The following is a 105,155-nucleotide window of genomic DNA, read 5'->3' as shown; positions in this document are numbered from 1 at the left end:
TGAGTTTGAATGACATTATGACAGTGTCACAAGGGAATTCAAGACATTTGTGGTGTGTTGTATTGTATTCTAGCTCTTTAGAAATTCAGTGGCTTTATCCTCTTCTTATGTCAGTATGTCACACAGATTGCATTTGGTATATCATGTACTTGAAGGCATGTAAAGCATCAGGCTTGTGTCATTCATAGATCTCTAAACCTTTCAGAAATTATATTACATTATTGGACATTTTTCCTATGATGATGATGATTTTTAACACTTTCGACTTAAGGTCAAGTATACTTACAAGTTTATACTTTTGTAATATTTATAAATATTACAAGAACACAACAACACATAAGAACTAGTAGCTTTAATCACTCTAACTAGTATAGTGTAGCTTTTAGTAATGAAAAGGTTTTAAATAGCAAAAATACAAAAACTCTTAAGCTCCAAATACATCTGCCATACTCACATATGGACAGTAAGTAATGTAATGTGAATATGGTCATTCACAGTGTTTAATTTGTTTACATGCTTGGCGTTATAGCAGTTTCCTGTTGGTTACACTAAAAGATGCATTGCTGACCTATTGGTGTTCTGTAGGTGGTAACCAACCAGAAGGCAAATGTCAGACACACACATTTAGATGCTCACGTACACGATAATGAGTCTCCCTCCAGACTGAAGGACAAGAGTTCAATCCCCATGCAATAACATGGAGACCTTCTGTAGTTTTTCTGATCTGCTGATCTCTACTAAGTTAATTACTAAGCACAACACCGAGACTACCCTGCACCGACGCCTACGCATTTTGCACTGTGTTCAACAGAATGTTGATCATGTAGCAGAAAAGGTGGAGTTGAATTATGAAAACAGCAGACCATTTTTTGTTGCTTTTAGTAATTTGTATTTCAGTTGCAGCTTAGATAACAGAACAATACAACCAAGTTAAAATATACATAGAACATCAATATCAAGAGAATAAAAGACTATTAAAAAAAACTTATTTAACAGTGGGACAGGAAGATTCTGCACCTGAAAACATTGAACAAAAATGTTTTTTTTATGATGAGAATTTTTATCTTTGGTCTTAAAAAGCTTGTTTTATGTGTGGACACAGCATGAGACAAGCTGTTTCTGTTATTTAAATTTTGTAATTTATCAGGAACTTGATGTGGAGGCCACATAAACTGTCTCAGGAAACGAAACAAATTTTGTATTCACATAATTTGCACAAATGTGACTCCTAAAGTTCTGGCTTGCACAACCATGAGTGGGGATCTAAAGGTGTGACAGTGTGAAGTTAAAAAATAAAACACTTATTCTCATCGATACAAAATTGTATAACTGTGTAGGACAGTAAATACAATTGCTTGGTTCCTTTACATCATTGACTGAGCTTTAGCCCTATATGCGTGTGTGTCATGGTCATGAAACTAGACTTGTCCTACTGGATTAAAGACAGTAATCCATAATCCACACACGCACAATCGCATTATATACACCAGTGACCGAAAACCTACAGGACAAGCAGTGTGTCACATAGACAAAAGGGCATACACAGAAGTTGGCCTCATGTTTGATTTTACTAGTTTGAGACTAAGGTTTTAGATTTTGCACAAGCTGCCGATATGATGCTTTTTCAACCCACTGTCTGTGGTACATGTTCAGAATGCTATGTTTGTCTCTACAAGCATTTGGTGTTGATATGTGTTGTACTGTAGACGTTAATAGATTTCTTTGTGTGGCAACACAGGATTTCTGTGTGTTTGTGTGTGGTACTGAAGGAAAGCTTTTGCTGGCAGCCGTACAATATTGCACTTAGAATTTTAATCATTGCTTTTTACTACAGAGGAAGGTTACCGGGGGAAATTATTTGAATTAAGTAACTGCCCAGACTGTCTGTATGTTTAAGTCATGTGATTGTTTTAATTGGTATTAATTCGCCATTAGCCGTGGCCACCCTGTAGCCATCATCCCTCTGACCCTGTCTAACCTCAGTGTCTGGATGCGGGGATTAATGCAGAGTTGGTAGACCCTGGATTCAACAGCCTGTACCACAGAACTATTTAGAAAATGCAGAGCTTTAGAAAATACATGATTATAATATCAAGCGGTTTTTGATGATGTAACATACACACAAAATCATGCAACTCTCATTTCCTGACAGAAAATTAAACAAAATGCTTTGTCAGTTTCTTGTGGGAATCCACATAATTTATTTATATCTTAGCATGTTGATGAGATGTGTGGCTTTAGATTATAATGGTTTGAGTCTTGTTAACTGTTGCATCTTTTCACTGGCTATTCTAAAATTCTAAAATTTTGCTTAGCAACAAATGACCCTCACTGCTGTCTCCAGGAGTTTTGAGTGCATATAGATGTGCATTTTATTAGGTGTGCTCACATTTCAGTCTATTTTTCAGTTATTCCCTTGACATATAAGTGATTGTGACAGCCCAGAATGGGGAGAAAGAACCCATCTAGTGACTCAACATATTAACTGTGGCTGAGCTGTTTGTGTAGCATTTGACAGACAGTGAAGTCTGTCCTTTGTTACTGTTAAAGTGTTCCCTTAATAGACTGTGACAGCCAGTGCACACACGCAGACCATACATGCTGACAGCCTCTGCTCATTTCAGATCTCTCTATATATATAATCCCTGGTATTTCTCTTCTGACCTCTTTTCTTCCCCCATCAGTACTTTCCTCCCTTTTTTTCTGCTTATGTTCTCTCTGCCTGTGGAAAGTAATCTTCATGAGGCTGCTGACATAACCTGGAAGGGTGTGGGAAGGGGCTCTTGGGATGCACTTCTGTCCCCAGTCAAGAGAACAGGAGCAGGAGGAAGTAAAGGATTATTGTAGGGAAGGTAGGATCAGAGGGGGAGAGAGGGCCATGAGGACAAAGAGAAGTTGGGAGACTTGGTGTCTCGTGAACAATTTGTTAGTTTTTTTCTTTTTCTCCCACCTGAGTGAAAATGCAGTGTCAGATCTCAGGATAGAAAAACCTTTCTCCATCATTGACGCCATATATATATCCATCCCATAAAGTACTGGAGTATCTTGTCTTTGTGTTTGCATCAACAATGTGCACTTGCACAGTATTATCACAAACACAGACACTGATATCTGTACCCTCTTCTTAGAAAATTTGCACAAAGCATACGTGTGTGCTTTGTGAGTTAGTCATGTAAAAATGTAAAGTGCATATTGCAAAGTATGAGATGAATATAATACAATCTTATCAGACTTTATAATATCAGATATTGTGCAGAATATTCAGGTAATGGGTGGTGGAGGTAACTGCAACATTGTAAATAGAAAGAAAAAAGAGAGCTGAACATCCATCTAAACTGCTGTTATTTTTGACAATGTGGAGCAAGATCCACTTAAAGAGTGTGTTTCGCTTGGACATAAAACGTTGTCCAATTTTTATCTAAAACAAACCCCAGTTTTAAAGACAAAAGAAAAACTTTGTGTCTTGCTTCCGCTGTGGCTTCTGGCCGGGCTCATGTTCTTATATTTTTTACTTTAAGAGCGCGATTGTCTTCACTTTGAAGTACCACAAAATCTTGCTGACGTTAAGAACCATTGTGTGGTTACCTTCTTTTTTTCCTAATAGTGACTATATATGTGACTATATTTTTTGTATTACTGACCTTTATTCAGCAGTTTTTTTTAGTTCAGTGTGTTCACTTTTCAGATGTTCTACCAGGATTATCTGTGATTATTGACTTTAGGATCAGGTTACAGATGATGTTTCACTGGGCAGCGGGCCATTAAGGCTCTTTGGGTGAGTCGCTTTGATTGCTCCTTTTAACAGAAATGAATTTTTATTCATTGTACCCTCACAGAGAGATAGTAGACATGTCTGAACTGCTTGCAGACCTAAAATGTCTTTTTGTTGATGTCACTGATGTAATAAAAGGCACTCATCTTGTCCTGATCTAAACAAACGTCTGCTCCAGTCTTTGAAGGAAGAATGCTTTGTCGTTTTCTTGATTTAGCTAATAGCTGAAGTGAAGCTACTACTCTTTGTGTAGGATGCCTAGGTTTTTATTTTGACACATGTTTTTGGTTGTTTCTCTGAGCCAAACCCAGGCAGAACATTCCTCTCTGAATCAGCATTCAGTTTCACAGCATATAAGATTAGGCAACAAACAAATGGTAGATAAAAGCCCTTTTGCTAGGTGTGACTTTCTAGTGGTATGTAGTGCAGATATAGACATAACTGACGCTGCATATTAAAACACGTCAGTATAGCCCTATTGGAGCTTTATCTATTTTTTTTCTTTTTGCTTTTCTCTCTCCCGTAGATTAGTCAGTGTGGGCTGTTTGTGTTTATAGTTTGTGTCCCATAATATCCTGCTTTCAGTCATTCTGTCATTAGTTTATGTAGTCCACCTACCCTTCTTCCTTCCTCCCCTTCCTCCGTGGTGGATAACTTAGGTAAGCCATTAAAAACATGCTCTTAGGAGGTGATGCAAAAGACACAGGTAAATATGTCTTTGTGTTTCTTGGCTAACAAGCATCGTAGGTGTACATTTATTACATGCTATTATACAGACCACTGGGTCGAATGTAATAACTGCTGAGTTTTTAGTCACTGCAGAGGGGACCAAAAAAAGCAAACCCCCTCCCCGTCCCCTTTCCTGCCTCATGATTGGCTCACACAAGTCACTCCCTTTTCTTGATTGGCTCCCAAGCTCGGCCCCTCCCATCCTATTGGTCCTCCTGGGGTTGTTGCCAGGTTACATCAGAAGCTCATATATTTGAGCAGGGCTCTGGATGTTTACTGCAGCACTTTCACAGTCAGAGTGAGGACAACCACGCCGTGCACACTCACCCAAGAGCACACACGCAATCAGAGGACACCACAGAATGCACCCAGGCGACACACTGGCTCAGCTGCTTGACCTGCTGGTATTGACGCTTACACATCAAAGTGCTCAACTGGGATAACTACCTACCGGATACAGCATTGCCTGGCAGACCTACCTGTCACCAAAAGAGAAGAAATCTGTACTTCGACAGCCTAAGAGTTAGACAGAACGAGCCTTAAATGCTGGATTCTGCTCCTGCAAGACATGTCTCAAGTTGTTAACTGACAAAGAGAAGAAATACACAAATTTGTGCTGAGTTTGGGTAAAAGGCAGCCTGACTTCTCTGCTGGATATTTGAAGAGAGAAAAAAAAAACAGTTTAGACTTCAGTAAGCTTTATTTTAGTTTGCCTTAGAAGTTAGCTGGCTTAAGAAGAAGACACACAATAGAGACAGAATCAGTCTACCAGAAACACACCTACAGGCTGGATTAAAAAACTCAAACAAAACAACAAGGACAGATTACAGTTAGAGAAAACACAGCTTGAAACATGAGAATGGCCTGTGACATTCTGCTGCAAAGGTAACCTCAGAGTTATGTAACTCCCCTAGTCTGAATGGGGAAGGAAGGAATGAATGAATGGATGTGTGGAGGGAAATGAAAAAAGGTTGCTGGGTAATAGATAAAAATGATCAACAGAGAGAGTGATGCATGGAGCAAGGGCATCCAGTCAGATGATGAAATTAGTGTGATTAATATTAAATAAAATGACTGTTAGAACAATAGTTTTGTACAAATCAACGGAAACGTTTGAAAGTTTCCTTTTTTATATATATAAATATAGGAAAAGGAGAGAAATGAGGTTGTGGATTGTGGGCTGTCTTCATTGTTTTTCTTACCAGGGAGAGATCAAACAGGAGTGGGACAAGAGGAAGTCTGTCCTTTTTCTTTCACAGGATGAGAAACAGGGCAGAACATGAAGAGAACAGAGTCACTGCATTACTGAACAGCTGATATTATGTTATGCAATCCAAGTGTAAAGAAAGCTGGCAGCTTAGCCGAGAATGTGTCACTTGTCCCTGTGGAAATGCTCCGTCTTTAATAAGCATTTTCTCTGTGTTACTAAAAGGACTGAACGTTCTTAAGGCACTCTTAGTTTTTTAAATATAAGAAAAAAACATTGGAGCAAAACAATTATTAGTTGAATACATTTGTGAACTAATTAGTATTGTTCACAATACTAAATAGTCCTAGTATTAGTATTGGTCTCAAAAAATGGATTATATTACTAATTACTTGTTACTCTGTTCCAACTTACCTGTTATTATTACTTACCTGTAAAAGTAACTTGTTGCATTACCCATAATACTAGTTTCCCAAAGGGTCGGCAAGACAGATGGAAAGTTAATAGTGGAAATAGGCAACATTTCATCCACCACAAATGCTGCCACAAGATTCTTTAGTTCTTTGTAGCTTGTTGCAGCTTGCTGACGATAATTAAAATCCAGTTTTTGTTTTTTAACCACTGAAAGTCAGCATTCCTCCTCTGTAGCCGTTATGGACTCGTCTTTGTTGGGTAGTGTTCCCACAAGCTTCAGGCTGTGCTGTCTTGAGTTTTTGATGAGGTTTAAGGTGGGTTTTTTGCAGTGGAAACAATCTTAACACTATTTGACCAGAAATTACGTTTTAATGTTTTAATCACTTTTCACCCTGAGCAAACTAAAGTAATGATAATAATTTCACCCAGTGATTGTAAGCACTTGCGTCTTCCAAGCTGTCTTACTACTTGTGGTGCTGCTAATGGGTAAATGTGCATGCGCGATGAATACAAATATTAAATGTTGGATTTCAAATTAATCTTCGTCACGGTGACAACAAAAGTAACACAGTAATGAGTTGCTCTTGGAGGGAGTCATTGTAATATTATTACGGAAATTTTAGTTGTAAGTTTTTACTCTACTTGTTACTGGGAAATGCAATATTATTTCAGTAACACATTACTGGTAATGCATTATTGCCCAACGAGGATTATCATTGTAAATGATGCAATGCTAAAATGAATAAATATTTGGCAAACACTTGGACAGTAAAATAATTGTTTCAGTCTTTTGAAAACAAGAAATGCTAAACCTTTTCTTGTCCTATAAGATCAGCTTAACTCACCTTGTGCTCAGCGCTTACTGACATCTTCTTTAGTTGCAGTTTTAGTCTGGATTTTGTTGTGAGAATGCTTTGCAACCTTTATCATTATGACAGGGACATGATGTGAAATCAGACACTGTAATATATCTTGCACGCATTGTTTATATAGCTCAGTCACTTATACACAATATCAAACTGTACTGAAAGAGAATATTTTAAGTCCAAATTATCTGCAGTTTTGCATCTTCTCCTCATGGTTCCAAATAGCTAAATATTATTGTCAGATGGTCAAACATCTGTTTGATAACAAACAAAAAACAATGAAGGACAACAGCATTGGTCTTTTGTTGTCCCAAGTGAAGCAGCTGATGGAAATAAATGAATGAACAGTATCCAGGCAGAAATCCTTGACCAGCTCTGTGCTAGTCTTGTGAACAGTTTGCATGCAAATATCTGTTGAAAGACTCTGTTAGGGTTTCTTGGCCCTGACATGAAGGATTATAAATGTTTACTGTTTCTGAGTGAGCAGAGCTGTTAGAGAAATGAGATGATGCTTATGATTCTGTGGATGTGGGTGTAGGTTTGCACTTGTGGGTGTTGGTGTGTTTGTGTGAGTTATAGAGAGGTTCTGTGTGTCACTGTGTGAGGGAAGGAAATGCTTAAACAGGCAAAGATATAAGTGCGTGTGAATGAGCGAGAGAGAGAGAAATGGTGTGTATCTGGTGGGTCTGAAGTTGGTAGTGTATCTACAGAGCTGCTGTTGTCAGCAAGGCTGACTCTGCTCTATTCTTGCTGGGAGGTAGCAACTGCTGCAATCTACGCATTCACCATCATCCACACAGACCCTTCCAGCACGTATGCATACATTTATATCACATATACACAAGCATGCACAAGACAATTCACTGCTGTGGTCTGACAACCTGCTTCACACACACATGCACTGTAATGCATGTTTACTTGCTGCTTTTGTTTCCTTTGTATTGAGCCTCTAGAATAATCATTAATAATGTAAGAGCACAATAAGGCTATTCATTTATTGTTTGGCTAAAACTGAATGTGGGTTTTAGAATGAGAATGTGAAATCTGGACTGTGTCACAGTAAAATTAAGAACCTGAGCTTGTAACAAGATAGACAAGCAAAAATTTAATTCTAAACTTTGTAGCTTCATGGATTAATTAAATTCTATATTGAGATCTAAATTATATTACATTATAATGTCTGAAGGTCACGTTCCAGCTGCAGATAGAAAAATCTAGATTAAAACATAATGCGAAGCCTCTTATTCTCTGCAATAAAAATAACACATTTAGTACAAATTTGTGCAGCTCAAGGTTTCATTACCTGAACAACTTTCAGGGGACAGAATTGAAGCATAGTTCGATAAAGTTCTAAATCTTTTAAAGGTCATTTTGCAGTGAATGTGTGAATGGCTTGTATACTCCTCTAAATGTTACACATCCCAAACGTGCTTCAGATATAAATCTAACAAAGCTCTGCCTTTATGTCCGACTTTTACAGTTATTTTATGGTGCTCTTGTTTAAAACCATTATGTTGTCAGTTCATAAAGTATTTTTCCAAACAGGATCATAAAGATGGTGCATTTATCGCACAATAGTCATAAAGTCATAGTCATAAGGGTAGTATTTAAATTTCTGTGTACTCGAATGTAAAGAATACAGATTAGAGAGATGAAGGGGTGGGTTATATCTAAAATAATTTGTATTAAACAGCGACATACCTCTCCTGAAATTCCACATGATTCATCATATTCATGCTGCAAGTACAGTAACCATAACTAACTTTCTACGAGTCATTTTCCATAGTGCTGTTTGAACTGTTTAATTTGTTTCTATATAGGTTAATTTTGCATCACAGTAGCTCCACAGCTCCTAACCTATATGACCACTGCACGTTTAAATGCAGTTTGATTTCACTTTTGGATTTTTAAAACTGATGCATTTTTTATATACCAGAGAGTGATTGAAGAGAGGAAGAGACAGAAATGATGGATAAAGATTTTCAAGTCATATAATTGTATTTTATCATTCAAAACACTTCTCCATGTAATGCCTTGTGGCTTCACACCCTACAGTGGTCTTCAGGTTGCTTCTTAGTCATAATTGTGGTCCCTGTGCTTTCAATCAGTTGAAAACTCCTTTGCTACAGAAACATAAAGAAGGTAACCTAAAGCATTTAATAATAAAAGAAAAACTAGTGTTGGTAGTATATAATAATTTTATTTTATTATAATTTTTCTGAATTTATTTTATTTATATTATATTTATTTATATTTATATTATTTTATTTATTTTTATTATTGTATGTATGGGTGTATGTATGTATCTATTGTCCATTCAGCTTATCCTGTAAGTTCAGGGTTGCTAGAGCAGAATACTCTCTGTTTCTATTTGTCCTTGATGGTGTCATCAACAGGGAAGAAATGCCCTAAAGGCCGCCACAAGGGGTGTTATTTGGGCCCCTAAAGGACCATACATGACGCTGATATAAATGTTATCTTTAATGCTAAAGGACATTGGGGAGGACAAGAACACCCCAAAGACCAAAACAGTGGTTTTGGTTCAGATCTTCAGTGGCAAAATGGTAAAAGATTTGATATTATAATTGCTACTTAGGGCCCATGGAGGTTACGTAATGTCCTTGACAGCCCCATCAAGAATCTATTCTTAGTGATTCAGCCACCCACTGCGGTCTGTTCGGGTACAGCTCAGCAGAAGAGCCTGCTGTCAGATGTTATCAGTGCCTTTGAAAGGACTGTCCCTGCTGTAGGGAGCCTTTCGGGGGCTTCCTGCTTCAAGGGCAGTTTTCTATGTTGACCAGGAGGAAGAGAAAAGAGACGAAAGTTGGTGATAAAGGATCTCATGTAAACCCAGTCTGGATAATCACAGATTCTAAAATGTTTGATGTTACAGAGAGATAAAACAAAATACTGTAGATTTTGGCAGCAGAACATTACTAAAGTCGGTGGATAGGGCAAGAGAACAAAAGTAAATGTTGTTTGCTACAACGTTTTTTCAGCTCTTCTCTCCCTCAAACCACCGTTGTTTGGCAGCATTTTTAAAGTCTTACTGATTGATCTCAGTAAGCCTGTAAAAATGCTCCCACTACTACCTTTCCCATTCTTTTTATTCCTCTCCATGGCATGCATGATCAAGGTTACGTTGTCCAAAAGGAAATGCAAGATGGTTTTTATATTCAAAGTCAGTAGTAAGTGAAGAAGGTGGAGAAAAAATGTAAAAGACAGAAAGGAGAACAGAAAAGCTTAGAGAAATAATAGTTTTGTATCAAAGGTGATTAGGTGGAATGAAAAAAGCAATATTTGGAATATGAGGGCAGAACAGGCAAATAGGTGGGTGAAAATAAATTACTGTAGGTAAATGAAAAGAAAAATCTAGATTAATAGTAGAAAGCAATTGAGTTGAAAAAATAAACAATGAAGGAAAAGGGCTGGTTGTAAGAATAGCTGGAAAAAACAAGGAAAGAACTGGAGAATAAAGATGGAGGTCATCATCACTTCCTGTTGACCATTAATAATTCAGTATGCATTGATCTACCTGAGGTCTTCTGGCTGCATTACAAGCATGTGTGTGGGTGCCATTAAAGAATCCACACATGCTGCTGATTTCCTAATGAGATGAGTTTGCGTACCTGAAAGACACACACACGCGCACAAACACACACACAAACACACACACGTGTGTGTAGGCGTGTTATATAAATGGTGTGCGTGTACTCAATGTCTCTGCAAAGATCACAGACCCCTCCCTTGTTCTTGCCCCTCACACACACACACAAACTTCCTGATTATGTAGGCACGTCAAAGAACAAATATCACATGACAAACGCCCTTCTATCTGATGAGCTGGCTTCAGCAGAACTCTGTAGCCTAAATAACAATCTGCCCACCCTTAGTGGCGCCACTGACTAAAATGCTGCATATTTGTGTACGCGTGTGTAAATGTTGTGCATTTCTTATGCATCATGAGGACTTGCACGCATCTTCATTCTTTTTCACCTTTGCTGCTCTAAACACTCACTTAGCACTTGATCTGTACTCTCTTAAACATACAATATACACTGATGTATATTGTATTCATGTACTTTCTTCCCTCTTTGGACTCTTGATGTTCGTTATCTACACTCTCCAAGGTCATTTCATTCAGTATGGGAAGAGAGTTGAGGAGTATGTTATTTTCTAACCTTGTTGTCCTTTTTCCTCTCTGTCTCTCTATAGTTCCCAACTATCCCCTATATCCATCCTGCCTGCTGACTCTGCTGAGTAAGTCTCCACCAGTCATACCAGTAAATGTATCGACTAATGATAAGAAACGTCGGCAATATGCCGCAGCAACATACAAACATCTAGGGCAGGGGTCTCAAATTCAAATTACCTGACGGCAGGGGCGGGGACCTTTTAAACAGTTTTACTGTATTTATAAAGTGACATAAATACATAAAGTATAAAGGTAAGGAAGTACTCAAACATTTACAAGAAACCAACCTAATGGTATTGCATAATCTTATCGTTCAAGCCAAGTTATGTTTGAGTTTAAACTGCCATTAATCAGTCACAATTCCCTTGGTTCTTCATTTAACAAATATAATGTTCAAAATTTAATAAGCATTTGGCTAAAGTGTTTTCTTTCTCTTAAGATATACTTCCTATCAAGAGGTTTAGTCATTGCTCTAAACCGTCTTTCTCAACTGACTGTAGTAGTATTATATTAGAAAACTTCTCCTCTCTGTTACTGTGCTTTATGAAAGTGTCTCTCCAATTGATGTTTGAAGAGATGCCTGGCTTCACTGTTTCAGTTGCGATCAATCCTGCTTTCTGTAATCCACTTCTTGCAAGACTTAGCACCAGCAGCTACAAGTCCAGTCTTTTGATCTGCTTTGGATTTTTTAAAACAAAAGAAACTGCAGACACAGCTCATCGGGTGCAGTTTAACGCCATCAGTTTTCCATTTGTCACCTTTTAGGAGACTGTTATACTACCCAGATAGCTTGTGTGCTGCTACCTAGCATGCCACTTGACTGTCATTTTGTAAACTAAGAGTTATTGTTCTGAATAGTTGCCTGCCATGGCATTTTGCTCTTTGTAAAGAAAGTAAATTGGGATTATGGATTAAGTCCTCAGACCAGATGTTGGACTGTCATCTAGTTGCTGCGTCAGTACAAGAAACTGTTTGCCTATATTCAGGAGTAGTACATTAGATAGCTCCAGGGATATTGGTTGTGTCTCTTAGTGTGATTAATGTCTACACTTTCGTCTTGCTACCAGGCTCTGTTTAAAAGACCTCTCCTCTGATGGGAGGCATGGAAAGGATTTAGATAAGATTGTGATAACAGCAGCAAATACACACATGCTCACTGAGAGACTGAAAGCACATCATCTTTTACTGCTAATTGTTGGATTGTGGAAGTGACTGTGTTTGTGTTTGATGGATAGTTGTACAATCCATTAGGAGAGGAACTCTGGCAAGGCAGAGTTTGAGAGAGCTGGAAGTATTTCCCCAGTAGGTCTTCAGCCCCTATTTCAGCCTTAAGTTGGAGTAGAGACAAAGCTCACAGCCTACTGTAAGCCAGAGTAAATTAGGGAGGGATACATTATGATCGCACACATGTGGTCAGGCAAGTTAAAATAACCTCAGTGAAGCCTGTGGCACAGAGGTGAGAATGCTTTACCTTTTATAGACCCCAATGTCGTTTCCTCCTCTCTCCTCCTCAACTGTAGTTTGAGCATTAATAACCCTTTAAGAGTAGGACCAAGTTATGGCTTAATAAGGACTTGTTAAAAAGTCCAGCACAGGAAAAAAAAAAAAATCTGTCCTTATTAGGCTTTCACAATGTTTTATATTAACCTTTTTAGTAAATGCACTTTAGTGTACATACATTGTTTATTGACAGTTTTTATTTAATGCTGCAGTCATTTGTCTGTTAATTAATTAGTGGATGCTTTTATATGTATTAATAAAAACTGCTGACAGTTAAGGTTATGTGTCAAGCTTACACATGGTTCCAGAATTCAGTCCATTAAGCGTATTGGTTCCTGTGTAACTGTGCAACAAAGCACATAAATTAATCTCATGTCAAAAACGGAACACACTGGAGAGCATCATGCATTGAATGTTACCTTTATATTAATTTACTTTTTAAAGCTTTCACAGTCACAAGTATAGGTTATAGTTAAAAAAATGCCAAGCACTTGCAATAAATACTGACTTCACAGCGTCCACATTAAAGTGGGTGTTACTTGCCGTATGTTTTTTTTATTAGTTTGTTTAGCTGCATAAATGACTAAAATATTTTCCAGCATTTAAATTTCTGTTGAGTACAACGTAATAGTGTACAGAATTTCCTGAGTTAGTGGTATCCCTAATGTCAGATAACCAATAGGCTGAAAATAGTCAACCTCACCTGAAATCATTGTTGTTATAGTTTTTAGTAATGAAACCTGGCAGCAAATTTCACTGCTGAAACCACTGTGGCACGAATAAGTCAGCGTCATGAACACAGGCATCCAAAAGTCATACCATCATACTGCTACTATTTGATATACTGTGTCTGACATATCTTAAAGGTATTTTTTTATTTATAGTCTCTTGGTAGGTCGCAGTTAAAGCTGTAAAATCAAGTTCTAAGGTCCACTAAGGTCAAATAAATAAATTATAAGTGTATTTTAAAGTGTCATTTTCAACCAGCCTCAGACACAAAACCTGAAAACATCAGAATAAAATAAAAGCAATGAAATGTAAAGCGTAAATAGAGATATGCTGGAAAACTATTTAAAACAATTTAATGTGTGTTTTTCCCAGGATAATTCAGCGAACTATTAGGGCTGCGGTGGAGCAGCACTTCTTTGAACTGAAAACCTCCATCAAACATGACCTCAGCAACTATGACAACCAGGGGTAAGAACACACACAGACACACACCCTTTTTTGAAATGACAAGAAGTGAAAAACTAAGATTTTTTTTTTAATCAACATAATATTTAATACACAATCATCAGAAATTAAAGTTAATTTTGTATTTATTTTTCAAAGGGATACAAACTTAATTCACTGCACTAATGTACATTTTTATTATTTTTCTGTTTTTATAAATTCCACTTTTACACTGTACACATACACTGATCTTCCTACACATCTTTGACAATCTTTGTTATTGCACAACTTGATTTTAATTCCTTACTTTACCCAAGTAAATTTTTTTAACTTCTTTTTTTTTTCAGGGCGAGTCCCATCAAGCCTGCAGACCAGGGTTGTCATGGAGAAATGAGAGAACAAGCAGACCCTGAGGACAGTCCCTGCGACACAGAAGGCGAGATCCCCCTCACACAGACTGAGCAGCACATAGAAGAAAGTCAGACAGACACACAGGTCAGTGGGTGACGCACATGCACATGAATTGTTACTACACATATATACATGCTTAAACATGTGTACTCAGAAAACAACACATAATCATCCGTGTCAAACACATGAAATATGTACGTTCACAAACTGAAAGTGAATTCAGACAGACATCGGAGTATTTCACACACACACACACAGTCACAATGCACAGACCAGATGTCACAAGGGCCAGCATCCCATTGGTACCACTTGTATTTAGCACAAGTATATGGGAAATGTGTCTTAGTTGTGACTCCTACATTTGTTCATCTTTCAACATAGGTATTTTGGAAGTAGTAGAGTTGTTTTGTTTTTTGTTTTTTGCACTGAAAACAATACACATAGTACAAACATCATGTCCCAATGTCCCTTTACAGCAAATTATAATTACAAAATTACAAAAACAAAATGTGATTAATTTGCGATTTAATACAGACAGTCTGTGATTAATCACAATTAAAATATTTTGTTTGCCCTAATAAATAAAGTAAATGTTACTTATTTCCCAAAACTTGGATACTTAACAATTTAAAATTGATAGAATGAATGAAGCCTTCAGAGAGAAACACCTTGGTATGGAAAAACCTAATTTGGCTTATTTGGGAGGAAACCACTTTTTCTTGTTAACACACAGGAAAGTTAAATGGCACTTTTACTTAGCATTCTTAATGACAAACTACCACTACTGTAAGTAAATATGTTCTTTTGTCATGGAGATCATGGTGGGACACAAGGCACAGCAAGCTCCTTGTGTTATTTTCAGTGTTTCACTGTATAATCTCTCATCCAAACATGGAAAGAGTCTGGCACAACTGCAAACCTACCAAGACATGGCCGTCCACCTAACTGACAGGCCTGGCAACTCAGAGAAGCTGAATGGTTATTCTGAAGGAGCTGCAGAGAGCCACAGCTCAGGTGGTTGAATCTGTCAACAGGACAACTATTAGTCATGCACTCCACAAATGTGGTCTTTATGGAAGAGCCATTGGACACAGCAAACATGGAAGAAGGTGCGGAAAAATGTAATTGTTTTGCCTTAATGCAAAACGCTATGTGCACATCACATCATCCGGAACACAACATCCCCACCGTGAAACATGGAGGTCGCAGCATCATGTTGTGTGGATGCTTTTCCTTAGCAGGGACAGGGAAGCTGGTCAGAGTTGATAGGAAGATGGATGGAGCCACATACAGGACAATCTTAGAAGTCTGTAAAAGACTGAGGAGGAGGTTCACCTTCCAGCAGGACGACGACACTAAACATGCAACCAAAGCTACAATGAAATGGTTTAGATGAAAGCATATTCATGTGTTAGAATATGGCCCAGTCACAGTCCAGACCTAAATCCAATTTAGAATCTGTGGCAAGACTTGAAAATTGCTGTTCACAGATGCTCTCCATCTAATCTGACTGAGCTTGGGCTATTTAGCAAAGAAAAATGGGCAGAAGTCTTAGTCTCTACATGTGTAAAGCTGGTAGAGACATACCCCAAAGGACTTGCAGATGTGATTGCAGCAAAAGGTGGAGGTGTGCAGCTCCTCCAGCAGCAGACTGATACACCCTCAGTGTAGGAAGGAGCGGTACTGCAGGTCTTTAATTCCCATCGCTGTAAAACTGTACAACTTTAACACTTCAGCTGAATATCTCTGATTATCCTTGTTTACTGCAAATTCTCACGTGAGCACATAAAACATATAAAGCGTTAGTATGGCTCTAGTATTATAACAATTATGGTGTAATCTATCGGTGCTTAGGTATTTTAGCAGTGAAGAAAAAACCCTGTCGCTTTGTTTTTTCGGGTATTTTGCAACATAAAAAGGAAATGTTGAAATAGCTCATTGTAGCATACTACTTATATAGAAATTACATAATTTTTCTAAGTAATTCATATTTAGGTGTAATTTTTGAGTGATAATGTGTAGGGCGTCACATTTAAATAACTGTGTCATAGCAACTGTGTTTCTTGGTACTCAAAGATTCTAAGATTAGGGACGAACCTGCTAGTTTTTATTCTTCCCCATTCATGTCTTTTGCTACACTTTGATAGTTTTCACTAAATTTCGAAATTGTATTCATAAAAACAGCAAAATTGGCCTTAAATTCTTTTCCGTTGCTCATCCAGGATTCAGTGGACTCTGGCGTCACCCTGCAGGAAAGCTTGGGAATGGACCTGGATGCAGAGGCTGTCAGTGATGCTGAGAACATTATCAACACAGCCAGGTAAGTGGAGGGATTTTTTGTTTGCCTTCAATCATTTTGTCATTTCAGCTTTTTTCTTTTAGTATTTCACACTTTTACTAGACTTAAGAGGTCCCCTGATGAAGAAACATTTGTCCTAGATTTAATTTGGACCAGTTAAATGAACGTGTATTTAATGTACCTATACAATTCTTTTTAAATTGAAAGTTATTGAAATTCTATATGTTGGCTAAAAAGTGGCACTGCACAAGAGACGGTGATAATGTCAGTGACGCTATCTCAGCCGCAACTTTTCACACTGCATCTGAAGCAGCAATTCTTTATTCTCTCACATAAAACTCACGCTGTATGTAGTTTAACACCTCATATGTCATCTAGCTGATGGGGCAAACAAACATGGAAAATGTACTGTGGTTGATTTGGCAGGCAGTGTTTAAATGCTGATTTCACACCTAAAACTAAGCAGGATTAAACCATCAGAGCATTGAATTCAGTTAAAGCAACATACTGTTTGTTCAGGTGGATTTGATTTTGCAACACAAAAGGTTTTAAAAGTAGCATTTTAACAGCAAATTGAGGAAGTTTTGTAAAACATATTTTCCACATTTATTTACAATAGTACCAAACTAAGTTGTAAGCTAAACAAATTACAAATACGTAGGTCAAATTTCATGTATTGGTTTTTGATTTTTGATTTTTTTTTTTTTTTTCACTATTTTAATCACAGCATTTTTAAATATATTTTTGTGTTTGTTATGTTTGATTTCAGGCAAGACAATCAACCCTGTGACAATATGGAGCGGAATGAAACCCTGAGCTGTGTAAGTGTGCGTGCGTGTTTGTGTGAATAGATAGATAGATAGATAGATAGATAGATAGATAGATAGATAGATAGTGCTTGTCCCTCTAACTTTAAAACTGTTAATCCCCGTCTCTCTTCTTCAGGACTCATATACATGCCGCTGTGATCAGAACGCCAACACCTGCCAGACCAACAAGAACCACCTGTCACCATACCAACCAAGCTCTGGCCACAACCCCCACCTCCAGCTTTTTCTTGACAACCAGTGGGAAGGTAGGAATCTGCTTGTGTGTGCTGGTACAGTGGACTCTATATTTCCTTTTTTGTAGTCATTTTTATATAATTATGAAAAGCCTTTGATTCAATTAATCACTATTCTTTTTAGAAGCTGTTGAGTTATCATTTATAACAGTACATTAAATTGGATAAATTAGGCGGCCTGGTGGATCAGTGGTAGAACATGGGGTTGGTATGTAGAAGGTTGTGGGTTGTGGACTCCCCCCAGCTTTGGTGCCAGTCTCTAAATTACTGGGTCAACCGGATAAAAATTTGAGTGTTGTGGCAGGAAGGGCATCCAGCATAAAAACACATTCCAAATCAACGTTTCAAATCATCTTTGTTAAATTGGATAAATTAATTTCTCTCAGGCCACACTCAGTGTAGAAATGCCATGAACAAGGAGTGCTGCAAGGGCCCTAACTGGAGACCCTGCTGGTTTTTAGTTTGCACTAAAAAAAATGAACTCCCTTCCTGGTGATTAAGTCGATCTTGATGTACACACGTTATAGTTTTTTCCAGTAAAAAAACGGTATCTTTGTAAGTCGTTGAACAATAAATTATGCAGCTAAAGTTTGGTATTTAGCAATGTAGAAAAATCAACATTGAAATAGTATTCAATCAAACCATGATGTCAGTACTGCTTTATCTCGACACACCTTTGTGAGCTGTCATCCTTCATGTCTCCATAATTCAGCTGAAAATCCAGTTAAGGGGGAACTTTGATGTTCAATGTTGTTTGTTTGCTACACTGAGTAAAGGTTGCTCCTCTTCTCTATCTTTTCCCATCTTTGCTCCCTCCTCTTCCACTTGTTCTTCCTCCTTCCATCCAAACAGTGTCACCCCCCTCCCATCTTCATATCCCTTCCATAGATTTCTCATGTATGCATCTTCAAAAAGAAGGCCAAGGTAAGTAGTTTCATAATGTATGTTCCCACACATCCACCATTCTACCAATCCTTCCTTCGGCCCTTTCTCCCTTTTTTCTTTTCTGTTTTTTTCTTTTTACTTGCTGGATTAGAAAACAATAAATCTTTTCGTTTGATACTGATTATAAATAAATGCCTGCATGGACTGCTCTTTATTCCATCAGACCATTTTTCCTCCTGCTGCAGGGACATATGTGCTGTTACACATTTTTCTCTGACTGTGCTTTTCTGTGCTTCAGCTCTGTCTTGATGTTTCCTCCTGTACCTTCACCCTCTCTTTATCCCCTTTCCTCTTAACCTAGCTCATTACCATAAGGCTAGATGTCAGTCTAGGAGTGAGACAGCAGGTTAACCAAGAAGAAACTTAATGCCCAGGCGGCATTTGTGTGTCTCTTTGATATGTACGATATAGTACTTACTCTTTATTCCCACGGATCATTCTTTTCTCTCCCACCGATGCTTTTCCACTGTTCCATATATGGCTCTGATTGTATTGTTTTTTTTTTTTTCTTCCTCCCCCTCACCATTTACAGATCCTGTCCCTGCTTACAAGTCCTGGCAGGATGACACTGAGAGTGGAGAGGCACAACTTTCCCCTCTGGCTGGTCGCATGGTTCCTCTTCCCTTACTGCCCCTGGAGGAGGATGAAGAGGAGGAGGAAGGGGATGGAGAACAACATGCCTCCCCATCCTCATCCCGTTCTCACCATCACCTTCTAGCTCGGCGCTTCCTTGACTTTGGAGCGCACAGTACCCAACGATTTCTCCAGCAGGACCCAGACGCCACCTCACCAACCAAAGCCCAGAGGTACAATGATACACAGACATAGAGTAGTGCTGCTACTACTGTCTGTTTATGGGTTTTGAAACACACCTGAGGATAATTTTATTTGGTTGCAATAGCATAAATATGTGGTTTGTGTTGTATCACTCTCAGACCACGGCGAGCGTCGTTTGGCTCCAAAGAGGCAATGAGAGGAGGAGATTCAGTGACGCACCAACTCACCAAGAAGCTTCAGCACTTGAAGAAGAAAATTAAACAGTTTGAAGAGCAGTTTGAGAAGGAGAGGAACTACAAGGTAAAAATGAAAACTGTGGCTCTAACAGCCACACCGATCAGTAAAATATGTGTTTAATAATATGATATATTTACAATGACAAATAGAAAGCAAGAGGCAAAATAAATCGACAATAAATACCGTACCGTTTCAAAACGTATGGTGAATGAAAATCAGTGACTTTCATAATAAAAAGATTGCACACCATAACAATGGTTGTCATGGAAGTTAACAGCATATTTTTGTTTTAAAATAGCTGTTAGGAGCAAACTTTTCTAAATTACCATGTTAATAACCAACAATGGCTTTCTACCATCACCTGTGTTGGACCTTTCAAATTTTGTGACAGTCGGTTTCATATATTCTTGTGTGTCTCAAAAATCCTTAAAAATTATTTTGCAAGACTTTACAACAAGCAAATTTAGATTGAATGTGTAAATCCTCCAGTACTGTCCTGAGCTTTTTAGTACTAACTCTGTGATTTCTCTTCTTAATGCCACCCCTCTGTTCTATCTGCAGCCGTCTCATGGAGACAAGGCAGCTAACCCCAAAGTCCTCAAATGGATGACTGACCTCACCAAGATCCGCAGGCAAATTAAAGGTACTTACCACTCTCTTTCCTGTAAAATGTGTATGTGTGTGCGCACGTGTGTCAGGGTTAGAGTGTCTGTGTGCCATTCTGTACCAATGCTGGACAGCTTGACTCTCCTCACTCTCAACCTTTGACTTTTTAAACATCCCACATATGCTAGTTTAACAATCACATAAAAGACATGCACATGCCAGTGGTTGATGTGGCTCTCACGTGCATGGCTCCCACCCTCCGATGTGCTGGTGCGTCCTTGTGAACCCACATTCATTACCTGTGGGGTGAGTTCGGTAAGGTGAAACTGTACTTCAAGCAAAGAACATGACATTTGGGGGGGAAAAAAGAAAACATTCATATTGTTTGCTATCAGGATTAAAAATTTGGTGTAAAGAAATCCTTTTCTAAACATTGACTCATCTGTTCTTGGCATCGTTTCATTATACTGAACAAACCCCACAACAATCGTCCTTCTCTCTGTGAGGAGATAGTTCTCCTTTTTAGAGAACACAGGGGCGGGTACATTTCTCTGTTTCAAAAAGAAAAAAAAAAGAAGGAAAAAAAAACAAATAACGCAAGAATCCGCTCTCCACTTTCCTTCCTCCTCCTGTTGCCCATCGACTGATTGATTGATTGATTGACTGACTGATCGGAAAACCAGGACGCCAGCATCACCTTTTACCCAGAAGCACGCTGAGGCACCAGGCTTTGCTCCATTCACAAAGACGCCACCATGCTCCCTCCTCCCCTTCCGCCTCCTCCTCTTCTATCTGTTCACCTCCCCATCACATACTGACCCCCCCACTCCACCCCTACTCAGGCCTGAGCTCTAGACTGTTTCACCTCAGTAAGTACCAACCCCTCAGTAAGTAGACAATAATACACTACTGACAGTCACAATGAGGCAGCATTGTGAGAGCAACTTGCTTGTTTGTTGTGGTGTATTTTTTGTTGGGACAGCATGTTGGCCTGGGATATTTATCTAGAGCCATTTTTGAAAAGAGTGGGTTTTGAGAAAAAGAATAGCAGTTAGTAGTTTTAGATTAAATTTCTTGAGAGGATTTATTGATTTCAACAAGATAAACCAGCTAAGAGCAACCTCTTGTTACACAGACCAATCATATAAATCTATAAACCCCATTTCGAGAACAGATGACAATTTCAATGCATTAAAATGTAATCTATGATCTAAATGTATCTAAATAATTTAAAAAGATTTTCAGTGTTTTCACTAATATAATAGAATTTGATACCTGCAGCATACTCGAGGTATTTTCAATCATTTGAAGACTGAGGATATGAGAATAATATCTGTAGTCAGTCAAGCACACATAATGATTTTTATTATATTTACACTCCCCTTGAGCATTTTTTTTACTTATGGAAAAAAAATTCTCAGATGATAATACTTTTGGTCATTTCAGCACAAGGGGATGCACTCGACTGATGTTGAAATGGACTTGTTTCATTATTTACTGACTTATATGAAGTTTGGCACAAAGTGCTTATATTTTTAGAAAAAAATCAAAGATGATTGAAACAAAGCACACATAATAGCTCATATGGCTTTGGGGGTGGGATTATGGTTTCTGCTTGCTGTGGATGGAGTTTTATTAAGTGTGGTGTTGTGTCTGATGTTCAAGCATGTTCTCGCTCTTTATATTGTGATTATTTCACTTTAAATATGGCAGCTATCCAATCAGCTTCTACGTGTCTTATCATCCAGCCATATATATGTTTATGTGCTGTCTAAAGGTTTCCTCCCGGTTCTCTTTCTTCAACCACTATTCCTCTCTGTACCCTCACAATCCCCTCACTTCTATCCCTCCTTCCCCAGATGCTAAACATCGTGCAGAGAGAGAGCTCGGCCCTCAGACTCGTCCTCGGAGCAACACCTTGCCTAAAAGCTTTGGTTCTACACTGGATTATGTGTCTCTCGATACAGCAGTAGAGGTCAAGGGTCCACATCCCACCAGGGAGGAAACACTGGAGCTGATCCAGCGCAGGGTCAAAGGGAAGAGGCAGGAGGACTGCTGGCCTGATGACATCAAAGTGAGTAATAGTGGGCGGAACAGAACAATGTGCCAGATGGTCAGTCGAGTACCATCATGGTGTTTGTGTTGTTCACAACTAACACATGAAACAAAACCAAAAGTTTAGGAGGTTGCAAACCCACACCGTCATTATCATCTACATCAGGAGTGCCCACACTTTTTTGACTTATAAGCTGCTTATAAAATGACCAAGTCAAAATGATCTACCTACTATAAAAAACACAAAACATGTATTCATGAATATATTGAGAATTCTTTATATGCACAATATATGTTGGTGTAGCTTGCATAACTACATGAACCCATATTGCACAATACAATTCTACATTTTTTGTCAAACCTATCCCTACTCACAGCTACAATATGCAAATTAACCTAGTGCTAGGTTATGACACAAAAAAAAAACAATCTTCTCTGCTCTTCTATCCTACACCACACACTGAACAGGTATTATTCATTATCATATTACTTCACAACTGTTTCACGTGATGTATAATTTTTTTTCCCCGGAGAAATACTTTAGTTTGGTGGCTTTCTATGGAACATGTCTGTAGACCCTGAACTGTCACTTTGGGCCATAGACTGATTTAAAGTAGTAGAAAAAATGTTTTGTAAACTGTTTTTTCTGCTGCTTAAGATAATGGGCTTATAAGTGTGTGTGTGTGTGTGTAATGAAATACAGTAGAAATACAGAAGCATATTCTGCATCATTCTCCATAAATGTTCTTACTGTAACCCAAATTCAAAATTCTGTGTCATAATGTTTTTGGCATTTTTTGGCATAAAAGCTGTGTACACATTATATGAAAAATTACTGTTTATAATAATGTGAGATGTTATAGATGCAATGTTTTCTTCACTTTGAAATGGTTAACTGTTTTGTCTGTTTGTCTAGAAAATGACCAAGGAGCAGTTGTCCTGTGAGAAGACAGTTTTACAGAAAAACCTGCTGCACTATGAAGGCCTGCACGGTCGACCTGTGAGTTTAACCATATCTCAAATCCTGACCAGGCTTAATTTGATCAAAGTGGACATTTCACACCTTTTATAACCAGTTCCATGATTGTCAGGTGACCAGAGAGGAACGTTTGGTGGTGAAGCCTCTCTACGATCGCTACAGACTTGTCAAACAGATGCTCACCAGAGTTAGCATCACACCTATTGCAGTACGTACATAAACCCTGCATTATATTTATTAGAGTATGTATATGACAAATATTTATAGAACGTGCGATATAAAATTTTATATGGGGGCTAATTTGTAATGTGTTACACTGGCAGATATAATCTCCACTATGTTTTCTTCTTTTATTGATGTGAAGTAAATGTATGAGATGTATAAAATCCCTAATATCTTTCAGCTCAATGTAAATTTTGTAGACGTATATGCACAATACACAAAGCTGGTGTATATATTTAATGTATGAAATCCTGTCTCTCCCAGGTGTCCCCTTCCAGCAAAAGGCGGAATCAGACCCTCCAGCCAATCATTGAGGGTGAAACCGCTCATTTCTGGGAAGAGATCAAAGAAGAGGAAGAAGAGGAGGAGGAGGGCAAGGAAGGAAGAGGAGAAGAAGATGACAAGGAGGAGGAGAGGGACGAGGAGGAAGAAGAGGAAGAGGAGGGAGAGAGCAGCGGTGGGGAGATGCAGAGCTCAGAGGTCATCTTGGCTATCAACCTTATGACCCCAAGTGACGAACCAGTGAGGAGCCAGAACCAACCCGAGAGTCAGAGCAATTGTTCAATGACAGCCAAGCTGGAGGAGGGGTCGGGGAGGCTGGCACTGGACCTGAGACTGTCCAGCTCCAACGCCTCGTCCATGTGAGAACAAAACCACGCTTTCAGACAGTAACTTAGAGCCTCATACACATAGAGCCTCATACACATTAACAAACAGACGTATGCAGAATAACCGTCACAACTGGCTGATCCAAAGGGCAACTTTCAATATAAGCATTTGGTGCTGAGCCTGTTTCTTAAATCTTGGGGTATTAGTCACAGTGGCCAGTGTTTGTGGGAATAAGGCCCAGGTTGCAAAATGGTGGAATAATCTTTGAAAATGATACTGTTTTGTCTACCTGTGAATAGACAATTCCTGTGGGTGTAAAGCTTTTAAAGAGCAAATGTTAGTAGTTTAAATGCACCTCGGGCCTGTGACAATAAGATATCACACACAATAAATTCTTACTTTGTCATTATATACAGTGTGTATAACTGTGTCCTCATTTATCCAATCATTCTCCAGGCCAGAGCTGCTGGAACAGCTGTGGAAAGCCAGAGCAGAGAAGAAGAAACTGAGAAAGGTCATCAGAGAGTTTGAGGAGGATTTCTACCAGCGTAATGGAAGGTAGGTGGGGAAAGAGACAAAGTCTCAAGTCTATTTAAATATCCATAGTCAACAGCGTCACCATTGTAATAAACGTCAAGTAACCACAATATTGATGAGATGTGGCTCGTCTATCCAGGCAGATATTAAAACTTTAGAAAAGCAGAAAGACAGAAACACCCAATCTGTCAGTCTAATACTCACGAGTCAGGAACTAATAGAGTGGATGTGAAGGGGGGGGGGGGGGGGGGGGGGGGGTGTAATATTTCATAAAATATATTTTTAGATACAGCAAGTTATCTGGTGGTGTCATTGTCAATATCAGAGCCATCAGACATGTAAATTGTTTTAAAAAATCTGTCTCAAATGGTTAATTAAATTAGCAAGATACAAATACAAAGAGATACAAACCCTCGTGTCTGGTGGTTTGGCTCATTAGAAGGATGAAACATATGTTCTGAGGTGGAGAGTCAACCTACAGTGACCAGCTTCAGCAGGACATTAAAAGAAAAAGTGAATTCTCTCTTCTCTGCTGTAGAAATGTTCAGAAGGAGGACAGAGTGCCGAGGCTCGAGGAGTACAGGGAGTACAAGAGGATCAAGGCCAAACTCCGACTCCTGGAGGTCCTCATCAGTAAACAGGATTCCTCCAAATCCATCTAGACACTCCTCATCAGAAACCTGCTATCAGTGCACATATCATCAGTCCTCACACCTGGGGAGGGTTTAACAACACTAACTACATCTCAACTTCCTGAAAAGTCAACTCTTAGCCAGTCTTCAGGATCCCCACTTAGCATGCTGCAGTCATGTCAGGGAGAAGCTAAATCAGAGTGAGGAAACTGAACTTTAAAGTTGGGCTTTGTTTTTAAGTAAACATTGTAGTTACAGGCCATTTCCAAACCCAGAAACCCTCCCAGGAAGCCTTTGAGGGACTTCTAAAGTTAACCTGTATTGATTATAGGTTTTGCCCACAGAAAGCCCCTGAACATTCTGGTAGCATAGAAACCATTCAGCTGTCTGTGACTGGTCCAGTGTAGGTCTCAAGACACTGAAGTAATGTACCATGTTCATTCACACTGCAACTAAACAGTAGTTGTTGGTAGTATCAGTATTGAGTGGGAATTTCTCCCTGACTATTCAATGAAAAGTAGCATGTAGTGATTATTAAAAAACATCAATGTCAACTTTGTGGCAGAAAAGAGAACTTGTCTAGAACAACTTCAAGCTGTAGTTTGTGGTGCTCCTTGACTAAAACACAGTAAAAGTGAACAATGTGTTTCGTTTAATATTTTTCAACAAATCGAGCACTGAAAAAACTTTTAAGAACTGTGATCACAAAGTTAATAGTTGAAATAATCTATTATTGTCTGTATACAACTACAGATCACTGACATAAGGTCTTTCCCAGTGAAATGAATGCAGCCACACCAGCCCTTAAAAGGACTCCTTCACTGATCTCTAACTTGGTTCCAGTTTGGGCAGTAGATGTACAGAAGTCTGACGTCCCCTTATGAAAATCTCTGTTCTTCTAGTAGAAAAATACCTTCAGTTCAGATGATGTCATCTTGTTGCTCATGTTATGGAGTTTGTAATCATGGAAAACCCACTTTTCCAGAGCTGCTTCAGATGACATTATATGAACTCCTAATGTGAAAAACTAGAAGCAGAGACATATTTTCATATAATGAAGTTTAAAGGTGTCAATGTACATGTACACTCTAAACTAAAGCCATAGAAAACAAGTTAGTGAAGTTGCCCTTTAGAATAAAAAGCTCTCCTACCATCTACAACAGAGCTCTGCTGCCTGATTGAAAAACTAAACTTACCTGTAGGTTAAAAATGCAGAGAAAGACGAATCACCACTGTGTCTGTCATCAGCATTTTCCCACCAACTTGACTCGTGTCTGTGGAAGAATTGAGGGGAAAAAAAGTTCAGACTTCTTTAATTTAAAAAGAACTTTTCTGTAGCTTCTTTGTTCTTCATGTTTTTCCCCTCCATACTGGGGGCATCTATGGGACAGCTCAAGGACTGGCATTTTAGACACTCTTCACTCAAGACACTATGTTTGGGACGCCATTAAGCATGAGTCCCTCTTCGCCTTGCTACAGGGTGTCACAATTTCCTAAGCTGCCTCACTGCAGCGATGTGATTATTTTATTCTGTTTCTTTTTTTTTTTTATTCATTTCACATCTTCACATCCTGGGTGCTTCACCCTCGGACTGATTTTAGGATCAATTAAAAAAAAAAAGAAAATTGTGCACGTGTTGCTGTTTTAAAACAACTATGTTCACTTTTAATGTAAAGGATTATTTGTTGTATTTCAACAGAAAATGTAAAACTAATAGTGGTATTTACTTAGTGTGACCTTGGAGCTGTTGTAAAGACTAATTTTTATTTTCTATCTACTTGGTTTCTGAACTTCTTTGGTTACTGAACTCAGCTTCCACATGAGTATGTGCTTTTAAGTTCTCAAAAGTTCAGCTGTCTAAGGTTTGAAATCTTGTGCTAGTGATAAACAGAACTTAATGCAGCACAAGACAGAAAGTCTCAGAGAAAACTGTTCTAAGATTTCAAATTGTAGTTGGTTATTGCAGAAATCATCTGAAAGATTCTGCATTAGTTGTGATGACATTTTTCTTGTTTAGTTTGCTGCATGGAGATGTTGCAGATTCAAAGGGATTAAGAGTTGTAAACACTGGGGTGAGGAGCCTTGATCATCCCACATTGATACTACCCTCTAAAGCCAAGAGCATGTTGGTTTCAGGTGGTTGTTCTCAGTCTAACTTTCAAATTTCTGAACAGAGGGGAGCAGTGTGCAGTGGATTTGATGGTGAAAAATAATTCCAAAACTGATTAATCCAACTCTGCCACTGCTGGTTGTAAAACCATCTTTGTTTGACTGACGTTTTCCTCCAAAAGATAACATGTTGCTTGTTAAGAGTCGGCACTGAAGGTGCGATCAGTGTGTTAGCATGATGTCCACAGTGCTGAGGGAGGGGGATTTGCAGTGAAAAGAACATCTGCTGTTTTTCACTGTGTAGTTCAAGCTACAGGTTCTGACGGCAGGTAAAATGAGAGCTGGCGATGAGAAAAAAGTCCAGTGTGAGGTTTGATTAATGCCAATGTCACTGTGTTTTCAAATGGGGGATTGCGAGCAGTCACTGTACTCTTGAGAGGGGCCTGCCCACAGACAAAGACCACAGACTGCTGGAAGTAGCCATTACCCCAGAATCTAAAAACACTAGATTCTGGGGTAATTGCTAGATGACAAAGTTTCTGCAAGAACTCGACCCTATAGACAAAACAGCCATCTTCTTCTGAAAATGATGGCTAACATCACCTACCTCTGGCAGTCTGCCATCTCTGTCTGCATCCAGTTTCTCTTAGCATCTGTGGCTTTAGCTTTGAGTTTTGTGAACTGGCTGTTTATGATGAGATACACCTCAGTAGTTGGAGCCACTGAAGGTCAGTAAAACTAAATATGTACTTTTGTTCCTGCATTAATGATTATTACCTGACTGCAGTCTCTTGTATGTGTGGACGACGCAATAGTTGGTTTAAAATCAAAGAATTAGAATAAAAGTTGAACTTTGTATGTGGATGGTCTGAAAGGGACAGAATGTGTTTTGGGAGGGTAAAGGAGGGTGTCAGATGTAAAAACATGTTATTTGCACAGCATTCACAGAATGCAGCCCTTTTGTGTTTTTTGCATTTGGTTTTTTTAAAATGAAGCACTACTTCTATACAAATATAAATATACTGTATATAAAAACACCCAAAGGAATGAATTTTTAAAAAAAGTTTAAATTATTTCAAACATTACTTTTGGCCCTGTTTTTTGCTAAGTATATTGTGATGCCCTGACGATGTGTTTTTATATTATAAATATTGCTATAAATACTGCTACTATAACCATTATTTGGTGAGATGTTGACAATAACCATTTTGTATCTGCTCTCTAATTGTAAAAATGTTATTCTGGCACTGTGTGTGGCTAATCAATCCTGCTCTGTGTTTTTGATTTATTTTGTCACTGTGTGTAATATAAGCTAAACTAGAAGCAGTACTGTAGTGAGCTTGCATGGCAAACGAGAACATGGTATGAAGAAAAAAAAGATGTATTGTTTTTGTCATTTGTGCCATGAAGGAGCAGCAATAATCTAAGTTTGTGTAGAGATTTTACAAATTCAGGCCACAATGGGTTGAATCAACTGTTTGAGAACATTTGAGGTACATGCGTCTGTTTTACTCACACGCCCTGTTGTCAGCATAATGTTCATGTTGGCTCTGCTGAAAAACCAAAATCTGATTACATTTATTTGATAAGATGGTTAACAGAGATTAAAGCCAATAATGGATGTGTTTCAACTGAAGACATCCAAGTTTTAATCATTACTTTAAAACGTGGAAACAATTTATGGTCCATCTCACACTTCTGAGCATAAAAAGATGAACCCATTTGGACCTTCAGTTTTAAAAAAAATTATCTTTTTGTGTTACACTGTGCCTGCAACAGAGTTGTAAAATCTACAAATCACATGTAAACTGTAAATGTGTCCTGTCTGTTACTGAAAAGTATGTTTCATCTCACACTTACCCATGAAATATACATGGTGTCCCACACCTGGGATTTGTAGCAGAAGTCAGTCAAAGATGTCCAGTGGGTCACTGCTCCTGCAAGTGTTGGAGACAAAAATTACATTTATATCTAAAGGAAAGATCGTCCTCCTTCTTTAGTCTTTTTGGACAAAAAGGTGGAAAATTAAAGAAAACAGCTTTTGCAGCGTTTTAATTCACAAGCTTCACATCTTTGATAGTGGGTTCTGTGATTAATTCAGAGCATTTTTCAAGCAACAAGTCACAAAACTGTTCCCACTTTCTTCTTCCAGGTTAACTAAATGATTACATCAATATGTTGTACGTTACATATGCACCTGTAACTGTTTTCTGACTTTGTAAATGTTTTTCCTCCTGTTTCATCATTAACAAAGAAAAAAAAAAATCATTAAGACAAATTTACACGTGAAAATAAACATTGCAAGCTTGCCACCTGTGTTTTTCAAGAAAATAACCTGATCAGAAGGTGTTTTTCCCTCATTTGCATCCGCAGTTAAGTATTTTTTTATTCTTAAACCTACTTTACATCAAATATAGGGCAGCAAAGAAATTTAGTGAATACTAGTATTTACCCTCGTGAACACCAACACAACAAACACTTGCATATTTTGTTACAATATGCTGGCAAGTCATATTTACTCAAATGCCATTTGAGGTACTTTGATTTTCACTGTAAACACTTCACTACATGAAGTTCTGAATTGACCAAACAGTGGTTGAATGTAAATACATTTACTCAAGTAACTAATTTCACAAGTATTTTAAGTATAACCCCAATTCAAAATAACAGAATGCAATGATTTCCAAATCTCATCAATCCATATTTAATTTACAATAGAACATAAAGAAGAAATTAGATTTTACAATTTCATGGAAAATATTATTTTGACTCATTTTGAACTTGATAGCATCAATATATCTGCAAAAAGGTGGAAGAATGGCAACAAAAGGCTGGAAAAGTGTTTGCTGCAAATCCAAAACAAATTGAGTATTTGACAATAAATTTGGTTAACTGGCAGCAGGTCAGTAACATGACTGGGTATAAAAGGATGTTTCCGAGAGGCAGAGCCTCTCAAATGTAAAGTTGGGGAGAAGTTCAAGTATCTGTGACACACTGCACCAGAAAATTGTGGAACAATTTTTTTCTTGTAGAACAAGAAACAACATAAAATTGTGAAGACTTTGAACATCCCACCATCTACAACACAGAATACTGTCAAAAGATTCAGAGAATCAGGAGGAATCTGCGCAAGGCACAAAGCCCAAGCACAAAACTGAATGCATGTGATCTTTGGGCCCTCAGGCAGCACTGCATTAAAAACAGACATGGACTCAGGAACACTTCCAGAAATCACTGTATGTGAACACAGTTCACTATGCAATTCACAAATGTAAGTTAAAGCTATATCATGCAGAGAAGAAGCCATATGTGAACACATACCAGAAACGCTTTAGTGTTCTCTGGGCCAAAGCTCATTTAAAATGATCTGAGGCAAAATGGAAAATTGTTCTGTGGTCAAATGGATCAAAAATTTGGTGAATCATAAAATAGCCATCAAATTCAAAATGAGCTAATATTTTTTTAAATATGTATTGGTACAATGTCTCAGTTTCAAAATCTGATATGTTGTGTTTCAAATGTGTTTCACACATTGCCCCAATGTTTTGTTTTAAAATTGGGTTTGTACTTTGTACTATATTTGAGTCAATTTATTTTTAAGTGACTCTATACATAGGACTAGTTTCAGTTAAAAGCTATTATACATTTTAATCATTTTTGCAAAACATAAAATATGATAAATTCCTAAGAATAAAGTGTAACAGAACTAGTAGAACTGAAACAAACGACAATTTTTAAACTATGCAGAACTTTTAATTTTTTTTATACTGCACTCTAATTAATTTTTTAAAATTAATATTTCAAATACCGAATTTTAGTACTTTTAAATAAAGGGGCTTAGCCACATATAATAATACAAAAATAATCCAATTAGATAGATCGGGATCACTCTTCATACTTTAAATACATTAATTCGTTTTATTGCTGCTACTTAGTTTTACTCTTGCCCTCACAGTATTTGACATGATTTTTTTTGAAGAATCACATTTTCAAAGTTTTTTACCCCCAACACCTCCAAATCTGTGACTATTTTGAAAACAGAGTTTGGGGGAAACACTGGATCTATTAAAGATTTTACCGACATGTGTAATTGGTGCTCTATAGTGGACAACACATTCCTTTATATTTTTAAAAACGGAAAAAAATGGCTATTCTATCCTTATTGTAGTTTCCTGTGGCACTGTAATAACGTGCGGCTGCATCAGATAGTCGACAGATGGAATCTATGTCATTAGACATTGGCAAAGTCTCGCGAGACCTCAGCCAGCGTAACGCTGAACCGACAGCTTGCATTGTGGCAACCAGCGGTGAAAGTATTCCGAATATTTTGTACTACGTAATACTCGGACTTAGTGTTTGACATATTACAGAAACCGAATAATCATGTATAACTTAATTGATCCCCGCTGTGAAATTCACAATTGCGGCCGTGAAGTCTTTTGTTTGGTTGCTTTTATGATGTAACAAAAAAAAAGAAAAAAAGTATTTAAACAGCCTGTAGGGTTTAACTAAGAAGTTACTCACTTTTCCTCTGCACCTTCGTCAAAGACAAAGACAACTGAAGTTACTGAGGCCAAAAAGCTGCTTCACGTTACAAACCGGTCGAAATTCACAAAACAAATAATAAATAAAAACAAAAACAAACTGACCTGTTGTCGCTCAGCTCCCGCATGTTTTACTTTGTACTTATTAAAACCAACCTCCTCTCCGTCACTTCTAATCTGGGTGTGTTTCATTTTAATGCTGAGAAATGAAGGTAAATGCACGATGTTCCCGCTCCGCCCTGCGGAGACACCGGCGAGTAGCTAATTACAATAATTACATCTGTCAATCACAGTCTACAGCCCGCCCACACAGGGAGCGGCGTATTACAGCCTGGAGGAAACAAATACTCCCGGTTGTTACTTCAGGCTAATCTCTGAAGTCTTGGAAAATAATTTGTTTCTACTATTGTCATCTCCATCACTTTAAATATGCAGCTGGTAAAAATGCAGCAAATGTACGTTTTACTTACTGATGGTGGACTTGACCCTGCCCACAATAAAAGTGTTTTTTTCTTTTTATTTAATCATTTTTAAAATCATGATTTGAATCAAAGTAACTGCAGAATCAAGCTGTCATACAAGTGTTATGGAGAAAATAGCAGAAATAAATATTAAAACCACAGACACTGCTAGAATCTAAGATGAAGAGTCGCCACAGCTGGTGGGACAATGCTTTTACAAACCAGGGAAATTCATTCAGACATCACATTATTTGCAAAACAAATCTCCAGATGTTTGATATCTGGACTTACCAAGTACTGACCTTCACCTGAAAGTAATACTTATAGTATTATTAAAACATAACTTTTTTTTCAAATATATGGCTTGAAATAACAATTGTCTTGAAAGTATTTAGGGAATATCTTTTTCTTAACATTTTCAATCAAAGCGCCTTAGTCTGCAGAGGCTTTACTACGTTGTTTGTCATAAACTGGAGTGATATAAAACTGAACAGAGAAGCAAAAGGTGACAATGCAATGGAGGAGTAAAGGTCAATGGATGTGCAGTGCCACTGTGCTGTTGAAGAAAACGCCTAATATTCAGTCCATTTATCACAAAAAAGGCTTATGTGAAAGTAAATGAAAGTTAATTTCATTAAAATTTAAAAAAATAAAATAAACTAAAAGCACTATGCATACAGTTACAATTTTAGACAAAGAAGCACAAGTCATTTTGGAGCATTTTTGCAACATGAGTCTGTTGCACGTTTGTTAATTCTAATAATTTAATGTTGTTAAATTAACTCTCAAGGTTCACAAATCATTTGTAAATGCAGCACCAGTTATGATTTTACACCAACTGAACCTGCAAAACCACATGATGTCACATGATTCATGAACTCACAATATCATCCGTTTAGTTTTACAACATCCACTGTTTATATTAAAAATAGAACATCTGCACTTGGTAAGAACATTATTCATTTAAAAAATTAAAAGCAATATACCACGTAAAACCTCACCTCAAAGTCCATTTAGTTGCTGTCCACTTTAAAAAAAAAAAAAATGTTAGTGTGGAAATTTACATCAAATTGCATAAAGTTGTAACTTATTGGCAAACTGAGCGTTTAGTATGAAAAAGGCATTTTTTCTTCACTCAAGGTTGACACTGCTTTCCATTTTGGTCACAACAATATGATCAACATTTTTTTTGAATGAGTGACTTATGCTGATGAACAGACAGTTTGTACATAATTATTAAGTAGTAACGTATGGGAGAAAGAATAGCTTGATTAGAAATTTATATTAATCAACAGAAAAATAATCTGCAACTATTACAAAAATCAATTGAGTATTTTTTTAAGCCAAAAAGCCAAACATACCCAGAGGTAAAGATTATCTGTGTGTGATAGTTAAAGGAATCTATTGAGGTTTTAGGACCAAAGGCCACAAGCTAAAAAATAATTAATAATAAATAAGTATTCAGTAATGAAGTATTCAGTAGCAGAAATCTGTAGATTTACTACAGTTTTACTACCAAGTTTTGTTTTGATGTATTTTTTCCACCTTAGAAGTGAATACTTTATGTGCCCTTAAATATCCACAGAGGAACAAAAAAGTACTTTTGAATAATAATCCCTTTTCATTTTTTACATACTTGAAAATTAAACCCAACACCTAGAAGTAATGGCCAAATTATGAGGTTTTATAAGTGTCAAAAATCTTGTTATCCAGACCATTTTCCCCAATTAAACACAACACAGTGAAAAAAAGAACGCCATATTGGTTTCTAAAGCAGCAAACAAACACTTGGTAATGAGGCTGCCAAAGCAGCCTGATAATTAATTAATACTTTAATTTATGAAAACACTCAAAACTATAAAAAGGGACCTGTCTGCAGACAAAGATCACAGAATGATTTCCAGAAAGGCTTTATGACTTTTCTGGGACTTGCTGTCTGGACTAAATGGCTTTCCCTAAGCATTGTCTACCATGGGACATTTATTGCCTGACCCTAACATGTTAGTCTTTTAAAGTCCATCTTCTACCAAATAAACTATAGTCCACTCTCTTTGTTTGCAAGCAGGTTCATGTAAAATCTGGCCCAAATGTCATGTGTGAAATCTTTAAATGTGTCTGACCAATGGGTATTAGTTACTTTTCTGCTGATTAATTCAGAAATTATTTAAGCTCCATTATTTGCCCGCATTACTACATAAAACAAACTACATCATTTGGTTAGGATGCAGAAGGCCGCAGATTCAAATCCCAGCCCATCCGGTGTGGCCCCGCCCAGCCACCAAAGGCCACCTTGGTGTCGGTCTCGAGCCCGGATTAAAATTGAAAAAAATATTTAAACAATGGGAGGGTTGTGGCATAAAGGGCATCTAGCATAAAAAAACGCCAACTCAACGTGCAGAATATGCTCTGCTGTGGCGAAAGCCGTTGATCTCGACTACACAACTCTCAAAAACTGGAATGGTCCTCTGTCAACTTGTACAGCAACATGCAGCAAATAATGTGCTAAGGTCCATGCATGAAGATTTCCTCCAAAAAGTGAGAGATGAAGCACTACAAAACCAGTTTAAAAAAAAAAAAAAAGAAAAGAAAAGGAAAAAAAAAAAAAACAGCTTTCTGGAACAAGCGTGAGACCAATACAGCTCCTAGAACTTTTAAATTAAACTAAAAACACCAACTTTTAAGTATTCCTTATATTTCTTTGTCAACGGGCTTTGGAATTAATGATTGTGTTTCTTTATGGTTTTGTAGAATTGCAGAGAGTAAAATCTTGTTTCTTTGCTGTGGCACCATTCAGTTATCTAAATATCCATGTCTAAAATATACCCAACATCATGTGAATGGATGTGAGAACAGCTCAAGTGTAACATTATGAGAAAATAAAAGAAACTCACTTGGATATGAATAAATGCTGTGATCATTTGTCCCAAAACAATAAATAAAACTTGCATATTTTTACATCATACTTACAGCTAAATTTCTACAGTGCATTTTGACGCCCATCAATAAAAGCAAATCATCACTTTTGTTTGTTGCTAAGCATTAAAACCAGCATTTTTCTGATTCTGAACATCATAACTGGCACTTTTTACGTTTTTACAATTTCTGATGAAATTATTGGCCTTCAGGTGTTTCGTGTAAATGCTCCCACGAGTACAATCAGTAACAGAAACAGCAGGTCAGTGATCCAGTTGGTCAGTAAAAAAGACGGGCAGATCAGCGAGTACACAACCCGCCTTCCGCCTTGTATCAGTCAGTGCAAGTAATGAGTGCATCAGTCAGTCCCTCCAGGAATTCACACTGTTGTGATAATTCCACAAATAATCAAATAATCCCGTGAATTCTGTGCAACCATGCAATTTAAAGCATTATAAAAACATTGCAACAATGATCACTTTTTTCTTTTTCTTTTTTTTAAGAAAGCTGTGGTGTTTTAGGCACCAACAATCAATGAATATCAGCCAAAACCTGAAGGGACTGATCAGTAGTGTGTTGAAAACGGGATCAAGTCCTACCACATTGAATCACATCAACTGGCCTGGGCCTAAAGTGGTTCTCAAACCTCTTTAGAAATACCTCAAAAGTAGAAGGTAATCTGCGTATAAGATGTTTTCTACATTCTTTAATTGACCTTGCAGCTCTCTTTAGGCTGAGAACACTTTCTGGCAATTGAGGTGTACTTTTAACCACAGAACCACCATGTTACACCACAGCCCTTTTAGTGGAGCTGCTGATGTTCGACACAGGAATTTAACAACTGGATTCAAAGCAAATAATTGCTGTAAGCTATTTTATATCCTAGGAACTGCACCAAGTCTTGTGTTTTTTTCTTTTAATGTCTCCCGTTTTCCAGATTTTTGGAAAATGCTTCTTCGGCAGCCAGTAACAGAGCAGTGCTGCAATGTCCTGATTACTGCAACAGCACCATCGATGCCATGAGCAGTAAGTCTGCTTGAATCTGAGCAAACGGCACAGCTTGAATAATTGTTTCTGTCAGCTGGTGGTTTAATGTAGTGCCTCAAGTTTGATATGGGTCAACATACACTGCCGCCATTACCACTGAGCTGAAGCCCTCCGCTTCATTTGGCCCAACTTATTCTTAAAATAAGTCTTTCTAACATCTGAGTGAGTCTTACGTCAGCTGATACAGCTGCTTGTTATGTGCTTGGCATTTAAAAACTTCAAAGTTCTAATAAGCCTGCTCACCTGTAGCTATTGCTTCTTTATATCCAGCACAACAGTGTCAGTAAAAGTCTCTAATGGACACGGAGATAGTAATGTTATAGGTGGTGGGTTAGCACCAAAAAACTCTGACGCTCCATCTGAGTTTGTGACAGCAGAGAATTGAGGGTGATCCGTCCGCTTGGACAGTGTTCATCTCAGTCACCTCTCTTTTTTGTGCTTCAGATGTTAGTTTGAGGCTCTGTGAAACTGGCTGATGATGCAGAGCTTGATTATGTCAGACGCTTGGGGTCACAACGGCTTGTCAATCACTGCAACTCCTAAAAAGGAGTGGGAAAGAAAAAAACAGACATTAGGAAAAAAAAAACAGCTACATGAACAGGTGAAACCTGAAGACTCTGCTGTCTGCTGAGACATACCGGCGTAGCTGCGTCCATTGCTCATGTTGGTGGGAATGAGGCTCCACTTGTCTGTGGCTGGGTTGTAAAATTCTACAGATGAGAGGTTACAGGATCCATCGTCTCCCCCAATAACGTACAGCAGCCCGTTAATCGCACAAACACCTTAGGGAGAAACACACAGGTTTAACAACTCTGAGCTCCAAGCACTTCTTTGCCCATTCATCTATTTTAGTCAACATGTTTTTAGCTGTCCTGATGCTGATAATTCAATCACTAGAAATGTTGGCGACTTAATAAGAATCTCAGATTTATTTTTTAAAAAGGAGGCTATTAAAATTTCCAAGGCACTTTAACACGATTGTCACCGGCGATTGTAGTTTCTTTATAATCTCGTAATTAAACCACTCTTTGCTTGCTTCAGTATAAACAGTTGCTGAACATCCCAAATATTTGCAAAAAATAATGCACGTGGCACGTCTGTGTTGTCTGACCTGCGTTGCGTCTGCACATGTTCATGTCACAAACCAGTCTCCAGGTGTTGGTTTGTGGGTCGTAAACTTCCACACTCTTTCTCACCAGAGGTCCATCATGTCCTCCTGCAGCATACAGCTGACCTCCCAACACACCAACACCTGTAGAAAGAAAAAAAAAATGCAGCAACATTCTCATTATGCAAGAGGAATTTCTTGCATGGCTGTTTCTTGTAGATACAGTTGCAGTCCTCTGGGTGGTGCCAACAAGCCATACAAAACGAAAAAGTTCCCTCCGTTAAATTACAATATCTATTTTAAACCATGAATTGTTCAGCCTTTCTACAGTGTAACTTCACAGTAACTTTCTTCATATAATTTTCTTTGTTGAAAAATGCTCCAAAACATATCTTAATGTGAAAGGGTGAGCAGGGTGTATCCAAGTGGACTGATTTCAGGTCTTACACCACTAGAATGATTCCTAAATGGTGCATATTGTAGTTTTAACTTAAATATAGTAGCAATGACAGTGAAAGGTTGCTTCATACACAGCATTATTACCAGGCTGACATACATTTATCAGACCCTTACCTTCATCTTATGGAGAACCACAGCGGCGTATTGTATAAAGAGTAGGGTAGAGTTTTAGTTTGTACCTGCTCCACTGCGTCGTGTGCTCATGTCAGCCACATAACACCACTGATCGGTGACGGGGTCGTATTCTTCTACTGAACTGAGACACTGCCTGGATGCTCCATCGTAGCCTCCTACTGCGTACAACTTACCTGGAGACACAGACGCATGTCAAAAGTCAGTTCCGCTTGAAATTCATTTTATCACTGAAGTAGCTCATGGTTTAATGCAGGTCACATGCCCTTACCCTCGACAACCCCTACACCCACGCTGCTGCGTCGAGTGTTCATAGAGGCCACATAAATCCACTCATTGGTTTTACAATTGTAAGCTTCCACCGTTGACAAACCTGAAGGACAAAGACAAAAAGAAAATAACAGAAAGGCAAACAGTGAATAACACAAATAGGTTAGAATACGATTGTGTTTGAGAAGAAAAGAGTCGCCTCGTCTCGTGTCTGAGTTATATTCTATACGCCCTCAGGCAGTAATAATCAGATAATTATGCTAAACCACAAGGGAAACAAGTTTTGCAGGAAAATTAAAGCAGCATTTTGTTTTCTGTCAACTTTTACTTTACCCGTCCCAAATTAACTGCTCTCAAAACTTTCACTTCAATTTTTTCCAGACGTGTCTTTAATTTGTACATTTTAATCAACTGTCCCCCTCTTCTACCATTTATTATCCCGCAACCATAACGTTTTTTTTTATTTTCCCCTCTATGGCTGGAAAACAACACAAACAACAACAACAACAAAAAAAACCCTCCTTGACCTTTGTTGGAAATTATGTGGTGTGTTGCAACTGTTATAATTAAAGAACAACTAAACAAAAAGAAAATTTTACCCTACAAACTGGTCACAAATTGAGATACACACACAGAGAGACTAAACACTGCTTTGGGCTCAACTCCTTCACCAGATCATGCAATAAAAGCGTTTAAATTAAAGTTCTTTGTTTCAAAATCTTAGTTTAATTATCATAGTTTCAAAAAGGTCCACACAATACTCTGAATTTTAGCTGTTTAACGTGTGGGAGTAAAGGTTTCTGTGTTTACCTATGCTTCCATTAAATCCTCCCACTGCATACAGTAAATCCCTCAGTACAGCAGCTCCAAGTGTACTGCGTCTCTCCTGCATGCTCGTGACTGCACTCCAGTGGTCTCTCACTCCATCATAAACATCCACCGTTCGCTCTCGCAGCGAGCTGTTGAACCCTCCTACTGCATACACTTGGCCTGCCATGGAAACCACTCCTAGGAAAGCAAAGAGCGTAAAACTGATTATGAAAAAAAAAAAAGAAAAAAAAAAGAAAAAGAGATTTAACTTAGAAAAATGTATTGCAGTGGCTTCAACCTGCACAAATATTTGAAAATTCATTTGTATTTTTTGGAACATTATGGCCATAGTAATGGTTTGGTGTGTACACTTATGAAAATTTCAAAAAGATAACCAAAACTTTTTCTGACGGCTTCAGCTCTTCTCTTATTTTTGCTTAAACTTTTGTATTTCCGTACGGTCAAATTGACCATTTACATGAAAACAGCAATATTTTCTAACAGGTAATGTAAGCATGTGAGACGGCGTTAAATCAACAGTTTGGAAGGAGATCAAATCATACCCTAAAATGGCTGAGTAGGGTCCTACAGTGGTGTAATGTACAGACTTCATGAACTGACCTGCACGACAGCGTCTTGAAGGAAGGTCAGCTACTTGGTACCAGCGATCTTCCTGGAAGTCGTAGCACTCCACACTTCGGATCGCCTTGGGAGCCTGCCCACCCACCACAATCATCACCTGTACTGGGTCAGGTTTACTCTGATTACTTAAATACAGCTGATAACCACTGCTTTGTAGTCACATGTATTGTGTATAGTGCTCTGCAAGTTTTACTGCTGATAGCAAGTGTGATGGTGTTTATGTACCTTTGGGATACTGATAGGAGTTCGTGGTCGTGTCCTGTCGGTCTTGATGAGGTGACGCTGGTCAGCCGGCAGCAGGTGATACTTCATTGCTTCTATGAGAAAATCTTTACAGGTGCCGTTGTTCTTTATTAAAGCCTCCTCCTCCACTATCTAAAAACAGGGGCACATGTACAGTTGCATTTAAAATTATTAAATTCCCATTGGAAATTAGGCATATTGGCAAAATGCACCATAACTTGTGAGGTTCCCATGCCCTGTGGTCTGCATGGGTCTTTGATTTGGCCCTGTAATGTTTACTACCGCACTGCACACATTTCAGCTGTTCCGTGCAATTGTTATGTTCCTGAAGTGCTATTTTATGTTATGTGTTCTATACAATAGATGCAGTTCCACTATTTTAACAGTTTTTACCTGTCCTGTACAGTCTGCTATGTTGTTCTGCTGCCATTTTAGATGCCCTGTGCGATTTGTCTGTTATGTTGCTACAAAGAAACCTCATACTGCCTATTTGTTATGCTGCCATGTTATTTTCAAAGTTATTTATTATACTGTTAGTATAACGTTAAGGAGCCTAAGACAAATTACCATAAGGGGACAAATAAAGTATATCTTATCCCTTATCGTACTGTAAGAGATAAAGCACACTGATGGGGTGACAAAGTGTCTTAAAGCCTGCACTTACTACAATCATGGCTAGATTAGTGGGTATGGACACAGGGGTATAGGCACACATATAGATAGATATATAGAGATCTGTCTCTCTATACACACACACACACACACACACACACACACAACACAGACATGTATATCCATACAAACACCAGGCAATGCTAATAACAGAGCAAGAAGAAAGAAAGAAAGAAAAAAAAAAAAAAAAAAAAAAAAAAAAAAGAGAACAGACACTTTTTTTTTTACCTGCACCAGGTAATCTTTAGACAGAAGCGGAAGTCTGACATGCTCCATCAGCTTTGGCATGTACTCCAGACGAGCCGGCTTATCATGCTTGATCCAAGCGATCATAGCCTCAAAAACCTAAGTGATGAAGAGCAAAATCAAGACAAAGCAAGGGACAGAATGTGACATGGTTAATTAAAAGACTCAAATGCTAAGTGGTTTGTTTTACATTTCTCATTCCAAGGTTATTCCTCTGCTATGTTTATCTACAATTACAGTGGTTTACCACATTTTTTTTGTAAGCTAATTTTTGCACCAAAACACAGAAGAAAGAATGTGTTTAACACTTTAGGTCAATCGCTGTATAAGATGGGTGGGACTGATGATTTAGTAAAGTTGGGGAGAAGGTGCTCAACAATTTGCTGAGCCCTTCACTTATACCCCTGCAGACATCCTACAAACACACAGCACGACTGACAAAGTCAACAATATAACTCACTCATTGTGTGAAAGCATTCTTAAAACTCCAAATAATTCACGGTAAAATACCAGCAGGATGTCATTAAACAGAAGGTTGCAAACCTTTCTTTAGCCTGTTTCAAAGATAAACTCCTGAGAATGTCAGGAGGATCAGGTCCTGACATTGTCTGTAGTTTCCCTTTCAGACATGTAACCGGGAGATAGTCCGTGCGAGATGCGTTCTCGCTTGTAAAGAAATAGTAAGTGTAACTGGGCAAGGGGTGGTGCTTCACTTAAGGAGGAGAGGACTTGAGGCAAAAACAAACCTGGGGAAGTGACAGTGTTTTGCTTTGTAAACTGCTCGTATACCACAGAATCTTGTGCTGTTCCTTGTATTTGTTTGACGATTTCCAGCTCTGCCCTTACTGACAGAAGCTCACGAATTTTGTCGTCTTTCCAGTTCGACATTGTTGTTGTGTTCTATGAATGAATGAATGAGTTCTTCACCTTTGCCTGGTTTCGCGGCAGTCGCAGGAAATGGATATCATAAACACGCCCACTCACTCGTGGTGAATCCTCCGGAGTATTACCTCCTCTATTCATAAATGAGTTTGGGGGAGATTATCTGGACTTTGCACTAGGTAGCTGGCTGGGTAAAGTCCGGGTAAAGTCAGGGGCAAAGCGTTTGCGTTCATATACCCACCCCAGAGAAAGTCTAGAAAGTGTCTGAATTCCAGTGCATGTCTGAAAGAGGCTTTTTACACTTTTATTCTATTCTATACTGGTTTGGGTGAGGACGCCACACCCCGTCAGTAATTTACTGCTTCAAATTCACAGATTGTGCCCCTCCTGCTCTGCTAACAATGACAGTTAGGGAAATGGAAAAAATTTCTCAATGGCTACCCAAATGTTCTCCTCTTCCGTGATACGCACGTCTTTATTGTCTACTTTTTTCTTTAGTTTTAAGTCACTGTACCTTAAATGTGTGTTTAGTTTTCACAAAAGCTATATAAACAAAAATGAAGACTATGAATACTGCAGCATTTTAATCACGAGAAAGGGGAGGTGGATGGCTTATGAAAAAATAAAAAATAAACATAGCACAAAAGTGTAGCAAGAGGATAGACTGAAATTAATTGTAGCTACATTTTTAGACAATTTGCAATTTGCAGATCTTAACTAATGTATCTCCCAGGTTCCCAGGTGAAAAGGTGATTCCCTCGATAAGATAAATGTCTTCAATGCCTTTTTGTAAGGAATTACTTTAACACTCACAAATATTAAAAATAAAAACAATAAAGCCTGATCTATCCTATTGATTTTAAAATGAATGCAAAAAGATCTGGGGTTCTCAAAATATGTACTTGTATTGATTCCCTCACCATTAAACTAGCAGATAATATATCAGAACTTGACTGTGTCTCCAGGATTACACAGTTTACAATCTTTGACTGAAGCAGTGGTCAGCTTGACTGCCTCAGACACTTCCTGTTGACAGGCTAACAACACATAGACAGCTCTGGAATAAGTCAGTTTTCAAAGTCAGCCAATCAGACATAGTGACAGTATGTACAGCTGACTTCAAAACAGAGGTCTTTCTCACTTTGTTTTTTGTTCCTTGAAAAATCTTCATTGTAATTTTGACATATCTTTCCTTCCACAAGCAAATAGACAAAGAACTTCTCTGAAAATGTTTGTATATGGAGCTGTCTGACCTTCTCCTCTGAGGAGACTGTGAGCTTGTCACTGGAGATGAGGTTGCACACTTGCTGCAGAGAAAGGCCAAGAAACTCCTCTGCCTGCACCACCTCACAAAAATGCTGCTCTGAGAAAAACAAACAAGTAGGGTCACAAACAAGACAGGCTAAATATTTTACCTAATTATTTTGGTAACATATAAAACAAATGCTCAACATTGGTCACAAAGCATATTTTAGTATGTTCCTGTGGTAAAGATGCCCCATATTCAATATCTAACACTAAGAAAATACAATGTCCAAACTCTGTAGGCACAAAGTAATTTTCCAGAGATCTTGGCAATTTTCAGTACTGGCAAAACCAATTACAGTATTACATAACAAAACCCACCTACCACACACACACGAATGACTTGAATGAATAATTGTGATGACGAGCTTACCAGCATATGTGTGGGCCTGGCTGAGAAGCTGTGTGCATGTGTGCAGGTCAGCAAACGCCCTTATGCCCAGGCAGTTGGTGGGGTGAAGCTGAGACTGCAAGAACTCGCAACAAACCTGACGAACATCCATCAGCTGGAGAAGGCTGGCTGCTGGCAGAAGAACCTGTAAAGATGATACAGAGTCAATTTTAAACTGACGAGATTGACGGATGGAAGAACCTAATGGAAGGAACGGACTTCTTTAATAAATCTATATTCTAAACACTAGGGACCATTTAGTTACCGAAAATATTTGCTGTTGATGTATAAAATTGCTTATGCAAACAACTTGCTTGCTTGTTCAGAATTAAGACATTTTTATTGCAAGAAAGCTTGCTAACAAACCAACTACACATTATGTCTCTGTGCAAGAAAACCTGTTAGTTTGCAACAAAAACAAAGTCTGGATCATGTGCACTTTGGCCACCCAAATGCTGCAAATTGTTACGTACTTTGTTAACAACCACTAACAGCAGCAGTTTCCAGTCTGCAAGTGATATGGAAAGATGGACAGATGAGTCACAGTGACTGATATTAATGTTTGGCAGTAAAATAAACGTTAATAAACACAGGGAAATAATTTTATTTTGGCAGCTAGTGACGGCACACATATATAAACCTTACAGTATGATATGTCAAAAGGCATCAACCAAGACTGTAATCTTTTTTTCATATTAAATACTGAAATGAATTCCACTTGAAGTGCTGTGAGACAATAACTAAAAAAGTTATTGAAAGAAATTACATACTGGGCTCGAACCACTTCAAAACATGGGTGACCTACATTCTGTACTGTTCCTGACCACCTTTAAACACACAGACCACTGTAAGTTAGCTGATGATAGTAAACGGCTAATGCTCTGACTTCTATGTACTTTAGGCATGTGTTACTTTCTTAATGTGAAGCCCATGCATGCACAAAGACAGAGATGGGGTGAGAGGTCTGGCATTTCCATGTCATTGAGGTAACATAGCTTGTTGACTAGCACAGCAAACACATGTGCAGGTGCCTCCAAGGAAGCAGAGACCACTGATATCACCGTTGTAACTCCAAATAACTGCTGACACTGCCATTTACGTGACAGTAGAAGAAGCACTAATCTCAATTTTGGAGTTTAGACATATTCACATTATTTAGTTAAAATTACTTTGTAGAGACCTGCTGACTTTGTCATGAAATAGTAAATTTAATAATAATAATCATGATGATAACCACTTTCTGAAGGCAGGTGAATACTTTTTAAACATCATAATAGCATGTACTGCTGCTAACAAACAAAGCAACCTTTGATACATGCCTACACTCTGTCTCTCTGCTCACTCATTCATTCGCTGAGTGAGTACTGCAACTGTCTCCTCTGTTTTCCAGCTGCCCAAAGGCCTTATGTCCTCTAAAAGAGAGCATTAGGCCCACTGGATCTATACTTACTGCAGCTGTGACTGACAGACACAAACACATGCACACAAAGTACAGGAAAGAGGGCAGCACAACAGCACAGCACAGAAGTTTTAAAAAATGAATAGTAGAAGCAATCTTTTCCAAACATGAGCTTTAAATCACACGCACACATGCTCAAACACACACACAGATTTACAAGGGAGCCCATCAAGCAGGCACACTGCTAACAGTGGGAGGATTTCCTGCCTCTTTTTATGCACGTTTCCTGTGGTAATAATCAGAGGAAGTTTCCTGCCTGCAGCTTGATCCTTGTGCATTTATTCCACTCTGCAGCAGTGCCATGCAGCCTATAAAAGTTAATGCTACTGAGATGAACTAAGTCATAATCCTGAGTTTTCACAGCAAAGCACTGCTCCCAACCTTTACCAACTGTTACATCACCCGTAGTAAACATCTAATCCTGAGGCAGAGTTATATTGGCCATTCTGAAACTTAAAGGAAAAACACAAAAGGATTAAAAGGATTCGGGCTTGAGGAAACAACATCCCTTACAAGCAAACTTTGAATCACTGAATCGAACATAAACAAATTTACCCACCATCCTTCTGGTTCTTGATTTTTCCAACATCTTCCTCTTTATTCCCTAAACACTACCTTAACATGTTTTCACCAGTTACTGTCGTAAGTCTGTTTGCCTGGTGGTCTAAAATAAGATACTGAAAAAGTAAGAGTAAGCAGTTTCACAAACAATGTTTTCACATTTTTGTTACTGTTATCAAATAAAAAATGGGTTTCTGTTCAAAATTAACCATGTACTAAAAGAGGGTGGAAAGTGTTTTCTATAACCTGTATCTACCATGAACAAAACTTAATGAACTGTATCTAAAATGTATAAAAGAACCTATAGTTTTCTCAGAAACCAATTTAAACTGACAAAAATAATAGAGTAAGTATAAAATTAAAAATTAAAAAAATCGTTCAACATAATATTTTAAATAATACAAAAACACAAAACTGGCTAACAACTATTCTCCAATTAAAAATGGCTAAACATTTTATTTTAAATATAACCATCATCCAACAAATAACAAATCTGGCCATCACAAGTGAAGTCTGATTTTTTTTCATTTTATTATTATCAGTTTTAAGTTATTTCAGAAAAATGTGTGTGCGTTTCCTTTTTTGTTTTTTTAAAATGGAACGGTACTAACAATTTCGTCCATGCCCGTATGCATCTTGGAGAGGATGGGTGTTAATGTTTTTATACCAACTTGTTATGCTGTCCACACACAGAGGCTACGAGATAAGTTTCCTTCTCAACAAAAAGGAAGTTTATAAACTGGGTGACTAATACTTTGAGGCACAGCAGTTTTTTGATTACACTACTCAAGCCCAGATCTTTCTGCTGGTAGCAGCAGTGCTGCTTTGATTAAATTACATAAACATTAAAACAGAAAATGTTTCAAAATAAGTTTTGCTACTTGTATAAAATGCTATTCCCGAGGGAGCTACATGTTAACCTGTTCTGGGCTGTAAGGTCACTAGCACACAAAACACCTGTGGCATATATGACAGAGGTTTGCAGGTGGTAGTTGATAATGCTGGCAGTGCCATTACTGCTGCTAATACGTTATAAATGTTTGTAAGCAAATACAGGCTTAAAAACCAGGTAAAAGCCAACATGTTAGTAAAAACTGAAAATAAGTGTTTCCTTAAACACACACTCACCTGGACGTTGTCCTCTGTGACCTCTATCTCAGCGGTGTAAATGTAGTCAACCAGTTTTCTCAGGGTCTCACCATCAACTTCTCTAATCTCCACTACTTGGGCTTTGCTTTCACTCATATCACCTGCAAACAGAGTAACACACACAGCTAAAGACCTGCACACACAAAAACACACACCAGACATGATGCCAAGCAAGTGTGTTTGTACCTGTGAACATGGCACAGAAATATGGGCTACAGGAGGCCAGGATCACCCTGTGAGCTGGCACTTCAACGCTCCCTGCTATCAGCTGGACGTCACACAGCATCTTTTTACTGAAAAGCAGTAAGTAGGACAAGTGAAACCTTCTGTGAAATAATAAATACGGGAGCTTTTAAGCAAAGTACGAGTAGGACAGCTGCCGGCAAATGTCCCAACTAAAATGTTAATCCCTAAGGTTGTTGTTATATAGAATATATTGGCTTGGTTCAGTATTACAAGAGGGTAGGGCAAGATTCCCCTACCAATTATAATGTGACCTGCTCAATCACACCCTTTTCACTTTCTAATGGGAAACCAAATGGACAAAATGTTTAAGCTTTGTTAGAATGCAACAAATATATTATACATTAATCTACTGTTTATTATCTCGATTACATACAGTCTTACTCTAAAAATAGTAAAAAGAAATCCCATCCTAGATTCCCTGGGTCCAGGTAACAGTTTGCAATGACGTAAAAAAAGAGAAGCAAGAAGTATTTACTGAACAAGGTGGGTGGGTTTTAAGGTTTTTAGTCTTTTACAATAACAGAGTGCAGCATAGTGTAAAGTAACCTAGAACAAGCTCACTAGAAATTCAAGATAACAACACTGAGTTGTTCTTCAGGCAAAAGTAGTAAATTACTGCTGTACTAACATTTGTAGGTAAGCCAGGTAAATCCAGCGATGACTCTTATTACATTATTTATAATGCACAACACACACCAAAACTGTCTGGCAGTAGTGAATTTTTTAAACTTGTTTAATTTTTTCTGTTGGACCAAAGAAGACTGTCTGAAACACACCTCCTCAGGTCATTCATCAACTGGAAAGCTTTCCTCATGTGCATCTGGTTGAAGGTGAGCATTCCTCCATTCACCGTGTCCTCCTCTGAGTCTGTGGTGAACTTGGGATGCGGTGATGCTGGTGTGGCCACCAGACTGGTAAGAAATGAGAGGTAGTGTATGAATTACTGGGGCTAGATGGTGAACCATCATTTCAAACTTCAAATTAAAAATAAAAATGACACAGGAACAATTCACTAAAAGGTAATAAAGCCTCCCCAATTAACAGTCAACTGATTTTTTTGTCAGATCAAATATTGCACAGGACTACAACATCTGACTCATTAGACTGACTTGTGACAGAGGCTTTTGGCTCATGTTGAAGGCTGCAACTGGATTTTTTTTTTTTTTTTTTTTTTTTTAAATGTCTGATTATTTTCTTGAACCAATTCATAATTTAGGTCAAAAATGATCAGAAAACACCAAAACATGTCCATCACATTTTACCAGAAACTAAAACTGCAACTGTTGTCCAAAAATAAAAAAAATAAACCCCCCAAAAAACGAACATCACAAATAACTTAAATATAGAGTTTGAAAACAGTAGAAACTTTTGGGTGCTTAATTCGATTTTTTTTTTTTTTTTTTTTTTTTAAATATGCTTAGAAAGTATTCCCAGTGCTGAACTTTTTCCACATTTTATTATTTCAAAATGGATCAAATTTCATCATAGTTTTCCTCAAAGTTCTACAAACAATACCCAATAATGGCAACATGAAAGAAGTTTGTTTGAAATGTATAAAAAAAATACATTAATAAAATAATAATAATAAAATAAATCACATGTACATAAGTATTCATGGCCTTAGCCATGACACTCAGAATTGAGCTCAGGTGTGTCCTGTTTCGACTGATCATCCCTAAAGTGTTTCTTTAACTTGATTGGAGCACAAAACCAAGGCATGAAGTCCAAGGAATTGCAGACAGGATTGTATACTTGCGATGTGGAGCTTACCAGCCTATGTGTGGGCCTGGCTGTACCCTGTCCCAGAAACATTTTTGCAGCATTGCCCTCCATCATCCGTAAATAGAATAATTTTGGAACCACTCTTTCAAGAGGGGGCCGGACAGCCAAAATAAGTGATCGAGGACCTTAGTTAGGGAGAGTACTAAAGAACCTGATGGCCACTCTGAAAAGGCTCCAGTGTCTGTGGAATGGAGTAGAACCTTCCAGAAGAACAATCATCTCTGCAGCACTCTACCAATCAGCCCTGTATGGTAGAGTGGCCAGACAGAAACCACACAGCCCACCTGAAGGACTTTCAGACCATGAGTAACATAATTCTCTAGTCTGATGAAACAGAGATTGAACTCCTTGGCACGGCTCACCAACTGTACAATACCATCACTACAGTAAAGCAAGGTGGTGGCAGAATCATGCTGTGGGGGTGTTTTCAGTGGCAGGTTCTGGGAGACTATTCAATATCAAGGGAAACATATATGCAGCAATGTACCGAGACATCATTGATGAAAACCTGTTCCAGAGCGCTCTGGACCTCAGACTGGGGCGACGGGTCATCTTTCAACAGGAAAACGACCCTAAGCACGCAGCCAAGATAAGAAAGGAGTGGCTACGGGACAATGCTGTGAATGTCCTTAGAGTGGCACAGTCAGAGCCCAGACTTGAACACAACTGAACATGGCTGTGCACCAACACTCCCCATCCAACCTGATGGAGCTTGAAAGGCACTGCAAAGACGAATGGGAGAAACTGCCCAAATATAGGTGTGCCGAGCTTGTAGCATCATACTCAGAAAGACTTGAGGCTGTAATTAGTGCTAAAGGTGATTCAACAAAGTATTAAACAAAGGCGGTAAATACTGTTCTTATGTACGTGATTTCTTATGTACGTGATTTGTTTGTTTGTTTTTATGTTTATTATATATCATTGCTATGCTAACCTTAGTAAGCAGACCGAAAATTAAATAGCAAGAGTTTCAAGCATGTCCATTTGAAGAACCCTGTTGTGTTTAACTAGACTGTATGACTATATTGACCTGTGTCTATATGAGGTTCTAGAGAATAAGCCTTATGTCGTTCTGTTTTCTAGTCATGTATTGGAATGACTGAAAATTAAATATGAACTATCCTGATTTGATGAATAAACAAAATTACAGTTTTCAAAATTATAGATATGGATTTGGTTAATTTGATAAGCTGAAAACTAAATACAGGTAGTTTTTCCTCACAGTCTATTACTGAAATTTTACTAAAGTGATTCATTGTTTATCAAAAACAGATCAGCTGTCTTTTTAAATAAAACTTAACAAAGTAGTCAGACTGCATTGATATAGGTGTCTGACCACACAAAAGAACATGTCAAACCCTAACAACATGCATGTTCTGTTAAATATTAAACCTTTAAGCAAAGATGACCTGCACTGGGGTGAGAGCAGGTGGAAGGAGAAAAATATTAACTTAGGAGACATTTGCACAGTTTCGTTCGTCTGAAAACGCCTGGCGGTACCTACTGTGTATGCACAGCACTGTAACATTAAGTTATCTAGAGTGATTTAGTTGCTACCCTTTATTTTTGTTGTTTGTTTTTACAACTGAAGAAATAATAATGCACCACTTCACTAGTTGTACCCAGCAGCATAACTCAGTAAACTGATATTTTTTTAACAATGTAGCTGTGTCTCTCTGTTTCCATAAATCTTAAGACGTTTGACAGGAAACTGTGAGTTTGTTGTGCGTCAGGTTGTCCTGATGGCTAACTCTTAGCATTCCTAATCATTTCACTAACGTTACACTGCTAACATAAGCTTATGATGGCTGCCCTTCAATGCTACAAAATCACTGCCCTACTCGTAACGAGAATAATTTTTTCGAGCATTACAAGGCAGTTCACATCCTCCAAGTATCGACTTGATGCCAGCCACTAAATGCCAACATGTCGACTTAGACGTTTGTTAGCAACTTAACTGCATCCACTGCTCGACCAGCAATACTAGCTAGCTAACGAAGCTAACTACTCTACGAGGCTAGCTTGACTTCGTGTGCTAGTAAAGAGCTCCTTTTATTGTCTGTGGTGGCTTAATGGTCAGCGGATCATCGTAGGTAAAATGTAACAGATGTGAAAGCAGCATGAACCGCAACTTTACACAATAATCCCTATGACTGAGCCAACTCACCCTATCGACACACCGTCCATCCTACCGGAGTCAGAGACCACAGCAGGCATGAGCGCCGTGCTGCCACAGATCGTGTATTGCCAAGAGGAGCCACTCCACACGTTAAAGAAATGCACAAACACACCAGCTGGGCGTCCCGGTATGACTGGCAGGGGGCAAAAAAAAAAAAAAAAAAACACTTTATGTTGCACAAATTCTCTAAACATTTGACTGAATTACTCTAAATATCGAATTATCAAATAATTACCTTTATTGTTTTTTTTAGGGAACATAAGCCTATCTAAAGACACATCACTTTATTGTTGTAGCCTACTCAACTGAGCTACATAAAATTAGAAATATTAAATCATATGAATGACATTAGGTAAAGAAAGCAATTTACTAATAAACATAGGAATAATGTGTTCTTACAACTGATTGACAAGATATTAAATTCTTGGCTGCACATGTCAAGAATGGCATATCAACTCTGAAGTCGGTAAGAACATGTACAAATACTAGCAATACTTGCACCACAGTCTGTGAGACTCAGAAAATAATCTGAATTTAAAACTATAAAATCATTTTACCAGTAAAACCTTAATTAGTGTTGCAGTGGATGCGTTTGCATGTGTTTGAGTGATCTTGTATATAATTGTACAAGTCCTGTATTATTTACCCCAGCTTTTTCTTGGAAACTAAATATTGAACTAAATGAGATTTCCTGATAAAATGGAGCTGGACTGCTGAATATGAGGGTTACTGTGGCCAGATTAACAATTTGGGGGGCAAAATGTTGTTCTTCACATGGATTGATCTCCACATTGATTGATCTCCACTATGCTTACTATTTCTCCAAGCTTCCAGATCCATCTAGTGCTTGAGAAGTGATCTTAATAACTCATCAGTTGTTTATTTGATTGACAAATTAATTTGGCAACAGTTTTGATTACTAAATATATTCTTACCAAAGATGCCAAATATTCTCTGGCACCAGTTTTTAGGTGGTGAATATGTACTAGTTTCATCCTTTTGTGTTTGACTAAACTTTTATTTTTTTCCTTCTGCCAAACAACACACATACACACATCTGAATGTTAACAGGGCGTTCAGGGAATATTGATTATTTTCATATATTTCAATATTGATTTTCTGACTTTTACATAATGAACAATTGTTTATTTAAAATTCAGATTTTTGACAGTAAAATGCTGGTTTTTGTTTTGGTAAGGTCTTAAAACTGGATTTTTGACTCCCTCCGTAATGGAGGCTGCAAGGAGTTATATAGCATTTGGACCTCAAACTATTTTAACAATGATGAATAACTTTAGTTTTTAAAACATTGCTTTTTAAAAACACTATTGCTACATTGTATACCACACCGACCTCTTAGATTGTCTCTGTTCACAAAGCCAAAACATCGAGAAGTAGAATTCTACTTCTAGAACTATCAGAAAACTTTGTCATACAGAGCTTTACTTTCTATGATAAAACTGTTCTACCAAAAAAAAAAAAAAAAGATAAATAAAACAAAAAAAAAATAATCATGTTTTGCTTTGGATGTTTTCGTCCGTTAGTATCTACTGGTATCACTACACACAAATCCCTCTCTGATTCTCTGACCATAATTCAATTCCATGCTATTAACAAATTACTAGCTGGATGTGTCGTTCAAAAGGCTAAAGACCCGTTTATAAAGACTAAGTGAAATTTATTAAAATCAACGGAACACCGTGAAACTTAAAACGAAAATTTGAATGTAGAAAATATAAATCTAGGCCTGATACATTTCAGATAAGAGTTATGAAAACCTTCACCTTTCCGCCAGCAATCACGTGGACTAGTTATGTAATATTTCTTAATGGGAATCACACCTGAACTTGATTTACTTTTCCACAAAAATGAAGGCTGCCATACAAACTGATCTCCAAACATCGTGCTATTAGCTGATGCACACAACTACCATCTGCTGGTATAAAATGGCGGAAATGGTGGAAATGCACATTAAAAAGGCGATACTCCCTCCTGGTGGTGGATTTAAAAAAACTCTCAAAGTTACCAAGGACAAATTGTCCATGTAATGGTGATTAAGAGCATTTACCCGCCAGTAGCAGAGTTTAATTTGGATTTTAAAAACTAACAAGGAGTGTTCAATTAAGAAAGAGATTAGATCATGTTCAAAACATTAAAAACTTTAATACAACCAGAATAAAACATTGGGGTAAACTAAAACACATGAACCTGTTATAATAAAAAAAAAATATAATGATGGGACGGGAAAAGTGAATATTTTACAGTTAACAGTCCGTGACATTTCTCCAAAAAGTACTTTGTCAACAAAAGTATCTAAGATAAAGAACTGAAGCAATCGAGTCACAGGCTGCCGGACACTGCCACGAACTTCACTTAAAACCCTGAGTTCATGATGCAAAATTAACAGATATATCTGGCTGGTTTGCAAGACAAACAAACTCGATTCTGAGTTGAGAAGCAGTGGCAGACAATGGTTACGGTCTCACAAATGGTTCCAAACAAACAATCCCCCCACATTAAGATACAATTCACAATTCTTAGGAGTAGAGTCCATACTGTGTGGAATAAGAGGGCAGATGGGGTCCGGGGATTGGGGCAGGGCGACTTCTCTCTTAACCCCCCAACCCCATCTGCGTTTACTGTGTGTGTGTGTGTGTGTGTGTGTGTGTGTGTGTGTGTGTGTGTGTGTGTGTGTGTGTGTGTGTGAGTGAGTGAGAGAGAGTGAATGAGAAGTGTGAAAAATTAAGTTCGTTGTAATTTTCCCATGAATGCTTCACAACGAGACGGGAGCCTCTAATAGCCAGCGCCAAATCCACCCCCCCTGCCGTAGCCGCCGCCACCTCCGCCGCCTCTGTTGTAAGGAGCCGCGCTCCTGTAGGAATAGTTGCCCCCCTTCATTGCACCATAATTTGAGGGCTGCTGTCCGTAGCCGTCCCCAAAGTCACCATTACTGTATCCACCCCCCATTTGGCTGTCGTATTCTTCGTATCCCCCATACCCCCCGTAACCTCCACCGCCGTTGTAACCAGCTCCATAGCCGTATCCCCCTCCATAATTGCCGCCGTAACCTCCTCCGTAGCCGCCGCCACCTCCTCTTCCGCCGCCATAGTTTTGCATCCCTCTCCCTCGTCCTCTTCCCCCTCCTCGGCCGCCGGTGGTAGACATCTCCTGCTTGGTCAGAGCTTTCTTTACCTCGACCTTGTTCCCGTTGATGGTGTGGTATTTGGTCAGCACCGCTTTGGTGGCGGAGTCTGTGTCCTCAAAGAAGACAAAGCCGAAGCCTCTCTTCCTGCCGGTCTGCTTGTCGGAGATGATCTCGGCCTTCTCCACCGCGCCAAACTGGGAGAAGTACTCCGTCAGGTTCTCCGGCTCGATGTGGTCTTTCACACCGCCAACGAAAATTTTCTTGACATTGGCGAGGATATCCGGGTTGTTAGCGTCTTCCCGTGCAATTGCCCTCTTCAGCTCCACGTTGTTTCCTTCGACGACATGTGGCTTAGCCGCCATTGCTGCGTCGGCCTCCTCCGGCGTAGAGTAGGTGATAAAGCCGAAACAGCGGGACCGTCCTAGTTGCTGGTTCATGACCACAACGCAGTCAGTTAGCGCACCAAACTGTTCAAAATACTTGCGGAGTCCATCATCTGTGGTCTCCACGTTCAGTCCCCCGACAAAAAGCTTACAAAGTTTGTTCGTCATGGTTGAATTTCTTCTGAGGACTGAATGTACTGTGTAGGTTACCGGCTCTCTTCTTGTTCTTCTTCAATGGACGACGTCAGGGCGGGCCGTTTGACCCACTTGCCACCGTAAGACGTATTCAGTGCTGATTGGTCTTCTTGAAAACAACCACCACCCACATTGGCTGGCAAGCTGCTGCCTTCCAGTCCTGTCGGAAATCACATTTACATTTAGTCATCACAAGTTTCATTCCTGAGGAAAAAAATGGACTGAATTTAGGGCTTTTTTCTACTAGTTAAAGCACATTAACAAATCAATGTCCCAATTCGTTATGTTAGCTGCATTGTATAAATGTTGCACACAGCTTTAGAACCTGTTTAACTGCCATCGAGACTTCGTCGTTGTAAAAAACCTATGTTCCAAATGCAACCGAAATCAGCGATTTATCAGATCTGGATTTTAAATAACATTAATAGTTTCTGTTGTAGAAGCAGGCTTACTCCTGTCCGGAGGTTTAACAATTATCCACTCCAGTGATACGTGTGTGATAAAACACTCAACATGTAATAATTCCACGTTCCATAATTGAGCTGATAATAAAATAATTGCACAGAAAACGTTGAGATGATAACCAAAATATTCCACAGAGCAGTTTGCAATGAAACTGCCAAACTAAACATCGTTTCCTTGACAGCCGGTTAGGCAAACTTCAAAGGCAAAACTCTTCAAAGGCACCTATTTGACGTCCTTGATGACATCCTTGGTACCCTTATACATAGCTTCTTAATTAGATTATATGCAAAGACATATGCTTTATTTTTAATGTAGACATTGGGTTAAGTCACATGTGTACACCTGATTTTAAGAGTCCAAGCAATATTTTCTAACATACAGAGGGGTGGTGTAATCTTCAGATAGATTGAACACAAAAAATAATCAGCTTTTATTAGAGAATCAATTACCCTGATAAACAATGTGAAAGTTAATTGGTGGAAAATTAATTCTATGTCCTCAATAAACAGACAACTGGCTGAAATTGCCCCAATGTGAAAAATGAAACCACCCAACTGACTATAAAGCGAAGGTTTACTTAACCATCATTATGTGATCTATGGCTGTCTGTCACCTTTTTCAATCTACCAAGCTTATTTGTCTGCCTGACATCTCGTAGTATTTAAGTTTTGCTAATTACAAAGATCTTCCAAGATCTGACATTACTCCCAAGAAATGAAACCAGCTCTCTTCTAGGGCTATTCGTTATTGCTCCAAATAGTCTTAAAAGAATGTACCTAACATTAAAGCGTGTTGCAGCATGCCTAATTTTGAGGAAGCACCAGATATTATTGCCCATTTAATCTTATTGCGCTTTAACACAGCCTAATAAACAGTAACGCTACAGTGCCTGCTTTGAGAAATCATGTTAATCAAAGCAATTTTAATTTTCTTGTAATTTCCTTCCAGTTGAACATCTATTGTGCAGCCATGTTGAACACAAACACTGGTGTCACACCACTGACCTGTAAAGAAACATCTCATTCAAATTATGAAACCACCATTGCCTAGAAAAGTCACGATGCTTGCACCGGTTAAAGAATAAGTTCACAACTTTTAAGTGTTTCTTAAACAAATGTCACATGCCAATGCAAATACCCTTGCTTGCTGCAATCACTCCTCTTGTTTATACTGGCTTTCCTTCTTTTTCGTTTTCTTTGTATAACACCTTGGTGAAAGATGTAACAAATGTTTATTTGAACAGGAAAACAGGCTCTAATAGTGCAAGTTTATAAAGAAAGTAACCATCTTCACAGGTTCTTTTTTGTTGCAAAAGTCTCTATTGTCCAGGACCGTTTCTCTTAACCGCAGTGGAAAGATAATAAAACGGGGTTTGCTACTAAAAGATTTTGCTGTAATTTGTCCGATGCTGATTTTATTTATTTTTTTAAATAGATCAGAGTGATCAGGAGGAATGATTACAGCAACCAAAAGCAGTTTTAAATCTCATATGGATACCTTACTATCAATTTAAACTTGCAAAACGTTTAATGTATCCTTAAGTACCAGATTTTATGATTCCAACCTGGTTGAATTAAACAAACGTTCACCACCTTTATACACCGACCTTTAGCCACTAGTGGCTCTGCCACGAATTCTCCTTTAACGAGGTTAGAATTTATAAAATAACCTCTTATAATGCACTCCTGTTTCAGTCTACTACACAGTTTGACTTAGAAAAAAATAATCACAGAATATCACCAGTACCAACAGTTTCAACCTAAAACCTGAGAAATGATAAACTTGTAAAGACAGAATTCATGGCAGAACCATTGTATTGGATTGCAATAAATTGCACTGGTGGTCATTACGTTATGCCTGATTGGCGTTTATTTGTCTGCATCACTTCTGCAAGCCACATCTGTCCAGCAGACTGAAATAGACACCTTCATGACATGTTTTACCAGGGGAGACAAGCAACCAAATTGTTCCCAACATAAAAAAGTAACATAACAAGTATTATGGTATATAAAAATATATAAATTTATTGTGAATTCATAAAAGATACGGCCAACATAACAGATGTTTATTTTTCCTACGAGATGGTCAGAAGCTTCGTTATCTACAAAGAGAACAGAAATATAATTTACACTTCCACCTTGTCTACTGTCCCTTTAGCAGAATTTGTCACTTGTGCGTTGCATTGTCTCCTGAAATATCAGAACTAGTTTAAAGAAATATACTTACAATTACAGCCCAGACATCAAGTTACCTTTTGTCAGTTTCAATTTTATACATGTCCTACTAGAGTCCTTGTTTTTGCAATTGAGGAATCAAGGCTTCAAAAAAAAATGTCTGATTAGACTCTTTAACAGTAATTTTAGCTCATTAAACAGACCATTTTGTCTGCATGAGCATGAAAGAACACTTCCGAGTAGTGAACTCTCCTTATTAAAAGGAAAACAATTAAATATAGCAACAGACACATCTCACCAAATAATTCATTAACTTTAGATTTTGGTCTCCAGACTTGAAGACCAATAAAAATAACAAAAACTCAAACTAAAATATATTCCTCAAACAGGAAAGTTATTGGTCCTTGAATGTTAAACCCCTTTCAGACCAAGGTTTTTGTTTATACCTTCAAATATATTTTAACACTATTAAAGACAAAAGACCAGTATAACCTGTCATAGCTTAGGCTACATAGGTGTGGCAAATGCATAATTTGGTCAGTTGATTTTGCAGCCTTAATTTTGACTATAGTGGTACTACAACTAATTTGTGACCTTAAATAATTACTATCTTGGATCTGTACTCTTTATTTTCTTTATATGGACAACTGCCTCAATACTTGACAGTAGCAGGCATGTAGCCGGAGACTTAAATGCTATTACTTGGCATTTACCAAACTTAAGATGCATGCAGGACTACATGAGCATACAAGTTTATGTTTAATCAAGTCTGCAAACAAATATTTGCCAAGCTTAATATTTCAAATGGTTACCAAGTAATTCAAATGTAATTCCCACCTACTTACTTAAATAATGTACAATGAAGACCTTTAAAAACAAAAGACAAAACATACTCGAGAAGATTTATTGTATTTTGAAACCCAGTGCCTCAAATGCAAACTTCAGCTCAGTGATTTCCCTCTAAAAAGGAACCCAAGTTTCACATCAGAATTCATTAATTTTTATGAACTATTGAATCAATTTTGACTAAATTTGAACCAACCTACAATTAAACCCTTTCTACTTTGAAGGCATTGCAAGTCAAACTTGGGACGTGCTTAATTTAAAAAAGATCCTGTCTCAAGTCCATCGGTGTTGGTCATTATGAAAACAAGATGCACCAGGGCACTGCGTTTTCAAAATTCCCCAAAACTCACCACATTAGGAACGGTCAAAACCACATTATACCCTTTAAAATGCATTTGTGACCACACTGGGGAATCCTTTGAAAACTGACTTCACCTGAGGGGGAGAAGGCACAATCGCTATGGTCCCCCGTCGGCGTGGAGAAACACACCCCATCGTTTTCGGGGTGATGCCCTCGTGCCCAGGTTACCGTAGCAACCTGGAGGAGATGGGAAAGGGAAAAAAAAGTGAGAAACTGCACAGAGTAAAGATTTCTGGAGGAGACACCATTTAAACAAAATTTGGGTCCCCTTCTACCCTTTTAATGTTCATTTAAAACCAAATTAGGCAAACCCCCAATTTGTTTTTATTTTAAGATTAGCTATATAAAGAGGCGCATTGAGCTATGAGTGTCAGTTGCTTAAGATGAAATAATGGCACACTTGTGCACCAGCTCAAAGATATTCCATACATGGTTGAGCAACACAGAGTGAAGACAGGTTGATTTACATACCTAGTTTGCTGGTTGTGGATATCCTAAAGAGATATTTCAGACTCCTATCACAATCGACCCCAGGTAATCAACAGGGTCCTGATGTTGCCTACAAACAAACTGCTAAGGCTATTTTGGCTGGGACAGCCTACTGGAATACGAGTAAGAAGTGAACACCTAAATATAGGAATAATCAAAGATAAATATCAGAGCCCTTATGTCCACATAAAGATATGTAATCAAATATGTAAGAAAAATGAAGTCATGTTAAAACGACAAATTTAAAAACAAGGTCAAACCCTACAAAGCCTACATGCATTGGCTGTGGGTAGACTACAACCATTCTGTAACCATTTCACCCACCTGAGTGTAAGGGAATAAACTGTGGGAAAGATGCCATGTAACTAAAGATCAACAAGACGAGGTCATTTTTAAAACCTGTGGATAAACTTGAGGAAGCCTGGTTAAATAAGTAAATAACTAAGCTAAGTGGTATAACGTTTTATTTAAAATGAACATACATAAGCATACCAAAGTGTTTTAACAGTAGGTTTTGTTCTCCAGACATGAAAGTATACAATATACATTAATTTTTGCTACAGGTAAATGGAAAATGAACAATATTTAAACTGAAACTATTACTTTGTGCGAGGAGAGTATGGGGAAAGAAACAGGGAAACTGGATCCTGCAGCATCACCTCCCCATCTTTGCTAAATAACCCAAGTAAATTATACAATGTGAGTTATATGGGTATGACATAGCTATGAAATCCAAAAACCACATAACATGCTTTCTCATCCTCATACATTGAAATCACACTAAGGTTACTCCAGAACACAAGATTTAAGCTAATTTCTTAAAAATGCAAAAAAATTAATATGAACAGAACTTGTCAGCAAAACAATCCTACATCGAAATTTCCAAAACAACGACTGAGCGCAAATAAAAATAACTCTAAACGACATCTACACGCTGTCAGCGTGAGTACATAATGAAAGGGATCACTGTGTGTTTTATTCTTCATTTTAATGTGTCCTAGGTGACCGGCAACACCAGCTGCTCGTTATTATCAGGTTTTCGGGGAAGTGACCTTCCTACCTGTTTGGGGTTTGAGGTCTTCATTATGATTAGGGGTGTCTGTGTCCGTATCTCTGCCATGGTTGGATGCACGGCAGACGCCCCATAACAGAATTTGAGTTTGGGCGTCCAAATGCCGGCTGGAGGTAATTTGTGGCCGGGAATGGGGTGGTCGAATATCTGTTGCGCAGTCTCATTTAGTAGCCGCCGCCATATCCCCCCCGTGGGTAGCCGCCACCGCCGCCGCCTCCTCTGGTGTAGGGAGCAGCGCTCCTTTGCCCACCAAAGGGTGGCCCTTTCATGGGGCCGTAACCAGAGGAATGCTGGCCATAACCGCTGCCAAACTCGTTGTAGCCGTTTCCACCGCCGTAGCCACTTCCCTGGTCTCCGTAACCACCCCCATAAGGTCCGCCGTACCCACCATAGCCGCCACAGTTGTAGCCGCCGCCATTTCCGTAGTTGTAGTTTCCGCCATAGTCTCTTCCGCCGTAGCCATTTTGATTTCCCCTCATGCCTCTACCCGGTCTGCCTCTAGGCGCCATGGAGGTTCTGTTGGCTGCTTGCATCTCCTGCTTGGTCAGGGCTTTCTTTACTTCAACTTTGTGTCCTTTAACGGTGTGGAACTTCACCACAACCGCCTTGTCGGCTGCATCGTGATCGGTGAAATAAACAAAGCCGAAACCTCTTTTCTTGCCTGTCTCCTTGTCCGAGATGACTTCGGCCTTCTCGATTTGACCATACTGGGAAAAATATTCGGACAGGTGCTCCTCTTCTATGTCGTCTTTTAGGCCCCCAACGAATATTTTCTTCACTTTTGCGAGGGCCTCGGGCTTGTTGGCGTCTTCTCTCGCAACGGCGCGCTTCACCTCAACCGCGTTGCCGTCGACGGTGTGCGGCCTAGCCGCCATTGCAGCGTCAGCCTCCTCCGGTGTGGAGTAGGTTACAAAGCCGAAACACCGCGACCGCTGCAGCTGCTTGTTCACGACGACAACACAGTCGGTGAGCGTGCCATACTGCTCGAAGTGCTTGCGTAGGCCATCGTCGTCGGTGTCCACATTCAGTCCACCGACGAAAAGTTTACAGAGCTGGTCGGACATGTTTGAATAACAGCGAGCTTTGATTCACCAAACGACTTCAACAGTCAACGACTCTCAAGATGGTGGCGGGGGACGAACGTAGCTGTATTTATCTCAGGGGCTGTGACGACATACTGGCTTCGATGTGTGTAACGCCTTTTCCGGTGCTCGATGTCTTTCCTGTGTATTAAAAATGACAATAACAACGCTGTTTGCACAGTATATATGAACCGATTAAAACACACCTATATCAACGAAGCACATTGATAAATATTTTTAGTTATGATGCGCAATATAATTTCAGGCTTCAATAGCTTGTGTGTAACATGGCGCCTTAGTGTTCTAAAATGTAAGATACAGTATACACGATGGCGTCCTGAAAAACAAACTGAAACTGAATTTATTTTTTAATACTTTCTGCGTTATAGTGATATGGTGTATTTATTTGTCCAAACTGCTATAATGCTACTGGATGGGGCCATAATGGGCCCATGTGTTTCTTAAAGAAGGACCTGACTGCAGACGGGGTTGTTATTATTAGGTTCTCTTGAGAGATTTCTTTTGCAATCTTTGATAATATTGTGTACTATGATTATTAAATATTAAAAAGCTTTTTCTCATTACTCAGGTTACTCGTCCTGAATGACACGTTAAAATATGGTGACTACCACCAACTTGTGAAAGAAGCTGAAAATCATTTCAACTATTAGGGCATTATGTTAAAATGGTTAAATCCGAATGGATTAAACGTTTATGGCAGTGAAAAGAACAAAGATCTATCGGTTAAAATGATTTCTAATCTAATTTCTGTTATCGTTAGGTCTACTCTTATCAGACAAAACCCTAAATCAATCAAGTAGCTTATGCTTTGATCACCAACCATCATTCCTGACAAAAATCCATACATTCTACGATCTCAAAATTTAAGGATTTGTTTAGAATTTTACTAAGAAATTCTTTATGGTTTTTGGACAGTACAAGCAATTTAAGAATATTTGTAAAAATGTTTTTTCACCATGTCCATGCATCCTTACATTCCTCTTTATCTAAAAGCAAACACAAAAGCCTTGTTCATGCCAAACTGATTATGTTTGGAGCAAAACTTCATTTCACCTTAGTGGTGTCAAAAAAGTGAAGATTTAGTTTAACAGATTGGGATTTCTGGACAAAGTAAAGTAAGTGGAAGTTTTCCCTCGATGTTGAATCCTTGTAAAATCAATCTTGCAAATAAGTGATCATGCTGCCAAGCATTACCATTTGTAAGGCTGCTTTTCACTACCAGACAGAACAACACCCACACACATTTCTGACCACTTCAGGCCATGGAGATGTAGATTCAGGTGAAAAAACCCAACAATTCACTTCATTTCCATGTCAACAAAATAAGAGCGAGTCGTTTACCGTGAGACTCTTACCAGTGCTTATGGTAATGGTGACTTTGAAACCCACAATGCAAATAAAGAAACACTGAAAGTCAAAGTTTACTGAAATCTTTATGAGGCATATTGCTCATCAAACAATCCCTTTGTCTATTCTACCAACACAAACATACAGTATAATCTGTGTCTTTACAGAAAAAGTTCCAAATCATAAATGGACACAAATGAGGCAACTTTTAGTTTGTCAGTTAACAAACAGAAGAAATGACTCACCACAAGACTCATTATGTTTAAGATAAAATTACATTTTTTGAAGGCTCTGATTGTTTTGTCTTTCCTACTTTTCTAACTCACACTGCAGTTGTGTACATCCTTTGTTCTGTTCACTTTTCCTGCCCATTCATATTCTGGAAAAAATAAGAGATGAGAATGCAGATGCATAAAATCAAAGAAAAGGTAGGTTTTGTTTTTACCCAACACCCTTATTGAGGTTTCTACCCTGCTTTATAAATAGGCAAGATATGTGCATCAACCCACATCAAACATTAATAAAGTTGCTGTAATGCTACGTAGGTCCCATAGTGTTTGTGCTGCTAGCAGCTTTGACATACAGAGTGCCAAAGAAAAATATCAGCACAGTTCTTCACTATTGTCTTGCCCACAGTTGAAAAAATTAAAACTATTTGGGTAATGCTGAATTAACTAGTCACCCAATCTTCAAACTGACTAAATATAGAAAGTTCAATGAAATGTACTCATTTCATGTATTAGAAGTGAAAATGGCACACCACACTCAAAAAAAGGAAGACAATTTGTTCACTAAATAAACAAAACAGGTGGTTGTCATGTAAATATTGCGTAAACTTCATTATGATAAAAAACTAACAAAAAAAAAACACCATAATATATATATATATAACCAGTTGTGAAATGGCTTCCTCAGAATTGAGAAATTATACCAACTAACATAATGATATGGTGAGCTTTCTTTTACACACCAATCTTCGTAGAAGGTTAAATCTTCATTGTCATTACATATCCCTAAAAACCCTTTATGCGCAAGGATGATCAATGCCTATTTAATATTTACAACTGAAAAGGAGCCTACACCAGACCAATTAAGCTCCAGTTTCACAGTCAAGGGGGATGAAATGTGAGGTTATAATTGTAACTACTTATAACCCCCAGTAAACCACCAAAAACATAGCTAAAATATTAAGAATGTTCAAAATGTGCATCGCATAATGATGTGCTACAATATCAAGCAGCCATGTTTGAGTTAAAAAAGGCCCAGATCTTTTGTTAGTCTGGTTAACAGAGCAAGTTAACACAGACCCACCAAATCTATTTTATCGACAAAAGACCACCCCTAGTGAAAGAAAATAAGTCAAAGTAACCTCAAGATTTTATTGGTTGTAGTAAAATCAAACATCTAACTAGCAGTTTTTCACACCTCAGTCCTTTTTTCTAGTCTCTAATGTTCAGCATGAAGGCATGTAAGATAATGAAAATGGTAATAGTCCATGTGCTTGAATGGACCAGGTCAAACAACTTCTAGCCACATCTACTGTTAAACAGAGTCCAAGAGGAGAAGAGCCCAGTTTCTGTTTGAATAAATGAGCGGGGGAAGGGAATGGGAAACAACAGAGGCAACTGTGTATTGGGAAGGGCTGTGTATGTGTCCGGTGGGGGGTCTTGGGTGTGTCCGAGAGGAGGAGGAGGAAGGGGTGTCACTGGATCACAACTCCACAGGTGGCTCTCTGAGAAGGCCAGGTCTCGGGTTAGGGACAATAGGCCATACTCAATCATGTTAACACTCAGAATTGTCACTCCAATGATCACATGATGTAGACCTTCTCAGCCTGAGAGAAGTTAAAGACTTCTTTGGTTCTGGGACACACAACTTTGTCATCTTGGCGGATTGACAGAAGAGACTGGAAGTGATAAGACAAAATAAAACATTAGACAAAACACAGGAACCCTGTTTTACACAAGTTGTTTTTGCATCTAGTGTTTTCTAAAGTGCCTTAAATGTACTCACGTTGTAGCCATAGACATATCCATTAGGCAGCATCATTGGAGGATTGTTTTCATTCATGACCTCCCCAGAGATCTTGCAGACAAGTCTAGAGTTGGCGCAGTGGGCCATGGGTAGTGGCTGAGCCAGTTTGTTTAGAGATTTACTGCACACTGGGCAGTCAGGGTTTTTGGAGGTACCGTCTTCCTTGTAGCACTGACTGGAATGAGCATGGAGGTTAAGGCCCAACATGTAAATCTATTAGTGAACATTTTTGTTATTGTATTATATTATTATGGGTCTCATATCAGTAATTAGCAGAGATAAGAATCAGGAAAAAGCTATGGTATGAGTGATAAACATCTAAAGTTATTGTAACTAAAGGATAAACATAAAGCAATTCACAATACAGAATATGCCAAGCTCTGACTTGGGAACATGAGAGTTTGAACTTGGCAACTTTGAACTTAGGTGTCCGGACTCTAAAGACTCGAGGATTATTAACAGCGTTCCTGGTGACAGCAACTCACAGCAAGCTCAGCACTTAAATAAAACTGTACAGATGTTGAAATACAGTAACAAAATCATCCCGACTGTTACATTCAAAACCAATCAACGATAAAGAACTTGTAGGCTGTATGTGGAACTATATATTAAAACAATGCAATTGTTCTACAGACAATGGAGCTAGCTTTAAAACTACTACACATTTTATTGAGATAAGTCTCCCCCAGTATGACAGTGGACATTATTTCGTTAAATTTTCTCAGAAGCTGTGCGGTACGTTGATGAAATGACCACTGGTCTGGCATGACGTGTTTCATGGTGCTGGAAAGGTCAGATTAAAATTGGATAATTTGAATAACTGTACAAAAAATATAAATCCAGAAAGGGTATGGCCACGTATGAAAAAAATAAAAACTTGCTGTGCTGGGTTAATAACAGTAATAGGATACAATTTTATCAGCTCTGAACTTAGCTTAAACTCTGCAAAGACCACTGGTTGCCTCACAAGGCATTCTGGGATACCTGGCTACAGCAATTCCACAGAAGTCAGCTTTCTCGATAAAATGGGCAGAGCTAGAACTCTTTCAGTTATTTGATCTGCACTTGGTTAGATGGGAACTTTGAATTGGAAGAGTGCTGTGGCTTTTATCGATGACGTCTGCATTCAAGAAAGCAAAACGGAAAAAGTAACTAAATACTGGAAGCAGTGTACGGTAGGATACGGTGTCTTTATGGCAGACAGACCAGCTTGAAGGGTAATAGTAAAGACAGAGTTATTTCCCAGCTGGTGCAGCCTGTAGTTGTCATATCGGAACTGCTGAATCAGCATCTTCCAGCGGGCTGGATCCAAAAGATCCTGATGGAACAGACAAGGAAGAAGCATTTTAATTCAACAGTAATTTATAGATGTAACACTATTTAAACCAATACAAATCACACAGCAGCAAACAAGAAAAATACTTGAAAAGATGAAGGAGCACACTGATGATTATGCAGAGTGGCTCTATTACATAAGTTGACTTTCAGCCCTACATGCCTTTTCCCCATCTCTGTGCAAGTAATGTTTTTGCTGTGCTGTGAAGTCACGCACACAACTGTGGAGTTTTGAGCTCATAGGCTACATTTACATACTGTACAAGTCTAAAAACATTTACTAAGTGGTCACAATATTATTCTCCAATGGCATTTTTACCACTACACACATTTTCTCTATTTCCGAAACATTTCTGTCTACAATACCCTCTAACTGTAATACTCACTATGCCTGTCACATAGCTTATTAGCAAAACATATTTTTCTTTTGTCTGACAGTAAGAATGACAAAAAAAAAAACAAACAAAAAAAAAAACACAACAACAACACTGCTTCAGCAACCAGCTAATAAAGAATAACTGGCACAAAAGAGAACTTAGGTTGTTCATAAGACAGATAAAGCCCTCTAGTGGCTGAAGTATTGTTATTGCACCTTCTATGCTTGATTCCATGGTGCTATGCCATAATATTGTTGATTCTATGTCTGAGGAAAAGATCTCATAAACAAAATAATATACATAAATACACTGAGAATAAATAGTTGTTACCTTGTATGGGGAGATGTGTGTATCTGATGGGAAGGCCAGCATGCCCATCACCTGCCGAACCTCATCCAACTGTCCACCCTCTGCTTGGCTGAAATGTTTCCTTGCATGTCTAACACAGCGAAATAAAACATAAATTGGTAAGGTTAGTTTAAGGACTTATAGGAAAACAGTTTTTTATATCATAATCAAATGTATGTGAACAGCATATGCGCTTTAATTCTATGTCCTGTACCTGACAGCATCCATGCGTTTGTTTTGTCTGATGAGCTCAATGAATTCCTGGATTCTCAGACTGAACTCAAGACAGCTCTGCCAAAGAAAGAGATGCCATTAGATTTTAATCAACTGAAATTACACATTATTAGTGCCTACTCAAAATATACTACAGCATGGAGAACACTGATCTCTTTTAAATAAGCTACAGATCTTAAAGCTTCTTTCAATATACAGATGAAATTTTAAAACAACAACTAAAAAACTCTCATTGTAGTTAGATGGTGTGAGCTTGAAAAGCTACAAGACTAAAGTTGAAATTTACAATGCCTGCATTTAACTGTAGTGTTTTAATATTTCTTTAGTTGGAAATTCCACAGATGCCCACAATCAGACCACACTTAACCAAACTAATTGGATTATTATGTATTGGGAGAGCTCTGAACTCTAGTTTAATAGGATAATCCTATCATTAAACCTTTAACTTGCTGCAGCTTTCCATAGGAAAAAAAAAAGCAAAAGAGGTAACTAAATCTTAACTTACCTCTGAGCTCAAATAGTGTTACATGACTGACTTCTTTATTAAGGCCACAGATTTAGGAAGACTAGTAAGTATTTAAACATACACTGCTGTTTTTCTGACTTTAATTCATCTTTGTTTCCAACATGGGCATGGTTTACTATAATAAGCATTTAACAGGACATAACTTAAATTTTCTTTATCATTATAATTAAAATACCTTCATCTTGCGGAGGCGAGACTTATTGTCATGGCACCAGGCTAGGCAAGTGGCTGTTTCCTGTCTCTCCAAAGACTCCTCCACCTCTTTAGCTGTGAGGAACATTTCAATGTTCACCAGATCCTAAAAATACAGCATAAATAAATATTTTATATTTACACACACACACACACACACACACACACATAAAAAAAAATATATATATATATATATATATATATATATATATATATATATATATATGAAAATACAAGTTTACACAACATAGAACAACATCTGCTCTATCAATGCTACGTTTAAGTATATTGAACAAAAGACTGGAGGAAAATTAGGAAACTGGTAAAAGCTGGTAAAGAACAGATATATATAAACCCATAGATACATTACAAATGTATAAAAAGTTAAACTGGGTCAGTGAATATCTTGGGTATATCTTAAATATCATGTCACTTAGTTTTGCCCCAGTCTCATAATAATAATAATAATACGTTAATTGAACTAGTAGTAATTCCAAGGTCCCAGGACTAACACTGACAAAACAGAACATTAACAAACAAAATTACCTCTATACCACTCTGTCTGGCCAGTTTAACAGCTGTGTTGTAGTAACCGCAGCGCAGCAAATGCTCTACCATCATGCGGTCCATGCGTTTCTTCTTCCAAAGATTGACTGAGGCTGGCTGGTCACTGCTGTGCTCCTTCAAGTGCTCAATGCGTCGTTTACAAAGCTTGGCACTCTCGTCCTCTGCTTGGATGGACTCAGCAGCCTGTTTGAGACACATTCAACAGTAATTATACTTGTACGTCACATAAAAAAGCAATTGACTTTGACAAATTTAAAATCATTATCCACTTATTATATTGAAATTTTAAAGTTAAGCTAAAGTCAAACTATATAGTGGTTCGCTGTGCCAGATTTTGTAGATAACCGTCAATATACAGAGGAGGGGTTCTAAAACACTACTCACCACACACATACAAGTCAGTCTTGTCATTTCCTCTGTTACGAGTTAGAACTTCGAAAAAGCACGAGCTAAAAAGTCAACAGCTTTCGGCTTGTCCCTTCCAGGTTCGCATCAGCGGAAAGTGTATTTACCAAATTAAAAATTTTATACTGTGTTGTGCCTCCTGAATATGGTGATTGTGCATGGAAATCAAGCAGATTTTCACATTTGTGCTTCTCACTCAGACGATCTCTCGCTGCGAGATGCATGTCTGAAAGGCCACTACGGATAATGTCCGATGCTGAATTCTCCTAACATGGTCCAGAGTTCATGTCTGAAACGGGCAATATTTTAGAACAGAGAAAGAAGAGAACTGTAAAGGTTTTTAAATGGGTTTTTAATCATTTGTTTTTGTTGGTTTAGAAAAGGCTTGTTGTAAAAACAAGCTAGGTAGTGTATGAGCCAACGGGAGTTTTCTCTCCCTTTATTCTGTTTTTGTTTCTGTGGATGCTGTGTCTTGAAGGGTTGCAGGAATTAAGAATAGCATGTATAGTGTACAAGGATGTAATCAATGACATCACATAACTGCCATTGAAGTCTTTGCCTAACCAGATGTCACAGAAACAATGTTTGTTTACAGCTCCTGGAGCTAATGGAACGACTGGAACGACTGGACTACACGAAGTTTCTTACAATGTTCTGTGGAACTGTTTTTAGAAACATTTTCTGTGGCGTTACTTTGTTATTTTCTCAATGGAAATGCGGAACTCAATAAATGTTCAGTGTTTGTTATTCAATGATCTCTGGAGCAGATAATGTTTGGCCCACCGGACACGAGTAAGCCTGCCTCTCTAAAGGTATCATTCCAATGCTGACAAACAATCTACTGAGGGCACAGTTATACCATTATAAAGAAACCACATCCACCATAAGGCGCTTTTGTCACCAGGTGCGGACCGGGGTCAAAGCTGATGCCATTATATATTAAACTAAGTACTGACTGAGATTTGGGTTTTCTTAATACATGGTATTTTATATTTTCTACTTTCAAAATTCTGTGTGAGAATGAGGTTTTGTGGGGCTTGTGCACATAAATTAGTATACATTTAAAATATATGCTCATTTAATGAGTCGTTTTGTCTGCCTTTTTGTGGTTACAATTGAAAAGCATGTCCTTGAGTCACAGAAGAAATAAACTTTCAACAATCACAGCAGCACTTTACTATTTGTCATGTTATGGTTGTTAAAAGGGCCCATCTTTCTGCCCAATGTATTCACTCCTATTTCTTTACTGAGGGTGGGGGTAAAGTTCTGTTTTCTTCTTTGCAACTGTGAGGTTTAAGTGAACAACAGTATACTAATGTAGGCTTGGGGCACAACTGAAGACTAGCCAAAGCTTTCAAATACTGGAGAGTTCCGCATTAAAGTTTCCACCGAGTACTACTGTGGGCAACAAACCTAATGAATGGTCAGGGAACATTCTGAAAATCCCACCAGCAGATTCCCGAACAACATTATTTTTTCATTGTTCTTGTGCTAAAATAAACATGGCAGGAACCAGGAACTTTCAGTTTTTAACAACAGTACAATTTGTGCACAAACAAAGACATCCTGGATGAAGAGCCGAGGGCAACATGGACTTAAGTGCCTAGAGTTATGAAGCCTACAGAAATTAAGTTAAAAAACCTTGTACAATCGAGCTAACTCCAGGTCTTTGAGTGAATGACTGAGAAAGACTAGATCTTAAGACTAAAGACTAGAATCTTTAAACAGCACATGCTTAATGATTTATTCTTTTATGCCGACTGTCAGCCCTGTGTCATGCCCAGGCTCAACAGCCATGACAAAATACGTAAGATAAAGGCCAAAAAATAAGAAGTTTATTATAGCAAAAACAAGGCTAAACAAGTGGAAAATAACCTAAAATAACTTCTTCAGCCCCATCAGTGATGAGTGCATGCATGGATAAGTGAGACATAAAGTAACATAACAAAGCAAGATTATAAAGTAAACAAAAGTTACGCAACAGAGAGCGTGCCAGTCGGCAAGCGGGCAAGCTGCCCGTCTCTGAGGGCGCCCATGGATTTATAGCAAGTAGGAGGCTCCACCTCCTCTACCTGCAAGTAGAGCAGAAAACAACTCGACGGATCAGAGGGCAGTCACAACTGCCAAAACCAGACCGGGACAAACTAGGTCCAACCAGTCGTCATGACCTATAACAAGAAAAGGGTTCTATAGGAGACAGTGTGTCCGGCTTAAGACGCAGGTAAGACTGAGCTACAACTCTTCATATTTTGAATCCTTTGTTAGTTTTGCCCTTTTGATCTGTCACTGACTCTGGATCATTTACAAGAGGTTGCCAAGCTTTTGACCACATCTTCAAAAGAGGTCTCATATAACACCAATCCTGGCATAATCCTACTTGGGACATGAGATCTGTGGACACTGGATAGTTTGAAAAGCAGCTCAAGACAGATCTGGTAAGATTTGCCTTTGAGTTAGTGTATTTTCCTCCATTTATTATTTGTATACCATGTTTTTTTTATTGGCTTGTCTATGTAAAGCACTGTGTGACATTTGATCTAGAAAGGGGCTACGTTATTTAAGAAGGTCGTGTGAATGGCAACTTTGAGAAAAAGCATCTTAAACAGCCGTTGAAAGATGTAAAAATATTCAACTTGAAAACTGAATATTTAAAAAAATAAAATAAAAATCAGTGTAGAGATGAGGCTCCTGAAGTTTCACATTTCTTAAACCACAAAGGCATTAATATAGCCCTTCTTACCATTTATACTCTCTATCCATTTCTGTATATCTGTTTGTCACATACCTAAGCATGTGTAAGTGCATTCTTTACCTTCCTTTTTAGGGCGCTGAGTTTCTCCACCACTCCATCCAACAAGGACACCACAGAGTCAACCACAGGGAAGCTGCTCAGGGTCTTCTCCAGCTCTGCAACCACCATTGTCACGTGACTTGTCTCCCGGTCGATGTTCTTCTGAGCTGCTCTGAAACGTTTGTTTAGAGTCTCATAGGGTACCTGCAACATCAACGCCAGTGGATAATTACCTTAGTGTTTACAGCATGCACGTTTAACTGTGTCAGAGAAAAATCAACCAGCACAGTACAATTTTACAAAGCATCATTACCAATCTACACACGTGAAAATTATCTCCAGCAGATTCGGACTGTATTTTGGAAAGAGTAAAAGTTTATTTACATAGCTGGAAAATGTACATATTCTGCTGTACTGACTGGTTGGTTTGTATGATAGAAAAATAAGTAACCTGCATATTCATTGATCATCCACAACATTAATAAAATCTGATGGTTTTAATAAGAAGATATGTTTATACAAATGATATTATAAACTGATATGTGGTGATGTACCGTTATAGGTTATCCACCACTCAGCACATAAAATGGTTAAAATCAGCTCTATCTTTAACTTTGACCCTTAGAGAGTGAGTGGCCGCAGAGTGGCCATGTTAACTCGTCCTCTCCATGACATGATCAAGACCCCCAATGTAAATGTTGTGGCTAATCCGTGTACATAATGTCTTGTAAACAGCGACCGAAGCAAACACTTTAATTACTCTTTCCCTTCTCATTAAAGTTTCTCACAAACATGTCCCCTACTATCAGCAGTGTACTCTATGATGCCCTGTGAACTGTTGCCCTGTGAGCCAATAGCCTACTTTTTGTCTGGATTGCAACAATACTGCTGCACAGAGTATCACTGTTAAAATGACATTCACTATGATCAAACTACACAGCACAAAATATGACAGAATAAATACATTTTTCCTGGGATAAATATTTGACAGATCTAACTCCTATGGTCTAGAATTAAATCCCCCAAATTGTATCATTATACCCTATCATTCACTGTACAACAGAATAATTGTGCATGCACTGAAAAATAATCCTTAATGCCTAGTTGGCAGAAATAGGGGGCTTATTTAATTTACAGGAAAAGAGAGATTTTTCCACTGGTGCCAACAACAATGTCAGGGTTTTCCACTAACACATTTAACTGTCACTCTTTGACCAGCAGATACTAATTTTAGTGACATGCACAGACATTAGTGCAATTACTAGATGAAGATCTAGACAAAATATTTACTTAAACACTAACAGAATTTATTGTGGTTAGGAAATACAGTGACTTAGATGGTGAAACTATAAACCTATGTCAAATGGACTGGCATGCACTAATCCAGCCTTTCACATACAATACAATTCTAATGTGTGTTTATGTAAATAAATTTACAAAATATCTGCAAAGCATGCACCCTCTGTCTGCATCTTTTCTTCTGCTACTGCTGTGGCACTTCAATATTCCCTTGTGGGGGCAATTTTGTTTTCCTAATACCCCATCTCAGGGTATCCAGGAATACAGAGTGCTCTTTTCCCCCCAATTTCGCCAGATTTTAACACAATTTGGATAATTGAGCAGAGAAATACCACTACAGATTTTGACACACCATTTTTTCTCCTTACAATATTGTTTATAATCCTGTTATTGAATATAATTGACTTATTTAAAATATGGTATTACTCTTTTCCAAATTAACCTGATGATTTAGCTGACTGTCGAAACAGTGGTGTGAACATATTTTAAGCAGCCGTTATAATAATTAGCCTGGCACAGTGTAAGGGGATGTCTTCCATGGTTGTTTGGGAGGTGGCTGACAGGGGTGGCAGGGGACAACTGCATGCCCAGTCCTAACAGTAGACATTACTCATTAATGATAATAAAAAACTAATAGTAGATGCATAGCCTTGGTAGATCTGAAACTCTAGACGATAATTCTGGCTTCCCTTAAACAAAGACATTTCTGTTAATCATGCAGCATTACAATGTCATTAGACTGTAAATGGGCCTGGATGTCTAGAATACAGTTTAATAACTAACAAACCAGTGGCCACAATGTTATGTTTGACATAGTCACAAAGCCTAGTCACTTAAAAATCTAAGTAGACATAAAAATTAGGACCCCCCTTACCCTTAAGGATGTCAAATTGATCTGTCTATAAAATGCCCCAAAAAAATCCTCAAGGACAACACTTGGATCACTTTATTGGTAATGCAGATTAACAGTTTCTACAGGCTATTTCAGGAAACAGTGTGACATTATTCTTCTGCTCAATACAAATCTAAATGCAATTAACAGTGCTTTCCACCAGCTGTAGACTCCCATTTGATGCCAATTATAACCATGACTCCTGTCTTAAAATGGTGCCTATCATCCTTACTGCAGCATCCAAGCAAAGACAGACACATCCCCAAACTACAACCACGCTTTCTGAACACACAGACATCTCAACACCGTCAGCACCATTAAAAGCCACGTTATAATCATCATGGCAACACCACATCATTAAGTTACCACACAAAAGCTGTCAATACATTGCTACTCACGGCAGTGCTATAAACGACGACCCCGGGAAGGCTGAACACTGACGGCAGCCCGGACTTGTTTCAGCTCGTCTCTTAACAGTGGTGTCGCAGTAACGTTATGGAGGGACGGTGCGTGTGTGCGGCAGCAGCCTGTGATTTCTCTCGCTGGCCATTTTGAAGAGCAGAGAAGCAGCGATCTGATGACACTGCGCTAACTAACAGGACTGCTTCTCCTGCCTGACAGCACAACGTTCAGCACAACGTTAGCGTTGCGGGCTCTGCCCCGAGAGATTTCGACCAATCTGACTCCCAGACAGCACAAATTTGCATGCTCGACGTTACGTGTCTGCAAGGTTATTCATCTTTTGCGACGACAAAAACGGCTAATACTAGTTTTTTTCCACATCAAACAACCAAACTAGCAGGCCAATCACGTCTGCATGGCATTTCTCTGACGCCTGAAAGGATGGGCGACCATGTTGTTTCGTGTTCTGTTAACGATGGGGTTTGTTATGTTTGTAACCTCCTCAGACTGATATCAAAAGCTAAACGGCCCAGTGTCCATATTAGTTTCGCCTTTGTACTACGGCTGACAGAATAAAACCAACATTAAACGAACAGTGTCAGCCAGACAAGCTAACGCTGTAGACCAACGTGTCATGACGTTAACTACTCTGAAATGACCATTTTTGACTAAACGGGCTTAAAGTCAAGCTAACAACTCTGAGATGCCCGAAACACTCGTCAACAATAAAAGCTACTGAAGACAGTCGACAGCCAACTAACTAACCACAAACTAATGATATTTACTAACTGTTTTATCTTTGCAATAGTTTGGTCAATATGTAGTTGGTAGATGCTGCTACTTGGCTAAGCTACTCCAGCTAGCATTAGCCTCTCTGCCAGGTTGATACCCTCGCCATTTAGTGAACTACTAATTCCCATTTTCCATCGCCATCAAACGCAGCATGTGCTTCGGCAACACGGGAATCGTTAGACGATCAACACATGCCGGTTTTAGTTCTTGTTTACCTTTAGGGTGGGATATTCTTGTACTTTGAGAGCCATGGACAGTTGTGATGCTGTCTCTTGCACCGCCATCTTGGTTTTGTGGTTTTTCTTGTGGTTGTTTGTGTTTTTTTCTATCAACTCAGAATGGCCTTCGTGCTCACTACCGCCATCTGGTGGGACGGTGTCAGCACTGTATGTGTTGGAATTGTGGACTTTTTCTGATGCTTTTCTGGTCTTAACTGTACTAAACCACAGTCATTCATTACTTTAATTTGACAGGGGCCAACAACAAAATGCTGTTCTAACAATAGCTTATAAACACATCACATCGGCTCTTTGTGTGCAGATGGAATTTGTCCATTCTGCTATAAAAGTCCCCTCCATTCAAAAATATATTTTTCTTATGCTTTAAGACTGTATTTTTTTATTGTTTTTTTTTTTTTTTTTTTTAAATACAGCCCTTTTCCATCCCCAGCTGTGCAGTGCTGGTCCAAGCCTGGTAGAAATTGTGGAGAACTGCGTCAGGAAGGGCATCCGGCGTAAAAACTGTGCCAAATCAACATGTGTGCAATGATCTGCTGGGGAGACCCTGAACTCACGGGATAAGCCGAAAGAACAACAACAACAACAAAAAAAAAAAAATACAGTAAATTTCTGATATTGTATAATTAGATGAATTGCCGAAAATGAATATGCCTAATAATACTGCATGAGGCTCATGATATAACTCACTAGAGATTACATAGCTGATAAAACCTTGTATATGAGGTATTGAGTGAAAAGAACTGCCAGTCAAAATAAAGGAGACATATCAGTCTTATTTGTTACATACCTACTGACAGTCATTACTACATTTTACTAATTAGAACTAACAAAATTAAAGAAATCAAACAGACAAGCAGACCAAATGCTTTTGTTAGTGAGGATGAAGATATTAAAGTTTTAATGAGTGCTGAATTATGTTTCTACATTTGGAACTGAATTAGAGTTAGAGTTAAGCCTAAAATCAAGTTTAAAAACCAATGACAGCATTTTTTTTAACACTGCAATATTTTTTTACACAAATGATGAAATTAAGCTAAAAAGACAGACTACTACTTTAGTTTTTTGCTTACAAGTAACACAACGATATTGTAGATTTTTTTGTAATTTTATACATGTAAAATAAAGGGTAAAGTCCATTGAATCCCCCACACCTGTTCCATAATGTGGACACATTTCTTTCCCTGCGTGAGCACCCTCCCCCCAGTTGCGATGAACATATTGCTATTGGCTGTTGTCCAGCGCCAGGCTGTGCTGATTGGTTAGCACAAACTGTAACCTCTCACAATTGGCTCATTATCTGCTGCATGCCCCACACCCCACACCCCCACTCAGCTTTAGAACAAAGTGGAACAGTGGACACACAGGGAGCAAGATGATGCAAGGTTTGTGATGTAGTTTTGGCCCCTTATCGTGTGCTTCCTGTGTGTAATTTGTGTGTGTGTGCGTGTGTCAGTGTATTTGATAGTAGTTGCTGTGCTGTAGTTTGGCTTCACATTACGTTTGATAAGAAAACTCTGTGCCAAGGGAAATAGGTGGTAAATGGAAAGTGTGTGTGTGTGTGTGTGTGTGTGTGTGTTTGTTTGTCCTAGTATGAAGCCATACTTGTGTGTGACTGTAAATATAAAAATATGAATGTTTGTTTATGTTTGGTGAACAGGATGAGTGCTGTTTATTAACTTGGCAGAGAAATTGGTATTTCCCAGAGTGGAGGTTAACTGTTTACTGAATTTAGAGGGAAGCTTTTTATTCTTTAGGGCTGAAACTGAAATCAGGAGCATTATTTATAAAATGGACTTACCATCAGGTGTCTTCTTAAATAAGGCTGTTATTAAACCTCCACCATCTAAAGATTCTTTACAAAACCTAACCCTGATGTTGAAATGATCATGTCTTAGTTTTGTCACTGTACAGTTTCAGCTTATGCAGCTAAGTGTACATCCCTTGAACTCACAGTGGAATGTGCTCTTCTTCACAACTACCTTCATCGTCCGCCATTATGATTTAAAGTTCTGACGAACCAAAAGCCCCTTTAAAATTGGTTTTTAATGAATAAATTAAAATGTGTGTGGCAAACTTATTTTAGATTGTAACACCACCATAGTTGCTCTTGCATTATTTTAAGTCCCTTAGAAAGGGACATCCTTTTTCTAGTACTAGTCTATGAGAAGAGAACGTACAGGCACAACTTCAAACAAGCACACTGAAGTTTTTACAAGTATTACTGTAAGTGTATTAGAGTCGAATTAATTGACTCATTTTATTATTTCAATCATTTTTCAAGCGAAAATGCTTAATAGAACCAGCTCCAGCTCATTCTTCTTAATAATGGTTGCGTTCTCTGTTAGTGTAAATTAAATCTTTTGTGTTTTTTTTGGTGACATTTCAGGATGTCATGCTGAGCTTTAGAAACCTCTTATAGGCAATTTCTGACATTTTATAGACCAAGAAGTTGTACTGTTGTACACAATAAAAATGATGTAGTAAATATGTTAAGGTAAAAATTCATCCTATTAAATGAGACCCTGGGTTTACAGTGGATATGTTTGTGTGACTCCTTGACCAGAGATTTAAGATGCACACTTTCATACTGTCTGTCTCTGAGCTTTCACCACATTACACTTTATCACAAAACTGTCTGTGATGTAAGGGATTCCTCTACTTTCGGCCCAATCTCATCCTTTATACTGCTTTTCTTTTACAAACCTTGTCATATCTCCTCCACTCTTCTCCCTTTTTTCAGTCTTCTTTTTCACCCACCTTATCCTTGCATCTTTACTCAGACTAGTTCTTCCTAGTTTACCTCATTTCACCCCTCTCTCTCTCCCCTCTTCCTCTTTTACATGTAGGCTATATTCTTCTTGCCTGTGGTACCTGTCACCTTCTACAGTACATCAAATTTTGTTAGTATTTTCTCTCTCTTCATTAATGGCACCCACACTGTTATGCAGCTCACTCAGTATCCATGAATCCAATTTGCTTGATGTGTTTGTGTATGTGCCTATTTGCCACTTGTTGAATTGCTTCTTTTCTGCATTAGGCTAATTGTTAATAAAATACAATCTAATCTTCATCTAAGTGCAGAGGATCACAATGTGCCTGAGCTAATAACGAACAATTATAATCTTCCATGTCGCTATGAACACACACACACTACATCCAGAGTGACAGTGGAAGAAATAAGCGAGGGCTTGGATTTAATAACTGGTTGAACCTCCTCCTCCTATAGCTGTGGATCAGACCTGCACAACATTCAGGAGGAATTTGACCATTTCTTCTTACACAACCGCTTCAGCTCAATTCATATTCTTGGCCTATGAATGGCTCTCTTGAGGTTATTCCACAGCGTTTGTATATGGTTGCAGCCTGTGCTTTAACCGAGCAAATCCATAAGGTTGCTTTTTCTTTCCGTGGTAGATTTATGTTAATGTTTAGAGTAACTGTGGCACAAGGTTCGTGTCTTTACTGAGCTTCAGCTAGCCAACAGTCACCCTGACATTATCCTGTAGGATACCTTAATAATATACTTGGGACTTAATTTTCTCTCTGATAATGTCAAATTGTCCAAGCCCTGAGGCAGCAAACGCCCTAATCTCCCTCCACCATAGTTCACTATTGGGATGATGTTTTCACATTGGTATGCTGTGTGCTCTTCCTAAACAATTCAGCATTAGTCCAAAAAACACTTTCCCAACAATGTTGTGGAAAGTCGAGATGCTCTTTGGAAAAAATCAGGCATGTGGTAATGTGGATTAGACACCAGCAGCTTTCTCTGTGTTGTCCTGCTATGGACAACAGCCATCATGTTTTCCATATGTTAGACTTTGGGATATCTTTTAAACTAACAAAATCCTGACTAAAATTAGCTAATATTGATGCCATTTTCTTTTCTTTTCAGTATTTCTCTATGCACAAGCTTATATCTTTGTGCACTTGTAGGCATGTAATATTCAAAGTATGTTTCTTTGTGTGTGATGGTGATAGTTCTAGGTCTAGCTGACTGTCAGTGTTGATAAGGGCCAGCGGTTTAGAGGTGTTAGTCGTGGCTGCGGCTCGCCTGGCATCCACGTGGTGGATCTACTAAGAAGGAGCTGAACCATTAGACATGCTGCAGTGACTACAGAGAGAAGAGGAGGAGTGGGAGGTGGGGAGGGTGGCGATATGTTGTGAGAAAGACTGAGATGGAAAAAAGTGAAAGAGATGCGGAAATTATATGGGGGAGCGATGGAGTGCGACTGACATTGAGAGAAAAAAATGTAAGGGTAAAAAACAGAAACAAAGACAGGCAGATGGAACAGCAGGAGGCAAAGAGAGAAGGGATGGAAGGGAGGTGGAGGGGATGCTGTAGGAGAGAATATGAGCAGGGAGATAAAGAAAACAGTTGTTGTGGAGAGATAAGGAGGGGAAAGGGTGTAGCTGGTAATGTTCACTCTCACAACATATACGCGATGATATCACTACTCGGTGTGCACACACGCAAGCGTGAACAGTGCTGTTAAATGAAAATGCTGTGAGGAAATAAAATCTTTCTGTCCATCCTGTCCACTTTCATCCCTTCACCTTTTCCCTCTTTTATTCCTCGTTTAACCCCATAAGCAGCATTAAAGATTCTACCAATACTTATGTAAAAGTCAATACTTTTACATAAGAAACATTTGGTTTTTCTCGCCTCCACCTCTCTATCTCAGTTTCTTTTTCTTTGTTCCCTGTGTAGCTAGAACAGTTTAGATATTGTCTCCCTGCACTGTCTCTTCTGACCTTTTCTAGAGGCACTGAATATGTTTCCTGTTTCCTGTGTCTCCCGGGCAATATTTGTCTCCTGCGTGAAAGAGGTGGCTGGTGTGAAGCTGCCATCAGCCTTATAGATAAATATGTCCGTAGCTTCTCACATTGTTGACTACAGGTTGTCAGTTTAAATTTGGTGTAAAAACCAGAGCTCAACCTTACATATGTGACAGAACTGACACTAACTAATCTAATTTATTATGCCTTCACAAATCTCCTGATTACCAAAGCACAGTATTAAAGTAGCAGTTGTTATTTGAATATTATTTTGGTTCAGTACCTCGGCAGTCCTTGGAGGAGGTTTAATCAGAAACTGAATTTGTTAGACTTTTTCTAGTGTTGAGGTAAAAAAAGAGGAGCAAGTCATGATGGTTTTGAAATTCTGAAACTGAGTAACAGACGCAAGTCTGTTCATAGTGATTGCTTATTCTCAGCTGCAGATTTAAAAGGTCACTTCAAGTCAACTTTTGCATGATGAATGTAAGGGGTTTTACAATTTCCCCAATCCCTTGCAGCCACAAACGCAGAATTAAAACTTCCCTGTTTGGCACTGTGAAGTGCTGCTCTATGAATCTGAATATGTTCTGCATACATTCTTTTTGGTTTTTGACCAACATAGACCTTTGGTTTAGATGTTCAATGAGGTAAGTCTTACTATAGTAATTCACTTGTTTGTGGTCAAAAATGTCATAATGTCATATGTATGGGCCAACTGACGTTTTCTGTGTTTGTTCTTTTTTGTGTTTTTGCTGTGCCTTGAGGGGTTGGGTGGATTAACGAGTGAATGTACAATCATACCAATGATGTCATCAATGGAATTGCATAACTGCCTTTGACGTTTTTTGTCTTTGAAATTTGCCTAACCAGTTGTCAAGGAAACGATGTTTGTTTACAGCTAATGGATGGATGTGGAATACCAGGTAGCAGTGGAGAGTTGATTCATTGTAGATGTGGAGGTTCACGGTTTCTTACCTTGTTCTGTTGAATTATTTTGAGAAACGTTTTCTGTGGAATTACTTTTTTATCCGCTCAATTGGAACTTGGGACTCGTGGGAATAAATGTTCAACGTTTGTCATACAACAATCTCTGGACTGGGTAATTTCTGGACCACCGGAACGAGTAAGCCTGCCTACAGTCTACTTTTTGAATTGCTATACCTTCACACATTGTTTTAGTTGTTACTTCTCATTCTAAGCAACTGAGTTATTTCTTCTTCCTCTGTGACTCTTCTGTTTAGTGTGGACATCATTAAATGAATGCACTTAAAGAAACAGTGACTAGTGGTGTCAGGAGTACTACTGATCCTTGCCTGCAGCCCTCTAGGCAGCAGTCTCAAAACATGCCAGATGGAGTTTTTTTTTTGAGTCTTATACTTGGTGTATCCTTGCTGGCTTGTGATTAAAGTTAATTCCCATGAGAGTTCTCTGCTGCTGCAGTAACAGTGAGGTAGGAGACTGTCACAAGCAGCTGGAGAAAAGAAACTAAAAAATCTTAGATATTTTCTGAAAGACAAGATGGGTAGCTGAAGCCCTGCAGAGCCTTACTGTATAGGGGAGGCAGACTTCCTACATATATGATCTACATTCTGAAAACAAATGGGAGGGGGTGATCACACACAACAAAGTTTATAAGTCAGCAAACCTACAGTGTTAAACAGAAGTGTTGCCCTGACCCTGTGCCTGGTTTTTAGATTTGAACAATTTGCCCAGTGGCTGTCTTTGTCATTTACCGTTAGTGAGCATGTGATGTAACCAGCATTGCTGTTAAACCAGTTTAGGCCCTGGCAATTAGGGGGTGTCTGAAGCTGCTTATATTACAATGTGCTTATCAAGTGTAAATTAAATTGACTGTAACCTCACCACTCCATCCATAGAAGGGTCTGAGAGAGTATATCGGCACCGACTAAGACACAAATAGAAACCCACTCTGCTATTTGCTGAGGTTAGTATTGTTCCTGTATGCTCTACCTGAACACTATGGAAAAAAATTAAAACTCCAAAAAAAAACTTTATTTAAGCTACTCAGATTAAACAGAAAAATGTTCCTCTTAAGTGCAGAGGCTTAGAGCTAAATATTTAAATGACACACACACTAATCTTTTAATAAGATTGTGTGTGTGTGTGTGTGTGTGTGTGTGTGTGTGAGTGAGTATGCGTGTCATGGCAAAAAAATATGATCCAATAATGAAGTCACAGACATGGATTCATTAGACTTTGCTGTTTTTAACATTTCAAAATAGCCACAATTCTGTGCATGTTAAGAAAATTTAAGTTGTTATAGAAATATTTAAGGTTTATTAGTTAAATTATATATAAAAAGTAAGGCAATATCAAATCTTGACTTTTAACTATTGTCTGCTCGAATCATGCGGATTGCGTTCGAACACTGTCTCAACTCTTTGCTCTTGCAAGGCTGCTAAAGGGATCATGGGAGTTTGTCCATCCAGTCTACATGTGTTTTGTGGATTTGGAGGTTCCAGTACCTCAGGGTAAAATGGAGTAAGATTTACAGGCGCATTAGTGCAGCATCAGCAGTAATTAGTACATTGCACTGGACCAGTTACAATAAAAACAAGGCAACAAAACCAGGCAAAATTTAGTTGACAACCAGGCAAAATTTAGTTGACTTAAGCTTATAGATAGAGCTGATATTTTATAACTTTTATAATATATTGTTTTGTTCTGTCTAACTGTGTGGTTTCTTTTAGTCATTAATAACAGAAATAACTTATTTGCACATTTGAATGCTCTGACTGAAGGCCTACACACTCAGATCTTTGTATTGAATTTGTATGATTGGGAAAGTAAACATAAGAGTGACACCAGCACATAAGGTCCTACTCACACTTGGTACAGTTACCTTGTATCATGTCCAAGCATAATTGTCCAGTCCCTCCCCTCTCCACTCCTGGCCTGAGTTAGCAGTGCACTAATAGCAGTTCCACCCTCACACACTTACTTCAACGCCATATGACTTTTTGCTTTGAGAAGAGCTCACCCATAGTGACAGCATTGGAGATCTGTGCCGGTTAGAAGCTAGATGCTGAACTGTGACCAAACAGAGTGGTCCAACGTGCTCTACCATAGTACACATTACTTAGTGTAAGTAGGCCTTAAGTTTATACTAGAATAATCTTTTTTAGGTTTTGTCATAATTTATTAAAAGCAGAAACAGTGTAGGGTCACAATATGTTTCTTCTTATTACAATGAAGTTTGATGAGTGTTGTAATTGTTTTACTAATATAAAAAGAACAAGTTTTTCCTCTGTTGCTACTGGGATTTAATTGCATAACTTTTTTCTTTTCATTTTCCCCCCCTCCCTGTCGTCTTTCAGGAAACAAAAGATGAATTTTGGCCAGTGTTAGCTCCTCCCCATTCCTGATCTTACACACACACACAGTTTCTCGCTTCCCCCGCCATCTCTTTTACACTCTCTTGCCTTCCTGCTCCCATAAGTGCTGCACTGCTTGCTATTGTGTGTGTGTGTTTGTACATTCTTCTTCTCTTCTGGTGTGACGGAAAGACAGAGAGATTCGCTGTAATAGAAAGTAAGAGAGAGGAGGGAGGTAGCTAGAGACAGCAGGGAGTGAAGGTGGGAGGGGTAAGACAGAGAGCGGGTGAGCAAAGGGTACCGAAGGGAGGGGAGAGAGAGAGAGAAAAGAGGGGGAGCACATGTGTATGCTTGTCACTAAGGGGCTGGGAGAAGGACTAAGGGAAGCGAGGTAGCTGGCCACGGCCGCCATATGCTGACTGGATTCCTGTTCATGTCTGCTGTGTGAAGACTGTAGGTTTCTGCTGTGTGCTGGCCGGCTGGGGAACACACCATGGGAAGCTCACATCTCCTCAACAAAGGCATGCCTCTAGGTAAACAACTAGTACTCAGCTTTTATGTGGGGAATGGTGTGTGTGTGTGTGTGTGTGTGTGTTGGTCTGCCAATATTTGTGAACTCAGTGTACATTATTCTGCCTTCCTCCTCCCCTCCCCCTTCCATATCTTCCTATCCCTTTTTCCGTCTCCTCCTTCTCTTCTAAATTCTCTCTCACTCTATTATCTTTATCGCTCAGCCTCTCTCGCGCCTCAGAAGAATGGTTAGCCTTTTCTCTAAAGCTCTCTGTGTGTGTGTGTGTGAGTGAATGTGTGTGTGTGTGTGTGTGTGTGTGTGTGAAGAGGCGAATCACAGCTATTGAAGCCTGCTTGAACACCTCCATTTGTAGAGACAGAAATAGAGCTCTCTCCTTCGAGGGCTAGCAAGGACATGACACATATTTCCCTGTTATTGTGCTTATTTTATGACGAGCGGGTATCTTCACACACACAAATGACACAAACGCACACCCACACATATAGGAACTCAACTGACACATATTTTCAAGTACACACATGCATGCACACAGCCAGATTCACACACAGGTGGCAGATTTACCTTATGATAGAGGGGCTCGAGAAGACTATTCTAGAAAATGGGATCAAGGTAGGGCTTCTAACAAATAAGAAGGGGGGTGGAGGTTTGGGTGTGGAGCAGTAGGAGGGAGGAGAGGTGGATAAATGATCCATCCACCAAAATCCTGAATTAATGTGTCCGTGGTCTCCTAAATTAGGAATTGTGAAACCGTTTTACCCAAAAGAAAGCAGACATTGTAATCTGTGATGTTATCAAAAGGCTGCAGGCTGTGTCTCTTCATGACATCAAAGATTAAAGTTACAGCTCTGATCTTTCTCCTTCCTTTATTTTTTTCCCCTCTTTGCTTTGGGAAAGCTCTTCTCCATATCTGTTCTAACTGTGCCCTGAGAGCGTGAGAGTCCAAGGTCACAGAAAACACAAATGTGAATTTCGTTCCAGAGAGGTTGCCTTGCTTGTGCACATATTGCTACGAGTCGAAAACTGTCACCCTGATGTGATTATTGGATCTGTTTAATACACAGTGATGATCGCAGAACCTTTGAGGGCTGCTTTAAATTTGGTCTCTCACCGCTGGTGATGGATGGACATGTTGATTCGTGTTTTTGAAGTCTAGGGTCTTCTGATCCACCGGCGTTTTGCCTTGTCTCATTATAAAGGCCTTAGACATATGTCAGTGACACAGACATATGTCGGGTTAAATCAGATCAGCCAAATCACAAAATTTAAATGAATACAATTTTAGAGAAAGGTAATAAATATACTTGTGCTCAGTAGCTTCAGCCAGTTTCCCACCAAGAGAGCGCCTGTAGATTCGTTATAATGTTGTGGAATAAAATCAAGGAAACTGCTCATGTTGGGACATGTTGCCAACTAAAAAAAACCACAATCCAATGTCAATTGGTAGTGATAGCACAGCATTAGCATACATACAGCATACCTCCACAAAACAGGGACTCAAACTGCAACAGACAACTTGTTTTAATGGACTAATTGTTATCTTATTACAGATCTATTTTGGCAATAGTGCACAGATGTTCCAGTTCTTCTGCATTTGTGGCTATCATTATAACACACTACACAAAACACATTAATTCAGATTTTTTTGTTTGTGTCTTTTAAAATACTGCATAGGTCATTATGTCTAATGTTTATAAGAACACGCTTGAATTATAGAGGAAGCAAAAGTGAAAACTCTCCTAGCTGCTGTTGCAAGGCATTTGGGTTGCGAATGCAAATGCAAGTTTAGCAAATGTAGGGGTTGTCAGTTACTATTAACTACAAGGAACATTTTGTTAAGAAATGCTAATTCTGTAAATATGGGAAATGAAACTATGAAACGTGGCAGTCTAGACAGGTGTCTAAATAACTGTGCCATCATGTACAGAAAAAATTGAAAAGCCTGCAATGTAACATCCAAAAATGACCATTAGTAGGAAGACTGTAAAAAAAAAAAAAAAAAAAAAGCTCAAAATACTCTTAAACATTAATTCATGTTAATAATTTATAGGTCAGCAGAGTCATGTAACTCTGTTTACTATGAGATCTAGAGATGAAACAGCTAAGCCAGCAGGTTGCCATGTAGCAGGAAATCAAGCTGAGCAGAGATTTGCAAATAATGTTACCATACACAAAATGTTATCCCCTTTCTCTCTTACACACACACAAACACATAGATATGGATGTGATTTGTCTTACAAACATCCAATAACTTTTTCATGGAACTTAATATTTATAGGTAACTATGCAAAAAATATAGTTCATATGGGCAACACTGAACAGTCATATATTGACTTATATATCATAAGCCAACTCTAATAAAGGGATATTAAGAGTTTATCCAATATGAACAATATAATAATCCATTTACACCTCATATTTCAAAGTAGTAGATTTCTATAAGTATTCCTCTGAGAGAGTGCTGGTTGCAAATAAATGTCTATGGGTGACACCCACCACACTGTATGTGGAGTAATGAAAAACTGTTTTCTTCTTTTTATGGTGGCTACAGGTTGGAAATTATTTATAATTTAACCCCCCAAAAAGTGCAAGGGTTACCCCACTGTTTAGCTTTATGTCCATATAATGTTTTACAGTAGTTATGTAAAGCTGAACATGGAACTTTCAACCATAACTGAATTCCTTCCATTTGCACATGAAGACAAGTTTCTCTTGCTCTGTTTGCTGCTGGTGACTTAGTAATATGAACAGAAAGTTGACAAACCTGAAATTGCTTGAAAAGTACCTGCAGATTAAATGTGTGTATGCAAGTCTCAGTGTTTTAGATAAAGTAAAAGGAAAAACATGCATAATTTTAGTTTAAGGACAAGTGCTGAGTGTGCACCTGTATTTCTGTGTTTGTGGTGGGGGCAGGATGTGTGTGTGTTGGGAGAAAAAAATGGTGGTAAGCGAGATGCCTCTCCTCTCATCTTTCCTCCCTGGGAACTAAATGTGGGCTGGGAGAGATGGAAGACAAAAGGAAAGAATGAAAGACTCCACAAACGTGCCTGAACACTCCAGAGCTGGACATTTACTGTAGGTGTTTTTAAGCATACAAATACTCCAAAAATATATAACACAGCTTTTCATAATACTAGAGATATGGCTGGGACAGGAGAAAATGGGAAGAAAGGAGACTGAAATGAGAGATTGAGATCTAAAAATAAGGCTACTAGAGATGAAGGGACAGTGAAATCAACATCGAGGAGGCGTAAGACAAGAATAAAGGGGCTTTTCAAACCATGCCATCTTGCTGCATGTCAGGAAAGCCTGTAACATTATAGACCAGCTGTGCTGTGGCTTGATGGTTGGTTGCTACAGTTGAAGCCAGCTGAGTGATCGCAGGTACTGTCAGAAACTCTCCCAGAGGTCTTGCAGTAAAAAAAAAAAAAAAAAAAAAACAGAAAACACTGAAGCTGTAACATGTTCAGTTTTGGATTATTGTTTAAAAATGTTTGCTTTGATCTGAAAGGGTATCATATTTAACATTTCAATAGAATTTTATTAAAGACCTGAAAGTAGTACTTTCATTATCAATTAAATGACCTTTTTTTTTCTTGTCCTTTTGGTTTATCCCGTGAGTTCAGGGTCCCCACAGCGGATCATTGTCCACATGTTGATTTGGCTGAAGTTTTTACATCGGATGCCCTTCCTGACGCAACCCTCCCCAATTTCTACCGGGCTTGGACCAGCACTTCAAAGCTGGGGATGGGAAAGGGCTCTAATGACTAATTGACAAATAAAAATACTGACAATTTTGGACGTTCATTTCCTTACTAATGCTGAATGTTTCTTTTGTATATTATAAGATAGTACATAAAGAATAAAATGTATTTTCAACTGATGCTGGCAGATTTTCCATTTACCAGCACAATTAACATGCACAAGAAATGCTGATCCTTGGCATTTTCTATGTTAAATGATGGTTTGAGAACACCATTTCACCCTTCTGGGATAAGAATCCAGCTGTTTTTCTGAGCTGGCCAGTGACAGCTGAATATGGGCAGGGTGCAGGGCTTTCCAAATGGCTCCCATGCTGCAATCCCAGCAGTTGGCCACAGATGCATATTCCATCTCTAAAATGTTCTTCAAATAGTGTTTGCGTATCTTTGCTCTGATTACAAATTTTCCAAGAGACACAATTTTTATGTAATCGGTATCCCAGGCCCTTAGGCACAAACTGTACAGGCAGATGGTTATTACTATTGCTGTGAACAATTATCAACAACTATTTTTTCCATTTTTGATGTTTCCTTGGCTTCAAATCACTACCACTGCATTGCTGCAGTGCCTAAAATGTTTACCAAATACAGTGGTGAATCTGAATCAAAGCATAGTTGCAGAGAAACCCTGGATAGATGGCAAGAGCAGAGCTGGAGCTCTGGTCCTTTTGGCTGTGAAGAGGCCTGTTTGCACAGTGAAAGCTCCCAGCAGTCACCCAACCCTGCAGCTATATGGGGGTAGAGAGAGAGAGAAACCGAATGTATACTGGAGTACAGAATATAATTAAGATAGGAAGAGTAGAGACTGAAGAGAGTTTAGGAACTGAGCAGTCAGTGAAAAGTCTGAGCAATTATTTAACATAATGAAAAATTTAATGAGTGTTTAATGTGACGAAAAAGCAAGAAAATACATTAAATACAAGACACTGGGAGATAATGGCCATTTGAGTAATATTTTAAGTTATTCAAAGACAGTGGATTGATATTTACAATGTTGAACTTAGGTCTGTGTGTGTGGGAGAGACAGAGAGAGAAAGAATGAACAGTTGTTTTATTATGTAGTATATTGCTACTCAGCAGTCAGTAATGCTGGTCCTCTCAAGGTCATGCTTGGTGCTGGAATGAGAGCTATTTCCTCCCTCACACTGACCAAGTGTGAGCTACAGCAATGACTGGAATCTCTGTTACTTTTGAAAAGCAAAACTGACTACACCGGCTAGATTTCAGTATTTTATTGAAATGAGCATCACGCCTTCTTAATAGCAACCCACAACTCTGATCTAGGTGTGTTTATTCAAATATTGACCGAAACATTGGCAAGTGCAGCACAGACAGGCAAGCATCCCAGTTTTAAATTTGAGTTACTATAAAGACAGCGTTGAGTACTTTTTGCTCTTTTTGAATTCCAATTCCTCAGTTTTGCACCGTTGAATTGCTGTTCAAATGCAATAACTTTCATGCAAATCCTATTAGGAGAAGCTAATGTTTTACCAGGCCATGAGGCAGTTTCACCTTATGGTTCTGCTACATCAGATCAAATTTCACACTGTAATGTGATGCCAAAAAATAAGAAGACACTACAGGAATTGAGTGGTGGATTGTGTAAGTTGTGAATAGTTGCTTGGGTGCAGCTTTTGAAAGCAGGGAATACGCAGTCTATTATTTGTCAGTTTTGTTTTAACAGCTAAAAACACATGGCCCACCTTTGTGTTCATACCTTAAAGATTTAAACACGACAAGTTGTCAGTACAACAACAAGCGAACTCAGTATAGAAAACAGGAATGTGGTCATTTACCTTTTACTGTAATGCTTATATGAATAATATAATGTAGGCACTTACAGTACAGTAAATACTTACAGACAGAGGAATGACTATGTTGCTGATTCAGGATGATCAAACATCATTTCTGGTTGTGTAATGATCTGTTTTAGCCATGTTGCAACCTATAACCACATGCAACTAAACCTTAAGCTAACTGTAAATACTACGTTCACCTTATCAGTGGTAAAGTCCCAAAAATGACTGTATGCAGTAATTCCCTTGCAAAAACACATTTTAGAAAAGCACCCTTTGCATCCAAACAAACAAATAAATAAGATATATATGATTTATTATTACGGATTAAGCACCTTAGAATTACAACTTCAGGAAAGAATCTAAAGCGATAACGTAGTACATTTGCAGCGTTTTTAGCCAAGTACTTGCAAGTTTGTGTACTTCTAACATCACTCCTTGGAGGCATGAGCTTACTAAATTAATTACAAAGATTTAGTAGTAGCAGCAGGTCGAAGCAATGAAAAGAAGCAAATTGCGGTGCTTTGGGGCAACAATACTAGTAGAAAGCACTGAATTTCGGAGACTGATACATATTCATTGTATAACTCCAGCTGGAAATTTTCCTTTAATTTATTTTGCTTATGGGCCACTTAATGACAGCTGTTGAGGGGAGTGTGCTGCTCAGTTTCCCTGCCCAAATCTTTCAAAATAATTTGCGGCGTCAGAGCTGCCAAACTTCTGTCCACAAGTCAAATTCTCAAGGATCCTTGGCATTCAAGGTTTTGTACATTGCTGATTTTGGAATTAAAAACGTATACGATTTGGCTACTTTCTCGTGATGTTAGCCCATGCCACTGGAAAATCCTCTATGTGGAAGTCTTGAGTTGTAAGGACATTTTAGGGAGGAATATTTTGAGTGAAATGACAGAGGCAGTTGCTTATTTGAGATGTCAGCCTGCACAGCTGAGATTGAAAAAGAAGAGATGAGTGATGGGAAGAGTTGGCATCAGCAGAAACAGGCATAACTACATTTATTTCATCTACAGTGTTTTTGAGACCTTTTAAAGCTTTGCATGTCAGAGAGACCCAATTACCTATGCTTAGATTTTCTTTTGAATCTCAATCTGCCAATCAATGTCTTTGTCTGTCGGTTATCTGACATCATTAAACCTTCAGTTAACTGAGGAGACAGAGATCCAGGAAGACTGCTGGGGTGTGGAATAGGTAAGAAAATCTGATAAGTGCAGCTCCCGTTGGCCACTGCTCTTGTTAAACCTTAACAAAGAGCCCACTAGTGGGGCCTATCTGCCCTGTTAAATACCCCCTGTAATGTCTGGCAGCCCTTTCAGGGTAATGAAAAAAAAAGGTGATTTATTAAGAAATCCTGTGGAAAGGTTGAAGGGGAGGGGTTTACTGACTAACACATCTGAGCTCTTGGCTCCCTCAACATAAATGCCTGTGCCTGTGCAAAACTCAACTAAACTAAAACAGTAAAAACCTTAAAAGCAATAAGAAGGAAACAGCTGTAAGACGTGAGCCCCCACATAGGAATTAGCTCTGCGGCTAATTTTCCCTCTATACTTACTGTCACAACGGTCATAGCAACTCCATCACTCAAGTGCAGAGATATTATGGGATTAAAAGTGCCTCATCCATGCTGGGCAGCTACCACATATCATCAGTTTAGGAATGTTTTAGATTTCTAATTTCTCTGCCAGATACGGCAGCTGTGTAGGTATTTCATCCAAACGATAAGAAAGGATCGTGTAATGTAATGTAATTCTACACAGCCTCTAACAATTTTGACTACTCTCTTCTCTGCCACTTTTATTCTGCCCAATTGACAGGTTTTTATTCTTTTTTTTTGTTTTGTGTAGGCATCAGGCCACCTATCATGAATGGCCCCATGCATCCACGCCCCCTGGTGGCACTGCTGGACGGGCGTGACTGCACTGTGGAGATGCCCATCCTGAAAGACGTAGCAACTGTGGCCTTCTGTGACGCTCAGTCCACACAGGAGATCCATGAGAAGGTAACACACTTAACTAAACAATGTAAAAAGACACACATACACAACACACACACACAAATATATACAGACAATAGAGTTCTGTGATGCCCAGGGAACATCAACTTTCCAGCTGGATGTAAAATTATCTAAATTGAATTTACTGTCTGTGGGTGACCATTTTTATCTACTTGTTAGACTTTGGTTTTATCTTTTTTATAATAACTAGCACATCCATCCTGATTTCAGCAGAGATAGAGACCTTTATACCCTCCCAAGTACTTGCCTCTAAGCACTTGTCTTAATAAGCCTGTATGCATTTATACAGTCATGATAAGAATTCAGCAGTAAACTACCAAATTTAACTTGTGTCAAGGTTTGATGAAAATTAGAAGCATTTTATCAATTCTTAAAAATCTCTCACACATCCTATATTTGATGGTGCATTTGTTATGATTGAGAACACATAGTAAAATTCTCCTCCATTCCAGCTCAAAATCAATTACAATTACATTTAGACGTTCGGTGGGGCTTTGGTAACTGTATATGAAAAAATAATAATAACAAAAACAAACCACAATCAAAAAACAAAAACAAAAAACAGGACACCAAGCAGAATATTATCATTATTTTTCACACAGTGCATGCAATGAGGTGCACATAAGAGTGCTGTAGGAATGGTTCCTTAAACACAGACTCGAGGTAGCACTTTCGCGCACATATTCCACAACATAAATTTTTTTTCTGCAATAATTTCAAAGCTAATGGAAAAATCCCATTGGCTTCTTGTCGAGAGTGATACAAACTTCCAGACTGACCTAAAACAATACGGCGTCCCTATGGCACGATCTCCTCGTTGAATGACAAATAACATCACGTGATCAGGAAAAATTACCATTTATGTCACATTTACATCAGTCATATAATAAGTATAACCAGAGAGTCTGAAAGACTGAAGCTGCTCTGCAAATCTGAGAGATGTCAGGGTTTTCTGAGTGCAACTGTAAGTGCAAAAAAAAAAAAGAATCTGTGGCTGCAAAGCCACCATCACACCATCAAGGTGTTTGCACTATTTCTTTGTATCTAGTTATCTTAATAACAAACCACTAGAAATGCATAAAGAGGCAGCTAGTATAGGCTTTCTAGGTACACAGTAACTACAGTGTGGATAACTTTTTATATAATGAGACAAAGCTTGTTTGTCGAAAGGTTTTCCTGTTTCTTCTCATTAACCACCTCATTTCTCATTTCTGTCAAAAATCATCAGATGATCTAAAGTTATCAAAATAATGTTTGCTGTTGAAAACTTTACCTTTTCATAGTAAGGAAAATAAAAAAGTTCAAGGATGAAGCAAAGTTAAAGAAAGACAATAAAGTAAATAAATGAAGATGAGTAAAGAAGAGTACAGGAAGCAGACTTAAAATGTGGGTCATGCTCAGATCTTGCCACAGCCACTGTGGATTGTAAATGGGTTTGTATGTCTGGCAGGGTTGCGTCTCGTTCTGGGTGTCTGCCAGGCACACTCTCTGTGAGCGTGCTCAGTAGGCCACAGCGTGTGAGAAACAGATGGCTCACCCTCATTCACCATCTATCTATTGCTCTCTGGCGTACTCTAGTAAGCGGCCACCTCATTGTGTAATTAAAAGGGCTTTTTTTATTGTAATTGAACTGCGTGTCATTTTCATCCTCTCTTGCACATGATGAAGCGGGCAGCTGGCAACGTTACAAAAACAATGTAAGATTAAATGACAACCAATTAAAAGGTGAAATGCGATGCACTGATTTTCTTAAATAGACTTCTTCTCCTATTCCTATTCAAATTATCTGCTGCGTTTAAGTCATAATATGTCACCGTACATTATGACAAAAATACATCTTTCTGACCCCAGGAGAACAACAGACCTTTTTAGACATTTTTATCTCAGTCTCTGGTAATATTCAGTAAAGGAAGTTGTTCTATGGAAGCAGACATATTCAAAAACAAGACATGCGGATGACATAAATGACAAAAAAAGGTGGCTATTCACCGAACTGTGACTGCTGACACTTGCTTTAAAGTTATTTTCCACAAAACCATGGTTGACTTGTGCTGACGTGTTAATGAAGCCAATGAACCATATTGTTCTGCAAACAGACGAAAGTGTGCTCATGTGCAATCATGTGTTTGATTTTTGTGTGTGTACTAACAGGCGCATTTAGGCTACAGAATTTAATATTTTATTATTTTTAAATATTTAACTTTAACTGTGTTGTGTTGCGTTTTGTTGTGTTCAGGTACTGAATGAAGCTGTAGGAGCTCTTATGTACCACACCATCACTCTAATGAGAGAAGACCTAGAGAAGTTTAAAGCACTACGTATCATTGTGCGCATAGGCAGCGGCTATGACAACATTGACATCAAATCGGCTGGGGAACTGGGTGAGAACACACACATATACACACACACGTACACATACACAGACACTGTACACAAAGAAACACCTCAACATCTCTAGAAGCCTGCAAGTGTCAATGGCATTAAAACCTTATTCTTCATTGGCAAATAGTATTCTATTGTAGCATCAACTGTGTAGCAAATGAATTCCACAATCACAGTTACAAAGTAATCTAGCACAAGCATGTATGTCAAGGTTTGTGACAACTTCCTGCACTGCAAAAACTGAGTCAGGTTTAAGTCTGCTGCAGAATTAACATTGTTTGTTTATCCAATTTGATAAAAGGTAACTTATTAGTGGGTCTGTTGATTCAAATTATATTAGGGTTATTAGTATTATATTCCAAACTATTTAGATGAGTGTTGTTAGCCTCTCCAGGAGTTTGCTAATACTTTTGATTGTTGCAGGTTGCACAGAATTCAAATCCAAGATTGCAAATTCCTGGAGGGAAAAAATTATGTATTAATAATTGTAATCAATCTTATATACTTTGTTGACAAAATGACGTTAGTGTTTTTAATTACTATAATATAGTTATAATATATACATAATATATAATAATAGGTTAACAAAAATACAATTTATTATATTGTATATATTGTATATATATTGTATAAAGTATATTAGTATAGTATATTAGCATATTAGTATGCATTTAAAGTATTTTAGTATAAAGTATATGCTTACTTATTTATTACTAAGTTGTCAATAAACAACCAAAATTCTCAAAAAAATCCCTTTAATCCGAAAGCCTTTTAAAAATAAAAAACGTATCTGTATGTTTTGGTCCTATTTTCCAAATTCCATATTTTGTATATATCGTGTCGCACTTCTTATGGTCACGACTATATATCGAAGTGTCTCTGGGCAAAACACCGAACCCCAAACAGTCCTTTCCCATTTCCAGCTGTATAGTGCGGGTCCAAGCCTGGTAGAAATTGGGGGTGGGGGTGGGGGGTCAGGAAGGACATCCGGCGTAAAAAAACAACAACTGTCAAATCAACATGCTACCAATGATCCGCTGTGTCGACCCTGAACTCACAGGAGAAGCTTAAAGGACAAATAAATAAATCAAATAAAACTCTTCACTCTCATGGGGTTGCTGTTACGTCCTTAGCCAGTAAATTTATAAGTTTAAAAAAGCTATTTAAAAAAATAAATTTACTACCTTCCAATTATGTTTTCAAGTGAATAATATTTACAGGAAAAACTGGAAAAGAAACCCATGTATTTCCTGCAACAGCCATCGCTTTACCCCTATCTTCTTCCAGCATGAGGCTGACATTTGAAAGTTCCCTGTAATGTGTGTGGAGAAATCTGCTGACACCACGCATTTAGCCTGCACCTCTCTGCCAAAACTTTATCTCCCTCCTCAAATGGCACAAAAAACCCATTAGTAATCCTTATCTGCTCTCTGCTCCAACAGGCATAGCTGTATGTAATATGCCAGCAGCCTCAGTGGAAGAGACGGCGGACTCCACACTGTGTCATATCCTCACCTTGTACCGACGCACCACCTGGCTGCACCAGGTTTGTAGCGTTGTGTGGCTGATAAAAGGGACTGAGATTATTTTTATTTAAGTGAACTAATTCCAAATGTTTTAGTTAGAGGTGTACATCTGGTTGTCACCATTTTAGTTAAAACAATTACTAATAACTGTTTACTGACAAAACGGCAAAATTGAAACATTTCATTTTCTTTAGAATGTTGCTGTATTTGAAAGACGTTGATGTAAGATATAGAAGGTACAGTAAAATGATTTGTTTCTCAAATCAGTTCTGAATAATAATCATTATTTAGACTTATATTTTAAAGTCATGATTATAATATCTAAAAGGATTTAGATTTTGGTCATCCAGTGAAAAGTCCTCATGCTACAAAATATACCTGAATCGTGCTAAAGTACGTTGTTCGTGTCATATTTACATACATCAATGCATTCTTATCATGCCAGGCTCTCCGGGAGGGAACACGGGTTCAGAGCGTTGAGCAGATTCGAGAGGTGGCATCAGGAGCTGCGAGAATCAGGGGAGAGACTCTGGGACTCATAGGGCTCGGTGAGCAAAGCCTTTTCAGTGAAGTCTCTGATTTGCAGTACACAGTTTGGTTGGACAGTCAGACGGATATGCAATCACTGGCCACTTTCCGTGAGACAAATCTCCTCATCCACCACCCAAAGATGTTCTACTGGATTAAGAGCTGGTGACTGTGGACATTGTGATGTTCAAGAAACGAGAATGAGATGATTTTAGCTTTGTGACATTGTGCGCTATCCTGCTGGAAGTAGCCACCAAACGTAGACTGTGGTCATATAGTGATGAACATGGTCAGCAACTATACTCGAGTGAGCTGTGGCATTCAATAATGCCCAACTTCAGTTTCGTGTTTGTAGTTTACAGTAGTAACACCCAATGTGGTGCTCTGCTGCTTCAGCCTATCCGCTTTAAGGTTTGGTGCCTCATGTGTTCAGAGATGCTATTCTTCTACATACCTCGGATGTAAAAAGTGGTTGTTTGAGTTGCTGTTGCTTTTCTATCAGCTCAAACCAGTCTGGCCGTTCTCCTCTGATCTTGGGCATCAACAAAGCATTTTCACCCAGAGAACTGTGTCTCACTTGATATTTTTTCTATTTCAGACAATTCTTTGTAGACCCCAGAGATGGTTGTGTGTGAAAATCCCATTAGATGACCAGTTTGAACTTCAGCAGATTCTCTTGACCATGTATACTTGCCTAAATGCACTGATTTGCTGCCATGTGGCCATTAGCTATTTGCAATAACAAGCAGCTGAACAGTTGTACCTACTCAAGTAGCCGACAAGTGCAGTGTCAAGCAGGCTGCCACAGAGTAAAAAATGTGCTTTTTTCTTCTCTCCTCCCAGTTTCCTGTTAGGAAGCTCTGTCCTAAGCTCAGCTAAATTGGCTTCCAATGGAGTTACTGCCAATAAACTATAAGCAGATTAAACCAGGAGCAGAATTTAAATCTCTTCTCTGTACAGTTTGAGCTTTTTTCCAGTAATAATTAGCAGATCTGTTTAGCCATAGCATTATTTAATTTACACACTGTAGGAGTCAACTATTACCTTAAGTTATGTTCTCTGTAAATGAATCTATGTGCAATTTGTCTAAATGTCGCGTGTGTGTGTGTATAAAATGATGTGTATTCATGTGTTTCTAGGTCGGGTGGGCCAGGCTGTAGCCCTGCGAGCCAAGGCCTTTGGCTTCAATGTGATTTTCTATGACCCTTATTTGGCTGACGGTGTAGAAAGATCCCTGGGACTACAAAGGGTCACCACACTACAGGTAACACACGCACGCACGCACACACACACACAGGGGTATGACTTTGGCCATTTTGTTTCTGTGAAATGAGCAACCACCTGACTGATGTAGCATTTTTAGAAATTGTTTTTACATTCATAAGCAGTTCATTTTACAGGTTGTAGCGTGATTAATTTTCACTATCAGCAAACCCTGAAACAACTAAAAGCTAAAGGATAGTAAGTCAGTGTTAATAAAAATCTATCAACATAAAAGCAGACCAACATGGACAACCACTGCCAACAATAAAAGACTATGTCTTGTTTTTTTAGCTGTTGATACAGGTTTCTAACAAGGATTCTGACAGTTTTCATTAAGTTGCTTTGCAAAAACCATCTGTGTTAGCAAATAATTTCTTCCATTGCAGCAATATCTCATCTTAGAACCATTTTCAACATTAAAACCTGTTAAGAACACAGCATTAGCAAAGTGTTTAAAGTGATTCAGACTAAACCTGCTTTATCCTAAAGGGGGAAAAAAAATCAAGTCTCTTTTGACTTTGTCGACAAAAAAAAAAAAAAAAAAAAACGCTTTCTCCAGCACCCACTGCAACAAATGAGCATTCGCCAGGATGCTGTTCTGCCTACTCAAAGTGCACGGCCCCTCTGGTGTTCACTGGCACTTACTGCAGCCATGCATCATGAAAGCTCTTTTCCGTATTTAGCTGCACATCTCAGTGTGAATCTATTTTAATTCGGCTGCTGTGAAGTGATAACTGAGCTGCCGTACGAAGTGTGAACAGAGGACTGGGATTTATTGGCACTTTTCTTTTCTTCCTCAGGACCTGCTCTTCCACTCAGACTGTGTCTCTCTACACTGCAGTTTAAACGAACACAACCACCACCTTATCAACGACTTCACTATCAAGCAGGTAGATAAATATAGAGGGACAAGAGCCCTCTGTATTTATAAACGCTGTCTATGTGCAGATGAATGTATGTAAGTGTAAATGTACAAATGCATGAGGGAAAGTATAACCTTTTTTTATAAAGTGTTTTTTTCTACATTGTTCTATCTCTAAACGTCAAAAACAGATCTGCGTTAGGAGAAAAACCTTTCCTGTGTAACATATAACAATGTGCGTATCATAACATATAGCAACACATGTGTTAAAGATGCGTCAGGGGGCATTCCTGGTGAACACAGCCAGGGGGGGTCTAGTCGATGAGAAGGCCCTGGCACAGGCTCTGAAGGAAGGGAGGATACGTGGAGCAGCTCTGGATGTTCATGAGACAGAACCATTCAGGTAAGAAATTTTTTTTATATGCTAACTAATGTTGTGACTGAATGAAATGTCATCTGCTAATTACAAATATACAGTTTCATACAATTCAATGCAAAATTAGGTATGAATGAATACTTTTAAGCTAATTTTCATTATTACCTTTTCTATGTATTGTTGTTAAATCTGAGCAAACAGCCAACAATTGACATTCCCAGACTTAAAGATAGTCTAACCCTAACCACATCAGAGAGGTTTTAACATGAGGACTTTTGCAATTATTACCTGCTTATCAACATAGTTGCAAATTAATTTTCTAAGAACCAAAGAATGAATAAACCAATTGTTAGCTCTTGACAAAAGAGTTATATATTCCAACACGAAGTGGTTACAGATTGTAGAACAGCTTGATTAGTCAACAGACAGAAAAATAAAAAAATACAGTTTCATTATTTGAGTCATTTAACAGTTTCATTATTTGAGTCATTTATGAAGTTTGAAGCAATTATGTCAAATGTTAAGATTTTCAGCCTCATTGTGTTGAAGATTTTTTTGGACTTTAACTTGAGATCAAACAAAAATAAGCTATTTAAAAAATATCACTATGGGCTCTTATTACCAAAGCTTCCTACTGACAAAATGTGCTTTAGTGACAAAGTGCCAGAGGTTTAGCATTCAAGAATCAAATAGCCTTAAGGTGCTTCCTCCTTTCAAGCTGGATAGATTAAAACTAGAGCTGTCTAAACCTCCTCCCAGAGGGCATTTCCTTCTACAGGACAGCTGCTAGGTAAGATTAACCTCTATTCAAGGCATCTTAATTTATTATTCTCTTTAAAATATGTATTTTGGCAGTGGTCAGACTACCAAATCAAACAGGAATGAAGGAGGTTTGCACACTTTATACAATAGATGTTTGGGAAAGACCCTAGCTATCCTCTAAGTTCCCAAAATTTCAAAGCTTCAAATTAAGTGTGAAGTTAACCTGTAACACAAGTTAAAAATATTATACAACCATTTATAAACTCCTCTCTTCCAGCTAAAATGCTTTGTTTGCTTGCTTGTTTGTGCCAGCTTCAGTCAGGGCCCTCTGAAGGATGCACCCAACCTGATCTGCACCCCACATGCTGCCTGGTACAGTGAACAGGCATCACTGGAGATGAGAGAGGAGGCAGCCAGGGAAATCCGAAGAGCTGTCACAGGTAGTGCACACACACATGCACAAATTGATAGAAAGCATGACCAGTGCTGAAAAATGCAAACACACGTCTACAAAGAGATATTCTTAGGTGTTCTGCAGCAGTCAAACATAAACCCTTCTTCCTATTCTTTTAGCAAGGGATTCCAAGGGCTTTGAAAGTCTAACAACCTCCCTTTTTTTATTCTCTATTTCTGATTCTTTCCTTTTTCCCCATTGTGGTTTCCCCTGTGACTCAGTATGCTTGCCACTGGACTGCTTAAGCCCAACTTTTGTGTCTATGCAGAAAGTTGTATAGGTTAAAAATGTGTATATCACACCTGTTCTGAAGTGCAGTAACACTAACTAGTTCCCTAGAGTGCACTATGAAAAACTAGGGAATTAGATTAAGTTTTTTCAGTACTTCATATGTCTCTCTTTTTCTCCATCTCTTTGTTTTCCAGGCCGTATCCCAGATAGTCTGAAGAATTGTGTGAATAAGGAGTTTCTTACTCAAAACAACCACTGGGCAGGAGTTGACCCAGCTACCGTCCACCCTGAGCTCAATGGGGCTTACAGGTAACAACTCGATAAGATACCTGTAGTAGCCAGCATCTTTTTTCAAATTCTTTTCAAGCCCTCTTCAAATCATTTGGATTCGATACTACAAATGACAGGAGGATGTTTGGCTTCTGTTTCACAAGTGGTGTATTGCGTACAAAGCATGTACTGCTTTATTTAATCAGAAAATACAGTGCGTTAGAACTTACATATTTTATGGCAGAACTGATTACACGGCATAAGAAAACCAGGACATGGCATTTATGGGACAGCATCTCTGTATGTTTACAGCTCAATCAGAAGCTGCTAATCTATCACAGGGCTATAAGTGATCAGTTCACATGAATTCACCCCAATACAATAGAGGTGAAGGTCAGGTTTTGTATTAAGGGCGGACCCAAGTGCAAAATGATGAGAGGTAGTGAGGCAGTAAAATTAAACCTCAACAAATACAGAGAAATGGATTCGATCCTCAGCTATATGTTGAAGTGTCTCTAGGCAAGACACTGAACCCCTAACAGCCCGTTCCCGTTCCCATCCCTAGCTCCCAAGCTGTGAAGTGCTGGTCCAAGCCCGGTAGAAATTGTGGAGGGCTGAGTCAGGAAAGGCATCCGGCATAAAAACTCTGCCAAATCAACACGCGGACAATGATGCGCTAACTCACAGGATATGCCGAAAGGACAAAACAATATATATCTAATTAAAAAAAAACCAAATACAGTGAAAGAGAGAGTAGGAAAGACTAACAACAGTTCACTCCAACGAAAAGAACAAAAACTGGCACAATTATCGAAGGCTAAAGTCAAGACCAAGAACCTAACACGGGCATAGACACACAAACTAAGGGATTAAACAAAGGTGGAGCTGGAAACTGAAGAATAAAGAAATAAACATGAATCAAAATGGTGAAGCTAAAACTTAGAGCATTGACACATGAACTAGGAAATAACCTTAAACTAGGGACAGCAAAACTAAAGAATATGAACCTTAATACAAACACAGGAAACTAGAAAATAAACACGAATCAGGGCTTTGGAAACTAAGAATCTGAATAGGAGAGCAAAACGTGAAACTAACAAGGATGATTAAGCAAGTAGCGAGTGAGTGGGCTTACAGGAACTGAAGAACCTAAACATCAATGTAAATATATGAACTAGGGAAACAACAAAACAAAGGTTACCCATAAACAAAAAATGAGCACACAGAAAATGACTATGAGACAGACTGAAAAGCAAACCAGACCTCAGACCTAATAATCAGGTAACAGAGTCAACAAAACACAATCAGGCAGACAAAGGGAAGAAATGCAGAGGATCTGGCAAGGAACTATGGGAAGAGCTGTAGGGACGGGAACAGGTAAAGCTAATCACATCCAATGAGGTGTGTGAAGTAGCGGAGATCAATATAGAACAGGAAAGAGTGGCTACAAAATATCTGAGACAGGAAGTGAAGCCAGTGAAACATTGCTTTTCATTTAGCCATGGGTGCAATATGTGGAATAGACTGTTAAACCCGTCCAGGTGAATTTGAGATATGACACTTGGGACGGGCATACAGTGGCTTTGTAATAGGGAGCATTAATCCTATATGGCCAAAAAATACAGTTTCGATTTTGTTTCCAATGTTCAGGACGAATTATGATTTTTAAGATTTTTTGGGTTTGTTTTTGCCCTACCAGAAATTAAGGCAAAAATGTGATTCAAAACCACACTTATCAAAACTATATGTTGTTTCTTTTGGGCCATCCTTTTACATATTATAAACACTTGAAAGAACACGCATTGCACAGAAGGCTTCCAAAACACAGGTGATTGGAAATCCCCTGAATTCATCATGGATCATAGTGAGTAGGGAAATGATTTGAAATGTAACCTGTGTCCACAGATATTAAACCATTTGAACGTCTATGGTCTATTATGGACTGATGCGTTAAGACAGCACACCATCTCCATCAAAACATCAGAGGAATTATCTTTTCAATGAATCATGTAGACAATGTGATATAGAACTCGTCACTGTTATTTATGTTAAACTCTCAGTTTTGTCGCTCTCTATCTTCCAGGTATACCCCAGGTGTGGTGAACTTGCCAGCTGGTGGTCTCCCACCTCCTGTTGAAGGCATTGTGCCCAGCACCGTGGCCATCACACACACCCTTCCCCCTGCTGTCACACACCCTCCACATGCCCCGTCCCCCGGACAAAACACAGTGAAGCCACCAGAGGGTGACAGAGAGCAGCATCCAAATGACCAACTGTAGCCACACACACTTGTCCTTGTTGTCTGGTGACAGATGCAGTTGTCATGACAACCAGTGTCAAAGCGATACGTTCCCTAGTGACAAGTTGTTAGCAGACAAGTTCCCAGAGTGTCAGATCAACAAGTTTCGGTCCCAAAAACTATTGATTTACAACTCTCTGGCAATTGGTTCCCAGCAGCCAGTTCACAATTTCAGGTGCTAGTGGAAGAAAAGGATAATAAAGAGGTTGAAGAGGAGGTGTGGATGGCTGTTGGACTCTCCAATCGTACAGCAGGGCAGTCGTCCTCTGCCCCACCAGAAATGCTAAGAGAAGCTGTAAGACTCAAGGTCGACAGGTTGATCTTAACATTACAACAACAAAAGCAACAACAACAATAACAAAAACAAATATTGCATTAAATTCTCCTGTCTTAGACCGTAGTGTGTCCAAAGTTAGAGGCGCAAGTTTCATGTCTTTCTCTCCTTTTTCTGTCTTTTCCTTAGTTTGATGTACAAGCAAAAGTAGTAGGTTATGAAATGAATGTAACCTGTCTGTGTACAGTTTTTAGACTTACCGCAACAAGATACTGATATTTGTAATCCAGTCTTAACAAAAACAAGGGTAATGTGATCTCTCTATGTAGCCAAACTGGCATAAGAGTACAACTATGTTTATTTTATTTTAAAGTCCCCAAATTAACAAGTCCGCCCCCTAACCCCACCCCCATCCCCAAAAGAGGCAGCTTTTTGCACACCATCTCAGGAAATTAAATTTCCGCAGTTGGTATATTCTTTTTATTGTTTTTAATTACTTTTTATGCCACTTAGTGCTTTTGTTTTTCTACCTGCTTGCCTTTTTTTGTCCCAATACATTAGAAAAATAACTTTAACAAGAGCTAAAAACCTAATGTTTGCTTTTGTTTGTCATGTTTAAGGAGCATGGGATTTTGCTCTTGGGACTTGTGTTAATGTTTGACCCAAATTGTGGGAGGAAAGGTTGCAGAGAGGTGGCAAAATGGTATGCTTGACTGGGATGACTTCATCCCTAGTCCAGATTTTTATTGCAAGATTGCTTGCATTAATGACTTTGCAAACAAAGCAGGTTGTCCATGATGCACTGAGAGACTGTCTTCTAATGATTCAATACATCAATACATCCACTGTGACAGCAGTGCCAGTCCACAAAGAGTTTTACAAATGATGCACAGTTTTGTGTCTGTGTGCTGCTTCATGCTACTAAATCAGTTTTTTTAAATGAAGTTTCCCTTCTAGCTTTGGATACGTAAAATCAACTAAGTGAAAACAAATGCGCAAAAGCAACTTTATAAATCAGTAACTCTGAACTCTGCCAAAACAATATTTAGTTTCTATTGAAGAAATAATCTTGCTTATTCAGATTTCACATCCAGTGAATGGTCACTGACAAATGAGTACAAGTTGTGTGCCTGAAGTTGTGTCAAACCAAATGACTTTATTTTGTTCTGCACCCAAATCAACTTCTGAAAATTATTTTATGGCTCGTCCGTTTGAGTAACTTTTTGAAAGAGGAACAACCTGCTTTTGTGAACACACAAAATACAGATACACATCATATGTTTATGAACAGTTAAGTAAAGCATGTCAGAACGTACAGATTTCTCCGGTGTAGTATCCCTTTAAATTTTCACGATGGGCCCTTCCTGAGTATGCCGTTTAGCCACCCTCTGTGGCCTCCATGTCTATGTGTACATATGGTGTTCTGCCTGCCTGTGTCAATGTGACTTGGTTGTATCTGTGTCTAAAAAAGCAGCACTGGGAGGAGGGGTGGTGGGTAGTACTCTCCACAAGGCATCATTACAAATAAATCTAAAAACACAACTATACAGTTTAAAATAAATAAATACATAAGGTAAAAAGGCTTCAAAGGGAGCCAGTGATCTGTTTTAATTGTTACATCCCTACAAGATGAAGACGTTGTGATGTCTAAGGTTAAATGTCAAAAATTCCTTTCTATTTTTGAATATTCATTACTGATTCCAGTACTAGTGTTGCTAACAGGCCAGTTATGTGACAGTGCTTTCTGGATCCCCTTCTACCAGCAGCTGAGTAGTAAAAACAGTTCACTGTTGCCTACCTGGTCGTCTTTATGGTGAGGTAGTAAGAGTAGCAATCAGGGATGGACATTTCACAAGCCATAGTTAAGTATTTCACAGCCCAGGCTGGTGTTGGGTTTTCACTGGCCAGAATCTGAATGGGGTGTCTAATACAGATGGTACTGAGGTGACATTTAAATATCACCCTCAGGCAAGAGCCCCAAATCCTGAAGCAATGCTGGACCAAAACGAATCTTTCCTCACCAGATGCCTGCCAATTTGTGAGGAGGAAATTCTACTAAGTAGTATTTTACTAGTATAAACTGTAAGTACTCCTCATTCAAACCAGTGGATGCCACAAATACAAACAGCTGACTAGCTTTAACATGTGAAGGTGCTCCTTGAAATTCCATCCCTGATAGAAATACAGTCCACTGTTGCCTACCTTGGTCCCCTTTATGGTAAAGTAGTAGGCGTAGCAATATACAGTATACATATTCTATATTCTACAGTAAATATTATTTTTGGTCAAAACCGACAACCGGACAAAGATATGTTTGTGACTGTATGCATTTGTATGAATTATTTTAAAAAGAAATAAACTGTGGAAAAGTGATATTTGTGTATTTTTCTGGAAGAAGATCCATTTCTTCTAGTAATGTGAGTGAACACTGATGATGAAGGAAAAGGTGCCATTAAAACAAGCTTTAAATGCCATGTAGCCATGAACTCTAGAGAGCCCCTTATTGGGAATTAGGTCAGAGTGGCAGCACAGCAGTTCAGACATCCCTCTCCCCAACAGCATTTTAATTCTTGTCCTACGGGATTCTCAGACCATTACTGTCGAGTCTCTGAAGCAGTTTTTGGGTCTCCAATAAGTTAGACGTGCCCAGAATCTCTTCAATGGAAGGTGCCCAAAAAGCCTCCTCATAATATTCTGAAATCATGAAAACTGGCTCCATTAAATGCAAAGGAGCTGCTGCACTACTACCAGGTGCTGCTGGATGTCTGAGCTCCCTCCCCTCTCTCTAAAGCTAAGCCTATATAGGAACCACATTTCGAAGCTTGCATTTCCAATCGTATTTTTAATC

At 38.6% G+C, this 105,155-nt stretch overlaps 6 protein-coding genes and 1 long non-coding RNA gene across 16 annotated transcripts in view; 3 read left to right on the top strand and 4 right to left on the bottom strand.

Annotated features, from left to right (window-relative positions):
* Nucleotides 1-29,646, top strand: part of fam13b (family with sequence similarity 13 member B) — a 59,865-nt gene extending 30,219 nt beyond the window's left edge. For 2 of the 7 annotated variants that reach the window (XM_067517617.1, XM_067517616.1), the window contains exons 8-24: nt 11,204-11,248; nt 13,785-13,880; nt 14,204-14,351; nt 16,490-16,587; nt 17,336-17,387; nt 17,512-17,641; nt 18,482-18,553; nt 19,107-19,380; nt 19,510-19,651; nt 20,150-20,231; nt 20,878-21,063; nt 22,054-22,268; nt 23,166-23,249; nt 23,326-23,436; nt 23,715-24,091; nt 24,516-24,617; nt 25,135-29,646. In XM_067517617.1, coding sequence (XP_067373718.1) covers nt 11,204-11,248; nt 13,785-13,880; nt 14,204-14,351; nt 16,490-16,587; nt 17,336-17,387; nt 17,512-17,641; nt 18,482-18,553; nt 19,107-19,380; nt 19,510-19,651; nt 20,150-20,231; nt 20,878-21,063; nt 22,054-22,268; nt 23,166-23,249; nt 23,326-23,436; nt 23,715-24,091; nt 24,516-24,617; nt 25,135-25,258 — 2,338 coding nt within the window. In that variant the 3' untranslated portion in view covers nt 25,259-29,646. The remainder of the gene's footprint in view (nt 1-11,203; nt 11,249-13,784; nt 13,881-14,203; nt 14,352-16,489; nt 16,588-17,335; nt 17,388-17,511; nt 17,642-18,481; nt 18,554-19,106; nt 19,381-19,509; nt 19,652-20,149; nt 20,232-20,877; nt 21,064-22,053; nt 22,269-23,165; nt 23,250-23,325; nt 23,437-23,714; nt 24,092-24,515; nt 24,618-25,134) is intronic. The other 5 variants (XM_067517618.1, XM_067517619.1, XM_067517623.1 and 2 more) reach the window with 5 other exon arrangements.
* A 6,227-nt stretch (nt 29,647-35,873) lies between these two features.
* Nucleotides 35,874-50,984, bottom strand: klhl3 (kelch-like family member 3). 4 transcript variants are annotated; one of them, XM_067517624.1, is made up of 15 exons: nt 50,827-50,984; nt 47,654-47,788; nt 46,818-46,924; nt 46,611-46,732; nt 43,445-43,607; nt 43,020-43,129; nt 40,867-40,983; nt 39,949-40,098; nt 39,703-39,820; nt 39,082-39,279; nt 38,273-38,374; nt 38,049-38,177; nt 37,414-37,554; nt 36,941-37,084; nt 35,874-36,841 (listed from the first exon to the last, which is right to left on the bottom strand). In XM_067517624.1, the coding sequence occupies exons 1-15, from the start codon at nt 50,874-50,876 to the stop codon at nt 36,813-36,815; spliced, it is 1,815 nt and encodes a 604-aa protein (XP_067373725.1). In that variant the 5' UTR covers nt 50,877-50,984; the 3' UTR covers nt 35,874-36,812. The 4 variants fall into 4 exon arrangements, with proteins under 4 accessions (XP_067373725.1, XP_067373728.1, XP_067373727.1 ...); XM_067517627.1 differs by lacking the exons at nt 46,611-46,732; nt 46,818-46,924; nt 47,654-47,788; nt 50,827-50,984 and adding exons at nt 43,936-43,970; nt 45,303-45,373; nt 45,481-46,590; XM_067517626.1 differs by lacking the exons at nt 46,611-46,732; nt 46,818-46,924; nt 47,654-47,788; nt 50,827-50,984 and adding exons at nt 43,936-43,970; nt 45,303-46,590.
* A 1,992-nt stretch (nt 50,985-52,976) lies between these two features.
* Nucleotides 52,977-59,202, bottom strand: LOC137133741 (heterogeneous nuclear ribonucleoprotein A0-like). The gene is made up of 3 exons (XM_067517629.1): nt 58,879-59,202; nt 58,482-58,584; nt 52,977-54,721 (listed from the first exon to the last, which is right to left on the bottom strand). The coding sequence occupies exon 3, from the start codon at nt 54,532-54,534 to the stop codon at nt 53,632-53,634; it is 903 nt and encodes a 300-aa protein (XP_067373730.1). The 5' UTR covers nt 54,535-54,721; nt 58,482-58,584; nt 58,879-59,202; the 3' UTR covers nt 52,977-53,631.
* A 141-nt stretch (nt 59,203-59,343) lies between these two features.
* On the bottom strand, nt 59,344-61,109 carry LOC137133742 (heterogeneous nuclear ribonucleoprotein A0-like). The gene has a single exon (XM_067517630.1). It carries the CDS (start codon nt 61,030-61,032, stop codon nt 60,133-60,135), a length of 900 nt encoding a protein of 299 aa, XP_067373731.1. The 5' UTR covers nt 61,033-61,109; the 3' UTR covers nt 59,344-60,132.
* A 1,843-nt stretch (nt 61,110-62,952) lies between these two features.
* Nucleotides 62,953-74,955, bottom strand: maea (macrophage erythroblast attacher, E3 ubiquitin ligase). The gene is made up of 9 exons (XM_067517628.1): nt 74,828-74,955; nt 71,249-71,431; nt 68,011-68,214; nt 67,448-67,570; nt 66,727-66,803; nt 66,495-66,603; nt 65,637-65,770; nt 64,432-64,627; nt 62,953-64,324 (listed from the first exon to the last, which is right to left on the bottom strand). Exons 1-9 carry the CDS (start codon nt 74,894-74,896, stop codon nt 64,229-64,231), a joined length of 1,191 nt encoding a protein of 396 aa, XP_067373729.1. The 5' UTR covers nt 74,897-74,955; the 3' UTR covers nt 62,953-64,228.
* LOC137133744 (uncharacterized) lies at nt 70,498-71,413 on the top strand. Its single transcript, XR_010915282.1, has 3 exons — nt 70,498-70,657; nt 70,745-70,871; nt 71,261-71,413. It is a non-coding gene; the product is annotated as an uncharacterized lncRNA (long non-coding RNA).
* An 8,322-nt stretch (nt 74,956-83,277) lies between the features above and the next one.
* LOC137134094 (C-terminal-binding protein 1) lies at nt 83,278-104,680 on the top strand. Its single transcript, XM_067518548.1, has 11 exons — nt 83,278-83,498; nt 90,911-91,065; nt 93,317-93,461; nt 94,905-95,008; nt 95,434-95,536; nt 96,656-96,780; nt 97,580-97,669; nt 97,914-98,044; nt 99,092-99,219; nt 99,659-99,773; nt 101,818-104,680. Exons 1-11 carry the CDS (start codon nt 83,459-83,461, stop codon nt 102,011-102,013), a joined length of 1,332 nt encoding a protein of 443 aa, XP_067374649.1. The 5' UTR covers nt 83,278-83,458; the 3' UTR covers nt 102,014-104,680.
* The last annotated feature ends 475 nt before the right edge of the window (nt 104,681-105,155 follow it).

This window comes from Channa argus, chromosome 10 (assembly GCF_033026475.1).
Source record: "Channa argus isolate prfri chromosome 10, Channa argus male v1.0, whole genome shotgun sequence".
Classification (NCBI taxonomy): domain Eukaryota; kingdom Metazoa; phylum Chordata; class Actinopteri; order Anabantiformes; family Channidae; genus Channa; species Channa argus.
Note: the sequence above shows the minus strand (reverse complement) of the source record. Positions and strands in the feature narration are given on the sequence as shown.

Coding starts and splice junctions, on each gene's coding strand:
- klhl3 (XM_067517624.1), bottom strand. CDS start 50,876: ATGCCTGCTGTGGTCTCTGACTCCGGTAGGATGGACGGTGTGTCGATA. Junction 40,099..40,866: donor CTAAAGATTACCTGGTGCAG/GTAAAAAAAAAA, acceptor CCCTGTTTTTAG/ATAGTGGAGGAGGAGGCTTT. Junction 38,178..38,272: donor GGGTGTAGGGGTTGTCGAGG/GTAAGGGCATGT, acceptor CTGTGTCTCCAG/GTAAGTTGTACGCAGTAGGA.
- LOC137133741 (XM_067517629.1), bottom strand. CDS start 54,534: ATGACGAACAAACTTTGTAAGCTTTTTGTCGGGGGACTGAACGTGGAG.
- LOC137133742 (XM_067517630.1), bottom strand. CDS start 61,032: ATGTCCGACCAGCTCTGTAAACTTTTCGTCGGTGGACTGAATGTGGAC.
- maea (XM_067517628.1), bottom strand. CDS start 74,896: ATGGCGGTGCAAGAGACAGCATCACAACTGTCCATGGCTCTCAAAGTA. Junction 71,432..74,827: donor AAGAATATCCCACCCTAAAG/GTAAACAAGAAC, acceptor TTGATGTTGCAG/GTACCCTATGAGACTCTAAA. Junction 64,628..65,636: donor CTGTCTGCCATAAAGACACC/GTATCCTACCGT, acceptor TGCTCATTCCAG/TCAGTGCTACAAGGAAGACG.
- LOC137134094 (XM_067518548.1), top strand. CDS start 83,459: ATGGGAAGCTCACATCTCCTCAACAAAGGCATGCCTCTAG. Junction 83,499..90,910: donor CAACAAAGGCATGCCTCTAG/GTAAACAACTAG, acceptor TGTTTTGTGTAG/GCATCAGGCCACCTATCATG. Junction 99,220..99,658: donor AATCCGAAGAGCTGTCACAG/GTAGTGCACACA, acceptor TTTGTTTTCCAG/GCCGTATCCCAGATAGTCTG.